General features: G+C 44.5%; 2 protein-coding genes and 1 pseudogene across 6 annotated transcripts in view; 1 reads left to right on the top strand and 2 right to left on the bottom strand.

Annotated features, from left to right (window-relative positions):
• Nucleotides 1-19,481: 19,481 nt before the first annotated feature.
• SEC22A (SEC22 homolog A, vesicle trafficking protein) lies at nucleotides 19,482-84,577 on the top strand. 5 transcript variants are annotated; one of them, XM_055316384.1, is made up of 8 exons: nucleotides 19,496-19,516; nucleotides 20,368-20,501; nucleotides 27,215-27,415; nucleotides 38,368-38,531; nucleotides 40,079-40,273; nucleotides 60,137-60,252; nucleotides 74,651-74,716; nucleotides 83,878-84,577. In XM_055316384.1, exons 2-8 carry the CDS (start codon nucleotides 20,488-20,490, stop codon nucleotides 84,076-84,078), a joined length of 957 nt encoding a protein of 318 aa, XP_055172359.1. In that variant the 5' UTR covers nucleotides 19,496-19,516; nucleotides 20,368-20,487; the 3' UTR covers nucleotides 84,079-84,577. The 5 variants fall into 5 exon arrangements, with proteins under 5 accessions (XP_055172360.1, XP_055172359.1, XP_055172358.1 ...); XM_055316383.1 differs by lacking the exon at nucleotides 19,496-19,516 and adding an exon at nucleotides 19,526-19,711; XM_055316385.1 differs by lacking the exon at nucleotides 20,368-20,501 and having other exon boundaries at nucleotides 19,482-19,516.
• LOC129503912 (developmentally-regulated GTP-binding protein 1-like) lies at nucleotides 76,574-80,253 on the bottom strand (annotated as a pseudogene).
• Nucleotides 84,578-96,965: 12,388 nt separating the features above from the next.
• The window catches only part of ADCY5 (adenylate cyclase 5), a 146,729-nt gene continuing 102,525 nt past the window's right edge, over nucleotides 96,966-141,169 (bottom strand). Inside the window, exons 4-21 of the mRNA XM_055316382.1 lie at nucleotides 140,160-140,271; nucleotides 138,442-138,569; nucleotides 136,448-136,606; nucleotides 135,464-135,605; nucleotides 133,424-133,564; nucleotides 128,920-128,942; nucleotides 128,007-128,151; nucleotides 126,814-126,911; nucleotides 123,591-123,678; nucleotides 110,822-110,938; nucleotides 110,459-110,623; nucleotides 107,744-107,919; nucleotides 105,937-105,969; nucleotides 104,614-104,746; nucleotides 101,203-101,466; nucleotides 100,227-100,431; nucleotides 99,156-99,280; nucleotides 96,966-97,738 (exon numbers count right to left, since the gene is read on the bottom strand). Of these exons, the coding sequence (XP_055172357.1) occupies nucleotides 97,610-97,738; nucleotides 99,156-99,280; nucleotides 100,227-100,431; nucleotides 101,203-101,466; nucleotides 104,614-104,746; nucleotides 105,937-105,969; nucleotides 107,744-107,919; nucleotides 110,459-110,623; nucleotides 110,822-110,938; nucleotides 123,591-123,678; nucleotides 126,814-126,911; nucleotides 128,007-128,151; nucleotides 128,920-128,942; nucleotides 133,424-133,564; nucleotides 135,464-135,605; nucleotides 136,448-136,606; nucleotides 138,442-138,569; nucleotides 140,160-140,271 (2,383 nt within the window). The 3' untranslated portion in view covers nucleotides 96,966-97,609. The remainder of the gene's footprint in view (nucleotides 97,739-99,155; nucleotides 99,281-100,226; nucleotides 100,432-101,202; nucleotides 101,467-104,613; nucleotides 104,747-105,936; nucleotides 105,970-107,743; nucleotides 107,920-110,458; nucleotides 110,624-110,821; nucleotides 110,939-123,590; nucleotides 123,679-126,813; nucleotides 126,912-128,006; nucleotides 128,152-128,919; nucleotides 128,943-133,423; nucleotides 133,565-135,463; nucleotides 135,606-136,447; nucleotides 136,607-138,441; nucleotides 138,570-140,159; nucleotides 140,272-141,169) is intronic.

Raw genomic sequence — 141,169 nt, 5'->3', positions numbered from 1 at the left:
ACATTAGTGTCAGGTGTGCGACATAGTGATTGGACAACTCTGTGTTAGGCTCTGCTCACTGCAGCGTAGCTCACCACCTGTCACCATATGATGCCATCCTAATACCACTGACTCTATTCTTCAGGCTGGGCTTTTTAATCCTGTGACTTGTTCGTTTCAGACCTGGAAGCCTTTATCTCCCTCTCCCCTGCACCCATTTCACCCGAATCCCCATCCCCCCTCCCCTCTGGCAACCATCATTCCATCTCTGTATTATGGATCTGTTTCTGCTTTTTTTTAAATAATAATAAATTTATTTTTTATTGGAGTTCAATTTGCCAGCATACAAAATAACACCCAGTGCTCATCCCGTCAAGTGCCCCCTCAGTGCCCGCCCCCACCCCCTGCCTGTTTCTGCTTTTTGTCTATTTATTCATTTGTTTTGTTTTTTAGACTCTGAACATAAGTGAAATGATATAGTATTTGTCTTTCTCTGCCATCTAGCTCCATCCATGTTGTCACAGGTAGCAAGATTTCATTCTTTTTTATAGCTGAGTAATATTCCTCTGTGTGTGTGTGTGTGTGTGTGTGTGTGTGTGGCAGCTTTATCCATTCATCTGGCGATGGACACAGGCTGCTTCCATGTCTTGGCTGTTGTAAATAATGCTACAATAAACATAGGGATGCATAGATCTTTTATTTTTTTTTGTTAAGATTTTATTTATTTATTCATGAGAAACACAGAGAGGCAGAGACATAGGCAGAGGGAGAAGCAGGCTCCATGCAGGGAGCCTGACATGGGACACAATCCCAGGACTCTAGGATCACACCCGGAGCCAAAGGCAGATGCTCAAACACTGAGTCACCCAGATGTTTCAAATTAATGTTTTCATTGTCTTTGGGAAAACACCCAATAGTCAAATTCCTGGATCATATGGATCCTATCTTTAATTTTTCAAGGAACCTTTATCCTATTTTCCACAGTGACTACACCAATTTACATTCCCACCAACAGAGCATGAGGGTTCCATTTCCTCTGCATCCTTGCCAATTCTTGTTATTTCTTGTCTTTTTGATACTGGCCATCCTGACCAGTGTGAAGTGATATCTCATTGTGGTTTTGATTTCTATTTCCCTGGTAATTAGTGATGTTGAACATCTTTTCATGTGTCTGTTGGCCATCTGTATTTTTTTTTTTTTTGGAAAAATACTTATTCAGATTCTCTGCCCATTTTTTTTTCAGTTTTTTTTTACAATAAAATATTTCAAATTTTATTATGATTATGACTATGATTGCTATTTTATTGTTGACAAATTTACAGGCACAGATTGGTGGGATGAGAAGAGGAGGCAAAGTTTAAAGAAATTTAATTAGACTATCATTTTCCTATATAGCCACTAGACCATCTTCTCAGTTATTCGTTCTTTTTTTTTTTGTATGTTTTTTTATTGGAGTTCGATTTGCCAACTTGCAGTATAGCACCCAGTGCTCATCCTGTCAAGTGCCCTCTGCCCAATTTTAAATAAATTTTTTTGTGTTTTGGGTGTTGAGTTGTAGAAGTTCTTTAAGTATTTTGGATTTTTTTTAATTTTTATTTATTTATGATAGGCACACAGTGAGAGAGAGAGAGAGAGGCAGAGACACAGGCAGAGGGAGAAGCAGATGCACCGGGAGCCCGACGTGGAATTCGATCCCGGGTCTCCAGGATCGCGCCCTGGGACAAAAGCAGGCGCTAAACCGCTGCGCCACCCAGGGATCCCCTGGATATTAACCCCTTATTGGATGTATCATTTGTGAATATCTTCTCCCATTCGATAGGTTGCCTTTTTATTTTATTGATGGTTCCCTTCACTGTTGAAGAACTTTTTACCATAGTGTAGTCCCAATAGTTTCTTTCTGCTTTTGTTTCCCTTGCCTGAGGACACATACCTAGAAAAAAAATTGGACTCACCACCCCTAACAGACAAACTTTCACCGCTGACATGTGGCTTTTCTTCTCTCTCCCTAGACCACACTCTGATCTGAAATCTTCACCAGCGAGACCTCACTTTCTGTCACTGGGCCCTTCCCTGGCATCTGACCCCCAATATACCTCACTTTAATCCAATCCTATAGAATTATTGTGCCACAGAGCTCATCTCCATGGATTCCTTGTTGGTTGGCTTCTTCTGTACCAACAATCTTAGACTTTGATCCCTTGCCCCTGTGTAAGAAGGTGGGCTGCTCCTCTATGCTGATTTCCATGTTAGGAAAGTGATGCGGGAGGTTGATTTAGGAATTCTTTCAAGGGTCAGAGAATCCCAGGAAAGAATCAAGGCTGAGCTTCTCTGCTGCAATCAAGAAATGCCCCTAGGTATAGTGACCTGGAAAACTCCCCAAAGTTAAAGGGGTATCTATGCAGTCTCAGGGCTGCAGGGATGCAGAAATGCCCTCCACCACAAGGAGTGTTGTTACCATGTCTTACAGAGTGATTGCTGGTGATTTGAAGCTCAGATTTGAAATGAAGCCACAGAACCAGTCCCAGGTCTGCCCTTTGGTGAGGTACTTTGGCTTCTCCAGTCTCTCTGGCCAGAGTGTGCCCAGGGGGGACGTGGCAGTTTTCCAGGGGCTGGGCTCCCTTATGGAGGCCAAAAGATGCTGCCTGGGACAATGGGAACACTGGTCTCTGAGCTGCTGGCCCCAGTGAAGAGCCCGGGTAAGTATTTCTCCCCAGTGGAAAAGAGAGGCCTCTAAGAGATCTAATACAGAAGAGCAAGGAGGACAGCAGGAAGAATTAGGGACTTCCAAAGCCGGAGGGAACAGCCAAGCTGTTTGGGTCAGAACAGAGACTCTTATAGACAAGACCCCCCAACTCCTGGCACAGAATGAATAGAAGATTGGGAGAAATGATGAGGCACTTTTTACAGAGGCTTTTCCAGGAAAAAAAGACAAGGGGCAAGAAGATGCCTTTCCAAAAGCCAAGTCAGTGTTGACTTCTACAGAGTCAGGCCCGTTAGAAACTAGGACTGTCTTCAAGGGCTGTGGGGGTGCTCTGGAGCTCAGGAGCACCTGACAGTCATGGGTCTGATCCTGGAGAAGAATCTGGAGCTTAGGCGTGGACTTCACACACGGGAGGAAGGTTAGGACAAGAAGGAAGTGTGTTCCTTGCAGAACCCGGAGACGGGCATGCCTGCGACACAAGGTTCCCTTTGTCCCAGAGCAAAAAGGAAAGTGATGAGCACCCCACCGTATGGCAACCAAGCAGGCTTTGAGGGGCAGAGCTGTCCCAGCAGTCGCAAGTCCTAAGTCACCAGTAATAAGACATGTTGCTATCATGTGCCCCTCAGCGTGTGGTGCACCGAGGAAGATACAACATGACTTCTGGGATATTCTTGCCAAAAGTGCATAAGCTCAATTGAATCAAGAAAATACCAGTAAAACCCAAATTGAGGGACATTTTATAAATTAGCAGTACTTTTCAAAAGTATTGGGTACGTGAAAAATAAGAAAAGACCAAGGAAGTGTCACAAATTGAAGGAGAATATGGAGCTATGATAACTAAATGCATTAGGAAGGGGAGGTTCTGGATCAAACCCCAAAGACTAGTAAAAGTCTGTAAGTCTGTAGTGTTTAGTTTTAACACCAATATTAATTTCTGGGTTTTGATTATCGTAATGATGTAAATTGCTAGTAGTAGAAGAATTATACAGGAACTCTGCAATATTTTTGCAACTTCTCTGTAAGTCTAACATTATTTCAAGCTTAGTAAAAAGAATTTTTTTTTTTTAAATCTGGGTCTCATTCATACCTTTTGGCAGGGGGCAATTTTTGGTCATAAGTCATTATCTTCATTAGCTATGGGTCTGTCTAGGTTTTCTATTCCTTCTCTAGACATCTTTAAATTTTCTCAAGAGTTTTCCATTTCAACTATGCTTTCAGAATCATTGGCATCATATTCATTTATATTATTCTCCAATACATTTTGAAATTTGTTGGGGTTATAGTTCTAGCCCCTTTTTCTTTTCTTTTTTTTTTTTTAAATTCAGAGGTTTTATTCTGTAAAGCACATATGCACATGTTTCAAACACAGAAAATTAATCTGGGAGTCAATGCCACAACAGATCAGCTACTGACCATCATGCAGCAAGGTAAGTGAGGTGGGTCCACTGGCCCTCGTAACCCCACCGTGCCTGCAGGAGGGTTGAAAACCAGGATGCTGAATCCCTACATACTGCCAAAGAAAATGCAACTGAAACGCAGGCGCCTAGTAATGAGAAAAACTTACAAATAGAATCAAAACTGATTCAAGTCATACAGTGAAAGGACAAAAGGAAAACGGAAAGAGATTGATATGATCTGAAACAACCATTTAATAGTAAGTTGCTAACCTTTAATTGGACCTCCAGTCCAAGTGGCCTGAGGACGCGCCAGGAGTCCTGTGCAGGGTCACTCGGAATGGCACATGGGCCCCGGATGGGACGCGTTTCTTATCCTGAGGTCCCCCAGCAGGATGTGGTGGAGGACTGGGCCTTGTCTGCAAGTGCCCGGATATGAACAGGACTCTGGACTTCCTGAGATTCCACGGAAGTCTCTTCAGTTCCTAGACCTCTTCACCCATGTCCATGGCCACCATCCTTTACACACCTGCCTGACTCTGAGTTTCCATAAAGATCTTTGAGAATTACCTGGATAGCCCCTTTTTCATTAACGCTATTATGTACTTATGCTTTCCTTACTGTTGTCCCCTTTAATTGGATTGGGACTGCAAGGGGCTTGTCTTTTTATTAGCCTTTCAAAGAATCTGTTTTAGTTTTGTTAGTCATTCTTTGTTTTCTATTTTCAGTAATTTCTAGTTTAATTTCACATTTTTTCCTTTTTTTGTGTGTTCACTCTATGATTTTTTTTTTAGATTTTATTTATTTATTCATGAGAGACACAGAGAGAGAGGCAGAGACATAGGCAGAGGGAGAAACAGGCTTGCCATGGGGAGCCGGATGCAGGAACTCAGATCCCAGGACCACACCCTGAGCCACCCAAGCATCCTCATTCTATGATTCTTTTTCTAACTTCTTGAACACTTTGCTCATGAGTTTCCCACCCTTCTTATTTATATTGTAAACAGTCATTAGGGCATAGTCATTGCTTCTAGTTCTATTTTTATCACTTATGTTGTCATCTGTAGTGTATTCATCATTGTACAATTTTAACAGTCATAATTTCTGTTCTAGTTTTTCCTTTAATCGATGGGTTATTCATAAATATGCCTTTTTTTCATAAATATGCCTTTTATTTCAAAATACACGGGATATATTTTTATATAATTTCAAAATGCAATTTATTTTTTGTATATAGTTCAACAGGATTTGTATAATTTTTCACCATAACTTTTTATTATTAAGAATTTTATTTTACTAAAACATGGACATTCTTACAGTCTAAATAATATCGTTGCCATTTGGCATAAGGTTCACAATACAATCTTAATAGAAACTGTCCATCTGCTCTTCACTCTTCCCACCAAAACAGTTATTGGTTGCCTGAAATGAGGAAAATGTTTCAAAATAGAATGTGTCACTGACTGAATGATCTAAGGCTTCAGGTTTGACTCACCACCCCTGTACCTTTCCAATGATTTTGTATACTAATGAAGAGTATTGAAGCACACCTTGAGCTTGATTTGTGATTCAGTTCACCATCTTCAAACAAATTACAGCCAATAAAAGTTTTTAAATTAACATCTCTCTGGCAGTTGCAGGTATCAATGACATTTGTGTGTGAATAGAGGTTACGGAGATTTGTGATTGTGCTGAAGAATATAGGTCCAGAATCACTACTTATTATTGCTAGTGTTAAAGTATGACAAGTAATATTCTGGTGAATTTATATATTCCCACAATTTGAAACACTGAGGGAAGCTGGAATCTGGAGACAAGGTCAGGAAAGTCACTCTCTAAAATGGAATCTAATGGGATTTAATATACAAGGGAGGGGAGTTTTTATACCATATTCTGTTTTGTGGTTTTGTGTGCTTTCCTATGAACCCAAAATGCCCTAAGAATAATGGTCCTGGGATCCCTGGGTGGCGCAGCGGTTTGGCGCCTGCCTTTGGCCCAGGGCACGATCCTGGAGACCCGGGATCGAATCCCACATCGGGCTCCCAGTGCATGGAGCCTGCTTCTCCCTCTGCCTATGTCTCTGCCTCTCTCTCTTTCTCTCTCTGTGACTATCATAAATAAATAAAAATTAAAAAAAAAGAATAATGGCCCTAACTTATCCACAGTAAAAAGAGAATCTAATATTAATTATCTATCATTGCCTGTATTAGGGGTGTCCATAGATGCAGAACCAATAGGATGTGTGTGTGCCCGCACACAGTGTGAGAGAGGGGTGGGGGGACAGAGGGAGAGAGAGAGAGAGAGAGAGAGAGAGAGAGAGAGATTTTAAGGACTTGGCTTACATGATTATAGAGACTGGCAAGTCCCAAACCTGCAGGGTGGGCCAGCAGACTGGAGACCAGGGGAAGAGCCAATGCTACAGTTCAGATCTGAAGGCCGTCTGCTGCTAGGACTCCTTTTTGCTTTGGAGAGGTCGGTCTTTTTCTATTTAAGCCTTGTACTATGTGGATGAGTCTCACTCACATTATGCAGGACAAGCTGCTTTTTCTCAAAGTCCACAGAATTAAATGAAATCTCGTCTAAAAAAAACCACCATCTCAAAAACATTCAGAATAATGTTTGACCAACCACCAAAAACTGGCCCAGCCAAGTGGACAAATAATATTAACCATTGCAGTGCCCACGGAGGATGGGATTGTAATGGATAGCTGTTACTATTTTAGTCTTTAGAAGACAGGCTGCCCACAAGGAAAAGCGGCCTTTGATTAGCAACTGTATTTTTTCTTAGTTTTGTGACCTTGACCGGTTTAGTTAACCTCTTGCAGCTTCAGATTCTTTCTATAACTAAATAATAAGGTTGTGAGAATTAAATGATATTATTCTGTGTAACATCCAAGGGTCCCTTTGTAGGTGCTCAAAGATTGCTCATATCCCTCTGCGTCTCCAGGAAGGAACATTCTCCAGCTGCTGCCTCGTCTAAGCCAAACTTCTTATGAGATGAGTCAACACTCTGGGCTCTGGCATCCTGATCACAAAACCACATCTGATTATTAATTCTATTTTCCATGTATGCAGACATAAAATTCTTGTTAGAAAGGATTGTCCCATTGTTCATGAAGACAATGGCATTCTTTTCTTCAAAAAAATAGAATTATGTCGGGGCGTCTAGGTGGCTCAGTCAGTTAAGTGGCTGACCTTGATTTCAGCTCAGGTCATGATCTCAGGGTCCTGGGATTGAGCTCCGTCTTGGGAGGGGGTGTTCCATGCTCCGTAGGGAGTCTGCTTGAGGATTCTCTCTCTCCCTCTGCCCCTCCCCCTGCTTGCACCCCCCCTCTCTGAAATAAGTCTCTCATAAAAAAAAATAGAATTATGTCCTCCATGCATGCAGTGTGTGTGCATGTGTGTGTAGTTATTTTCTTCATTAAAAAACTTGATACAAAAAAAAAAACAAAAAACAAAAAACAAAAAACAAAAAAACAAAAAAAAAACTTGATACACAGTGTTACATTAGTTTCAGGTGTACAACGTAACTATTCGACAAGCTTCTCTTATGCTATGCTCACCACAAGTGTAGCCACCATCTGTCACCGTACAACACTATTACACCATTGACTGTATTCCCTATGCTGGACCACAATGTTATTCTTATTCATAAATCAACAACATCTCAGTCAGAAATTATTGGTAAGAAACTCATAAAAAAATTGGTTGTTGTTGTTTTTTTACTCAGGACTGAGGGGAATCTCACAGAGATTTAATTACAGGAAATCACCTATCCTCATTGGAAACCTGAAAATGACTTACCTGCCTCCATTTCTAGCCTGGGAACACATAGGCTTGTTCATTTCTCTTGGTCTTCCTTACTATGTTCTAAATATTTGCTCCCCTGTAATTTAGGCTCTGTGTGGCACTTCATAGTTTTGCTGGCCTACCCTCTACATGGCCTTCAGTTCCATGCACATGGCATTTGACCAACTGACTATGTTTCTTAGATCAACTTTGGAGTCTGGCTGGTTGCTAACTAGCTCCTATGGTCAGATGGTTCCACTGGCTGTGGCTAAGAAGGAATGGAGTGTGTAACTGATAGACTGATCCTTTCAGGACTATAAGTCAGAAACTTAGGCTGGAAAGGTAAGTTGGATACGCCGGGCAAAGTAACCTACAACTTAATTCTATATGGCTACCTTGATCGGTCAGTTGATGCACCTCAAAAAGCTGTGCCTGCCCTCTGCTCCTGCAGCCTCAGCCTATAGTTTGCCTTTCACTCAAAGCTAGCTTCCAGATTTGCACTGTCTGATTTCTCCCCAAGTGAGAGAAGCCAAAGCTCCTACAGGCCTTTCTGACCCCTGGCTGCTGTTTGTCCCACCAGGGGAGAACTTGGACCACATCATAATGTGGCTCTCAATAGACTACTATGATCCCTGGCATGGACTGGACATCTCTGCTTGTCTTGCTTTTGTATCTCTGTCTGCAATCTCGGTGGCCTTCCTGGTTTTTGTCTCTTCCCTTCACAGACCTGTGGATTTTGCCTGTATTCACATTCTCCTAGTGTCCAGCTGGATCTTCTCACTCCTGATGCTCGTGGCCCAGTACTTTAACTCCACTCCAGTATGAACCAGCTTAGAATGCTGGCTTTCTGAACTTGCACAGCTGATGGGAAAACCCAGATGTGGCTGGATCCCTGTGACATGTGAAATGTCCTGAGAGGACAAGCCTATAATAGCCAGCCTGCCAGCACCCCTATAGACCCACCAACTGCAAGTGGCAGCAAAGCTTCACAGTGAGAAGAACCAGCGTGTGAGTCAGCAGGCCTGGATTTGAATCCTAGACCTTCTATTCACCAACTGTGGGAACATGGCCAAGTTTTCTGAGGCTTAGTCCTATAAAATAATAATAATTGTAATAGTTAAGGCACACAGTTGCTAGAAAAACTAAATGAGATGAGTGCAAAGTAATTAGCACATAATAAACAAATGGTAATAGTTCTTTTAAATCATTTTTATCAGTATTAATAGCAACATTTCCTAGTCCCCAGGAAATGGTTAAAGAGGAGGTATTGTTAATACCACACAGTCAACTCCTCATTTCTGAAATAGGCTTTTCTCTTTACTCCATCTATCCTACAAGGTCATTGCTGTATGCGGGTGGAGAAGAAATGATGAGTGTATTTATAGCATTTAGGGAAACTGTATTTTGGATGTGGAGAACTCCCCCACCTAAAACCCTCTTCTATAATAAAAGTTTAAAATCCTTTCCTTGCAGCTTACCTTATTTTTTCCCCCTTAAACCACAGCAGCAATGTCACATTGAGGTTTCTCTGTGCAAGCACCACCATACTAACACATATATCTTAACTGAATTTTGGTTAGAGGGAAAGCTATTTCTAAGTCATTTTTTCCTATAGCCAAGAAGTAGACGGTAATTAACACATTATTTGTAAACAGGAACAAGAAATAATTTATAGCTAATGTGTGGTCGTTCCATTCTTTCATGAACTCACAAATTTATGTGTTGAATAAAACCTATGAATACTAACTGGCTCTTTATTCCAGTAAATGAGACTGGTGGGGAGTGAATTGGAAAAGGAAAGTGTGGGACAGATAATTGAAAAATAAGATGGAATGATGGATTTGAGATGCATGTCTGCTTCTGAATCATTTTGTGGCTCTAAATAAAGACAACGTTTTCAGGCTCTGGTTCTCCACCTGGAAGATTATGATAATATAACTATCTGGAAAGTATGGCATGAGAGTCAATTTTTTAAAGAGGGAGAACGTCAAAAAGATTTTTGGACTTTTGGATCCCAACAGACAAACATTAAAACCAAGAATCTGGGAAACATTTTATCCTTGGGTAACAGATTTTGTAATATTTGAAGAAGCTATTTTACATCTATGGTTTCATTAAATTAATAGTTATACATTGTTTTGTCAAAGAGACAAATGAATGGGCAGTTTACAAAAGATGAAACACATTTGCCCAAGGAACATATAAAACAATTGCCATCCTCACTAATAATATCAACATCGCAAGCTTAGCTATGAAGTAACTTTTTTTCCCCACTATTCAAATTGGGAAAAAAATCAGTTTGATGGTACAACTACAGCTTTGGTTGAGGGTATGGGGAAATGTGCACATTGGTGATGGTATAAGATACTAAAGGATTTTTGAGAGCAATCTGGTAATAGCTCTAAAAATTTTAAACCAGCATGCCTTTGGACCAGGAAATTCTACTTTGAAGGATCTATCCCTACCTAAAGACAGAGATATACATATGACGGTGTTTGTGACAGCGATGTTTGTAATGACATGAAATGAGAACCTGATCATCCATTAATAGAAAGTGATTCAATAATTTACCATACATCCATATTACCATCTGCCACTGTGAAAAGGAATGAAGCAAATCCACAGATACTGACAGATGGCGTATGAAGAGGGATTGTCCATGAAATGTTGTCATAAAGACAAGTTGCAGAACAATATATAGAATATGATATCATAAAAAAGAATATGATATCATTAAAAAAAGTTCATGTGGAAGATACCCACTAAAATAGTAAGAGGAAGATTATTTTAAAAGATTAAATGTGACTTTCTCATTTTTTATTTATATTATGTCTCAGAAATGAAAATTTTAGTTGTTTTTTTGTAAATGGGTAGCTAGCTCTAAACATATGATAGATTCAAGCTAAACTTTTTTTTTTTAAGATTTTATTTATTTATTCATGAGAGGCACAGAGACATAGGCAGAGGGAGAAGCAGAGAGAGACGCAGGCTCCACTGCAGGACCTTGGGATCATGACCTGAGCCAACACTGATCAGGTGTTCAACCGCTGAGCCACCCAGGTGCTCCCAATCTAAACATTTTTTTTGGAAAGAATCCATCACAGGTGATGTGTACTTCTTACTGCATCACATCAGGGGACTGAGACACAGCATCTTACAGCCAGTGAGGGATGTTCAGATTGACCTGTGGAGTAGAGTGGCAGCAACCTTTTGCCTTCATTGTACTGGTGGGTATACCTGTGTGGTGTGTTTTGGTGTCAAAAGAATATCTTTGGGGATCCTTGGGTGGCTTAGTGGTTTAATGCCTGCCTTCAGGCCAGGGTGTGATCCTGGAAACCTGGGATCGAGTCCCACATCGGGCTCCCTGCATGGGGTCTGCTTCTCCTTCTGTCTATGTCTCTGCCTCTCTCTCTGTGTCTCTCATGAATAAATAAATAAAATCTTTTTTAAAAAAAAGATATCCTCTGTCCATCGACCATTTACCTACTGACTTTACCACCAAGTTAATTTCTACCTAAATTAGTGTTTTCGTTTGAGTTGAAAATAATGAGTTTATAACTCCACCATCCCTTCTATCTATTTTCATTATATTATTAAGCAAAGTTTTCTCTCATTAACTGGGACTACTTATTTCCTCTGAAATACAGCTCCTACTAGAAAAGTAGGAATTTTTTCACTTTATTTATTTATTTATTATTTATTTATTTATTTATTTATTATTTTTTCACTTTAATTAGCATTTAAATATTTGTTGGCCACTGATAGTTCTTTTGTGAATTATCTTTTTTGTGCCTGTTTGCCATGGGTATGTTCCTAATTCTCTTATTGATATGCTGACTTTTTTTTTTGTCATATGTGGTATATATGTCACTTGGTTTGTTGTCTGGTTTTTCATTTATTTATTTTCATGTGTAGACACTTTAATGTGGTCTAGTAAACTTTCTCTTTGTGGTTTCTTCATTGCTTTTGTACATAGAAATGCTTCTTTATCCCAAGTCAAATCCATTTTTATTTTCTTACAGCTATTTTATAGTTGAACTTTCTTTTTATGATTATAGAATGTTTACTTTAAAAATATTGTATCTTTCTCTTTGTTCTTTTCATTTAAAAATATATGTATTTATTATTCCTCTGTCTAAAATCTTTCTCTGCCTTCCTATTGCCTGTCTTATTAAAGTCAAACTTGGTAGTTTGGCATATCATCTCTTTGGAGTCTAATCTTTTTTTTCTGCTTCATTTCCATCCATATCCTAGCACTAAGAGACCACTTGCAGTTCCCTGAATTGTTAATGCTTTTCCACAGATCTATGTCTTTACATATATATATATATATTCCTTCTCTATGTCCCACCACAGTTTGCCTGGGAAACTTTTCTTCTTCCTGTAAGTTTCCTCAAACACCACCTCCTTTTTTTCTCTCCAGCTCAGTTTGTCACCCCTTTGTGATCTTCCCAGAGCCTTTGGTTAGATTTTTTTTTTCATTAACTTTTAGCTTATTTCATTAGCATTGTCATTACCATTTTCTGTCAGCCTTCTTCACTGTAAAGTTCCTGGTGTTTTCTTTATTTAAGAGGCAATTTGGGAAGATATTTTGAGAATATATAAATATCTTCATTAAACTTTGGACTACTAGTGTTGGCATTGGCGTCTATTAATGGTTTTCTAACTCCACCATTCCTTTTGTATTTACTACTTGGCATCCTACCATAAGGAAAAGCTTTCTTTTCTTACTTTTTAATTAATTTATTTATTATTTAAATTATTGTGCATGGACTATGAATCCATAGTTTGTTTAACTGATTACTTTTATTCCAGTCGATGGGCTATAAAACATTACAATCACTGTTTGATTTGATGTTCCTATTGTCCCAGATTGAATCTGTGGGAATTCCCTCAAGCTGACTCCAATGTCCTGTCACTCTTTGGTACTTCTTCACTTTCTGATACAGGTTGGTCCAGATTCATATTCTTCTTTCTGTGTCCAGGCCTGAGATTAACTTTTCCCCCAAGATCTCTGGTTCCTTTTAGTGGAAGTGGCATTATGTTCCCTTATTTTTAGGTAACTCCTTTATTTTCAAGTTACTCCCTTTTTTAAAGTAAGTCCCTTATTTTTAGATAACTCCCTTATTTTTAACTACCTTCCCTGTTATGAGAAACTGGTTTCCATGATCCTCAATGTATTTAGTCATTTGCTTAAGCCTAGAAAATACAGAAAATCATTTCAGAATTGCTAATTAGACTTCAATATATATATGCTATTTGTTACTTTTGAGGTAAAATTTACATACAATGAAATGCAAAAATCTCAATTGTACCATTTAATGAGTTCTGAAATATGCACACACCTGTGCAACCCAAACCTCTATCAAGATATAGAACATTATCACTGACCCCAGAAAATTCCCTCATGCCCTTTTCTAGTCAACCCAACCACTAGAGGCAACCATTTTATGCTTTTCTTTTTCATTACAGGTTAGTTGTATTTGTGTAGAACTTCATTTAAATGGAAAAATACAGAATGTACTTTTAGTGTCTGGGGTTTTTTTTTTTTTTTTTTGCTTTACATAATGGTTTTTTAAAAATTATTTTTATGGCCCAACATATGGTCTGTCTTGGTGAAGATTGCATGTGCACTAGGAAAGAATGTGTATTCTGCTGTTGTTTGGTGGAATATTCTATAATTGTCAGTTGTGTCAAGTTGGTTGCCAGTTCGTGTCTTCTATTACCTTATTGACTTTTTGTCTACTCTTCCTATAACTTTTTAAAAAATATTTTATTTATTTTATGTATTTATTCATGAGAGACACACAGAGAGAGAGAGTTAGAGACATAAGCAGAGGGAGAAGCAGGCTCCCTGGGAGGAGCCCAATGTGGGACTCGATCCTGGATTCCAGGATCATGCCCTGAGCCAAAGGCAGATGTTCAACCGCTGAGCCACCCAGGTGTCCCTTCCTATCACTTTCTAAGAGAAAGTGTTGAAATCTTCAACTATAATTGTGGATTTGTGTATTTCTCCTTTCAGTTCTATCCATTTTTGCTTTGTGGACTTTGAAACTGTTATTAGATACATTTCTATTAGAATGTATGCCTGTTTTGATGAAATGATCCTTTTGTCATTATGAAATATCCCTCTTTAGCCTTGATAATATTCCTTGTTCTGAAGTTTGCTTTGTCTGATATTAATACAACTACTTCACCTTTTTTGGATTAGTGATTGGGCTTTTCTTTGTTCATCTTTTCACTTTTAACTTATCTATGTCATTATATTTAAAGTGAGTTTCTTGTAGATAGCATATAGTTGGGTCTTGACTAAGTTTTCAAATCCAGTATGACAATTTGCCTTTTATTTTATTTTATTTTATTTTATTTTATTTATTTATTTATTTATTTATTTTTATTTATTTTTTTATTTATTTTTTATTTTTATTTATGATAGTCACACAGAATGAGAGAGAGAGGCAGAGACATAGGCAGAGGGAGAAGAAGTCTCCATGCACCGGGAGCCAGACGTGGGATTCGATCCCAGGTCTCCAGGATCGCGCCCTGGGCCAAAGGCAGGCACTAAACCGCTGCGCCACCCAGGGATCCCTTTTTTTTATTTTTAAAAATATTTTATTTATTTATTCATGAGAATACACAGAGAGGAGAGAGAGAAGCAGAGACACAGGCAGAGGGAGAAGCAGGCTCCATGCAGGGAGCCCGAAGCGGGACTCGATCCCAGGTCTCCAGGATCACACCCTGGGCTGCAGGCAGCGCTAAACCGCTGAGCCACCAGGGCTGCCCGACAATTTGCCTTTTAAAGCAGAGTTTAGACTCTTTGCATTTATTTTTTAAAAGATTTTATTTATTTATTCATGAGAGACAGAGAGAGAGAGAGAGAAAGGCAGAGACACAGGTAGAGGGAGAAGCAGGCTCCCCTGCAGGGAGCCCAATGTGGGACTCCATCCCATGACCCTGGGATCACGACCTGAGCCGAAGGCAGACGCTCAACCACTGAGCCACCCAGGCATCCCATAGACCATTTCCTTTTTTTTTTTTTTTTTTTTATGATAGGCACACAGTGAGAGAGAGAGGCAGAGACACAGGCAGAGGGAGAAGCAGGCTCCATACACCGGGAGCCCGACGTGGGACTCGATCCCGGGTCTCCAAGATTGCGCCCTGGGCCAAAGGCAGGCGCCAAACCGCTGCGCCACCCAGGGATCCCCCCATAGACCATTTCCATTTAATGTGACTATCAATATGTGTTTTATGTGAATTAGTCATACTGGATTTCTTGGTGTTTATCCTTTTTTGGGCTGGCTTTCTTTCTTGGACCTATGGGTTTATATTTTTTATTAATCTTAGAAAACTTTTGGTTATTATTTCTTTGTATTTTTAAAAATCTCCTTTCCTGTCTTTCTGGATTTGTGTTGCACATGTGTTAGATAACTATTGTCCTACAGGTTACAAGACTCTGCTCATTTTATTTTTAACTTTATTTCTCCCTGCACTTTGGTGTAGTTCATTCTTTTTTTTTTTAAGGTTTCATTTATTTATTTGAGAGAGAAAGAGCACAAGGGGGGGGGGCAAAGGGAGAGGGTCAAACAAGACTTCCTGTTGAGTGAGGAGCCCTAAGGAGGACTTGATCTCAGCACCCTGAGATTATGACCTAAGCCAGAATCAGACACTTAACCAACTGAGCTGCCCAGACTCCCATAGTTCATTTTTTGTATTGTTTCCTCATTACAGATCTTTTCTTCTGCAGTGCCTAAGTTGCATTCAAACCCATCCAGTGAAATTTTCATTTGGGATATTATATTTTACTATTCCACAAGTTTTATCTAATTCTTTCTATAGTTTCTTTTTATAATACTTTAATTACATTTGTGTTTTTCTTTAAATTCTTGACCACATTTATAGTAGCTGCTTTAAAGTTCCTACCTCTGGGGCACCTGGGAGGCTCAGTCAATTGAATGTCCAACTCTTGATTTCTACTCAGGTTGTGATCTTGGGGTCATGGTTTGAGGCCCATGTTGAGGCCTGTGTGGAGCTCTACAGGGGTTCTGCCCTGGGTGGAGAGTCTACTTGGGGTTCTCTCTCTTCCTTTCTCTCTGTCCCTCCCTGCCATAAGCTCTCTCTTTGTAAAACAAATAAATAAATCTTAAAAAAATAAAGTTCTGGAGATGCCTGGGTGGCTCAGCAGTTAAGCATCTACCTTCAGCTCAGGGCATGATCCTGGAGTCCTGGGATCGGGTCCCACGTCGGGCTCCCTGCATGAGGCCTGCTTCTCCCTCTGCCTATGTCTCTGCCTCTCTCTCTGTGTCTCTCATGAATAAATAAATAAAATCTTTTTTTTTATAAATTAATTTTTATTGGTGTTCAATTTACCAACATACAGAATAACACCCAGTGCTCATCCCGTCAAGTGTCCCCCTCCGTGCCCGTCACCCATTCACCCCCACCCCCCACCCTCCTCCCCTTCCACCACCCCTAGTTCATTTCCCAGAGTTAGAAGTCTTTTTAAAAAAATATAGTTCCCATCTATTAATTTTATCATCTTCACCATTTCTGGGCCTACTTCTATTGACTGATTTTTCTCCTGTTCATGGTTCACATTTTCCTACTTCTTTGCATATACAGTAATATTTTCATTGGATAATGGACATTGTGGGTAATTACTGGTTTGGTGCCAGGATTTCGTCTTTATTTACAGATTGTTAAGCTTCATTCAAGCAAGAAGTTAATTATTTGCAGATAAGCTTTCTCAGCTTTAAGTGGATAGAATAGGCGTTATTTACTCTTGGGTTAGTTTAGCCTTATTTCTAAAATGTGGCCTTTCTGAGCTCTCCCTGTTGAATCCTCCAGGTGTTTAGTAAGGTGTCTGCCTTCCAATTGGCCAGAATTTGAATGTTTCTAAACTTTATTCAAGCTCTAGTAGTTGTTCAGCTTATAGTTCCCCCAGTAGTTGTTATTTGACTAGCCTCATGAAATCTATCCTTAAGCCTACACCAGAGATTCATGGAGACCCTCATGCATGTTTCTGGAGTTCCTTTTCTGGTATCCTGCCCTGCAAATTTTACTTGCCTCAATGTCTCCTAATTCCAATTTCTCTCTCCTCATTTAGTAAGAGTAATATCTCTTTGGCCTTCTTCTATCCTGTGCTTAGGTACATACCTCCAGAAAGAAACCTGGGGAAACCTTTGGGCTCATCTTATTTGTTTTCCTTTTTTCCAGTATGTCTACTGTCCAATGTCTGAAAACACTTCTTTCATAGATTTGGTCCAGTTTTCTAATGTTTGTGATAGGAAGATTAGTCCGGTGTCAGTAATTTATGGCAGGATCACTCCTAATATTTTTAAAATGTAAACTTTCTGTTGAAAATTTACTGGAAAATTGCATAAATCGTAAGTGTACAGCTTGATGAATTTTCATTAATTGAACACACTGGTGTAATCAACACTCAGGTCAAGAACAACAGTATTAGAATTGCAGGAGGGATCCCTGGGTGGCGCGGCGGTTTGGCGCCTGCCTTTGGCCCAGGGCGCGATCCTGGAGACCCGGGATCGAGTCCCACGTCGGGCTCCCGGTGCATGGAGCCTGCTTCTCCCTCTGCCTGTGTCTCTGCCTCTCTCTCTCTCTGTGTGACTATCATAAATAAATAAAAATAAAAATAAAATAGAATTGCAGGAGCCCCCTGGTGGCCCTTTTTAAACATTAATACCACCTAAACATAACTGATATCCCAACTTCTACTATTATTTTTGTCTATTTTTGAATATTATGTAAGTAGAATCATATAATATATAATTTTTGTGTCTGACTTCTTTCATTCAATTTTAAGACTGTGAAATTTGTGTGTTACTGGTAAGTTGTTTGTTCTCTTTCCACTATGTGAATATTCTAAAATTTACTCATCCTCTTAACATTCTTAAACATGTCTTTTGGTGAAATATGAATATATTTCTGTTACATATATACTTACAAGTGGAATTGCTGGGTTATCCCACTTCAATAACTATCAAATTTATATAATTAGTCTAGACATCTCTTCTTAAGTCCGGCCTTACATCTTCAAATCTGTTTGACACCTTTGTTTACAAGCATCTCAAACTCATATCCAAAACCATTTGCTCCTCTTTTAATGTTCCCCGAATCAGTAAATGGCTTCTTAATCCATCTAGTTACTTAAGGAGTCATTCATTCTTTTTTTTAAAAAATATTTTATTTATTCATTCATGAAAGACATAGAGAGGCAGAGACATAGGCAGAGGGAGAAGCAGGCTCCCTGCAGGGAGCCCAATGTGGGACTGGATCCCGGGACTCCAGGATCACACCCTGAGCCAAAGGCAGATGCTCAACTGCTGAGCCATGCAGGCGTCCCTTAAGGAGTCATTCTTAATGCTCCTCTTTTCTTTACTCTTCCCAGAAAACCAATCCATTATTAAGTCCCTTGGATTCCACCTCTCATTTATACACGTCTTGAAATTATCCAACTCTCACTGTCTCTACTGCCATTATCCTAGTTCAAGCCACCGTCATCTCTGGCCTTGACTAATGTAACCACCTCCCACCTGGCCTTTCAGCAACCCCACTTGCCCTCTTCCATACTATTTCCCACAAATAGCCTGAGTGAGCTTTTAAATATGTAAATCAGATCCCGTTTAACATTCCCTATTAGCTGCCCATTAACCTTAGGATACATTCCAAAATACAGTCTAAAAGCCATTATGTGGCCAGTAAGAGCCTGCTCGGTCTGGCCTCGGTCTCATCTCAGCTGAAGCTTGCTCCCTACATCTCAACCACACTGACTTCCTTTCAGTTCCTAGAACACCCCAAGTTCTTTCATGCCCCAAAAACCTACAATTCTAATGTTTTCTTGGCTTGAACCATTCTTTAAGGCTCTTTCATATGCCTGATACTTAAAAGGCACTTCTTCAAACACTCTTCCCTGATAGTCCAGAATTAATCCATCATCACACCTACTAATTTTCCTTCATAGTACTGATTGCAATTTATAATTATGTAATGCTTTATGCTTTAACGTCTCTCGCTCCTGTTGCACTTTAGATTCCATCCAGTGTTACGTTCATTCCTGTAACCCGATGCCTGACACCGTGCTTGGCACGTGGTCCACAGTCATTAAGTGCTTATTTAATAATGTATGGCCCATGCAAAAGTTGGAAGGGGCTGCAGGGTCTGCATCTGGCATTTCTCTGCCGAGGTTAGGTGCTTCCTCTTGCGAGGTGATAGATGGGACAAGTCCTTTTTTTTTTCTTAGTTTCCCCCCTGCTCCTTGGATAAGTGTTTGCTGTAGGGCCGCGTGAGAGACAAACTGCCTCTAGATAAGAGGCAGCAGCAGGACCGATGAGCTTTATTCGTGAGAGACAGCATCAGCCGTCAGCTGAGCGCTTTGCAACCTCTCGGCGCAGGTGCGTGAAGAGCTGTCAGTCTTTTTGGGAAGGGGGCGGGGCGACTTCGGGCCCCCAGGAGGGGGCGGGTCAGCGTCGCCTCCCCGCAGAAGCTGATTGGCCTAGGCGAGGGGCCGGGGGCGGGGCCTGGTCCCGTCGGGCGCCAGCCACGTCGGACGCGGGGCCGCCCCGCAGGAAGGCCCCTCCCCGGCCCCACAATGCACTGCGGGCCGCGTCACTCGGAGCGGCGGGTCCCGGCTCGGCAGGTACGACCCGGGCGGTCCCGGCGCTCGGTCCTCCGCTCCGAGGGTCGCTGGGACCCCGGCAGGCGGCCCCTGGCTCTGCCTGCTGCCGCCGCGGCCTTCGCGACCACAGACCTTCCCCCCAGGCGGGGACCCAGCGCGTGCCGTGGGGGCGGGAGCCGGGTGGTTGGAGCCGCGGCGCTCGGGAGAGGTGGAGAGGTGCGATGCCGGGGGCTTCGTCCCCTGCGACGAGAGGGGGGCTGTGGGTCCGCGCGAACGGCGGCTGCCCCTGGGCTGACCTGCTTGGGTACATGGGGCACCCAGGCAGGGCGCTCCGGGAAGGAGAGTCGCTGTGGGCGCCCGGCGGCGGCGGCGGCGGGGGGCGGGGCGGGGACCGAGGGGGCGGGGCGGTGGGCGGGGCAACTGGTGTGGCGTAGTCCAGGGGGCGTGGCGGCGGGCGGGGGAATGTGTGTTGTGGCCGAGAGGGGGCGTGGTGGTGGGCGGGGCGGGGCCGGTGGGCGGGGCACTCCCTGGCCCCCAGTTGTTAGAAACACGGTAATCCCCTGAGGCTACTTAGGTGGCCCAGAGAGCTCGACCTGGCGTTTACTATTTTTTAAAGGCTAGGGTGGGATTTGAACCAGCGGCTTGCTTCGCGTTCTGTGGGGATTTAATTTGCATTGAGCCAGAGATCGGCCCTCGTTGGCCCAAGAGAAACGCCTGCCCTGCCTGCCCCTGGCAACTTTGGGAGAGATGTGGCCTTACAAGGAGACCTGAGCGCTTGGCTGGGCACGTGGAAGAGGGGCTCGGAAATAGGAGCCCCAGGGACTTGAATCTCTCTGCCCGCAAAAACAGCTTTGGACTTTTCTCTGCCTTAGTTTCCTGGATCGTCCGCTTGGGGGCAAGTTGGAGAGCTTGAGAAGCAGCCCCTCCTATGCCTAGACAGCCAAGGCAAAGCCCAGGGCTAGAGCGTCAGCCACCAGACGCGAGATGTTGTGATGCCAGCTAACAGGTGGAGCATCCACTTTTCTAAACTCTGAATTTGCTCACGTGCTGAGAGATTATAAGGAGTTGGGCAGTACTGGAAACAGTACCTATGCTTTCCGGTGTTGAAGGTTGTAGTTGAGCACTTGAATCCGACGTATGTGGCCATGCCCTAAATTAATGGGAAGCCTGGGCATTTCCTGTGTTGAAAACCGTGATAACAGTTTAGTGATTTGTGTGTGTGTGTGTGTGTGTGTGTGTGTGTGTGAATGAACTGATTTTTAAAAATCTACGTATATTTTATGTTGATGTTTATTTTTTAAAGATTTTATTTTATTTATTCACGAGAGATACAGAGAGAAGGGCAGAGACACAAGCAGAGGGAGAAGCAGGCTTCATGCAGGAAGCCCGACGTGGGATTTGATCCCGAGACTCCAGGATCAGGCCCCGGGCTGAAGGCAGGCGCTAAACCACTGAGCCACCCGGGCTGCCCTATATTGATGTTTAAAAGAAGCACAGGTCTTATCAAAGACTTGGCTCTGACTTTCCATATACTTGAGCAGGAAGCTTGGCTGTGTCGTGAGGCAGTGTTTGGTTGGGTTCACTGTTTGGTTAGAGTTCAGCCTGTCTGGAAGTCTGTCACTTACAAACGTTGGACTTGCCTAAATTCTTTTCTGAGCTTGAATTTCCTCAAAGGTAAAACAGAACTGATAATACCCATCTCACAGGTTATCAGAAGGCCTAAATGAGATAGTGTATAAAGTGCCTGGTAAATAGAGGGCAGTTAATGAATAATAATAATAATAATATTCTACTTTTAGTCCTACAGGGTGATGTTTCAGGTTCTTTATGTATCCCTATCAGATAGATACTATTAGTATCTTTCAAACAATCCTATGAGATACACACTAGTAGTGACCACAATTTACAGGTGAGGCAACTTGAGTGTAGAAAGTCAAAACTTGCTCACGTTTACAGTTAACACATGGTGGAGCCAGTTTTTGAACCCAGACACCTGTTCCATAGTCCATCATGTTAACTATTATGGAAAATATAAGGTGGTCTTAAGGAAAATATAAGGTGGTCTTTTATTATTTCAAAATTTGTGGCTAGATAGCTTCAATCACTGGGTTCTTGCCCCTTGTGGGTTTTAGGAGACTGATATAGCACAACGATTTGGAGACACAGAAAACTTAGGTATAAGCACCAGTTTGGGTATATATTTGCAGTGTGACATTGAGAAAGGGACCTTCAATTTCCTCATCTGTCAAATAGAGGTTATATTTCACTCACTGTTTGTAAACTGTAAGGTGCTGCACAACTGTTAGGGATTGACACATTTGTGCCTGTGTTGGGGGCCCTGTTCCTAGTTGTGGTTATAATCTACTCTGGAGCCTGAGGCTAGATGTACTGTGTAGTACAGGCACCTGTATTAGGAGTACTGAAGGCTGCTGGTAAGGTGCGGGGGTGGGTAGGCAAAACTGTAAAATAAATTCTGATTGTCTTTGGTACGCTTTCCCCTTTTCCTCTTCAAGCTCTGTTTTTCAAGTGTCTTTCTGTTAACCTGCGGCTGTACAGAGACCTTCCCTTTTCTCTCAGTCTTGCTCCCTCCCTGTGTATTACAATTAATATAGCTTTACCCCCAGTAACCCCCACTCCCAAGTCCCACAGATCTCAGCTGGCATTTTCTTTCTTTCTTCCTTTCTTCCTTCCTTCCTTTCTTTCCTTTCTTTTTTTTTTTTAAGGGTCAGCTGGCACTTTCAATAAAATAGGTACCAAGGTAGTGTTTCCCATGCAGAATACTTTGAGTGATAAGTAGATGAATATTTTCAACAATAATTTTCCAAAAAATTTAACACACATTTGGATGAAACAACAACAGGGACTCCTGGGTGGCTCAGTGGTTGAGTGTCTGCCTTGGGCTCAGGGCTGGTCCTGGGGTCCTGGGATGGAGTCCCACACTGGGCGCCCTGCAGGGAGCCTGCTTCTCCCTTTACCTGTGTCTCTGCCTTTCTCTCTCTGTCTCTCATGAATAAATGAATAACATCTTTAAAAATAAAAAAAGAAACAACAACAAAAATCTCTAATTAGGAGACAAACCTCAAAATTGATTTCACAGCTATTGCTAAGGATAGTCAATATCAATTGAATGGTCAATAAGTCAATTGAAAGACCTACATTAGGTAAATAATAATACAAGTGAGGTGTAGATATGGTAAGAATTCTGCAAATGGGGGCACCTGGGTTGCTCAGTCAGTTTATTTATTTATTTATTTTTAAAATATTTTTTAATTTATTTATTTATGATAGGCACACAGTGAGAGAGAGAGAGGCAGAGACACAGGCAGAGGGAGAAGCAGGCTCCATGCACCGGGAGCCCGACGTGGGATTCGATCCCGGGTCTCCAGGATCGCGTCCTGGGCCAAAGGCAGGCGCCAAACCGCTGCGCCACCCAGGGATCCCGCTCAGTCAGCTTAAACAGCTGACTCTTGTTTTGGCTCAGGTCATGATCTCAGGGTTGTGAGATTGAGCCTTGTGTCGGGCTCTATGCTGAGTATGGAGTCAGCGTGAGATTCTCTTTCTCCCTCTCCCCTCTGCTCATGTGTGCATGCTGTCTCTCTCTCTCTCTCTCTCAAATAAATAAAATCTTAAAAAAAAAAAATTCTGAAAATAGTACTTGGATAATTAAAGTTTGGGAAATAGCCAAAATAAGATATGAATGGTTAACCTGATATTAAATGTTTTTATCTCTTATGAAAGCATCTTGCTGGAAAGTAGATATAAAACATACCTTGTATGTTGGGTTTTGTTGATTTTTGAGAAAGTGCCTTCTTGGTGACTCATAGTCATTACCCCATGAGGTTCTGAAGAAGAGGTCAGCATCCTGTTATCCTAGGACTAAACAGTTGCTAACCACTGGCACAGTGGGAGTTTATTTTTCTCAGTTTCTACATAAATGTTTTCCCAGACCTATCTAGATTCTAATTTGGGCTTTTTCCTTTAGCAGTTGCTGTTGAAGAATGGGTATACAGGTCAGTACTCAGATTCCCTTTGAGTTTTCTGCTGTCTAAAGACATACTTTTTTTTTCGTGTTAATGGTGAGAGAAAATGGATCATGGCCTAAAAATGTATCGGTGGCCCTGATAAAACTATTGCTCCTGAATCTTCCCATGCAAATGTTAACCTCTTGATTTCCTCAGTTCCCATCAATTCTTCATTGGTTTTCCCAACCGCCACTGTGCCTTAGACCCTAAGGGTATTCTAACCTAGCTTGGCCCCTATGTGGAGGGATCCCTTTTTCTACTAGCATAGTCCAGATAAGATGGAGTGTTTTCTTTAAGGAACTGCATTAAGAATCCAAGGTAGAAAGAGAAAAGAGGGGAGGTAGTAGTTGATAGAGGAGAGATTGCTTATCCTAAAGTGGTTGAAATCCTCTACAAACCAGGCAAGCCTGACATTGTTCACGGGCAGTCATGACAGTTTCTTTTGCTAGTTTACTGGTTAGCATGTAAGGTCAAATGACTCTGGGAGGAAGAAGTTTAACTTTTTTTCCTCAGAGGAATCGTATCTACTGATAGAAGCAATTTTCTGACAACCTTTTAAGAATTTTGACAGGGAGTCTCAGTGCTGTGTTGTGCTTTTGGTTTCAAGCCTACGTGTATTGGGAATATCTGAAATGCAAGTTTGTCTAACAGTAGTTTTCCAGTTAAGTGGTGGGTGGCACAACTTGTGTTTGCTCTTTTCATCTGAATTTCCTTAATTCTGGATTGATGGTTCCTGATGGTAGGAACTAATGTCTGCCATAGTCCTAGACTATAGAACCTATTCAATAAATGTTTGTTAAATGAATGGAACTTACAGGTTGGCATTTGTTTCTTAGTATATGTTTTACAAAGTATGAATCATATCTTTCTGTTTTGAATTCATTAAAAAGAAAAGAGTAATTGAAGACTCCATAAAAATTGGCACTCTATAATAAATATTATTCCTAATATTTCTGTTGGGATCCTAGAAAGATCAGGCATAAAGGAATGCAGTCTACTTCTAAATACTAAGAATATGGGTGTTTGGAAACTATAGGTCACAACCTTGCCCTCATGTTAATTCCCAGAGTAATTGTGTTGCAGTAAACTTTAGGAAGAAAAAATTTTATATTTTAAATTTTATATTTTAAATTTATATTTAAATAATAAATGCCTAAGGATATGAAGTAAGACATTTTACTACTTCTTATCCTTAGGCTAAATCTCATAATTATGGTTTATTTTATTTATTTATTTATTCATGATAAACACAGAGAGTGCATGCGCAAGAGGCAGAGACACAGGCAGAGGGAGAAGCAGGCTCCATGCAGGGAGCCCAATGTGGGACTCAATCCCGGGACCCCAGGATCACGCCCTGGGCCGAAGGCAGGCGCCAAACTGCTGAGCCACCCAGGGATCCCCATAATTATGGTTTAATAATGAAATAAAACATAGAACAATTTTTAAGAGGAGTTTGTAGTTTATACATTATCTCTTGAAGGATCTCATCTTTTTCTTTACTGCTTTTAGAAGAGAAAAGAAACTTATTTAATAGGGGAAAAATGATTTGAATATGTCATATTGGAATGTTAGTTAGAAGATCCCATTATGGTTAAGGCTAATTTGATTGATGTGGGGTTTTTTCTGTTTAAGTGAATGGAGAAGAAAAATATTAAAGGGTAATGACATGTTAATACTTAGCTATTCCTCTCATTTCCTCATGAAAAGAGGAAAAGGGGGAGTAAATTTAACGCATTAACTTTGTTATATGGGTTAATTTTTTGTGTTAAGTCAGTTGCCATTGTAAATGGACAGTGAGGTTTCAACTTCACACGGCAACAAAAATGAGAAATTTTTTATGGTACTAATTTCCAGAGTCAGTACCAGTTGGTTTTCTGTGCCATATTTTGATATACATAACTAAGTTTTTCATTTTTGGAATGAAGTAATATTGAGCTATCTGAGAAGGACAAGTGAGGATTAATTTAGCTCTGAGATACAGTATCTTGAAAAAAGTCTATGAAATTGTTACCAAGTTTTTCAATTTTCACCATTTTCCCTACTTCTAGTGAAGCAGTATTTAGTGCGCTGTGCTCTGAAGGCCTCACAAGAAAGAGTTATCACTTAATTTCAGACTGAACATGTTTTAATTTAGTGTTTTTTAAAGTATGATCTGATCTGTAGGCACTAAGCATAGTAATTACCTGGGAATTTGTTAAAAATGGAAGATTCTCAAGCCCTACCTCAATGTCAGTGGATCAGAATTTGGGGATAGGGGGAGGTTCAGAAACCTGCATTTCTAACCAAGCTTCCAGTGCTTTTATTCAAGCTAAAATTTGAGCAACATTGAATAGTTTTTAGCAAAGTTTCTGTTTACCTAATTTCTTTCAGACCCAGCCTATGAAGTCCTTTTTATCTATCTCCATGAAGCTTGATCATAATATAATATAAGAGGCCATTATGTTTTATTTTCTGGTAAAGAAATTGAGAATGATATTAAAACCAGTATTCCTTTAGCTTTAAGGTTTATTATGAATACAATTTTTTGTTATTTAAAGATTTATTTATTTATTTTAGGGAGAGAGAGTGTGCGTAAGTTGGGGAAGGAGCAGAGGGAGAGAATCCCAAGCAGACTCCCTGCTGAGTGGGGAGCCTAACATAGGTCTTGATCGCAAGATCCTGAGATTATGACCTGAACTGAAGAGTTGGATACTTAATCAACTGAGCCACCCAGGCACCTCAATAAAATTTTTTTCCTGATTATAAAAATAATATATACCCATTGTGGAATATTATGAAAATTTAGGAAATATAACAATCCTCCATAATACTATTTTCTGGGGATAAGCATTATTATAATTTTGGCATATTTTCTTCTGGTATCTATTTCTCCATTTATCCCTCCCTTCTTCTTTTTGTCTTTATAGAAAACATTTGCGATTTTTATCCTGCGTTTTTTCCTAATTAATGTGTAAGCATTTTACCATATTACTGAACTCTTTTTCACAGACATCTGCATTATATTCCATCATAGGAGTATACTATTTTCACAGACATCTGCATTATATTCCATCATAGGAGTATACTATAATTTATTTAATACTCTGTTATTGTTGGATGTTTAGATTGGTTTTGGTTATTTCTGTGAAAGAATGTCTTTCTGTTTAAAATTTTGTCTGAAACTATTTCCATTAATGTAGGGCTATATATTTACATTATTATTGTGGTCAAAGGGCATAAGTACTTTTAAACTCTATTGAATATTGCAAGATTATTTTGAGAAGATATTTATTCCAATATTTACTCCTGCAGATACCTTTAAGAATGCCAGAAAGAAGCAAGTATCATTTTTTTTAATTTTTAAAAAAGGTTTTTTTTTTCATTTGTTTTAGAGAGAGAGCCCATGTACTGGAGGAGGAGTGGTGGGGTAGAAGAGGGACAAGCACTCCAACTTGAGTGCAGAGCCTGACTTAGGACTGGATCTCATGACCCTGAGATCGTGAACTGAGCTGAAATCAAGAGTGGGTAGCTCAACTGACTGAGCCCCCAGGTGCCCCAACAAGTATTATTTTTTAAAAGCTAACTTGTTAAGGAAAATGTAGTATGTTAGTGCTTTAATTAGTGAACCTTTGATTATTAGTGAATTGAACATTTTTACACCATTTATCAGGTTTGACTTTAATTTTTTATCTAACTCAAATTGTTCATCTTGTTTTAGGTCTTCTCTGCTGGTTGAAATGTCTATGATTTTATCTGCATCAGTCATTCGCGTCAGAGATGGACTCCCCCTTTCTGCTTCTACTGACTATGAACAAGGCACAGGCGTGCAGGAGTGCAGAAAGTATTTTAAAATGCTCTCAAAGAAACTTGCTCAGCTTCCTGATAGATGTACACTGAAAACTGGACATTATAACATTAAGTAAGACTTGAGTTTGCACCATTAGAATAATTTACTCAGTGTTTGCCATTTGCATGAAATATAAAAGTGGTTGTAGTAAAAAGTAGTGATTGGTTAGTTTAGGAAAAGTGTTCAAATCAATAATCATGTGGTTCTCAATTTATACTAAACAGTAGTCATCATATTATTGCCCTTTTTGCAGCTTCTCTGTGTTTATATCTGGCTTTAGAAATTTTTATACTTTTGCAGATCACGGATATTCTATAAGTTGGTCATTAGGTATTTATTACTTAGTGTTCTTACATGTCCAGGCAAACTGTGTAGGAAAATATAAAAATTGTGCATGATACCTGCCCTCAAAGAACTTAAATTTGTATTCTAGTGAGAGAGGATACCACTCATTTCTATTTATTGCACATGAAAGTAACACTGGGCTATGGGATAGAGTGACTTTATAGTAGTACAAGGCCTCCCTGAAAGGGTGATATTTGAGCAGAGACCTAAGAGATGTGAAGGATGCTGTGGATGAAGAGTAAGGCAGAGTGACAGCCAGTGCATAAGGCCTGTGATACTGATCAAAGGATGGAAGGAAAACCAGAGATGCTGAAGCAATATGGACAATTAATAAAGTGGCAGAAGGTGAGATCAGAAAGTTAGGAATGGGACAGGTTATATAGAGCCTTCTGGGCTGGGATAGGAGTTTGGATTGAGTCTAATGTGATGGAAAGCCAGCGAAGAGTTTTAAGCTAGAGAGCTATATAATGTGATTTTTGGCTTTGAGTAAATCATCCTGGCTGCTGTATGAAGAATGTGCTCTAAGGGAGAAAGAGTAGAAGCAGAAAGATCATTTAGGAGACTCTTAAAGAAGTTCAGGTAGAGGTGATGTTTATAACTTGAATGAGAGTGATAATGATGAGAAGTGGTTCTATTTGGGCTGTATTTTGGGAGTAGCACCAACAAATCTTCCTAATGGATTCTAGTGGGTTGTGAGGGAAAGAGAATAATTGAGTCCCCCCTAGATTTTTGGCCTAGAGGATGCCCATAATTACTTGGCTAATGGGGCTGCAATGAGTAATATTGGAGGATGTGTGTTTCAAAAATCAAGAGTTTTGTTTGAACATATTAAGTCTAAGATGTCCATTAGACATTCAGGAAGATCTGTCAGGTAGGAAGCTGGGTGTGTAAGTCTGAAGTTCAGTGAAGAAGGACAAGTATGGAGATTTAGATTTGGGGGTCAACTTACAGTGTATAATTAAAACTGGGCATAGATAAGACCCCCTTGGAGAGCATCCACATGACACAGAGGACAATTAACTCTTGAGCAGTTTGATACAGAATTTGCATACAGAAGGATATCAGATAAGGACAAGGTCCATTATATCAAGGTCCTTGATATAATTAGCAGAGGGCTTAGGTATTGAGATGACACATGAGTCATGTCCTGAAGAATTAAGATTTGGCCAAGACAGAGAAGAGGGCGTTCTAGGTGTAGAGAGGAGAGGCGGAATAAGTAAAGAATGACTTAGCCTTAGGGGTGTATTCACCTGTTTGGCCTGGTGTAGTGGATGGTGATTTAGGGATAGTTATGGGAAATGTGAGATAATTAGTGTGGGGCCAGATCCAGGATTTCCTTGCAAGTTCAGACTGAGGGATAGGAAGCTGTTACTGCAGGTTTGAGGGAAGTGACTTGATTAAAACAAAACAAAACAAAAAACCCCCAAAAAACAAAAGCAATGCTGAGGCAGTGGAATGTAAGGTGAAATGGAAACTCTGAGAAGAGAGAGATTAACCTATAATTAGGGCCTGACCTAGTAAGATGTAAGTGCAAATGAAAAAGAGAATGCCAGTTACAAAGACACTTCAAAAAGAAATGATTAAGCCTGATAAGATGGAGAGCCAGAAAGGAAGAGCTGGAATACAAAGATGACTGAAGCCGTGGAGTTGGACAGAATGAGCTCTTTGGAAAGGGTTGCTTACTCTGAGGGTGAGGAAGAAGAGGAGGGTAACTAAACACTACTTTTGAGTATTTTACTTGAGGTTTTGACTAGGAAGTCCAGTTGAGATGGGATAGAGATCTTGAAATTGCTCACATGAAGTTGAAACTGTGAGGGTAGAAATGCCCACTGAGTTTCTGAGAGGCCCAGAATAGAACCTTAGAGAATGTCTATAATTACTTAGATCAATTAGGTAATGGTAAGATAATGAGCTTTTATCTTAAACTGGGTTTTCAAAGGATTTTACTGGAAAATGTAGTGGTGGTTGATGGTTAAAATACATCTAAAATGATGTCTAATCTATTTCTGTTTTATGGAGAAAAACTTGAAACCTTTTAATATTCTATTTAATAGGCTCTTTTAGTACCCTTGGTCATTATTCTGAGTTTCAATTGATATTGTATAGGACTATAGACCTATATCAGAGTGATGGAAGATTGTTTGAACATATGTTAATTCTGACAGATATCCTAGACTTGAAGAACAACTTTTTTTGCAAATGTTTTTCCTCCTTTATTTTATTCTCTTAAAAGCAGAGTATCATGTAGTAAAAATTTAATACCCCTTCCAATTCTGTTTGTTTTGAATTCTAGATTTTGTGTTATTTCTTTGTATTCCTTCTTATTCCACAAAAGATGTGAGGTAGTTTACAAAATAATTCAAGAGCACAGAAGAGAGTATCACATAAAGGGATAAAGATAGGAGAATCATAAACTGAAATAACATTTCCTTCTGGAGATGGAAACTACTTAATCTAGTCATTTGTTGGAAAAGGACTGCAAATATTTCTCTGAGCTTCCTCATGACCCAAAGGAGGATAATGAATCATTTACAGGATTCAGTGTCCATTGAATAAAAACATTGCTCTTCACGTTCCTGAGACCTGATGTACGTTAAGAGGGACAGCATTTGAATAGCATTTTTCCAGCAGCCATAACGATGAGCTATTTATGATCTTTCTTGTAAAATTCCTTAGTGTAAGCAAATGACACAATTCAAAAAGCAATTTTATGAGAGAGTTTAGGAGTGAGATGAATCAGCAGCGGTCTAATCTGGCCTGACCTAAGAATACAATTTAGAAATGTCTAAAGGAATAAATAGATTACATGGCCTTTAGAACCACACATAGAAAAGCCTCTATGCATGTTATTTTTGTAACCAAGTTTTTAAAAGGGATTGAATGGAGAAATTTTAGTTCTAGTTCCTGACAAGAACCTGGGTTTTATGTTTTCTATCATTGATTAGAGGACTTGATTATTTTCTAGTTTATAGAGGTTTCCATGCTGTATGACATTACATTTAGACTAATTATAAAGTCACTGTAAAATTGAGAGTTTATATGTTACCTGAGTTAAAGTTCCCTTGTGACACCTCTTTTTCTGTCCATGAGCTTGCCAGATAAAACTCACAGATCTGCAGTTATAACATGGCACAGCCCAGAACTGGCACAGGCTGCCCATCTGCCTTGTTGCCTGGCTTATAGCCTTCTTTTGAATCACCTTCTTCTTGCTACTACTATTTCATTTCTCTCATGATCTCACTCCTTACACAGATTGCCTGTAGAACTTGACTTTTTTTTTTAATCATTTATATTTTTCTTATTTTAAATTTATTTTTAAGTTTTTATAATTTTTCTATATAGTTAGATAACTTACAGAGATCATTATCTGTTCTAGCTTATAAATGATTCCTCGTCTTTTAACATTGTGGCTTTCAAATACGTATAAAAATTGAGGTTGTCTTTGCGGAATACCAGTGAGAACCAAAACAAAGTTAAGTATGTAATTATATGCTAAATCAAATGGTACCTCACGCTGGAGTCTAGGTGAATAGGTAGAGGAAGACCATAGAGTTTGAGGAGAAGAATTAGGGTAACATTTTAAAATTAAGAAAATTCCAGGGCGCCTGGGTGGCATCTGCCTCTTGATTTCAGCTCAGGCCATGATCTCATGGGTTGTGGGATCAAGCCCCACATTGTTTGAGTCTCTTCCTCTGCCCCCCACTCATGCTCTCTCCAATAAGTGAATCTTTAAAAAATATTTTTAAAGGTAGAAAAAAATTAAGAAAATTCCTTTAATCCCTCCTCCCCACAATGTGTTGGGAGAATAATGAACATCAGATTGTAGTGGCTGAGTAGTGAGTTCAGCTAATGGAGCCCATTCTGTGCAGCTCAGGCTGGCACAATGCCTTGCACATAGGTTACTAACTGCTAAATGAGGGATGATTGTTTTGGGGGTATGGCAATGTTCAGAGTTGCCATGGAGTTAAGTCTTCACTTTCTCCAAAATACTTCAGTTTGGCTTGTTGATTGGTGGCTGGTTGGAGGATGCATAATCTAGTTTTGTGATTTCTTCTCATTTTACAGTTGAATCCTTGAATGACATGGGTTTGAACTGCACGAGTCCATTTATAAGCCAATACTTTTCATAAATACAGTACTGTAAATGTTATTTTTAAATAGCATTTTCCTTTATCTTCATTGTATGAATACAGCATATAATATAACAAAATGTGTGTTAATTGTGTTTTGGTAAGGCTTTCAGTCATCAGTAGGGTATTAGTAGTCAAGTTTTTGGGGAGTCTAAAGGTATGCTGATTTTTGACTGTGCAGGATATTGACATCCCTAACCCTAGCATTGTTTAAGGGTCACCTGTACATAGTGATGCTATAGTTCTCTCTGTGTAAAAGTTTAAAGAATTTATCTGTTTCATAGTTGAAGGATACTTTCCTTAAATTGTCATAAATGTTTAATATATAAACCTATGTCAAAACTTAGGAAACACAATGGCTAAAGCAATAATTATGAATCATATGAAATTAAGTTGTGTCATATGAAATCTTAAAATTTTGAGATTGGTTTTGGAGATTTGGGAATCATAGTGGGACATTTTGAGATCTCTTTAAACATTGAGATACCGATCTTATGAAAATACAAACGTCTTTGGGAAGCCAGTCATACTCTGTTGTGAATTTTAATGCAAGAAATAAAATTTCTTAATTTTCCCACTGAATTCTTCTGAAGTCTGATAATGCCTGTGAGCCTTACAGGTTCTCTCTTTACCTTAGTCTCTACTTTTTCCATATTAGTCCACAAACTGCTACCTCTAGCTGGGAATGCTATTTTAGGCTTACCTACTTTTTGTTTTTAGTTTCTGGCAGTGCTTTTCTTTCAGTTTTTGGTGTTATTTTCTGATTACAGGAATAACAGCTTCAACAATGACCCCGGTCATTAAGTGCCTGCAGTTGCCAGGCACTTTTCCTATGTTATTCAGTTTTGTAACAGTTCTGTGATTGGTTAATAAATAGGGCTCTTTCCCATTGTCAGTGCAGAAACAACTCACACTAGCATAAGCAAAAAAAGGGTATTGTGAAGGAGAGGCGGGCTTCTAAAGTGGCTGGAGCCAAGGAACACAGATGTTATCAGGAATCTTGCATTTCTCTGCTCTCCTTTTGCAGATAGCTATTCTCCATATATTGGAAAACACTCTGTACAGGCAGCTGCAGGCTTACTTCATTTCGGCTGAGCAACCCCTCAGGTTAATTATTACTGTCTTAATTTATTAATAGTTTGCTATATACATTGTTATTTAGCATGCTACAAAATGCAGTTTTGTTTCCTAGTTTTGTATATTGGTGTTTTAAGTGCTTTCCCAGCACCATAAGTGCCTGGCAAGCAGAGATTTTGTCTTTGAAGTCAGAGCCTGTAGAGTAGAATGCTAGACATATGCTAGGTGCTTTGTTATTGCTTGGGGAAGGAAGATCATTGCTTTCACTAATTGTTTAGTTGGTGTAGCAGGCCACAATTGTCCTAATGTTGTTAGTGTTTAATTGGTGTGTAGAATTTGACACTTAATAAAATCAGATACCAGAAAATGCTTAATGTTTAAGCATTTTTATTGGATCTTAGAAATCACTTGAGGTATGGCTTGCTTGGATACCTGATAGAATTAGCTTTTTAGGGAAGTGATTTGAAATGGGTAAATACCCTCTATCTGGAGTTTGAATTTCTGTCAGTCTTACCTGTTCAAGACATACTTAGTCATGGAAGGCCCTGAAGAAGATGCTAGTGTGTATGCTGGGGGAGGAACCAAAGAAGTAATGAAGTTGGATAAATTCCTTGGCCTGAAGACAGTAGCTATAAAGACCAAATCCTATTGGTACCAAGGCCAAGAAGAAAAAGGGAAGTAAAAAAATTGGAGCAAAGTAGGAAGAAAACAATGGCAGTTTAAAAATTGTGCTCAAGGTGAGGAAAAGATGTGTGAGGTTAGTAATGTCTGTGATAAAAGGATAGTAGACATATCTAACATAGTAATTCTACATGGTATCTGAGAACATCTTTGTCTCTAAAGTAGGAGGATGTTGAAAACTCACTGACCTGAACCCTAAAGCCTTCTGGAAGAGGAGGTGAAGTTGTATTCCGGTCTGTAAAATTTAGTCAACTATTTATTGAACTTCTTTATGTAGATACTTTGAATAGATAACTGCTGGGCTGTACAATTATATGTGCACAATATACTCAACAAATTAGTGTATAAATGAGTAAATGAATGATGTCATCTTTGTACTCATTCACTAAATTTATTGAACACATTTTGTGTACTAGACCCCAAATATTCTAGTTGCTAAGAATATAGCTGTGAGCTCTATAGAAATGATCTCTGCTCTTATAGAGCATAGATATTAGTGAAAAACATTACAACAAATAAACATAAATATATAACTACAAACTGGATTAGTTACATGAAGAAAAATAACAGCTACTATGGTATGACCCAAGGGGTGGGATCAATTTATTTTTTTTAACGATTATTTATTTGAGAGAGAGAGAGAGCACGCGCGTGCAAGCCTGAGTGGGGGGAGGAGCAAAGAGAGAGGGTTAGAGGGAATCTCAAGCAGACGCCCCACTGAGCATGGAGCTTGATGTGGGGCTCAATTCCACAATCCATGAGATCATGACTTGACCCAAAATCATGAATCTGATGCTCAGAGAACTGAGCCACCCAGGTGCCCTGTGCCGGGGTCAATTTAGATTGTATGCTCTGGGAGGAACTTTTAAGTCCAAGAAGGATGAATAGGATTAACCAGGTCAGAATTGGAGCATGGTAGAGATAGGGTTGGGTTGGGAGCATTGCAGGTGAGGAAGACAATTTGTAAAGTTTCTCAGACGTTGGGAGGACTGGGAGTAGGTTGGTATCCTTTGGATCTGAAATAATACTTTATGTGGCTAGATCGCAGAGAAGGAGGGGTAGAGTGGCACAAGAAGTAGAGAAGTTGGCAGGGCTTCCTGAATATCCTGATACAAGTTCCTAAATCCTCAAGTTTCATTTACTCTTAATTAGAGGAAAAAAAATAGAGATTGATTTATGGCTTGAAAAAGTGGAAAAAAAAAAGTTGGTGAATTAAACACATAGTTGGTTTATGTATAACATAGGGAAGTTGGTGTTGTGTTGGAAAAGAAGGGATGCTTTGGAGTTAGAACTAAGTTTGACCCCGCTCTGCTTCTAAAATGTTGATGTGGCCCTGGTAAGCTACTAAAAATCCCTGAGCCTCTGTTCCATCATCTGTAAAATGGAGATAGTCGTGCCTCTTTACTGTGAGAGTAAAATTAAATAGAATACGTAGCTAAAGCCCTTATTAGCAGGGGGCCTGGTTCAAACTAAAGGGTCAGTAAACTGTACCTGCCGCTGTTACTGTTACTCCTCCTCCTCCTAATGGACAAGCGAATGCATGCACAAACTGGCATACCTGTAGTGACTTTAGGCAGTTTCATATGAGGAATTCTCAGTGAGAGGATGGGAATCTTTGAGTTTGTCCCCCATGATAATTGCAAAAGCCAGAAATCTTTTGATAAAGAAGGCTTGTATGTATTGTTGAAAAACTGCCTTTGCATTTCAAAGAAAGACAATAGCATATGACTAAGTTCACTATGAAAAACCATAATATTATAGAGCTCTTTTTGGCCTTTTCAGAGAGTATCACATAATTATAGTAAAGGCTTTGGAAAAAAGACTGAAAATGCTGACATTTAATCTTAAAAACACAAGCTTCCTTTTATTTCACAAATAATTCTCTAGTTAACTAAGTGCAAGCAAGAGAAACTGGGATAAATTGTCGTGTTTGTGTCTGTGGTTAACTCCCCCCCCCCCCCGTGGTTCACTTTATCATTAATATGGAAATACAGTAAAATTCTACTGTAACACAAAAAAATGAAGTCCAAAAGCTTCAGTCATATTTGTGGAGGATAATGAAACAACTCCTAGGGTAGCTCCTTGAGTGTTGGGAGTGTGTGGAAAGAATCACCAATTGTGTTTTATCCCAGCTCAAGTTCCTGGGGCGGGGGGGGGGGGGGTGCAGGGCAGAGGTAGGGTATATTTGGATGCTAATGACATGTCAAAGAATTTTTATAATGATGGTAAAGATTTTTTGGAAAGAGAAAATGGCTTAAGAAAACCATACTTTGCCCTTTGGTTTAGTTATTCATTTCATAGAAAAATGCAATATGCATGGCTAAACTTTTTTGACTATGACTCATAAGAAGATATTTCAGTTTGTGAACATTACCTATAAAATAAGAAACTAAAAAGTTTTATACATTCCAATATTTTCTGTTATGTTCTATTTCAATTTTTAGGAAAATGCTTTATGTGGTTTACTACACTAATTTTATGACCTTCTAATGGGTCACAAGTTGTAGTTTGAAAAACATTTCATCTAATGACTGTGTTAAGTGAACTTCAGAAAGGAATTCTAGGTTATTTCAGAAGCTCTAAGTTTCAGAACTTACGGTGTTTCCACACCATTAATAATAATGAATAATAGGTACCAATCCCACATCATTTGGTCTTTTGAGAGAGAGAGAAAGATAGATAAATGCATGAACTCTCACTGAAGGATACATAAGAATTTAATAATAACATGAGTTGGGGTGCCTGGCAGGCTTGATCAGTAGAGTATGTGCTCTTGATCTGGGGGTTGTAGGTTCAAGTTCCACATTGGGTGTGGAGATTGCTTAAAAAAATCCTAAAAAAAAAAATAACATGAGTTGCTTGAGGAACAGAGAACTGGGTATCTTTGGGTGGAGGTAGTGGTAAGACGCTCTTTAAGTACTGAATTTCTTTTTTCATTCTTTTAAAATTTTGAACCATGTGAATATATTCTATACATTAAATTTAAAATACAAATTCTGCTTCTATATTATTAGAGAAAAAAAGAGGGGAGGGGGTCTCCAGTATGGATCAGGGTTTGTTCAGTAAAGATTGCTGTTAGAGATTAGCAGTGTCTTTCAAAGGAGCGGGAGATAATAACCTATATGATATGTTTGCTGTGACTGATCTAGAGGAGCTACATGGACAGTTCTATAAAACAATGTTTAGATGATTTACTAGGGTTAATTTGTGTAACATTCTCTGCTTATTGAGGGGATTATTAGTAGAACATGACCAATTTGAACATTTCAGTGCTTGAAGTTTTAATAATTTTTAATTTCTTATTTAGAAATAATTTCAAACTTAGAGAAAAGTTGTATAAATAAGAATGACAAACATAATACCTATCCCCAATTTCACATTTTGTTAACATTTTACCCCATTTAGTTAAATATCATTATCTGCCTCTTATTTTTGTCTAAATCATTTGAGAGAAACTTAAAATACCACGCCCTTAATTCCTAATTACTTCGAAGTGTATTTTCTAAGATTAAGGATACTCTCTTAACTGGCATGGTTATCAGCTCTAGTAATATTGACATCATATTTTAATCTACTTCCTGTTTTCCATTTTTGTCAGTTGACCAGGGATGTCCTCTACGGCATTTTTCCCCCTTTGTGGCACAGGATCCAGACTACTGTTACGTATTGCATTTAGTAGTGTCTCTTTAGCTTCCTTTGATCAGAAACATTTACACAGCCTTTATTTCCTTTCTACAGCGTTGAGATTTTTAAAGACTATAGCTCCCCTGCCTTTTAAAATTCAATGTTGATCATTTCGATATTCTTTCATGATTAGATTCAGATTATGCATTCTTGGCTAGAATACTTTATAGCTGATATATATTTCTGAGGCTATCACAACTGAAGGCACAGAAAATCCATCTATCCCTTATTAGTAACGTTAAGAGTACTCAGTCAAGATGTTGTCTAGTTTCTGCTGTATAATAAATATTTTCTCCTTGCAACAAATAAGCAGTCCATGGGAAGATATTTTAAAACCACACAGAATTTCCTGCTCCTCACCAAAAGTTCCACCTAGACTCACCTTTCATTGATTGTCCTTGCTTGACCCAGTCTTTACTATACTGGTTGCAAAATGCTGATTTTTCCAGTTCTAGCGTTATGTATACATTTACCAATTTGTACTCAGCATTCTGCTGTAAGCAAGAGTTCTCCTTTCTATCCCATTTATTTTATTTGTTCTTGTTAAAAACTCCTAAATTACTCTTACTTCCCCAGTGGTTCATAATTCATTATTATATAAAGTAGGGGACTTGATTCTGGAGTCAGTGGATGACTTTAAGAGGTCAATGACCAACCTGAAATTGTGAGCCAGATTTTGTGTTGTTTGGACAGTTTTCTGAGGAGAGTGTCTGTAACTTTAATCAGAATCTCTAAAGAGTTCTGGATTCAAACAGGATTAAGTTCCACTAGGTTGAATAGTTAAATGTTAAGCTATCTGTAACCCTTACATATTTGTATATTTTCCCCTGCTTTCTACCCCAAGTGATAAATCACTTAAGTGTTAGAATTGTACTGTATGTCCATCTGTAGGTACTATTCCATTTTTTTGTCTACTGTTTTTAACTGCAACTGAAAGTAGTATACTTTGGTTTCTTTAATTTCTTTTTTGCTAGAATATATGATAAAATGTTAGTATCTTCATTGCCACTGTAGCAGCTGTTGATGGTATATAGAACCAGTCTTTGGAAGCAACGAATTACCTTGATTTAATTTGAAATTTTAAAACCAATGTTTTTTACACTGTAGTTTTATTAGCTCTCTGGGAGTGAGCTACATGATGTTGTGCACTGAAAATTACCCAAATGTTCTGGCCTTCTCTTTCCTGGATGAGCTTCAGAAGGAGTTCATTACTACTTATAACATGATGAAGACAAATACTGCTGTCAGACCATACTGTTTCATTGAATTTGGTAAGGGCCTGATTTTTTTTCCTTTTCATTATCCTGTCTCCATCCAGTCATAAGAGATTTTTTTGTATAATACTGGGGGCCAGGGGAAAAACTCAGAAGATTTTGCTACCTTGCATTTGATAGAACAATTTGACAAATGGTCTATAAATTATGGCAACTTCTTCATTTAGGTGCCTATTAGAAAAAATTGTGTTTGAGCTGTGGAGGGGATTGTGATTATTGGCACAAAGAATTAATCCCAGAGGACTGTTTCTCAATGAGAAATTTAAAAGAGATTCAGAGTTCTGTGTGTTTATGTGATAATCTTTTATAGTCTGCTTAATGTAGGATGGAGGTTGGCAAACATTTGCTGGAAAGTACCAGATAGTACATATTTTAAGCTTTAAGGACCATATGGTCTCTGTCACAACTACTCAGCCCTGCCATTGTGGCTTGAAAGCAGCCATAGGCAATACATAAATGAATGAGTATAGTTATATTCTAATAAAACCGTATTTACATAAACAATCAGCAGGCTCAATTTGGCCTTGGGCAGTAGTTTGCTTGACTCCTGCTGTAGGAGAAAAAAGTAAAACCAAGTTATAAATAATGAAAGTAAAATTGGAAGATATTTAGAAATGTCTTATTGATTTCATTAAATTTGTTCTTTAAAACATACATTCTAATGGTGTAAGCAGTAAATAAAACAGGTTTATAAGAACATGTAATTTAAAGTATATATTCTTATGTAATTGGTAAATACTGACAGACTTAATATTTTATGAGATATGGTTCCCTATAAAAATTAAGACTTTGGTTTAAAATTAAAGCTGTTGGGGATCCCTGGGTGGCGCAGCGGTTGGGCGCCTGTCTTTGGCCCAGGGCGCGATCCTGGAGACCCGGGATCGAATCCCACATCAGGCTCCCGATGCATGGAGCCTTCTTCTCCCTCTGCCTATGTCTCTGCCCCTCTCTCTCTCTGTATGACTATCATAAATAAAAAAAATAAAAATAAAATAAAATTAAAGCTGTTTTTCCCTTTTTTTTTTTTTTTGGTAAAAATGTAATTATTTGAAGTGAATAATAGAAATAAAAAAAAAGAATAATAGAAATAGTCCTACAGTTATGTAGTGTTAAATCTTTATTGTATTTGTAATTATTTCTAGAGTATAATTTCTAGAGTAAAACACTGATGACTCCATGTATATTAAACACAAATAATATTAGAATATTCTTTTTTTTTTTTTTTTTAATTTTTTTTTTTTATTTATTTATGATAGTCACAGAGAGAGAGAGAGAGGCAGAGACACAGGCAGAGGGAGAAGCAGGCTCCATGCACCGGAAGCCCGACGTGGGATTCGATCCCGGGTCTCCAGGATCGCGCCCTGGGCCAAAGGCAGGCGCCAAACCGCTGCGCCACCCAGAGATCCCAATATTAGAATATTCTATGGCAAATTAAATAGTTTGAATAACAAACTGTCAGTCTGCAGAACTTATTCCATAAATGTCACACTCTCAAATTAATTAACAAATGACTGCAAGGAAATTTATTTTTTTATTTTACATAGATAACTTCATTCAGAGGACAAAGCAGCGATATAATAATCCCAGATCTCTTTCAACAAAGATAAATCTGTCTGACATGCAGATGGAAATCAAGCTGAGGCCCCCTTATCAAATTTCCATGTGTGAACTGGGGTCCGCCAATGGAGTCACCTCTGCATTTTCTGTTGACTATAAAGGTGCTGGTAAGATTTCTTCTGGTGAGTTATGGATCTCAATTATTTCATTAAAAAAAAAAAAACTTTTGTAAGAACTGAGTAATTCTTGTAAATTAATTTCTTTATCCTAATATTTTAAAGCAAGTACATAAGATAATGTAGAAATTAAAGTAATTCTTTGTCCCAGTGTTTTATGTGGTAATCTACCAGATATGTGACTAATCAGAAAAATACTTTTAAATAGTAATCTTAGAGGAACTCTTTGCTAGGGAAACATTTAAGAATTTTTTGTGTTTCTTAAATATTTCTTTATAATTTTTTTCAAGAGATGAATAATAGTATTAGTAATATATGTTTATGTACATGTAAAGTGCTTTGCATTATGTCAAAATAGCTATAATCAAGGCCAGGTTTCTTGATTATCACAGAAAATGGGATCATCTACCCAACCCTTCCCTCCCAAACTAGAAACGCCACACTCAACAGCTGTGACAGATTGAAAACCACGGCTTAAAAATGGAAACCTTATTATTATAAAAAATAGCATATGCCATTTTTGAAGTCCTTGTTTAAAAAAATTCCCTGTAGTACAACTTTTTTGTCTAAGTTCTGTGACTTTTCCCTGCTCTTCAGCCAAACCAGGGTAGCACTTCAGAACTTTGAAATTAGCAACTCAGTGTCTTTTCTATCCTATTACTCTGATCGACTTCAGATATAATCAGTTTCCTTAGCTTTTTGTTCTATGATGTTTTGAAACCCTCCCCATTCTGGAAGCTGCTTCTGTATGTGCTTTAGTTTGTTAGTATTCTTTAAATGGGGCATTTAGGACTGAACACAACATTTCTTGGTTTGATTAATAGAAATTATGGAAGAAAGAAGGATACAAATTATAGTAAAATAATCCAGTCTGTTAGGAAACAAACACAAAAACAAGGTCAATACCAGTAACAAGCCCCAAGAGAGAGGAGGTACATCAGTACTCAGAGTTGTTATATGTTTTCTAAAATATCCAATTTCCAAGAAAAAATTACAAGACATGCAGAGGAAGAGTAAAGTATAATCTATATAGTAGGGGGAAACAAAGCAGGCAATAGAAACTGCCTTTGAGAATGATCAGATGTCAGATTTAACAAATAGTTTAAACCATTATAAGTGTTCAGAGAACTAAAGGAAACCATGATTAAGGTATGACCACGATATTGTATCAAATAGACTATATCAATAAAGACATAGAAATTATAAAGAAAAAGAACTAAATGGAACTTCAGGAAGTGAACAATACACCTGAAATAAAAAATTTACTAGTGGGGCTCAAACGTAGATTTGAACTGACAAAGATAGATCAATAGAGATTATGTAATCCAAAGAATAGAGTTAATAAGAATGAAGAAAAATGAACAGAACCTCAGGAAAATGTGGCGCGCCAACATATGCATGGTGGGAGAACCACAAGGAGAAAAGAGAAAGCAGAACAAGTATTTGAAGAAATAATGGCTGAAAAGTTTCCAAATTTACTCAAAAACATTACTCCTCCAGGAAGCTCAGTGAGTTTCAAATAACCATGTAAGCAATCCACAAATAGAAGAGTCATATTAAACATGCTGAAAGACCAGACAATGAGAAAATCTTAAAGCCAGCAAGAGAAAAAAAACTTGTTACTTACAAGATTAACAGCTGACTTATCAACAGAAACAGCAGAGATCAGAAGGCAGTGGGACAATATGTTCAAAATGATCAAAGGAAAAAAAACAAAACAAAACTGTTGGTCAACAGCAATTGACTATGTCCACCAAAGCTGTCTTTTAAAAATAAGGTGAAATAAGGACATTTGCAGATAAGCAGAAGCTGCGAGAATTGTTGCTGGTAGACTCACCTTACAAGAAATACTAGAGGAAGTTTTTCAGGCTGAAAAGTGATCCAAACAGTAATTTGAATCTACACCAAAAAAATCAAAGAGCAAGAGTAAAGATAATTGTACAACAGTCATTTTTCTTCTCTCTTTTGTTGACTGATGTAAAAAGCAATTGTATAAAACTGATGTATTATTGAACCTATACATGAATTGTAGTGTATATTTTCCATAACAGCACAGAGGAGGTGGGTGGAAGCAAAATTGCATTGTGCTAATGGAAATGATTCCAGGTGGTAATTTGAATCCACAGGAATGAATGAAGAAAGCCAGAGTGATAAGAATTCATATTAATAAAACTTAGAAAAATATAATTACTGTGCTTCTCTTAGCTTCTTTAAGAGATGTAAAATTAAGTAAAGTAATAATTATAACAGTGTATTTTGGGGTTTGTAATGTTTATAAATGTAATATGTATACAACAATACCACAAAAAGAGAAGAAAGGGAATAGAGCTACATAGGAATAATGTTTCTATAGCTCATTGGAATTAAGTTAGTATATATAAATATGAAGCTATTTCTGATTAGATGTTTATGGTAAGTCCTAGAGTAGACACTAAGCAAATCACTCAAAGTAGTGAATGAAGTTCATTAAAGAAATTAAAATGCTGCAGCATAAAACATTCACATAATGCAATGATAGCAGTAAAGAAGTAGAGCAAAAAAGGGCATGAGACATATAGAAATAAGTAAAATGGCATATGTAAATCTGCTATGTCAATTAATAAGATTGGATTTAAAAATGTGAATGAAACATTCTAGTCAAAAGTTGGAGATTATAAAAGTGGATTAAGAAACTAAAAAGGTAGAAGTCGATTGAAAGCAAAAGGAATTTAAAACCCATATAATGCAAATAGCAACCAAAAGAGAGGTGGAGTGGGTTTTTGATGTTGGACAAAATGGGTTTTAAGACAAAAATTGCTACTAGAGATAAGACATTTTATAATGATAAAAAGCCAATCCCTTAAAGTATAACAATTTTAAACATAGATGCATTTAACAAAGCTCCCAAATACATGAAGCAAAATCTGCCAGAAATGAAGGAGAAATAGACAATAATGGTTGAAGACTTAATACCCAACTTTCAATAATGGATAGAACTAGGCAGAAGATAAATAGGAAACAAGATTTGAACAATGCCATAAACCAACTAGATCTAACAACTACAGAACACTCTGTTCAACATCAGGAAATGTAGTCTTTTTACAAAAAAATTTATTTATTTATTTATTAGAGAGACAGAGTACAAGTGGGTCAGAGGGAGAAGGAGAAGCACTCTTTGCTGAGCAGGGAGTTTGACATGGGGCTTGATTCCAGGACCTCACGATCATGACTTGAGCTGAAGGCAGATGCTTAACCAGCTGAGCCACCCAGGCACCCCCTAGAAAATATATTCTTAAGTGCAGATGGAATATTCTCTTCCAGGATAGACGTTATGCTATGCTATTAAAAAAAAAAACAACATAAATTTAACAGGCTAAGAATAATACAAAGTAAGTTCTATGCACTGGAATGAAATTAGAAATTAATAACAAAAGAATTTGAGAAACTCATAAATACGTGGAAATTAAACAATACACTCCTAAATAATGAATGGGTCAAAGAAGAAATCAAAAGGGGGAATTTATACACGGAGATGAACAAAGATGAAGATACGATATAACAAAATGTGAGATGCCGCTAAAGTTGTATTTAGAGGAAATTTTATAGCTATAAATACCTATATTTTTTAAAAAGGAACATCTAAGGGACACCTGGGTGGCTCAGCAATTGGGCGTCTGCCTTTGGCCCAGGGCATGATCCCAAAATCTGGGATCGAGTCCTGCATTGGGGTCCTTGCATGGAGCCTGCTTCCCTTGGCCTGTGTCTCTGCCTCTCTGTGTGTTTCTCATGAATAAATAAAATCTTTAAAAAAAAAAAAAAAGAAACATCTCAGATGAATACTTTAACCATCTGTCTAAAGGTACTAGAAAAAGAAAAGCAAATTAAACCTAAAATAAAGAGGAGGAAGGAAATAACAAAGATTAGGGCAGAAATGAAAATGAAATAGAAAATAGAAGAATAGAGAAAAATCAATGAAGCCAAAAACTAGTTCTTTGAAAAGATTAACAAAATTAACAAACCTTTAGCTAGATTGACCAAGGGAAAAAGAATTTATTAGAATCAGAAATGAAAAGACATTTCTGCTGATCTTACAAAATAAAGGATTTTAAAAGAACACTGTGAACAGTTGTATGCCAATGAATTAGACAACTTTGATGAAATGGGCATATACTTAGAAATACACACTACTGAAACCGAGTCAAGAAGAAATAAATAATCTGAATAAACTGTATCCAAGAATAGGGATTAAATTACTAATAAACTGACAGGGATGCCTAGCTGGCTGAATGGGTGGAGTGTGTGACTCCTGATCTTTGGTTGTTGGGGTAGAGATTACTTTAAAATCTTAAGAAGGAGAAGGAAAAGAAAAAAACAAACTACTGACAAAGAAAATCCTAGATTGAAGTGGCCTCACTGGAGAATTTTACCAGTTTAAGAATTAACCAATTCTTTAGAAACTCTTCCAATAAATAGAAGAGGGGGAATGCTTTTCAACCCATTCTTTGAGGCCAGTATTCTCCCATTTCAAAACTAGATAACATCACAATAAATTTACAGATTAATAGTATCTCATGAGTATGGACAACGGTCCTCAACAAAATGCTAGCAAACCAAATCTTAGCCACATAAACATTACTATATACCATGATCAAGTGAGATTAATCCAGGAGTGCAAGGTTGGTTTAACATCTGAAAATCAGTGTTATATACAATATCAATAGAATAGAAACCAAAATCCCCTGATCATCTTGATAGGTGAAAAAAAAAGCATGTAACAAAGTCCAGCAGTCTTTCATTATAGTACTCAACAAACTAGGAATTGAAAGAAACTTCTTCATCCTGATAAAAGGTATCTACAAAAAACCCACAGCTAAATTCATATGTAATGGTGAAAGACTGATGCTTTCTTCTAAGATTAGAAACAAGTCAAGGATGTCTGCTCTCACTAGTTTTTTTTTTTTTTAAGATTTAATTTTTTTTTTAAAGATTTATTTGTTTATTTGAGAGAGAAAGAGCAAGAGCAAGTATCAGGGAGGGGCAGAAGAAGAGAGAAACTCAGACTCCATGCTGAGCGTGGAGCCTGAAACTGGGCTTGATCTACAACTCTGAGATCAGACCCAAGCTGAAACCAAGAGTCAGATGCTTAACTGACTGTGGTACCCAGGCCCCCTTCGCTAGTTTTTTTTTTTTTTTTTTTTTTTGCTAGTTCTATTCAGCATGATACTGGAGGTTCTAGACAGGGCAGTTAAGCAAGGAAGGGGCGGGGGAGCATCTGATTGGAAAGGGAGAAATAAAATAACTTCATATATAAGATGATTTTGAATATAGAAAATCCTAAAGAATCCATTAAAAAACTATTAAAACCAATGACTTTAGCAAGGTTGCAGGATACAAGATCAATATACAAAAATGAGTTCTATTCTGTATACCAGTATTCAACAATCTGAAAATGAAAATTAAGAAAATCCTAGCAACTATTGGCTGAAACAAGACAGATTGTACTTTGTATTGTTTGCAATTTAAAAGAAAGAAAATTCCTTATAATGAGAAGGTAAAGTGTAAAGTTAAGAAGAATATAAAGCCAAGGGCAGGACACTGAAGAATGCCACTATTTAAAGGACAGGTGAAGGAAGAAAGTTTACCAAATAAACTTAGGAATAGGAATACCAAAGAAAAAAATACAACAGGAGAAAACTGTTTCATGAAAATGAAGGGATAAGAAATTGTTGGGCAGTGTGGGTGGCTCAGTGGTTTAGCGCTGCCTTCAGCCCAGGGTGTGATCCTGGAGACCCGGGATCGAGTCCCACGTCGGGCTCCCTGCATGGAGCCTGCTTCTGTCTCTGCCTGTGTCTCTGCCTCTCCCTCTCTGTGTCTGTCATGAATAAATAAAATCTTAAAAAAAAAAAAGAGTCCAATACTTAACTGAATGAGCCACCCAGACACCCCAAGGTTAAAAATTTTGTTTTTCAAAGACACTGTCAATAAATTGAAAAGATAATCCACAGACAAATCATATATTTCCTAAAGGATTTATGTCCAGAAAAATAAGTAACACAACAGTAACAATAAAAAGAAAATCCAATTTTAAAATGAGAAAAGGATTTGAATAGATATTTCTACAAAGAAAATGTGCAACCGTCTAACACATGAAAAGATGTTCCACATTATTAGTCATAGTGAAATTCAAAATTCAAAAGCAAAATGATAAGCCACTAGGATGGCTGTAGTTTTAAAACATAGTACAAGTGTCAGCAAGGATATGGATAAATTGGAACTCTCCTATATTGCTAGTCGGAATGCAGAATGGAGAGCTGCTTTGGAAAATACTTTGGAAGTTCCTCAAAAAGGTAAATACAGGAAATGTGTACATGAATATTTATAGCACTATTATGCATAGTAGCCAAAAAGTTGAAATAACCCAAACATCTATCAAGTGATGAATGAATAAACAGATTATGGTGTATGCATGCAATAGAATATTAAGGAGTTAAGAATGAATGAAGTATTGATACCTAATAACAACATGGATGAACTTTAAAAAACATTATGCTAAGTAAAAGAAGCCAGATTCAAAAGGCTAGCTATTTTATTTATTTTTAAAGATTTTATTTATTTATTCATGAGAGACAGAGAGAGAGAGAGGGGCAGAGACACAGGCAGAGGAAGAAGCAGGCTCCATGCAGGGAGACCAATGTGGGACTCGATCTAAGGTCTCCAGGAACAGGCCCTGGGCTGAAGGCGGTGCTAAACTGCTGAGCCACCCGGGCTGCCCAAAAGGCCGTATATTTATAGTCTCATTTATACTAAATGTCCATAGAGACAAAAAGTAGCTTAATAATTTTTTTTTAGCTTAATGATTAACAGGAGTTGGAGAGGTACAGGGAAATAGGCAATGACTACTAATGGTTAGGAGAAATCTATTTGAGGTGATGGAGATTGTGGAACTAGATAATGATTACACAATTTGTTTTTTTGTTTTTTTTTAATTTATTTTTTATTGGTGTTCGATTTGCTATGATTATATAATTTGTAAATATGCTAAAACCTTCTGAATTATATACTTTTATTTCATTTTGAAAGAGCTTGTGCCCATGCGAGTGGGGGGAGCAGAAGAAGAAGGAGAGAGAGAATCTTAAGCAGGCCCCATGCTCAGCACAGAGCCATGTAGGGGTTGATCTCATGACTCTGATATCATGGCCTGAGTCAAATCTTTTTTTTTTTTTTTAAGATTTTATTTATTTATGAGAGACACACACAGAGGCAGGCTCCATGCAGGGAGCCCGATGTGGGACTCGATCCCGGGTCTCCAGGATCATGTCCTGGGCCAAAGGCGGCGCTAAACCGCTGAGCTACCAGGGCTACCCTCATGGCCTGAGTCAAAATCAAGAGTTGGACATTTAACTGATTCAGCTGCCCAGGCGCCCCTGAATTATGCACTTCTAAGGGTGAATTATTGTATTCTGATTATATTTCAATTTTTAAAGTCAATAGTAAATGATGAGTTACTACTTTGAAGACTTCTACTTCCAGTAGTGATGGAGTAGCAGTTCAGACCAATAGTCCCACAAAATACATGTAGGAAAGTTAAATGGAATGTATATATTATATAGAATAGGTCTTTAAAAAAAGAATATGTAGCTCTAATATGATACAGAATTTAAATTAAAATGTAATCTTCCTGAAGTCTTTGGATATCCAACAAGATTACTAAGAATTACTGGGAGACAGAAGAGAGTGGAGGCCTAGGGAGATGAGCTTAATGTTTGGAGCTACTTTTTCTTTTTTTTTTTTTCTTTTTTAAGATTTTTAAAATTTATTCATGGGAGACAGAGGCAGAGACATAGGCAGAGGGAAAAACAGGCTCCCTGTGGGGAGCCTGGTTCAGGACTTGATCCCAGGACCCCAGGATAATGACTTGAGCCAAAGGCAGATGCTCAACCACTGAGCCGCTCCGGTGCCCTGGAGCTACTTCTTTTGGGGCTTTTATGAATTCTGGAGGGAACAGCTGACAGCCACTCAAGATTAGGAGACAGAGATTAGAAAACAGGGTCCACTAAACTGATGGACCTCATGAACAGCCACCCAGCTTTGGGTTTGGACTTTGGATGTTGGCACTCTAGGAATATAGGTAAAAGGAATGTGAAGTAAAATCTTTTATGAGGACTGGAGCTTAGTTTTGAATAATATTGGTCTCTGAAATTGGATTGAGTGGATCCCAGTGCTATGCTTCAAAGACCCTGGTGGAAGCAAGCAGATATCTTTCGTAGAGCAAAAAGTCACCTAAGTTTCAAATTATATCTACAGCAATACTTTGAAAATAGAATATTTGGTAAACAATAAAGTAACCAGGCATATATCACCAGGCACTTGGATATACTAGACTACAAACCATTACACACACGCATACATGGCCTTAGAGGAGTCATGGAAGCCAGAAGACCACTTAATGATGTCTTCTAAAGGATAAAAGAAACTGTGGAATTCTGTGCGTAACAAAAATATACTGAAAGAATGAAATGGCAAGACTGGCTGTCCTTGCAATGTTCCTGATCTTAGCAGGGAAAGCATTCAGTCTTTCACAGTTAAAAATGATGCTAACTTAGGGTTTATGTAAATGCCTTTTTATCTAGTTGAGAAAATTCCCTTATGTTCCTGGTTTGATGAGTGGTTGTACCAGAAATTAATGACGTATTGTGTCAAATGCTTTGTCTACATTTATTTATTGAAATGATTATGATTTTCTTTTTGAAGTCTTTATGTGTAAATTATATTGATTGCTTTTTTTTTTTAAGTTTTTATTTATTTATTCAGTAGAGACACAGAGAGAGAGAGAGAAAGGCAGAGACACAGGCAGAGGGAAGCAGGCTCCATGCAGGGAGCCTGACGTGGGACTCTATTCCGGGTCTCCAGGATCACGCCCTGGGCTGAAGACTGCGCTAAACCCAGGGCTGAAGACTGCGCTAAACCGCTGAACCACCAGGGCTTTTCAAATGTTAAACCAACCTTGCGTTTCTGTGATAAACCCCACTTTGCTAAAATTTTATTTAGATATTTTATATATGTTTTCATGTAGGAATTGGCTTATAGTTTTCCCTTTTTTGTAATGTTTTTGTCTGGTTTTGTTATCAGGATAACATTGGCTTCAGAATAAATTGGGGGGATCCCTGGGTGGTGCAGCGGTTTAGCGTCTGCCTTTGGCCCAGGGCGCAATCCTGGAGACCCGGGATCGAATCCCACGTCGGGCTCCCGGTGCATGGAGCCTGCTTCTCCCTCTGCCTGTGTCTCTGCCTCTCTCTCTCTCTCTCTCTCTCTCTCTCTCTCTCTCTCTCTCTGTGACTATCATAAATAAATAAAATTTTTTTTAAAAAAGGAATAAATTGGGAGGTATTTCCTCTGGATCTTCAATTTTTTAAGAAATGTTTTTGTAGAATGTTTATTTCTTTTTTGGTCAGTTTGGTGAAGTCTTTTTTAGCCTCTGGTTTTCTTTGTGGAAATGTTTTTAACTACAATTTCTTTGGTGGATGTAGAGTTGTTCAAGTTACCTGTTTATTGAGTGAGTTTAAGTAGTTTGTGTCTTTGAAGGAATCTGTTCTTTTCACCTAAGTTAATGAATTTTGGGGAATAAGTTAATATTCTCTTAAACCTTTAATAATCTGTAGAATTGTAATGATACAACCATTCTCATTTCTGATATTGGAAATTTTTGTCTTTTGAATTTTTCTTCTGATCAATAAAAATGCTAAGCTCTAATAAAAATGATTTTCTTAAAGAACCAGCTTTTGGTTTCATTGACTTTTTATTGTTTTTTGTTTTCTTTCATTGATTTATGATCTGGTCTTTATTACTTAATCTTCTGCTTACGTGGAGTTTAATTTGCCCTTTTTCTAGGTTCTTACAGCAAAAGTTGAGGTTATTTTTTTAAAAAATTGGTTATATTTTATTTGAGATCTTCTTTTCTAATCGGCATTTAGTAGTATATATTTCCTTCTAAATATTGCTTTAGCTACATTCATAAATTTTGATACATTGTATTTTCACTTTCATATTGTTTAAATATGTTTTTTAAATTTCCCTTTTGATTTTTTTTTATCACCCGTTGGTTATTTAGAAATGTGGTACAGAGTTTTAAATAGTTAGAGATTTTTCCAGATAGCTTTCATTTCTTGATTTCTAACTTAACTCCATATGGTCAGATACCAAATTTTGTGTGATTCCAATCCTTTTAAATTTATTGAGACTTATTTTTCTCTCCCAGAATATATTCTGCTTTAGCCGTTTTTCTGGGTTCTGTGTTGAAAAGTATGTATTCTATTACTGTAGTGTGAAGTTCTCTACATGTCATTTAGATCGGGTTGGTTGATAATGTTCATATCTTTCATATCCTTCCTGATTTTCTGTCTACACTCAATTGTTGGTGTTGAAATCTCTGACTATATTTGTGAATATATATCTTTCTCCTCTTTGGTCTGTCAGTTTTTATTTTATATATTTTAAAGCTTGTTAAATATTTAGGATTGTTTTTTCTCTTGGTGCATGGATCTAGCAATATTCTTAGTTCAGCAGTTTATTAACATAGCCACTCTAACTTCTTCTTTAAGTAGTATTGCAACGGTTTATCTTTTTCTATCTTTTCTCTTTTAACTTCTCCGTGTCTTTCTATTTATAGTGGTTGCTTTTGGGTATTTAGTTGAGTCTGTTGAGAAACAAAATCCAATTTGACTGTATCTGTCTTTTTATTTAGGTGTTTAGACTGCTTATATTTAATGTGATTATTGATATGGTTGGGTTTTTTTTTTTAAAGATTTTATTTTTAAGCAATCTCTGTACTCATTATGGGGCTCAAACCCATAACCCCAAGATCAAGAGTCGCATGCTCTATTGACTGAGCCAGCAAGGCACCCCAATGTGGTTAGTTTAAACCTACTATCATGGCTGTTTGTTTTCTTTTTATCCTATTTTTAGTCACCTTTCTCTCTTTTTCTCCCTTCCTTTAAATTATTTTTTGATCCATTTTCTGTTCTTTGTTGACTTATTACACCTCTTCATTTCATTTATTTGTTTTTATAGTTGCTTTAGGGTTTATAGCATATACCTGATATTTCATGGAAGGGCCAGTAGTTTTTACCATGGCCAACAAGCAAGCCAGGTCTTGAAATGAAAACAGTTTTGTTTTGTTTTGCGTAAGGGCCATGTCATTGCTTCAAAGCCCAGGAGCCTCTTTTATGATTCTTCTTTCTAAATGTGCTTCAGACTCAAAAAATTATCTCTATCTTCCACAGGTATTTTGAACACCATTAGATTCATGAGGATGGCAAAGTGTTCATTATGTAATGTAGTCTCAGTCTTTTCTGTTGCTTTGGCCCTCCTTAGCTATTGTTACTCAGTAAACATGTTGCAGCTACATACCCACGTTTTGTAATGTTGCTTTTGGAATCTAAAGGCATACTCAGCAGATCTTTTCTTAGTGGTCTGGGTTGCAAGGTGCAACCTGATGTTTACATTCAACATACTCTAGACTTTTAACCACCAGAAACTTGACTGAGGTGGTAGGCTCCTATAGTTTTTTTTTTTTTTTAATTATTTTCCATACTCTGGCATACATGTATCACCCCAGGGTATCTAATCCAAGGCATATACTATCTGTTCTTCAGATCCTGTCAGCATGAGGATATCAACAAAGTGGATCAATATAATGTTCCATGAGGTGTTAAGATATTGGGTCCTTGTAGGCTAAGAGTCAGCAAACTTTTTCTCTGTATGGCCAGATAGCAAATATATTAGCTTTTATAGGCCAAATGGTCTCTGTTGCAACTACTACACTTTGCTGGTATGGTATAAAAATAACCATAGACAATGTGTAAAAGAATAGATAAGACTGTATTGTAATAAAGCTTTACTTACAAAAACAAGTGGTGGACTGGATATGACCTGTGGGGTCATAGTTTGCCCAACCCTGCTATAGACTAATCTCCAGTTTAGAGTTGGTATAACCTCGTGGAAATATACTAAATGGACTGCTCTCGTTCGCTCTCTCTTCTTCCTCTTTTTTTTTTTTTTTTGACAGCATGTGAGCGAGTGCTGGGGGGAGGGGCAGAGGGAGAGAGAAAACCAAGCTCAGTGGGGTTCAGTCTCACAACCCAGAGATCATGACCTGAGCCAAAATCAAGAGTCAGGTGCTTAACTGACTAAGCTACTCAGGTACCCCTATGTACTGCTCTCTTTATCAGGTAAAAGCAAAATTCTTCTGATTTTCTCTGTTTATTAGGGTAGAAAAGAAAATGTTAGCAAATTAGTATCTACATGTCGTGGAATTAATTGTTCCATATAGAGATTGTGTTTGGAAAAACACGTGAAATTGGAAGCCACAGTAATCTGTTATCCTCTATGATACTTTCATTTTGGAGCCTTAAACTGGAGAGTTAAATGGGTGTGTAGTAGGAATCAGTATCTGTGCATATTTTAATAAGCCTTGGATGGTGAAACTGATTTCTACATTTACCGTAATGATTAATATTTTGATCATGTTTCAGTAGGGGAAGCTCCATGGCTTCCATTGGCCTGTCTTTCTCTAATAGTTCTAGTTTGATAGGTCTGACAGTCAGTGTTGCTGCCAAAATATCTGTCCATTAATGTATACAGTCAAGATCTAGAAAATTAACCTTTAATTTGAGGCAGGGGTCTATCCAACTTGATGTATCAAGAGATGAATTCCGTTAGAAAGTACGTGTATGTTTGACTTCCATAAGTCCCCACTCTGACCTGTAGTCTGTAATGATATCCTGGATCACCAGACAGCAGACACTGGGAAAATGGGGGAAAATCTGGGATTGTTTTAAGAAAGATAGAGAAAGGGACACCTGGGTGGCTTAGCAGTTGAGCATCTGCCTTCAGCTCAGGGTGTGATCCTGGAGTCCCAGGATTGGGTGCCGCATGGGACTCCCTGCATGGAGCCTGCTTCTCTTCCCTCTTCCTATGTCTCTGCCTGTCTCTCTGTGTGTCTCTCATACAGAGAGATGCAGACATAAGCAGAGGGAGAAGCAGGCTCCTGTGGGGAGCCCGATGTGGGACTTGATCCGGCGATTCTGGAATCATGCCCTGAGCCGAAGGCAGATGCTCAACCACTGACCCACTCAGGAGTCCCTAAAATTTTCTTTAAATGCAGACCAAGCCTGCATAATATTTTCTGTAGTCCCTGTTGGTTTTCCTATTTTTTTTAATTCCTGAATAAAGTTACTTTATTTTGGAATCTGGCTAATAGTTATTTGATAGACATTACTTTTCAGGCCCTTTTCTCTGTTACTTTTGGTTTCTTTTCTCTTTCTGACCTTGTGACCTCTTTCCCCACAGTCTAGCATGAATTTTTTCTATAATTTTTGGAAGTCTGCAGATGTTCTGCTATCCATCATAGGGTGAATATGTTAAGCTAAAGACTGTGTCCTACTTTTACCCTTTTTGTTTTCTTTTTAAAACATTTTATCATGGGGAAATTTTAAATAGCTACAAAGTAAACAGAATAGTATAATGAACTCTTATGTACCTGTCACCCAACTATAGTAACTATGTCAACATTTTGCCATTCTTGTTTCATCTGTATCCCCACCCACTATCCACTCACCTACTTGATAATTACCTCTGTGGTTCTTTCTTTAAGGAAAAAAAATTATTTATTTGAAAGAGACAGATAGTGAGAGCATGAACAGGGAGGAGAGGGAGAAGAGGGAGAGGATTCCCAGGTCCTGCTCAATCCTAGGACCCTGGGATCATGACCTGAGCTGAAGGCAGATGTTTAACCCCCTGAACTACCCAGGCACCCTTGTGCTCTTTCTTTTTTAAGGGAAATTTGCACATGTTAAAATGCATGAATCTTTGCTGTGTGGTTTAGACACATGGATACATTTGTATAAACCATTCTGTTTTGAAGTGTAGATTTTATTCAGGTATGGCAAGGCCAACAGATCAGGAGACAGCTGCCACTGAAAAAGTAGTTATACTCAGATCCCAAGAGAAGGGTGCACACTACACCATCCAGGGCCATGTGGGGAAGTACTGGTATTGGTCAGGAGGTAAAGAAGTGAGAGCCAGATGTGAGCTAGAGCCTTTCTTGTGCTTTTGCCAGGAAGGAACTGGAGAGGCAGGGTAAGCACGTTTGGCTGGGTTGAGTACTTATAGCAGTCTCTGGATATAGGGCTGTTCTTAGTTGTGTGATACCTGACCCTGGGGTGATTCAGGCTGGGGGATAGTGGCCTGAGTTTGGGAGCCCCATAGAGAAGGTAAAGTATGGGATTTGGATTAGGGGATTTGCTTCTGAAAAACACTCTTGCAAGTAAGTGGTTTGGTATCTCTAGGAATTTGATAGCCCTGGGAAGGGCCACTCTCTAGGGTCAGAGCAAGGCCCCAAGATATCAAAGTATCAAAACACAGAATTATAAGAAAAAAACTAATACATACCGGTATCACAATATACAATATATCCATCTCCCCAGGAAGTTCTTTTGTATCTCTTCCCAATCTCTGTACCGCCTCTAGACAACCACTGGTTCTGAATTTTTGCTCTCTAGTTATTTTTAATTTGTTGTTCTAGAACTTTATATAAACAAGATTATATAGTGTGACTCTTGTGTTTGGCTTCTTTTAGTACAGTGTCATATCATAGGTCTCTGTAGTTTGATCCTTTTTATTGCTGAGTAGTAGTCATTGTATAAACATGCCACAGTCTGTCCATTCTCCTGCTGATGGATATTAGCTTGTTTCCAGTTTGGGGTTATAAGGTTACTACAAGCATTTGTCTTTTGTTGACATGTTTTCATTTCTCTTGAGTAAATATTAGCAGTTGAATTTGCCAAATCAAAAGTAAGGTACGTGTTTGAGTCTTTTAGAAACTACCAGTTTTCTAAAGTAGTTGTACCATTTTACATTTCCACAAGCAATGTGTGAGAGTTTCTTCTATGTTCTCATCAACATTTAGTGTTGTTGATCTTTTTAATTTTATATTCTGCTTTTATTTTTTTAAAAAAGTTTCACAAAACTCTAAATAAAATACATTTTTCTGTTTTCTTTGACACCTTTATTTTTAGGATAAACACTAGGTTATAGTCTTTTTTCCACCTGTGTAATTTTATAGACAGTTTCTCAGTTGACTGAGAATGGTACTCTATTTGGCAGTTGCCCCACAAGGCAAATAAATTTCCTAATCTCTGTCTCTCTCAAATACACACACACCTCAGTAAGTAAAATACAAGACAGAATGTGATACATGTTCCAAAAGAGATAAATAAAAAGTACCATTTTTAGGCCCCATGGCCTTAAAAGGACATACAAGCTTTTGACAGGTGATGATCTAAGAAAGGGCCTCAGTGTTTGAAAAAAAAAAAAAAGTAGGTTTTTAGTATCATACAATTAGTCTCATTCAGTCATAATTTAGTAACAAATTATGTTCATTTAGATGGAACTGACCAGAAATTTCTCTTATATGTTCCAAAATCTGTTTCTCCAGATATTTGGGGCATCATTGAATGTCTGTACCTCCAGAATTTTGTTTTTGCTCAAAGCATTGGTACTGTGTGGTATTATGATATGCTTTGAAGGTTAGAATGGTACCCTCATTTTGCATCTTCGCAATGACTGTTCTGGTATTCTCTTTCGCCATTTGCCTTTCTCTTGACTCTTCTATTTCCTCTTCATTGAATTTTTTCATTCCACCTATAAATGTATTCAAGTCTCCCCTCCTCCACCACATGACAGGGGAAAAATAATTATTTCTCTCGGTCCTAGTCTGTCAGGCTGTCATCCTGGTTTTCTTTAACTGTGGTAGTGTTATTGCACTGCTTCTCTCTCTTACCGTCAACAGTTTTTAGCCTCTTGCAGGTTGAATTTTGCCTTCAGGCACTCTTCTGAAACTGTTTTATAACAAGTCAGCAACCATCCCTTAGCAATATATCTAATAATCTTTTTTTTTTTTTCCGAGTTCAGACTGTCTTTGGCCTGTGCACAGGCATTGTTACCCATATCTTTTTTACGGATGGTCTCCCCTTCCTAGGCTTCTGAGGCTCTTTCCTCTTCTTATTCTCCTAAATCTGTCTTCCTGAATCCTTGTCCTCCCTTTAAAGGTAGTGTTTGCCAACGATTTGCAAAAGTTCTTTCCCTAGTTATCCCATCCCAACCCTTCCTTTCAGATGCAAACCTTTCTGTTTCTCCAGCTCTCACTCTACCATTCTTTCATTGCTTATTAAACATGCCTCATTATCACTGCAAGTTTGATATCTTTAAAATGTCTCCATTTTTTTTTTTAATCAAACCTGAGTTTCTTCCAATGGCTTTGCTGGCAGCACCCTTATCTTTCCAGTCATCCACACTTAAAACCTTGACATTTTCTTTAATTTTTTTTCATTTTTGTTTCCTAGTTAATTGCCAGGTCTGCTAGTTTTAACCCCTGTAATATCACTCACCTCTTCATTCCTGCTGTCACTATCCTAATTCAGGCCCTCATATCAGCCAGTCTTTTGCAATGACTCCCTAATGAATTCTCTAAGGTAGATTTGTAGAAAGAGCATGGGCTTCGCACTCTTGTTAGACCCAAGTGCTAATTGTGAAGATGGCACTTACTAGCTGTCTGATTTATAGCAGATTATTTAACCTCCATTTACAGATGAAAAAATTCAGACACTGAGAAGTTAGTCATTCCTGCCTTATGAAGTACCACATTTTGAGGGATAAATGGGACAAAGTGTACCTATGAAGAAAGCACTGAGAAAATATTGTCTTCCTGCTTTTAATCTCTTTAAAACCTTAATATTCCTTAAGCATAGCTTTAATCATATTGGTCTCTTGCTTTTCAGTGTTTCTCCACTAACTTGTTCATAATTTTTAGCCTAGTATTTCCAACTGTTTGTTAATTTGCTTCAACTCCCATTCCTGACCTTATTTCTTCCTACTCTTCATAAACATCCTTTTAAGCCAAACAAAACCAATATTAATGTCCAGTGGGAAAGTGGTTAAGAATATGAGTTCTAGTGTCAGGCTACCTGGGTTTAAATCCTAGTTCATTTACTTTGGACAAATTACTTAGTTTCTCTATGCCTTAGTTTCATTTGAAAAGATAGGGATAATTATAGTGCCTACTGCACTGGGTTCTTGGAAGGGTGAAACGAGATCATGTATATATAAGCCCTTGTGCCTGGTACATTGAGAACAGCCACTATTAGTAGGATTAGCGGAGGTAGTAGTAGTAGTTGTTGTTTATGCTCTTAATATTTGCATCTCATTTCTACCTCCAGGCTCACATTCTTTTCTCTACATGAAATGTATGAAATGTAGTTTTTCCAATTTTTACCTATCTAAATTTTAACCCATCTTTAAATATCTTCCCTGGTTTTCTTACCACTCCTGTATCACCACCTTCCCCCTAATTACCTTTCTTCTTTCTTCTTCAGAATTCCTTAACTATTTTAGTTTAGAATGCTTATCTGTCTGTTTCCCTTCAAAAGACTAGAAGTATCTTGAGAGCAGATTGTGCAAATAATTCTTTGTATTTTCTGAAGCACAATATTTTACACAGAATCATGCTAAAAAGTATTTGCTAAGTGAGTATATTAATTCCCTATAAGCAATAACACTTTGGTTCCAAGAGGTTTACTCTTCTTAGGAGCTTTTGTAAACTTCATTAATCATTGGCTCATAAAAAGCTTAATTTTGTCATGACCCATTATTGGGCTCAAGGAGAGTAATTAAGGAAAAGGCATTGTAGCAAAAGACAGTTATAGCAAAAACAAAACAACAACTGACCAGATGACACTACTTGGAATTCAGTAACTTTTTTTCTTCCTAAAAAAAAATTGCCTCTCATTTATTATTTTTCCAAATCCACTCTATACCTACTAGTACCTACCATGGTGCCAAATTGAAGTGTGAAGTGAGCATTTGTGGATAACAATGAATCTAAAATATGTTTTACTAAAATAGAAAAGAGATATCGCATAATACATTAAAATGTGATTTAAATATCTTGTTCAGTTGCTAACATGAGAAATTGTCCTTAGGGAGTGTCACCCTCATGTTGTATGCAGATGGAGTTTTCTCTTGGTAACCATTCCCACAGGTCCTAGGGAAGAAGATAGGGTGGGAGTGGGTGAATCTTTACTTGAGAATTTCTTTCCCACAGTGATTTGGCACAGCTCCATCCTGTTCTTCAGCATAATACATGCCTTGTCTTTGTTAAAAGAGGCTTGTCATTTGCTTTCATGCTTTTAAAAATATTTTGGGTCATTTTGAAATAATTTTAATAGTAAATAGTAAGTGGTATACTATAATTAATTATAAAGAGAGTGTTCCAAGGCCAAGAGATAAATATTAGAAACTTAATATTTAATATAGTCATTTATTTCTTAAATAGGCATTGGTCAACACCTTAAAATGGTAATATTTTTCCATTCAGAATGGCCATACTTGTCCATAAACAGCTAAGATTGTTTTCTTTAGTTATAATACAGAATGTTATTTGGGCTTTTTCATAAGATAAACTTGTATACTTTAGAAGTATGATTTATGTAATCTGTTCAGTTGTCAGGTAGTTTTATCCTTGAGGCCCGTATTAAGGATTCCTTTTTTATTAGAGGCCAGTTTTTCCCTACTACTGAGAGCGTGTGGGGAGGGATGGACAGGGGATACAAAACACAACTAATTACTAGACTAGTTGGATAGATTGTGAAGGTTTTTTTCTACTGATTAAAAATTTGGTATTAATACTTTACAAAGATATTTAAATTTTTGTTTTCATATTAAAACCTCAAGGAAATTGAGAGACCAAGTAATCAGCTTGGGCACAGAAGAAATTTAAGAAAATATTATCCCATCTTAGCATTTTCTTCTGAACTTGAAGAACAAATACTTTTTTATGATATGTAGGGTTTTGTGTTTCTGTAATTATTTAGGGAAGCTTTTCTGCTGTAATGGCTGAATATAAGTTGCAGAGATTTAAGCCTTTCCTTATATTAATGTTCTACCTCATTAACTTCATTGTTAGGGCTTTTACACTTCAGCGATTTAAATAAAATGATCTAACTGTGGTTCTGTTGCCCCCTCTTTCCCTCTGTCTCTTTTTGAGGTCTAGATGATTATTTCATTTTGTATTTTCATTTAGACTCAGTTGTTAATTCTGTTTAGCCCAAGATGATGATAAAGTGAAACTGTTGCATAACTAAATATCTTACCCCAGTGAAGCCCACAGATAACAGAATCCATTCGTGAAGATGAAGTGGTCACTTCTTCAGCTAGTGTTTTATCATTTGTAGTGTTCTTCAGGTGGTCTTCAGAGATCAGGAACTTCATAGCCATACGACTCTTCTATTGTAAAGTTCAGATTGGTGATTATATAGAAGCTTTCACATATATCCCATGGTATTTATAGCCCTGGAACCCAAATAAGGGAGTTTTGCTTAAAAAAAAAAAAAAAAAAGCAAGCTATGTTTGTCCTTAAAAGTGTTACCTAAGCATTTTTCAGAAAAAGTAGGAATTATGCAATGATTTTTCAGGCAAAGTCACCTTTGCTTATATTTGCAACTCCTTGCAAATGGTAGACCTATTTAAGCAGTAAGGTTTTTTTCTACATGACTTACTGCCAGATGTGAGCACTCTGTACCCCAAGTGCAAGTGAGATGTCTTTGTTAAAAATGTAGAGAAAAAGAAGTTAATTGAGCTTGAGTTCAGGGCAGTGAAGCTGACATGTCATCGTTTTGCATTTTAAAAAAATTGTTCTTAATATATTAATAAATAGCTTTATGAAGATTAATCCGTGTTTGACCCATTTAAATTAAGCAGTGAATTTCATTTTACATAATTTTAGGTATTGACGTAAGATAGTGATACTCATTTCTAACCATTTCTTTTATTTTCCAGCTCACCTGCGACTGGAACCAGCAACTCTGTCAGGGATTGTGGCTTTTATCCTCAGTCTTTTATGTGGAGCTCTGAATTTAATTCGAGGTTTTCATGCCATAGAAAGTGTTTTGCAGGTACTGTGCTGTTTTTGCAATTTCAAGTGACTATGCCTGTTGATTCTACTTGTTACTCAATTGATTTGAATTGATTTGGGTATAGTACAATTTACGGTGTGTGCTCAAACTACCCTAGTCTCCTCTTCCTCTAAGAACAGTGATTTCTAGTTGGCTTCTTTGACTCAATTAGCACTTATTTATTTACTGTTTGCTCTGCAGGAGGCTCTGTTTATAGGTACTCTGGGGACACCAAGATATTTCTGACATGAGCACAACACAGAGCCCAGATTGAATTGGGAGGGGGCAAAGCAGCACATGAATAATTGCCAAGTACGTAGAGTTTGAAAGAGGAATAGTCAGTGTAAGGATAGGAGAAAGAGGCTTTGTGGAGGAGGGGTGAGCTGGATCTAAAAGGATCCTAGTGGACAGAAAGGAATGGAAGAAAGAAGGCATTTAAAGGCAGGTTTTTGTCCCAGTTCTGTGTATTTCCACTTTGTTATCTGTTCTTTTTCCTTTTTGTTGGTGACTACCTGAAACCATTATTGTTTTCAGATATTGCCAACTACTTTGTTTTCCAGTAGAATTTTTTCCAGAGACCGTGGCTGTCAGAATATACTAACTTTTTCTCTTTCTTTCTTAAAGTTAAGCACGTTTCAGACTGGATAGTTTTCTTTACATTTGTTTGTACTCACTTTCTCTGAAGATTTTTTTTTTTTCCTGATACTTCCACATGTTCTCTATTTTTGGTCAGCATTAAGCTCAGAATACCATTCATAAAAACCCACTTAGCATACCTTGTATTCTTTATTTATTTATTTATTTATTTATTTATTTATTTATTTATTTATTTTTTGTATTCTTTTTTAAAATTGCTTGTTAGTGGGATCCCTGGGTGGTGCAGTGGTTTGGCGCCTGCCTTTGGCCCAGGGCGCGATCCTGGAGACCCGGGATCGAATCCCACGTCGGGCTCCCGGTGCGTGGAGCCTGCTTCTCCCTCTGCCTATGTCTCTGCCTCTCTCTCTTTCTCTCTCTGTGACTTTCATAAATAAATAAAAATTAAAAGAAAAAAAAATTGCTTGTTAGTTTGGGGAACACTTAGTACCATTCTGAGTAACCTCTGAATGTCCTCAGCTGTTTGAAGCCAATAACAGAGGAAATCACAGGTTCCAGGCAGTTAAGCTGTCCCTTTGAGTAGGTAGGCAGAGCTTCTCAGGATTTTTCAGTTTCGTTTTTCAAACCTCTTAAACCCCCAGTTAAAGCCCCTCTTCCCTTTGAGACCTAGGACAGCTGGCTACTGTCCTTTGGTGTTCCTGTCCCTATTCCCTAGCCAGGTCAGCTTTATTCCAGCAGGAGTTCAGTTTTGAGCCAGTTAGACAACCTGCCAAAAAGAAAAAGCAATTTGGAGAAAGCTGATTGGAAAAGTTAATAAATAGGATAGCCTCTTCCTTTTTTTTTTTTTTTTTTTTAACTTGATGTAGTGGAGAAATCAGTAGTATAGGTGTGTGAAGAGATGGTTTTTGTGGAGGAAAGAGAGAGGGTTGGCTCCATCTCAGCTCCTGATTAGCTCTGTGACCTTGAATAGCTCACTTTACTCTCTAGTCCTCAATATCATTACTTATAAAATGAAGAAGGCTGGATTTGATGAGTATTTTCCAAGTATGGGGCATATTTACCACTAGTTATACAATGGATGACTTTAAGTGGTAGAGGAAGAAACATTTTTAATTTAAGAGTTGTATATTTAGTGTATGTTAATGTGTAGTATCTGTATTTGGTAAGATTAATGATAGAGATATAAAATTTTCCTTTTAAAATTAATTTTGATAAAAAGTCAACTTTATGTAATTTATTAAGTAAGTAATGGTATAATTAGTATTTGGAGTTGGCAAAAATTGTGAAGATGGTTTTTTGTGGTTAAAAAAATTCTCAGGTTGTTTGAAATTACCAAATTAATAAATAAGGGGAGGGAGCATATCTGAGTAGAGAGAAGTTTTTGTGTTGCAGAGACTTACCATCCCTGACTCAGAAGACTGTCCACATGTGGAACTGGGAGCTTAGACCCCCATTACTTTTAAGTTAAAAGTCAGACTAGGCTGTTGTATCTCACAAAACCTATTAAAGAAAATGATTTCTTTCAGGCACTTAGATATCTTATCCCTCATCTTCCTGGATTGATCTTTGCTTCCCCCTCCTCTGATTCACAGCTTCAAAATAAGGAAAATAGGGATGCCTGGGTGGCTCAGCGGTTGAGCATTTGCCTTTGGCCTGGGGCCTGATCCTGGAGACCCAGGCTCGAGTCCCACGTCAGGCTCCCTGCATGGGAGCCTGCTTCTCCTTCTGCCTGTGTCTCTGCCTCTCTCTCATCTCTCATGAATAAATAAATAATCTTAAAAAAATAAGGAAAGTAGTATAAACTATATCTTTTCATGCTTTTGAGCTGCTACAACTGGCTGATGCCTGCCTCGATTCCTGAGTGTTTCATGTTTTCCCTCTGAGCAGTAATGTCTTTGCTTCTGCCTCATTGAAGTTGTTGTTTAGGTTTCAGAAGAATAATAATCGAATTAAACTGATTACTACTTACATGTAACTAACTGATGGCTCTGAGATTTCTCAGCCTATTGCTACTTTAAAAAGACATCACAGACCAATGGAACTCAGAACACAGATGGAAAACTCAATAAGATATTAGCAAATTGAATCCAATGATGTATAAAAAGAATTATATACCACAGACAAGGGGGATTTTATTCCACATATGCAAGGCTGGTGCAACACTGGACAAGTAGTTAATGTAATCCATTACATCAACAGGCTAAAGAAGAAAAATCATATGAACATATCTGTGGATGGAGAAAAAGCATTTGACAAAGTCCAATACCTATTCACGAACCCATCACAAACTAGGAATAAAGGGGAGCTCCCTCAGTTTGATAAAGAACATCGACAGAAACCCTATAGCTAATACCAAACTTGATGAGAAACTAGATGCTTTCTCCCTAAGAACAGGAACAAGACAAAGATTTCTCTCTAACCATTCCTAGTCAACATTGTACTGGGAAACCTAGTTAATGCAGTTAAGACAAGAAAACAGAAGGCAAAAAAAAAAAAAAAAAGAAAACAGAAGGCATACAGATTGGGGGGAAAAGGAACACTACTGTCTTTATTCATAAATACTCTGATTATGTATAAAATCCTCAAAATTGACAGATTCCTAGAACTCATAAATGATTATAGCATGGTCACAGGATCCAGAGTAAATATATAAAAGTTACTTAATATCAGCAAGGAACAATTGAAATTTGAAATTTAAAAAGCAATACTATTTATATTAGCATCTCCAAAAATGAGGCACTTAATAAATCTAACACAATACATAAAGGATCTGTATGAGAAAAACTATAAAACTCTGATAAGAGAAAGATTTAAATAAATGGATAGACATTCAGTATTGTTAAGATGTCACTTCTTCCCAGTTTGATCTGTAGATTCAACACAACCCCAGTCAAAATCCCAGAAAGTTATTTAGTAGATATAGACTAAGTGATCCTGTACGGAAAGGTAAAAGACTCAGAATAGCCAACACAATACTGAGGAGAAGGAAATCGAAGGACTGGTACTACCCAACTTCAAGACTTGTCAACCTATAATAATTAAGACAGTGTGACTGGCAAAACAATAAACAGATAGATCAATAGAACAGACTGGAGAGCCCAGAAATACACCCACAAGTATAGTCAATCTTTGACAAAGGAACAAAAGCAATTCAGTGGAGGAAGAATAATCTTTTCAACAAATGGTGCTAAAATAGCTAGACATCCACTTGCAAATAATAATAATAAATCTAGACACAGATTTTATACCTTTAATAAAAAAACAGCTCAAGGGGGATCCCTGGGTGGCTCAGTGGTTTGGCGCCTGCCTTTGGCCCAGGGCGCTATCCTGGAGTCCCGGGATCGAGTCCCACATCAGGCTCCCGGCATGGAGCCTGCTTCTCCCTCCTCCTGTGTCTCTGCTTCTCTCTTTTTCTCTGTGTGTGTCTATCATAAATAATAAATAAATAAATACATCTTTAAAAAAAAAAGCTCAAAATGGATCACAGACTTGAATGTAAGATATAAAACTTAAAAAACATAACAGGAGAAAACTAAGATGATCTTGGGTTTGGTGATGACTTTTTAGATACGTCAAAAATATCCGTGAAAGGTTTTTTTTTTTCTTTTCATTTTTTAAAAAGATTTTATTTATTCATGAGAGACACAGAGAGAGAGAGAGAGAGAGAGAGGCAGAGACACAGGCTGAGGGAGAAGCAGGTTCCATGCAGGGAGCCCGATGTGGGACTCGATTCTGGGACTCCAGGATCACACCCTGGGCTGAAGGCGACGCTGAACTGCTGAGCCACTAGGGCTTCCCTGATCCGTGAAAGTTTAAAAACTTTTGTTCTATGAAGGGCATTAAGAGAATGAAAAGCCACAGATTAAGAGAAAATATTTGCAGAACGGGTCTGACAAAGGGCTTATGTCCAAAGCATACAAAGAACTAAAACTCAGGAGCACAAATAATGCAATTAAAAATTAGGCGAAAGAATGGAACAGACACCGCACCACGGTAGATATACAGGTGGCAGATGAGCACATGAAAAGATATCCAGAGGATCCCTGGGTGGCTCAGCGGTTTAGCACCTGCCTTAGGCCCAGGGTGTGATCCTGGAGTCCCGGGATCGAGTCCCACATCAGGCTCTCTGCATGGAGCCTGCTTCTCCCTCTGCCTGTGTCTCTGCCTCTCTCTCTCTCTCTCTCTCTCTCTCTCTCTCTCTCTCTCTCTCTGTGTCTCATGAATAAATAAAATCTTAAAAAAAAAGATATCCAACATCATATGTCACTAAGGAATTGCAAATTAAAACAACAATAAGATACCACTAAACTCCTATTAGAATGGCAAAATCTAAAACACTGACAAAACCAAATGTTTAGTGAGGATATGTAAATACGAACTCTTCATTCAATGCTGGTGGGAGTGCAGAATGGCTCAGTTGCTTTAGAAGACAATTTGGCTGTCTGTATGATCCAGCAGTCAGGCTTCTAGGTATATTTGCTTAAACGAGTAGGAAACTTATGTCCACACAAAAACCTGCACATGAATGTTTATATCTGCTTTACTCGTAATTTCAAAAAACTAGAAGCAACTAGGATGTCCTTCAAAGGGTAAAAGAATAAACAAACTGGCAAGCTGTACAATGGAGTATTTTCAGTAATAAAAAGAAATCTCTCAAGCCACAAAAAGACATGGCAAAACCTTAAGTGCACATTATTTAATGAGAGAAGCCTGAGAAAACTGCATACTTACATGATTCTAATTATATGACATCCTGGGGAAGGCAAAACTATAGAGACAGTAAGTAAAAGGATGAGTAGTTGCCAGTACTATGGAGGGAGGTAGAAAGGGATGAACCCCATGCTCCATGGGATTTAGGGCAGTGAAACTATTCAGTATGTTACTGTAATGGTGGTTATGTTATTCTACGTTTGTCAAAACCCAGAGAATGTACAATACAAAGAGCGAACCCTAATGTAAACTGTGGGCTTCAGTTAATGATGTCGCTGTTGGCTCATCCGTTGTAACAAATGTACCACATTAATGTAAAATGTTAATGAGGAAACTGTGAACAGGGAAAGAGCCAGGTATGTAGGAATTCTGCAGTACACTGTCTGCTTAATTTTCCATAAACCTGTTCTAAGGATAAAAATCTATTAATTGAAACACACACATTCATACCACCCATCAACATTAAAACAAAGACCGGGAAAGGAGGAGCCTTCTCCAGCCTTTGGTTTTCATTAGGTGTGCCTCCACTTAGCAGTTAAAGTATAGCTCCTTGTACCCAGCCAGCTCCTAGGAAATGGTGGATTGGCTTTCTCTTCTCATGGAACAGCTGAGCTTTCCCCTTCACACAGGCCAGGAGGGGATGTCAGTGTCCCAGCCTGGGTGGAACCTGGGAATGTGATTCATGTTTTGATGTCAGGTGTATACTTTTGTGCCCTTTGAGAATAGTGGCCATTTTGAGAAAGCCAGTGGAGACCCTCTGACCCTGTACCCACTAGTCTCAGCTCATCCCCAAATACCCCCACCAAAGATGATTGGAGAAAATAATATCTTTTAATTTACATTTATTTGTATAAAGAAACTCTTGAACAATAAGAAACTAAAAAATGCAGTAGGAACTGGACAGATGGGCAGCAGGGTAGGAATGAGACTCTTCACAGTATATGCCTTATATGTTATTTTTACTCTTTGAACCATATGACTTACTATATTATTCAGATTTTAAGTAATAAAAATGAGTATTTAGTAACACCTTTTATTTAAGCATGAAAAAAAAAAAAGACAACTTCTGTTAACCCAACCTAGTAGGTAGATTTTCAATAACATTTTAGTTGAGTAAAGGTAAATATTTTTGTTGGGGTTAAAGGGAGCCTGAGCTCCCTGGTTTTTGTAGCTTCTTACTTACTGCCTCTGTCTTAGAGACCAGTTTCCCCTAGAAGCTTCAAGGATTTTTGATTGTTTTAAACAGTTCCTTAAAACTGTGGTGCTGGAGTATGATGGAAACATGGAGTACCTTACAAGTAGGGAAGAAATTAGAGGGCTTTTTTTTTTTAATTAGTAGATCATTATAATTTGGGGACTCAGTAGATGCTTGTATCTTTGAGATGTGTCTTTCTAATGGCTGACATGGAATTCTTTCTTTTTCACTGTTGTCCTAGATTTATTCCAACAGTGTTTCCTTATCACCTGATCCAAGGACCTGTAAACTGGTCAAAATGGGATTGTTAGCTGTCTGGAAGCTATGGACATTTAGTTACTTGGTTCCTTTAAGATTGTTTTAAATCTTTATTCTGTCATAGCCACCTGACCTATTCCACATACATTCATCAGTAATTGAGGTTTCTAAAATGGGGACACTTAAAGACAGGAACAAGGAATCAGTACAAAGTTGGGAGGAATATAGTCCACAGTTAGTTTGTCACTCGTAGATAGGTTGAAAAGATTTTCCAGCAAATTCTGATCTTCTAAATGAGAATCATCTAAATGAGAATCACTGCTTTTGGAAATTCATTGGACCAAAAGTAGAGGTTCCTATTCCAGTTATTGGGGATTTTTATATCAATATAGAGGAAAATGTTCTGATAAGTCATGCTTGGAAATATTTTTCCATGTCTTTTTCTTAGAATAATGAATTAGGAGCACTGTGTGGTGTTGGAAATATCTACCTTCTAAGGATTCTGTGTCTTCCTTTTTTTTTTTTTTTAACATTTTATTTATTCATGAGAGACATAGGGAGGGAGAGAGAGAGAGAGAGAGAGAGAGAGAGGCAGAGGCAGAGACACAGGCAGAGGGAGAAGCAGGCTCCATGCAGGGAGCCCAATGTGGGACTTGATCCCAGGACTCCAGGATCATGCCCTGGGCTGAAGGTGGCACTAAACCACTGAGCCACCCGGGCTGCCCAGGATTCTGTGTCTTAAAGGATGGAAAGGACAGTAGGTAAACAGAAGGAGAGAATGGAATGTCAAACTGCAGAGGACACTGTGATCAATTTAGAGTTTTAAGCAGGATAGGATTAGGGGTACAAACTAGATTAGTTTCAACAAGTACATCCTTTCAGCCCAGGTTAACCTAAAAATATATACAGAATTGGGGACCTGAGGTCTCTTGCTTTTACTTTTCCCTCATTGGCGTCTATTTCATTATTGTTGATGACTTGTACTGGAAAAAGATCCTTTTTATTCTCACTAAAGCCATTGAATTTAAGACATACTTTCAGCCTTCTCTGTGGTTCATTATTGTATTTTGTGTTAGAAATAACCTCTAGAGTCACTGTAGATAATTTTTGGTCAGGAAAAATAGATCTTTTTGAGATGGTGTGCTGTGTAAACTCTAGTGCAAATTCCAGGGCATGGGACTTAAACTTAACTGTGGTGGAGTTACTCGGATCATGGTGGTCATAGAGGAGGCAGAAAGGCAGTGTGCAGAGGAAGTGCCCTCAGCATTTCTTTAATACTTGATTGAAGAGCCAAGGATTTATTTGTTGATCATATTTTTAGATCTAGCTGAAAATACATATATTTCCTGAGTGTGAGCAGTGCATTGATATTAAAGTTTACCTTTTTAAGGCCATGAATTTTAACTCCTTTCTGAATGCTAAAAATGATTGCCACATTTATCTTCTAGTATGTAAGTTGGTGCCTGAGGCACATTTAAACTTGAGAACCCACATGAATCAACATTCCTGTATATTGTTAACACTGTTTGAAGATGCAGTACAAGTTTGTTTCTTCTAAATTAACAACTGCCTCTTAGAGTAATAACAAGGAATTCATTAAAAGATAGAGCACTGAAATGTTTTCTTTGGAATTTAAGTTCAAACTAGGGGAGCTGTAGGATGAGTGCAGTTTTATTTTAAGCTGGTAAATTTGATTTAGGGTTCACAGTAATATGTAAATTAGATTATTTTCACTCATTTCCTAATTTTGTTCTGAGTTTAGAGATGTTAATAAGTTTATTATGAACTGACACCTCATGAATATAGAAGCTTTTATCACATTAGGTTTATATTGCCTGTATTTCTTAAATGGTCAACCTTGAGATAATGATTATTAATTAAACTGGTGCCAATCTAGAAGTAATTTGCATGTGGTGCATTAGGAAAAAATTGAGGAATCTGATACAGCAGTAGAAATGCTAGTCTAGATTCAGGATACCTGGGTCCCATCTGCCAGTAACTGACTTAGTGACCTTGGATGCGTTGTTTTATGTTCTTGGATTTCATTTTCCTATTCTTCAAGAGACAGGTTTTAGACTACATAGGCTCAAGGACCACTTCAGTAGTAACAGTCTAAGACTCTGATTTTGAAATTGTAATGGCTACTACAAAGCAGAAGTAATCAACTTGCTTTTATTCCTTGAGTTCTTTATTTCCCATAGATTTATTTCTACCTATTAAAGCTCAACAGAAGTTTTTGATTTATTTAGTGGCATAATATCTATGCTAAGATGCAGTGCTTGCTTGCTTTCAAAAGAAATAAAAGTATTTTTCCTGATACTATGCTCATTGTTATAGAGTTGAGGGAAAAAGTATAAGGAAAATAAAAGTCATCTCCAAATTTTCTCTTTATTTGTGTGTGTGTGTATACACACACACACACACATATGCATACAAATACATACATATACTTTCATATCCATTATATAAGTTTATGCCCTTTCTTCCACTTAAGATTAAAAAGTAAATAGTTCCCAATGATTATAGTCATTTTTATGGTATCATCCAAAAACATTGTGTGGCTTTCATATAAAGCCTGTGCTTATCTCTTCATCTTCACCTTTAAGAAAATGTTCTTTCCCTCTGTTAGTTTTCAAAGCAATATATTGGTATCCTAGTATTACCCTAAGGGTAAAAGTAACATATTTAAAATTTTTATTTGAACTCCTTAGCCTACCCCCTCCTTCCCTGCTCTGCCCCCTGCCTTCATCCCTCTGTTCTTGCCCTCCCACTCTGAACCTCTGTCCCATCTTCCCTCAACCGCTAGCTGTTCCCTCACCTGCATTTCATCTCTTCCAATCTACTGGCTCTTTTCTCCAAGCTCATAAACATGCCATAGTGTGCCGATCTTTAAAAAAAAACCAAAAAACCTTCTTGATGTATGTTCCCTTCTCATTTTTTGAAAGAATATACTGTTTGTTGTTCCCACTCCTTCACCCCTCTTCTCTTCATCTCTTGTGATCTCTTTTCTGCCCTTCATTCTTCCAAATCCTGACCATTAAGCTCACTGGTATCCAATTGCCAAATGCTGCAGCCACTCTTGAGGTCTCATCTTATGTGACCTCTCTGCCTCATCTCACATACTATTCAGTTTTTCCTATTAAAAGTGTTTAATTTCAGAAATAAAATTTATTTGAGAGAACTTAGAAGCAAATCAATTACTATTAATAGTTTATGTTACATTATTCTTCTTGACAGTTTTTTTTTTTAAGATTTTTTTATTTATGAGAGAGAGAGAGAGCAGGGCAGAGACACAGGCAGAGGGAGAAGCAGGCTCCACGCAGGGAGCCCGATGTGGGACTCGATCTCGGGTCTCCAGGATCATACCCTGGGCTGAAGGCAGCGCTAAACCACTGAGCCACCCACACTGCCCAACAATTTCTTATCCCTTCATTTTCATGAAACAGTTTCCCATTTCTCTTCCCTAAAGTCAACCACTGGGTTATCCTGCTAGGGAGATAATGTGCATATGCTAGTACACATTTACTTATGCAGTTGTTCTTTTCAAAGTATTTCTATATAAATGGCAACATACTCTATACTTATTTGCATCTTTCCCACCTAACAATATGTAGATCATTTTATATAAGTATATGGAGATCTATTACATTTGTTTTAGTGGTTGCATAGCATTAAATTTTTGTATTCCCCTTTCCTTCCACTGCATTTTATTTTGGAAGAATTCAAACTTACAGAAAGATTTTATTTTTTAAATTTTTATTTATTTAAGATAGTCACACAGGGAGAGAGAGAGAGAGGCAGAGACACAGGCAGAGGGAGAAGCAGGCTCCATGCACCGGGAGCCCGATGTGGGATTTGATCCCAGATCTCCAGGATCGCGCCCTGGACCAAAGGCAGGCGCCAAACCGCTGCCCCACCCAGGGATCCCTTACAGAGAGATTTTAAAGACAATACAATTAGCACCCATCTGTATACCTACCTACCCTTCTTTCTTTTTTCTTTTTTTTCCCTGAATAATGTGGAAGTAAAATTGTAGGTATCATCACAGTTTATTTCAGAATTATTTAGTATGTATGCCTTAAAGGACCAGGAATTCTGCTATGTAATCATCATACCTTTATTACACCAAAGATTTTAAGAGCAATGCAGTATTATCTAATCTAAAAATTCATATTCAAATTTCTACAACTGACTAAATATCCTTTATAGTTTCTTTTCCTCTCTCCAATCTGGAGCCAATCAAGAATTAAGATTTACATTTGATTGTCCTAGGCATTTAACAACTCTTTAAATAGATGACTAAAATAAGATCTCTAGATTCAACTCTTTTCCTGAAGCTGATTTAAATATCTATGAAATATGATTATTTAGATGTCAAACTGGCCCCTCTAAAATAACGTGTCCAGAATGAACTCAGTTTTTCTGCTCTCAAACCTACTTTTCCTTCTGTATTCCCAATTTAGTGAATGGTATCTTTCAAATGTTGCCTTAACAAGAAGACTTGAAGTCATCCTAAGCTCTTACCTCTTTTTGATTGTATGTGCTATTCTCTTTGCCTGGAATTCTCTCCCCACCTTGTCTCCCTTTCTATTAGTTCATTCTTCAAGACCCAGATTAAGCTTTACTTCCTTGAACAAACCTTTTCTGACCTTTTCTTTTTACCCCAGGCAGAATTAGATGTATCTCTACTAGTCTCCTTTTGTACCCTGTATACACACCTATCCCATCAGTTAACACTTTGGGTGGGAATTGTTGGTTAATGTATCTGCCTCCTTAATTAGAAAGTAAGCTCCTTGAGTTCATATGGATTTACTTCTATCCTAAGTCTAGTAATAAAATACCTTGCCCATAAATGTTTAATGAATATTTATTGAATGAACGAATATATTTATAGGCAGTCTTTGGCAAGTACAAATATTTTTTTAAGCTCAACTCAACATGCATTTGTTGAATTCCTACTACGTTCAGTTTCATTCAGGTAGTAAGTTTGATTTTCTGCCTTGAATAAAGGTTAGAGTGGGATTGGGGGAGTGGGCAAAATGGGTGAAGGGAGCCAAGAGGTACAAACTTATAGTTATAAATATGGGAATGTAGCATCAACATGGTGACTGTAGTCAATAATATCGTGTTGTATATTGAAAGTAACTAAGGGGGAGCCCCATTGGCGCAGCGGTTTGGCACCGCCTGCAGCCTGGGGTGTGATCCTGGAGACCTGGGATCAAGTCCCACAATGGGCTCCCTGCATGGAGCCTGCTTCTCCCTCTGCCTGTGTCTCTGCCTCTCTCTCTCTCTGTGTCTATGAATAAATAAATAAAATCTTTAAAAAAAAAAAGTAAGAGTAAATTTTAAAGTTATCACAAGAAAAAAAATTGTAACTTTGTATGGTGACACATGACAACTAGATTTATTGTGGTGATCATTTTGCAATATATACAAATATAGAACTGTTATGGCATACACTTGAAACTAATATAATGTTTTATGTCAATTATACCTCAATTTAAAAAAATAAAGGTTAGGGTCTACTTGAGAAGGTAAGGGTTTAAACAATACTAGAAGATAATCTAATTATCTGATAAATGATGCAGACAGTGACCTCAGGGAAAGAGAGGTTGGTAAATGTTTTTGAGTACTTACTGTGTGCCGGTTACAGTTCTGTGTGTTTGCAAATGTTATTTAATCTCTACAACTTTTTTTTTTAAGTGGAAATTGAAGTTAAATAGTCCAAGACCATACAGATAGTAAGGAAAGATTTGAACCCAGGTCTGACTGACTCCAGGAACTTGCTCTTAAATGTTCCAAAGGCAATTAAGAGAGTTACAAAGTGATATTGTAAATTAAGGGAAAAAATAATATCCCAGTAGGGTAATTAATGGTATATCCCCACAATGGAACGTTAAATAATCGCTACAAATCATGCGTTTGAGGAATATTTGGTATCTTGAGAAAGAGTTTATGATATAATGTGTAGTATTAAAAACTAGTATATAAAAGTATAATTCCATTTTTTAATGTGCATATATTTTTATACAGAAAATATCAGAAGGAAATACATGAAATGGTTAGTGGGAATCCTCCCGGAGTTATGGTATTATAGACTATATGAATTTCTTCTTTGTAACAGTCTGTTTTCCAAATTCTGTATAATCAACATAAGCTTTTATAATCAGAAAAAAAGATCACTTAAAAAATGAAGGATTAAGAAAAAACAAGCAGGACTTAAAGTCTTAGAATTATTAAAGTTAGGAAGGTTTCATGTTGACCTTCTGTGCCTCTGAGGTAGAACAAGCCTACACATTCCAGACAGATTAATGGTTCCTATTTTAAGATTATCTTGCTAGGTTAAGCCATTCTCCCTCTGCTTTATGATCAGTTCTCTTGCCTAATAGCAAATGGAAAAGGAATTTTCTCTATATATTATCATGAGAGACACTCCCATGTCCTGTGAACATTTTCATTGTGTAAATATATTTTTTCTAAAATAAGGGCCAAATGTAATGCTCCTGCTTGGGCTATATGTTTTACTTCATGAAAACACTGAGAGAAATTAAATATAGATATGTAAGAGGAATCAAGAAAGAATAGAAAAACTTGGGTTTTCTATTAGTTTTCCATTAGTTTTCATTGAAAAAAAAAAACATTCTGTATATGATGTATCTGTTTTTCCTCTGGGTGGCTATTTTTCTCGCACAGTGTGTGACTGTTCTCATTAGGATTTAGCACACTCTAGTGGACAGTAACTTTTCAGTTTTTTTTTAAATCATGTCAAATTACTTTATTGGATGATTCAATGATATGCTTCCCTGATAGTAAGGTTTGTCAATGCTTATTTGAGTCAGGTAGTGATCCTAGTGAGCAGGACTGACTTTATAGGCCACTGGAGTGTTGTGCTTTTTTTTTTTTCAGTAGAGAAAGAGGTTTTTTTTTGTTTTTTTTTTTTTGTGTTTTTTTTTGTTTTGTTTTGTTTTTTACCTTATGTGGAAACTTTCCCATTGGCTTTCATCTTTTCTTGGGTTGACTAAGAGGCAGAGCTAAAATAAAACAAAAGCATTTATGGGTCTCTGAATTGCAACTGGGAGAGCACAGTTTGGGTAGCAACCCAAAAGGTGTCCCTTTAGGGCACAAAATTTAAGGTTTTAAAGAAGACAAAAAAAATGTTTGTATGTGTTGCTTACAAAGAATTTTGTTTGGTGTTGGCAGCAGAAAACTAGTCTTGCCTGAGTATAATTGGTTGCTGAGGCTGCCCCTTAGCAAAGACTCTTACCATAGCTAATTGCAGGTGTTTGGGCAGAGTCCTTGGAATATTTGTAGTTTGGCCCAGTTTAGAGTTCACGGTTTCATCAGTGAGGATGTGCATAAAGGCCCATCTCCTTCGTTGCCCCTGGCACCATTTTAAAACCCTTTGACATAGTGATTTCATTTCATTTCACCTTTCATACATGGGTAAAATGAAATTGATGGGCCAAAACATAGAGGAACACTCGTAGTCTTTCTGTACCTCACACTCCCTGGACTTTTAGGACTCTTGAGAATTCTTACATACCATTTGTGCATAAACATTATTGTATCCTATCCTGATGGATTCTTTTTGGAAATGAGCTTCCACCAGAAAAAAAGTAACTTTTAATTTTGTTTTTACAGAGTGATGGTGAAGATTTTAATTATGTTGTTGCATTTTTCCTTGGAACAGCAGCCTGCCTTTACCAGGTAGGTTCTCCCCATTTTTTTAAAAAACATTTTCCTGTTATTGTTTGTTTCAGGTATTAATTCTAATAATTGCTTGTGGAGTTTAAATAAATAAAAATAATGTCTGAGTTCTTTGCTTCTCTTTTGAGCCTCTGTTAGCTTTATGATCTACATCTCCATTTTTTAAAGCTTTTTTTTAAATTTTTATTTATTTATGATAGAGAGAGAGAGAGAGAGAGAGAGAGGCAGAGACACAGGCAGAGGGAGAAGCAGGCTCCATGCACCGGGAGCCCGATGTGGGATTCGATCCGGGGGTCTCCAGGATCGCGCCCTGGGCCAAAGGCAGGCGCCAAACCGCTGTGCCACCCAGGGATCCCAACATCTCCATTTTTTAAAAAGATTTTATTTGTTCATTTGAGACACAGAGAGCATGAGCAGGGGGAGAAGCAGAGAGGGAGGGAGAAGCAGACCTCCTGCTGAGCAGGGAGCCCGATGTGGGGCTTGATCCCAGGACCCTGGAATCATGACCTGAGCTGAAGGCAGATGCTTAACTGACTGAGCCTCCTAGGTGCCCCTACATCTCCATTTTGAATGGACTTAGAGCCCAGTGAACTTAATGTTTACACTCTCCTGTGCCAGGTTTCAGTGGTAGTATGTCAGCTGCCTGTGGCAGTAAAAGGCTACTTCTAGATTTTTTGGTGATTGATTATTGAGCCCAAGAGCTCTTCTTATACTTCAGCATGAGGATTTTATACTTTTGGGAAAGTATAAAAGAAGTGTAAAAGAAGAGCAGAAGCAGAATTTTTGGGTATTTATTAGTGAGGACTAGGATGGATTGCCAGAACAGAGAAATTGGAAGAAAGGAAATTAGTTGAAGGTGATTCCCTTACTTAAGGCAGAAGGCAATGAAAGAAGAAACTCTGGTAATGGCAGTAGGGATGGGGGGTGAGGGAAGGACACTTTGAAGGAAGCCTGCAAGGACTTGAAGACAGGATAGATATGAGACTTACAGAGCCAGGAGGTTTTGCACCTGGTGATAGGGAGCTAGGTCCTGGCATTCCTGAGAAGTAAGAGGAATGTCTTTGCTGAAATGTGGTAAAGCAAGCAGACCTTTTGATGTAACGTTTATAAGTGACACATTTCTCTGGCTTGCATAGAAAGAATGTTAGAAAGATTCAGGACTGCAAACATAAGGCTATCTAAAACTCAGTAGAAGTCTCTGGTGAAATACTTTGAATTATATGCATTTGACTTTATATAAAGATGGATGAGAAATTTTAGTTTCAAGTGGCCCTATTTTTTTAATCCTCTAATTTTTCTTAAGGATTTGTATTTAGAAATTTTCTATCCAGTTTGACAGATTTAATTATAATGAATGACATTTCATGCAGGAAATGTGAACACTTGTATTTGTTAATGTCACAAGTACTTTAATTTTATGAAGTGTTTTTGTGTAGATTTTATTTTAAACTATAATCTCTATAGCCCTATCACACAGAAGACATTATCTCATTTTTGAAAATGAGAAATCTGAGGCAGTTTGAGAAATCACATAGCTAGTAAGCAGTAGAGTCAGGATTTGACTTTGGTTTTTTTTATTTTAAATATCATATTCATCCCACTATATTATGCTGTTTGTAAGCAAAATTACTATATTTGTATAATGCTTTGAAAATTACTATATTTATAATGCTTTGAAATTACAGTTTTATAACTTAACATGCATTATTTCATATTCTAAAACAATGAGGTAAATGTTAACTTTAAAATAATTTCATGAGTAATTCTTGTAAAATGTACTTTTGGCTGTTTTGCTTTAATAAAATTATTTTAATGTATTTACATTTTTTAAAATGATTTTTTATCAAAGGCCTTAATGAAATAATTTTAAATACTACTAATAATAGCAAAATGAAATGAGCTCTTAATTGTGCTGATAAGCTCTTTATGTTCCTTGTGTCCATTAAACCCTCACAGAAAGTACCACGCTAATCTTGTTATTGTTGCCATTTTTCACTGAGGCCTAGCCAGTTCTTATAGTCAGTCAGTGACTCGGGCCCCATCTGCATGGGGCACACCTCTATTATATTTCCCAGGACAGCTAATAGTTTTGAGAGGAGCACTGTCACTCACGTGTTCTTTTACTTGAGAGAAGTTAATTGGATTCATGCTTTAAAAAAGAAAAGCAAAAAGCCAATTTTCTCACTGACCGGCATGAAACTGTTTGCTTTCCAAATATGCTTGAGCCAGAGTGATAATAATGCCAGTTTTTTCCACGGTAAAACATACCATGTTTTATCCTGTAACATGTTCCATCTTCAGGGTATTTTTTTCATTCCCTTTAGATCAGACCTCAAAGGCTACGACTCCATGGTGTTGTTGCCTTTTTCTCCAGGTTCTGGGTACTTATGAACACACACAGCTCAGTCAGATAGGAGTAATCTTGCTGTGGAACATTGGAAGAGGAAATCAAAGGATCTGGAAACTAGAGACTGTTCTTTTTTCCCCCTCAGTGCTTATTTTGAAAACTTTCCGACAAGTTGAAAGACTAGTATACTTAGAGACACCAATTATTAACATTTTGCAATTCTTTCTATATTACACTCTCGTTTTGTATGTGCATGCATATAGTGTGTCTATTAGTTTATAAAATAAGTTGCAGACAAATATGTGAGTGTGAAGTTGTTTTTCTTATTAAACTTTTTATTTTGAGATAATTGTAGTTGTTGTAAGAGAGATACATAACCTTTACCTGGGTTTCCCCCAGTAGTACCATCTTGCACAACTATAATACGTTATCTCAGCCATGATGTTGATGTCAATGCTGGCAAGACAGAGAAAAGTTTTATTACCACAAGCAGCCTTTGTTTGCCTCTTTATAGCCACATCCACTTCCCTTCTGCCCCTTAATCTCTGGCAGCCACTAATGTGTTCTCCATTTCTGTAATTTCCTAATTTTAGGTCATGTTATGTAAATGGAACCATATAGTATGAACCTTTTGTGATTGGCATTATTTTATTCAGTATATAATTCTCTGGAGATTTATCCAGGTTCTTGCATTTATCAACGATTTTTTCTTGCTTTTTCTTGGTGAATGGTATTCCAGGGTATGGATGTACCATATTTTGTTTAATCATTCACCCATTGAAGGACATCTGGGTTGTTTCCAGTTTGGGGCTATTATAAATGAAGCTGCTATAAACATTCATGTACAGGTATCTGTGTGAACATGTCTTCATTTCTCTGAGATAAATGCTCAGGAGGGTAATTGTTAGGTCTTGTAGTAGTTGTGTAATTAGTTTTATTGAGATAGACACAGTTCTCCAGAGTAGAATTCCATTTTACATTTATATTTTTACATTTTACATCGCTCATATCAGCATTGTAGGAGTGATCTAGTTTCTCTGACATCCTCTCCAGCATTTATTATCACTTTTTTATTTTAGCCATTCTGTTAGATGTGTAGTGATCCCTCACATTGGTTAATTTGCATTTCTCTAATGGCTAATGATGTTGAATATTGTTTCATGTTCTTATTTGTTATCTATGTGTCCTCTTGGATGAAATGTCTTTTCATGTTTTTTGCCTATTTTGTAATTGGATCATTTGTTTTTTGCTGTCAAGTTTGAGAGTTCTAGACATCAGTCCTATGACAGAAATATAATTTGCAAGTATCTTATCCCAGTCTGTAGCTTGTCTTTTCATCCTTTTAACCAGGTCTTTTGCAGAGCGAAAGTTTTTAATTTTGATAAAGTTCATTTTATCAGGTTTTTTCTTTTATGGAAAATTTGGTATCTAGTCTAAGAACTTTTTTTTTTAATTGAAGTATAGTTTCAGGTGTACAACATAGTGATTCCACAAGTTTATACCTTTTGCTATGCTCACCACAGTGTAGCAACCATCTGTCACCATATGTTATTATAATTCCATTGATTCAAGTCTAAGAACTCTTTCCCTACCCCCTGAAGATTTTGTTTTCTTCTAAAAGTTTTAGTTTTATGTTTTACATTTAAGTTCATGACCCATTTTTAATTAAATTTTGTATAAGATTACATGAAATTTGAGACTTAGATGATTAGATTAAGGGGTTTGTGGTTTTTGTTTTTGTTTTTTGGACTTTTGTTTTGCACATAGCTGGCTGGCCTACCAGGTCCTTTATGCAGTTGAATTTATAAGGTGACACCAAGGTAAGACAAAGTTCCAGTTTGAGGGCCTCCATCTCCCTCCCCTGATTCCTGATCCACTGGCTGCCAAAGCCAGAAGGGGTTTGGGATAGGGTGTGCTTGTTCATAGGATAAGCTGCTATGGTTGGACCAGTAGATGGGCAGAAGGGAAGGTTTCACTTCTTCACAATCTGAATGACATCCTTGTCCTCCAACTTTACCCACTTTTTGAGGATTATCTTTCACAGATAGACCCCAGACCAGAGCATATTTAAATTCTTTGATAAGATTTTTGTGAATCTTCATGCAGAAATCCTCTGCTGTAGTCCTGGAATAAGGCAGCACCACTGGAGATGTATAGTCTGGCAGTTGGCCTTTGGGTTTGGTGTAAATCCTTACTAGTTTCAGATAGTCCCAGATCTTTTTCAATAGGTCATCACAATTCTGGTGGTGATGGGCAGAAATGGGTACACAGTAGGGCCCCTTATAGTTGATGTACAGTTCCTCAATGGAGATCTGATCAATCTTATTCAGCACATAGATACAAGGGATATAAACTCTGTTTCCTTCCACCACCTTCCACCATGGATGAGGTCGTCTGCTGTGGCATCACTACGCAGTCACATCAGCATTGTGAATTTTGGATTCAGCCAGAATGCTCTTCACAGTCTCAGCATCCATCTTGCTCTGAGGGCAAGTGGCTGTGAGATTAATGCCTCCTTTGTCCTTCTTCTTAAAGCCATTGTTGGGGGGTTTTCTGTTCAAGCGAATGTCAAAGCCTACCAGCTCATTTTCAATTATCTTTTTATGTCCCAAGGGTTTCAAGACATCCAGAACAATCAGGATCCAAGTTACATGTTTGGGCCACTGCAGTGACTTGACGGCCTGGCCTCTACCTTTCCCATCCTTGGCACCCTCAATGATACCTGGAAGATCCAGGAGCTGGATCTTGGCACCTTTGTATCTGATAACACCAGGCACAGTAGTCAGAGTAGTGAACTCATAGGCTACCACCCCAGAATATACCCCTGCCAGGTTACTAAGCAGTGTTGACTTCCCCACTGATGGAAAACCCACAAACCCAATTCTAGCATCACCTGTCTTGGCCACATCAAAACCTTCTCCTGGCCCACCACCACCACCACCTTTTGGGGTAATGAGATCTCTACGAAGCTTAGCAGGGCTCTCTTACGAGCCTTCAGCAGCCCTAGGTGGTATGCGGTGGCCTTGTTCTTTTGAGTCCAAGCCATCTCGGCTTCGATCTCCACGATCTTCGCTAAGGTGCTGCTTAGGTGGCAAGTCACTGGGAGGTCGCTGGGGAGTGTAGTGGCCTCCGCACAAATTATCACCCCTCTGTTTTTTAAACTTTGTTGTTGTTTTGGCTTATGGATGAATGGTCAATTGCTCCATTTTTTTAAAAAAGGTTTTTTTTTCTCCACTGAATTACTTTTGCATTTTGTCAAACATCAGTTGGACATATTTGTGTGAGCCTATTTCTGAATTTTGTATTCTCTTTTATTAATGTATGTGTCATTCTCTCTGCCAGTACCACATGGTATTGATTACCATGACTATATAATCTATATGAAGTTCCATTTTCCTAATAGTTACATAGTTACTCGGATTATCTTTCTCATAATACATGACTTATGATAGTTTGTATTTTATGATGAAGTGGTCTATTTCATTACCAAGTTTATGTGTGTAGAGTTGGTTGAGTATCCCTTAACTATCCTTTTGATGTCTGTATGATCTGTAGTACTGTAGTAATATTCTGTTTCTTTAAAAAAAAAAAAGATTTTATTTATTCATGAGAGACATAGGCAGAGGGAGAAGCAGGCTCCCTGCAGGGAGCCCGATGTGGGACTTGATCCTAGGATCCCAGGGTCATGACCTGGGCCGAAGGCAGATGCTCAACCACTGAGCTACCCAGGTGTCCCTAATACTCTGTTTCATTCCTCATATTGTATCTTCTCTTTTTCTTTGTCAGACTTATTAATTTGAACTTTTCAAAGAACCTGCTCTTTGTTTTGTTGGTTTTTTTTTTTTGTATATTCAGTTCTATTGATTTCTACTCTTTATTATTTCCTTCTTCATGCTTGCTTTGATTTATTTGGCTCTTCTTTTCTAGGCTTTTGCGATGGGAGCTATGATAATTGAGAATCTTCTCTTTTGTAATATATATTTTTAGTGTTAAATATTTCTCTCTTTGAACACCATTATCTGTGTCCCATAAATTTTGATATGTTACGTTTTTTTTCATTAAAATTTTTATTTTTTTCTTTCTCAAGTTTTTATTAAATTTTATATAGTTAATATAGGTGTAATACTGGTTTCAGGTGTAGAATCTAGTGATTCTTACTGAAATACAACACCCAGTGTTCATCACAAGTGCCCTCCTTAGTCCCCATCACCTATTTCACCCATCCCTCTGCCCGCCTCCTTTCCAGCAACCCTGTTTGTTCTCTGTGGTTAAGAGTCTGTTTCCAGGTTTGCCTCATTCCCCCCTTCCCATTTCATCTGTTTTGTTTCTTAAATTCCATATATAAATGAGATCTATGAGATATTTGCCTTTCTTTGGCTTAGTTCACTTAGCATAATAATTTCTGGCTCTATTCATGTCATTGCAAATTGCAAATGGTAAGATTTCATTCTTTTTTTATGGCTGAGTAATATTCCATTATATAAATGGAGCGTTACATACACATATAATGGAATATGTGTGTGTGTGTGTGTGTGTATGTTTATATATATACAAAATAAAAAATATATAGAATATATATAATATATATATAATAGAATATATATATAAAACATATATATATTAAAATAGAATATCTACACACACGCACATACCCATACACTCCACATCTTCTTTATCTATTCATCAGTCAATGGGTATTTGAGCTTTTTACAAGAGGATTTTTATTTTCATTTAATTCAATGTATTTAAAAACCTTTTTTCCTTGTAGCTTCCTCTTTGACCTATGGATTGTGGATTATTTGGAATTAATGTTTTGCTTCCAAGAGTTTGGAGATTTTCCAGTTTTCTTTCCATTATTGATTTCTAGTTTGATTCTACTGTGGTTGAAAACACTCTGTGTGATTTCAGTTCTTTTAAATTTGTTGAGATTTATTCTTTGGCTCAGAATATGGTCTGTCTTGGTATATGTTCCATGAGCAGTTAAACAGAATGTGTATTCTACTGCAGCTGAGTAAGTGCTCTGTAAATGTCAACTAGATCCAATGGTTGATGGTGTTCAGTGTTTGTTTCTGTATGCTAGTTGATTTTCTGTTTAGTCTTATCAGTTGAGAGAGGAGTACTGGAATTTTCTTTTTATTCATTCATTCATTCATTCATTCATTCATTCATTCATTCATTCATTCATTCATTTATGAATGATAGAGAGAGAGAGGCAGAGACACAGGAGGAGGGAGAAGCAGGCTCCATACCGGGAGCCTGACGTGGGACTCGATCCCAGGACTCCAAGATCACTCCCTGGGCCAAAGGCAGGCGCTAAACCACTGAGCCACCCAGGGATCCCCCTGGAGTTTTCAAGTGTAATTGTGGATTGGTATATTTCTCATTTTAATATATCAGTTTTTGCTTTGCATATTTTGTAGCTCTGTTGTTTGGCTCATACACATTTGGCATTATTGCCTTCGTGGTGGGTTGATCTATGTATCACTATATAATATGCGATTTATAGTCTCTTTAGCCCTCTCTCTTTTTGGAAATATTTTTATATTTATCTGATACTAATATAGTAATTTCTGTTTTCTTCTGATTAATGTTTGCATAATATATCCTCTGTCTTTTTACTTCCACCTTGCCTATATCATTTGAAGTGAGTTTCTGGGGGATCCCTGGGTGGCTCAGTGGTTTAGTGCCTGCCTTGGGCCCGGGGTGTGGTCCTGAAGTCCTGGGATCGAGTCCCGCATCGGGCTCCCTGCATGGAGCCTGCTTCTCCCTCTGCCTGTGTCTCTGTCTGTCTCTCTCGTGAATAAATAAATAAATAAAATATTTTTAAAAATATATAAGAAGATCCTTTTGGAAGCATATTTTTAAAGTGTTTTTATAGTTATATTATGGAGAATAGTAAAGCAGGAAAAGGTGAATGCCATGATTTGGGGCTTGTGGAGGATATTTTCTTTACTATATTTTCTAAAATAGCACTTACTACATCATCCTCTGTCCTCTTGTTCCATCTTTTAAGATATAACTATTTGGCATTTTATATACTTACATACATATATATTATCTTTTATATATTATATACATATATAATCTTTTATATTTCTATATTGTAATTATTAATATATAACATTTTATATTTTATTATAATCTTTTATATATTATATGTATTATATACATATATATATGTATATATCTTTCTCTCTCCACTGGAATGTAAGCTCCATGTGAGCAAGGGCTTTATTTGGTTATTTGAAGTTAAAGAACAATGTCTAACTCTTAGCTGGCCCTCAATAAACATCTGTTGAATAAATTCTACCTCAAATGCTCACTCAAATATTCTATCTTGCTTAGTTCTTTGCACTTAGGGGGATTAGTAGATATTTGTGGATTTCATTAACATGCAGATTCAAGTTATATAAGAGTCCATTTTGCTGTGGTTTGTTTTTTGTACTTTTCTAGAGTAAGAATGGTAGATGGAATCCCCTCAGACCCTGAGAATGCTTCATAGTTGCCTGTCACCTTGAGGAATGTGTTCAGCCTGGTTGCAAGGGAGTCATCCAGTTGTAACTCCACTTTAAATATGATACAAAATGTTGTATCTTTTGACAAATGAAAAACATAAAAGGAAAAATCTGTTTTCCTTTCAAGCTGTAGAGCTTTCATAGCTGAATGTCTTAAAGAGGTTACATTATCTTATCTGTAGATGAAAAATCTTATTCCACACTTATATTCTAGTCTGTGGCCTGTTAAAATTTTATAGTAGAAGCATCTATTTCTTTTCTTGTAACCCTAATCATCTTTCATTTTATATTTTGAACAGTGTTATTTACTTGTCTACTACACCAGCTGGCGGAATGTCAAATCTTTTTTGACTTTTGGTTTAATCTGTCTATGCAACATGTATCTCTATGAACTGCGCAACCTGTGGCAGCTTTTCTTTCACGTGACTGTGGGAGCGTTTGTTACGCTACAGATATGGCTAAGGCAGGCCCAGGGCAAGGCTCCTGATTATGATGTCTGATACCATCCTTCAGACATACTGCCCTGGCTTCCAAGGAAAAAGGAGGGAGCCTATCTTAACTGCCACTGTGATGAAGAAACTGTTCACCACAATCCAGAAGCTCTGCTTTCTTTCTCTCCAACTATCCTTTTTGTTTTAAGTCAGCATGGCATGCCTGGGAGCATGCAGTACCTGCTAGGCAAAGTCCTCATGTTAGCCATGAGATTATTATTATTCAGAAGAGGAGGAGACTTCTCTCTACAGGGCCACAACAGTGGAAGAACAGTCAGAAGCTACTGGAAGACTTGGCCAGCAGTCCTGAATCCTTCTGAAGAGTTCAATAAAAAAATATGTGTGGTACATGCTCTGAGGACCAAGCAGGAACTCTACAACCTGGGTTTGCCTTTGTGAGGCATGAGTATAGCCCAAATAAAAAGATGCTGTGAAGTTTATGTTTAAAACAACTTGCTAAATATCAGATTATTTGCACATTTATGGTACAATAAGTTTATAAAGTCCAGGATGGTGTGGAATTGGTTCTTTTTCCTTTTATATGTTTGTTTGAATATTACTCTGGAGTCGCTTGATGTAGGAGAAGGCTTTTATGAGCTCATCTCTAGATCATCACAAGTATTGAAAACAAGTAACATGTTTTCTTTCTAGCCCCTGTTTGTAGTTTCTTTTGAAATCACTTTTTAAACATGATTTGTTACATTATAGCCATCGTTTCCCAAACTTCAATCACCAGAATATTACATTTACTATTGTTTCTTAGTATTTATCTTTTAAATCTTAAAATAGTTCAAAAACAAACGAATCTCTACTCCAAGAGGAAAACCAGCATCAATTTGCCGTGAATAACTACAAAATAAAACAAAAAATGTTATCCAGTTCTAACTAGATACTAATGCCTCCCAAGGCTCTGAACCCAAGAAGTCTGCTCTTTGTTCCAGTGAGAGAGATGTTACCCAGCACCAAAATGGGGCTCTCTCTGTGGAATTATCAGAAGAATAAAAGAAAATTGTAAAGGGAATGACATTCTCACTGTGATTCTCCATTATTTAGTTCTGTGTTGTATACCACCTAAAATCCTCTGGTGTGCCACCAATGGTATGGGTCCTGCTCCATGGAAATACTGAAATGTATTAGCTCCCAGCAATTCTTTTATTGTTTTATGGCTTTGAGGAGTTTAGCCCCTAGTATCTTAGAGAATTTGTTTGCTTTTTGATAATATTACAAAGGTTGTTCGAACAGTTATGAATTGATATAGGAAGCACAGTTTGATTCCATTAGCAAAATCGGCAACTCTCCTGGTTTTGGAAGGCACCTTCATTTATGATTTTCCTTTGTTTTCAAAGAAGAGATTCCAAGCAAAGAATACATAAGGCACTGAAATTTGATATTCAGAAAACAGTGGACCCGTTCCATATAATTCATATTACTGAGAGTATTAATTAAGCAGAATGGTCCAGAGGGGTAAAATCCTTGAACTACCATGTTTGCCTGAACCCCATATATGTAGGATGTCTGCAACTGTAAAATCTTGTCTAACTAGAACCTTTTTTGCTGCACTCCCCTTTTAGGAGAATGAGGCAAGGGGAAGACAATAAGTTTGTAATATCAGGGATTTATTTAAAACAGGAAACTCTAGTTCATTTCAGTTTTCTGCCTCTAACAAAACTGACAGAAATTATATATATTCTGAGAGCTACCTAAATGATCCTAAATCATCAAAATAAAATTGATTTGTGTTTGGCATTTTGTACTTACAGAGCCAGGAAAGTGAAGTGGTTCAGTTTAGAAAGATTTTTCTGAACTAATGGTTAAAACAAGAAGAGTTCTCTTGTGATTTTGCTATATGTTGATACTTTATAGCTCTCTCACCTGTTTGGTTCAGTTTGGTTCTCCCTATTGAGTTATTGTGTTTGGTATTTGGATCATTCAGCAAGGACACTTTATAACTCACCAACTGTCTTTAAAGGCTTAATTTATTTTCTGTTTTTGTTGTTTTTTCACCAGCTATTTTGGATAATGGGATGTTTACATCTTAATGTAAAAAATGAAAATAGGCATAAATCATGTTTTATGTATAGAAATGCTTTCTTTCATTATTTGGTGTATCACTGAGTGTTTATTATATTGACTTCTCTGCCTCTATCATGTTGTTGCCAAAGAAACTATGAATTTGGACTGAAAAGTTTTTGCCACGAGTATAAAGCTCTTAAGCTCATTAGGCTTCTAATGTGTATGATAGTATAATATCTTCCATATATACTGTACTTTAAGAACAAGACTGCATTTACCTAATCATAATGAGTTTTGCAGTGTTGGAAGAGAATTAGTTGCCCTCTTGTTATGAAGGAGGAAACTGAGCTAATCAGATGTTAATGACTTACCTAGGGTCACAGAGCTAAGCATAGACAATTTCTAATCCTTTAGCCTTAGGGCTAAAGCCAGAGTGGGGACTGATGAAGATAACTAAGGTTGTACTCAGGGAATAGGTCTGTTCTTGGTGTAAAATCGGAGAATTGGGGACTTAATGAGCTCTCCGGCCTGCTAGTGTCGAATTTAGGTATTTATTAAGGTAATTCTGAAATGCTGCTTTTTTATGAAGGCGTGCCATGAAGGCATAGATGCTTTCTTTTGTATCCTAAAAGTAATCACAATATATGATTGCTTTTTCGGTCTGTATTTGCAATGTATTTATACCTGACATCTTTCCCAAAAGAACTTGAAGCACCATACCCAAATAAGACCTGTACAATGGTAATAAAATATGATCCGAAAGGGAGAAAACAAAATCAGTGAAAATGAAAGGAAAAGTGAACATGTTGCTATTATCAAGTGTATAATTTGACTCTTGAACTTCCTGGAAGTCATGGCTAGAAGAAAGGGAAATAAGTTTCACGTCACTCTAGCTCTGTCTGGTAAGTCAGAGGACACCAGTGCCTCAGGGGAGACTTCTTCTGGAGGGATTTTGGTAAAAATGTTTGCACTTAAATCCTAAAATGAACAGATCCTCACCTCCTCTAGACATTTGCATATTAAGATTGTGCCTTGAATCCTCAACTTGTACCAGCTTTCAGAGTCTTTCATTTAAGGATTTTTAGTGTGGTTAATAGAGGATTTTGTTCCCATAAGGAAAAATTCTTATCCTAAGCCCTAATTAGGTATGTGTTAAAGCTTGAGAATCCACTTGAGACAAATGCCTGGAGACATGGAGAATCTTTGCCTAATTTTGTAATTTTATAATTTATATAAAGTGAATGTGCTGTCCCTGGATTACCACATTTATTTTGTATTAAGTGTGGTCTTTTTCACAGAGGAATCCAGTCTGGAGAAATGGCTGGCCCCTTTCCTGTTAGGCCATGTCTGGAATCCCATTAGACTTGATTTGTGAAGGCTCCACAGAGCAGATTTGTCATATATGAGCCTTAACCTCCATGTCACAGAAGTGCTTCCTGCTGAGATTAACTGCCCACCAAAAAGGGAGTTGCTTGGCCTTTATTCCAAAAGTTTTGATAAGTAACCTGGGGACCCCACCCTGAGCCATTGGATTTCCAAGAGACACAACAAAGTGTGCATATGTGTATGTGTGTGGTTTTCAGTTTCAGTTTCTTAAAACTTTTTGTTCATTTTAAAAGAGCTATCATGGAGTATGTAGTAAAATAATGAATAAATTGCAGTTTGACCTTGAACAGCACAGGGCTTACGGGCACCAACCCCTCCCTCCCTGTGTAGTCAAAAATCCATTCATAACTACTTAACTACTAATAGCCTACAATTTACTGGAAGCTTTACTGATAACATAAGCAGTCAACACATTTTATATGTTATATGTATTATATACTTTATTCTTTTATAATAAGAGAAAATTTTAAGAAAATCTTAAGGAAAATACATTTTATAGTACTGTAATTATTAAAAAAATCCATATGTAAGTGACCCTGCACAGCCCAAACCCGTGTTCAAGGATCACCTGTGTCAAAAGCAACCCAACTGATCAAATTGAACACTTAGCCTTACCACAGATTATAGGTAACTCCTCAGGGCTGCCAGCTTTGTCTCTGGGCAAGCCTTCTTTGTGTTTTCCTGATTTATCATCTCTAAGGAAATGCTGTAGTAAAATCAGACCCGATTTTTGGTTTTAATTGGCTTTAGTAATATGCTACCTTAAAGTTAATAAAAGAAACCTCTCCAACTCCAGGGGTTGTGAATGGGTTTGTGTGTAAAGGCTGAACGGGCTGAGAGCTAACTCTAATAGTCCTATTGATGAGGGCTAGCGGTGTCCGATCATCAGTGTTCTAGGACTGCTGTTCAGTGCTGGCGTATTGCAGCCTCCTGTTTGAGCAATGAACTTTTCAAAGAGAAACGGTGTCTGGCTGCCGCTGTTGAAACGTCCTCCTTGAGTGGCCAGGCTTTCTAGATTACTTTATTTCACAGATGAAGTCACAGCGTGAAGCGCCGTGTGGTTGCAAGCCCTGTGGCTGGTACCCTCCTTGCTTGTGAACAGTGAGTTCTCTTGATGCCGTGTACGTGTTTTTCTCCTGCGTCGGCAGTGCCGGTATATAACAAATAGCCTTACTTAGCACAATTGGACACTGTAGGAAACTCAAGGAGAGAAAGAATAGGCTTAGCTCTCAGTTCCTGTACTTAATACCCTAGCCTTATGAATTGCTCCCGCTATTTCCTTGGTAACAAACAGTATTTTCAGCCCCACCTCACCCACGGGTGCTATTTGCCCTTTTCTCCTGCGCAGCACAGCACAGCCATGCAGGTGTCCCTGAACAGGAGCACGTTTAGTGTCCCTCTGAGGGGAGGGAACAGGACTCAGAAGCTCTGTTTCCCATTTGGTCCTGGCAGGCCCTCCCCAGCTCTGCCCTGATGGCTTGCCTATTTGTGCCAGAGGCTGGGCTGTCGAGGACCTTGCCAAAAGGTGAGCAAACAATATTTGGCCTTCTACTTTGAATTCCTCCGGTGCCTGGGACTAATGGTGGCACTTGGAGCGCCGTTGGAGGGCCAGGGCTCGGTCCTCCTACATGGTTCATCCTTAGGGCAGCCTGGGGGATGGGATGGAGCCGTCTCACCTTCACCCGAGGAAACAGACGTTCACACCTGACGTTCAGGCTTAAATGATTCAAAAGTTGGTGTTCGTATTTCTGTGCTGCGGAACCTCAGGAAGAATATTCTCTTTGTATGGGTGTGAGTGATGGCCCCTGGGCTGCTCTTGTTCTAGCAGCAGTGCGGACAGAGCCGACACGGACGCCTGTCACGGCGAGTGGCACCGTGTACGAGGAGCACGTCAGCCTCCCAGAAGGCCTTTCTGTAGGCTTTCTTCTATAGACGAAGCACCTGAGGCCTGAAGGGGTAAGGGACTTGACCTCAGTCACAGTCTAGCTCATGTGGTGGTGCCAAGACTTCAGTCCGGATCAGTCTTACTCAGAACTGGTGCTCATAACCACCATGTACCGTGAAGCTAGACAACATGGAAATACGTCAAAGTATATACGGAATATGTATTGGAACGTATATATATGAGTAATCTATGTTACTTTTTAAATTAGAGATTGGTCAGTGCCAACTGCTGCAGTGTGGATATTCTAGACTGAGTAAAACGGCTTCCTAAAATTCCTGCATCTGTAATGCCACATGGGGGGACATACGGCCTCAGGGGGTATGGTGAGACTTCAATGAGCCTTCAATTTTAGGGCAAGGACCTATACAGTCTGGTCTTTGTGGTAAGACTACTCCATGAATTCATGACTCTCGATGTGGAATGTTAAAGCTTCACTGGTGATTCATTTGTTACAAACATTTTTTCTTTTTTAATTTTTTAAAAAGATTGTATTTATTGAGAGAGAGACAGATAGCAAGAGAGAGCAGAGCAGGGAGGAGAGGGAGAAGCAGGCTCCCGGCTGAGCCTAGGACTCTGGGATCATTGACCTGAGCCAAAGGTAGTCGCTTAACCAACTGAGTCACCCAGGTGCCCCTCTTTTTTATTTTTATTTTTTTCCTTAAGATTTATTTATTCTAGAGCACAAGCAGGGAAGGGGAGAGGGGGAGAGAGAACCCAAGGAGACTCCCCACTGAGCGCAGAGCCCAACCTGGGGCACAACCCCATGACCCCAAGACCATGACCTGAGCTGAAACCAAGAGTCAGATGCTTAACTGAGCCACGCCAGTGCCCCTCAAGCATTTACTTTTTCTAACTGAAGGACAGAATTGATTGGTTCTTTGATATAAAGTAATTTTATGGAAATTTCTTCATTAAGTGGTCTCTATATCTGAAAACATTAAACAAAAAATAGAACATAACTTTGCAATTTTGAATAGTGATTATGAATTTGGAGTCAGACTCCCTAGCTCTCCCTTGTACTGGTATCATGACCTCAGCAAGCCACATAGTCTCTCTACCTCCATTTCCTCATCTGTAAAGTAGGGATAATAATAGTACCTTGGGCAAGGTGTTACTGCATTTGAGTCAATAAATCTAGAGTACTTAGAGCTTGGCACAGTGAGTGCTAGGACAGCGTGGTCATAGCATTATGGTCTGTCTTGGTGTTACTATTATTTTCAAGGTAATGAGTCTTTTACATTGCATATGGCCCTAAATAGACATTGTACAACGTTTTTCAGAGATCACCAGCAAAGTGAGCATCCTGTTGGAATGTCTAGCAGACGTGTTGCCTGCCTTGGTAAGCTTTTGGTTACAGACTTCTGGACAGGGCGGTGGGGATGCATTCAATGAGAAGAGAAGGGAACAGAGCGACTCATGCTTGCCAAGCACCTGGTGTACATCAGGTGCTTTCTTTACAGGTTATGTGAGCTTAACAAAATCCATCTGAGGTAAGTGAGCAGGATTAAGTTGTCCAGTGCCATGCAGCCTGGAAGTGGTAGACTGTGCTCTCCAGGACCTCACAGTCTCCCAGGCGCTGGAGCACCATCAAGAGGGGAAGGTGCCTCTGGGAATCTCATCTTGTCCAATGTGGTCTTTGCACTGTGGCCCCAACATCGTTTGCTTTGAACCCTCTGATCTGACCTAACAGGTGCCCTTGAATGGTGGCTGCCCCAATGCCCACCACTCCGTAAGGGCCTTCATGAGTGTGCATGTGTGTGGTCTGTGCTTTGATGGGAAGCAAGGGAAGGCAGAATGAAACCAGCGACCTCCAACCCACGATATAGATACTTCTATAGTATCTATAGCATATATAGATGCTGGGCATGTGAATCCCAAGGCACTCTTAAAAAGTGCAAATGCAACATAGCTTTTAAAAGATTAGTCTGGGGCAGCCCCGGTGGCGCAGCGGTTTGGCGCTGCCTGCAGCCTGGGGTGTGATCCTGGAGACCCGGGATCGAGTCCCACATCGGGCTCCCTGCATGGAGCCTGCTTCTCCCTCTGCCTGTGTCTCTGCCTCTCTCTGTGTCTAAGAATAAATAAATAAAATATTAAAAAAAAATAAAAGATTAGTCTGATGCAAAATGCAGCCCTCAAAAAAAAAAAAAAAAAACCTGCATGAGCCAGGAGGTGCCACTCTAGCTAACTGACAAAGTCAATGCACAGAAGCAAATTTTGCAAAATTGGAAAATAGAGATGCTGACAAACCAGAGATTCTAGGCAGGTCTAAATTAGAACTTATGCTGAGGGGGAGAAAAAGTGAAGAGGCCCCTCATGGACTCCAGTGAGAACTCTTCAGTTCACAGGCCTCATAGACCAGCGATATGAAAGGGGCCCTGAGGATGAAGATGCATTCAGCAAGTAAGGGAATGGCTCTGTGGGTGAGGTTTAGGGCTGGCCAGCCAGTTGGGACAGGGGCCTGCTTTACCCTCAGCCCTAGACAATCCCCTCCCTCCCCTTATTGTCTTTCACCTTCATCCCATCCTCCGGACCTTCTGCTGGGTCTGTGAACCTAGACTGATCACCTGGTGCTCTGCACTGCATGCATCCAGGCCCTTGGTAGGAAAGGACTGGCCACACTGCTTGCTGCGCACTGCTGCTGCTGCTACGGCTGGCATGGTGTCTGGAGGAGGTCAGAGCACAGGGTTTTGCAACTTTGGTTTCAAGGTGATCTTCCCACGGATCCCCCTTAGTGTGATGCTTTTCATTTCATTTGTCTGCCTTTGGCTTTAAGATCTTCGAATCCTAATTCCGTCATGTTTATGTTTGTGCCGTACTGTGGTCTAGCACTTGGATATGGGACAGGCTCACACAAATATGTAGAATCTGAGAATGCCAGAGGAGAGAGGAAGCTTAGACATCAGCCATTCCAATGGCCTGACTGGGCTTTGTCCTTGAAAAGCAGTGATCCTGCAGGTGGGAAGGAAAGAGAGGCAAGAGGAGGACAGCAAATACCATATTTTTCATTCCAAGACAGAGACGGGGGGGGGGGGGGACCTCAAAAGGGCTTTTTTTGAGAATCCGAAAGGCTAAGAGAAGCTATAGTACTATAGTCAATGGACTTCATCTGTTGTCAACCTTGAGAAGTGGCAGGTCCTCTGTCCCTGCAGGATCATCAGTGCCCAGCCAGGTAGGCACAATGGACAGAAGAGCCAGCCTGTGGGCCAGAGCCATACCTTTTGCCCTAGAGGATCAGAGCTGCCTAGGAGATGTCACCAGTCCTCTTTCCCCCTGCCTCCTGGGCCTGGGGACAAGCACAGGTGAGAAAATGTATGGGCGAGCTCTTTGTACACCTTGGATTAAGTTCATCTGAAGGCAGGGGGTGGGGGCATGGTCTTGTCTGGGCTGCTGTGCCCTCTTCCCCCACCTCCGCAGATAAACCAGCCCTTCCAACTCACCCCCCTGATCCCTGTGCTAAGTCACTGTGCTTGTCGCAGTCAGCATGGCCCAGACTTGATAGCCCCTTCCTTCCGGATACAACCTGGATAGCATTTGTTGTCTTCACAGTGAGGAATTATTTTGATTTGGACATTCAAAAGCTGTGTGTTTTCAGCGTGTATCCCTGCCTCTGCCCTTCTCTCGTGCAGGTGGCTGCGTGCTTCTGAGCATTGTACTCCCTGGTGCCCAAGAGTGCTACCCCACCCTGCAGTGATAGGGGCTCAGCATCTTTTCCAAGCCCAGAGGCTCACTCTCTGCTAATTAGCAACTCCTGGCCAGGTTACAACATTATGGAAAACACCCACATCTTACCACGCAAAAGCCACAGCCTCCGGGCATCATTTGACTGTATGGCATTTAGGTGATACTCGCTTTTGGAAAAGTTCTGTAAATGTATTTGTATTTTTTTAAAGTCTTAAAGTAACATGACTACTTGGTAACTATGTAGCTTCAGCTTCCTCAGTGCACCGGGCTTCACTGTGCCTTCCCGAACATTGCTAACCCCCCTCTGCAGTCAGATCATCATGATGTTGGCTGAAGTCTGATCTTGTTTGTTTTTTAAAATTATTTATTCATGAGAGACATAGAGAGAGAGAGGCAGAGACACAGGCAGAGGGAGAAGCAGGCTCCATGCAGGGAGACCGATGTGGGACTCGATTCCAGGACTCCAGGATCAGGCCGTGGGCTGAAGGCAGGCACTAAACCACTGAGCCACCCAGGCTGCCCTGATGTTGGTTTTATTATTATTATTATTATTATTATTATTATTTTATTATTTATTTATTTATTTTTCTGATCTTGGTTTTAATTGTCTTTGCTGTCAGTGGGTGTTAAAGCAGTGTTTGGAACTCACTACAACCTACCAGTGGGGTCTTTGCTAATAAGTTTTGCTAATTAACATTCCAGGTACGGATATGCTTTTGTCAAGGAAAAAAAAGGTACAAATCTCTAAGGGAGACATAAATGTGTTCTCTGCAATTAGCTCAATAGAGATGGGGATGGGAGGGCAGCCCTGGTGGTGCAGCGGTTTAGCGCCGCCTGCAGCCCAGGGTGTGATCCTGGAGACCCGGCATCAAGTCCCCCGTCAGGCTCCCTGCATGGAGCCTGCTTCTCCCTCTGCCTGTGTCTCTGCCTCTCTCCCTCTCTCTCTCTGTCTCTCACGAGTAAATAAGTAAAATCTTAAAAAAAAAAAAAAAAAAAAAAAAAAAGAGATGGGGATGGGAAGGGCTCATGGAAGTTCTGGGCTGCATTCCCTCACTGCCCTGGTATGCGCCGGGTGTGCATACACAGGCACATGGTTTCATGGGCCCGCCTGAGGGCTTGCCCTCCACTAGTCGCCGCGGGGTTGGGATTCTTCGGGAGCTGATGTGCTGTCAACTTGGTCCGATCAGCCTCTGAGGTTGGCGTTTTCATTTGGTTTCCTTTCCTGATTGATTACTGTATCCTAACCTGAAAAGTTCTCAGAGTCAGACATGAGCTTTATACAGTCGCACCCTTCGCCGTGCACACTGGGAGCATTGCTGATGCTGTCCCGCTTCCTTGGAGCAGGGGGCCTGCCTAGGACCAGGGCTGCCACACCTGTGCCCCCATGTGGCACATTGTTGCAATGAACCCAGTGAAGTCGTGGTGGTGGTGGTGGTGGTGGTGGTGGTGGTGGTGGTGAACTTAACAGAGAGCGAGCACAAGCAGGGGGAGCAGCAGGCAGAGGGAGGGAGAAGCAGGCTCCTTCCTGAGCAGGGCTGGATCCCAGAACCCAACCCAGCATCAGCAGATGCTGAACCAGCTGAGCCCCCCAGGCGCCCCACCGCGGGAGGGAGGTCTTTCACTGGCTCCTTCATGTTCACTTGACCAAGCCCCCTGGGTTTATTTCCTGATCCCAACCATAGCCCTGCATTTGATGGCTCTGGCAGGTGGAAACTGCCTTCCTACCACCTGGAGGTAAGAGTCCTCCTGGGGCACACAGGTAGTTACCTGCATGTGCCGAGCCGACGGGCCTGCTTTGAATCTCCTCTTAGTTACCAGTTGTGTGAGGTTTGGCAGGTAACTCTACCTCTGTCCGTTCGTCAGTGACGTGTGGTGGCCAGGAGGATCAAGTGGTGCTTATCCCCGTGTCTGGCACACAGTGTCCAGCAAACGGCGGGCGTGGGTATTAGCTCTCCAGGTCAAACCAGCATCCCTCCCGCCTGCATCTCCTCCCCTCCCTGCCACTTGGGTCCTTTCCATGATCTGTGTTCTTGTTATTTTCAACTTTCTTTCCCTCATCACGGTTCACCTGTTTTAAAACATCCTCTTCTCAACCTTGGATCTTTTCTGGTACCATCCTCAGTCCCTTGTCCCCTTGACTCCTCAGTCCAGGGAACTACCCTCTCGCCAAGGCCACCAGTGTCCTCTCGCCTGCCTGCCTCAATGACTGGTCCTTAGCGGACGTTCTTTCCATAGCACTATGCCATTCCCCACTCGGGGTCGGTCTCTGCCCTCTGGGGCTCCCTCCCCGGTGCCCCACCAAGGGCTGAGTGCACCGTTCTTCGGGCTGAAACCAGGCCCGTTGTTGGCCCAAGCTGCAAATCAGACCAGGACACATTACCAGTCAAAGTGTTTAATAGTTAAATTATTTAAATAGACGTTTTAATTTCCATGGGAAATCATAATCGTATCTGTTTTTGCAAGAGCAGGAATAAAAAGAGTGCACACCCTTGGAGGGAATGAAGAGCTAGTACTGCACGGTGTCACCAGTCACTGCTGGGATGGGGGGGTGGGCCCCCAAGAGGCCGAGGAGACCATCACTGACGGAGGGACCAGCAGAGGAACTCAGCACACACGTTACTCAGGTTAGAAGCAAAATCAAAACCCGGCACCACCGGCGGGTACCATGGGGGGGTGGGACTTGAGAACACCACCATGGAGAGAGCCAGCCCCCCTACCCACCCACACACCCGCAAAGAGATGCAAGGGGGGGGGGGCGATGCAGAACTCGAAGGATGGAGCAGCAAAAGCATGGACAGACTTGGGCTGGCAGTTTAGGTCTGCAAGCTTTGCTTCTCAGAGCCGTGCTCACACTGGGGCGAGAGATGGTATGTGGAAGGGGCAGGCCGGTGCTCGTGTCCGGTGAGGGGTGGTGCGGGTGGGCATCAAGGGAACGTCTCGCAGCTGCCGCCCCACCCCCTTCAAGCTCGGGTGGGAGGTGACATTTCTGCCCTGAGAAGCAACAAAAAGATCTGGGCACAGGACCCAAGGACTCTGACTAGATCTCTAGGATAATAGTTCATTCTCCACTTTCATGCCCATTTTCATTTTATACCCTTGTAGGGTATAAAAGTGATTTATATATATATAAATTTAACTGCCCCCTCCCTCCAAAAAACAAGAACCAGACAAAGCAAAATCTCTGCTAGCTTTGTCCTTTGGACGTTGAAGCTGGGCTCTACCCTTTCCTCTGGTCTGCAGAGGGAGAGCCAGCTGAGAGAGGCAGCAGGCGAGGCTCCCCGCCGCCCCAGCTGAGCGCCTGTGGCCATCCTGAGCTCTCAGCTGCCTCTGCAGGCAGCAAGTGGCTGACATCCCAGGGAGAAGAGACCGTGGTTTGCTGCAGGTTGGGGCCATTTCCCTTAGTTCCAGCCGTGCCCGAGAGGGGAATGTACCCATTTGCATTTAACTTTAGGGAAGTGACGTGTTAGGGAGGGGGGGGTCATGTGTATGTGCATCTTCCCACTTACTCTGAACACAGGGCACCCCAAAAGGACATACGCTCACTGCTCTGGTTGGACCTGGGAAAACCCAAAACTGCCGAATCCGAGGTGAGGGAACGGGCATCCTGCATGTGACCAGTTCCACAGCATAAACACACACATACACACACACACCAGTACATACGTTGACATACGTACAGTACAAATGCTGTGCACAGCTGTTTTCTAGTATAATTTACAAAATATAGAATTTGGTATATTTGTTAGATCTCCAAGGATTTCAATGATACAAAATAAAAAATACAAAAAGACAAATCGGGTCCCTGCCCTCCCACCCCAGCGGCATCTTCGTTTGCTTGCGGGTCTCTTACACGCATACAACTAGCATAGTCTAAAGAAGGGCACAGAAAGTTGTTTTATTTAATAAATATTCTTTTTCTCAGAACCACCCCTCCGTGCCTCAAGTCCTCTCACCTCCCCCTCGCACTTCGTTCCGTTCCCCTCAACGAGGCATCGTCTACGTGTGCGGGTGCAGGAGGGGGACTGCGGAGAAGGCCGCAGCCCCTCCACAGCCAGCACTCCCGCCAGAAGCCCCTCCGTGGGGTAGGGGCCGTGGCCTCTGGCGGAAGCTGAAATGCTCACACAGGAAAGCGGGGCCCTGGGTCCCCCAGGCTGAGGCCTCCCCGTCAGCCCTGTCGCCGCACGCCTGGCTACCACACGCTGCCAGAGCTCCAGCAGCTCCTTTCTACCCGTGCAGTAGCAGCACCCGTTAGAAAACTCGAGACTCAGATCACGCCTGGCGGAGTCTTCTACGGAGGAAACATCTTTGGTCAGCTTGGTGCTCGCAGGACGCTGGCACCCCAGGGCCTGGGGCCTGCCCACAAAGGCAGAAGCTGCTTCTGGAGTCAAAGTGGAAAATCTCACCGGCGCGGCCACACGGGCTAGAGCGCAGGCTTCCACCTGCCCACCGGCACACAAAGAAGCCATTTCCGTTTCTCAGGAGGCCAGGCGGCCTGGCATCACCAGTTGGCAGCTGCTAACTGAGCGGGGGCCCACCGTTGAGGAAGTAGGTCATCATCTCGCCTTTGCCCTTGACCTTGACCACACCCCTGCACTCCAGCTGGTACGTGTTGGCAGCCAACACCTGGTACATGTCCGTGGTGACCTGAGGAGGCAATGGAGAGGTTCAGACCCCTGAACTGCCTGTCGTCGTCCACAATGACAGGTGCACCCGTAGCAATCTCACGCTGCTGCCATCGATCCTGAGCATGTGACCAGCGTGCTCACCCAAGTCTCACTCCACAGCAGCTAGATTAAATGGGATAAGCAGCAGCCCTAAAACTCGGAGGGAAGTCCTATTATCTCAGGTTCACAAAACCTGAGTCCCTTCCCTAGGGTTTCACAGCTAACCAATGGCAGAGCCTGCATCCAGGCCTGTGTCCTACTGCCCATCTGCTTCAGCTTTTGGAACAAAGAGGGGGACTGAGCAGTGGCCTCAGTAATCACCGCACTACTGCTGGGGGAAGGAGAAAACAGCTATACAAGCGCGAATCTCACGAGAGGAGCTCCCTGAGCACATCCCACAGTACCGCTGAGGCTCCTGGCCCTTCCTGGCTTGTCAGGCCAGGAGAGAAGGGCCCGGGAATCTCTGGGTGGGCTACTGGAAGGTGACCCTGCTGCGGTACCATGCGTATTCCAAGAATGGGAAAGCCCTCTGCAAAGCTGAGGTGCCAGGCCACTGTGTGGTTGCACAGAGTCCTTCACTTGGCTGTGGGTGGGGTCAGAAGCTCTGCAAACGCACGTGCCTCTCTCCCCATCTCCCGTCGTATCCCTTCTCCCCTTGGCACAGGGATGCAGGTGGGAGAAAGCAGTTTGCTCAGGTCACTCCGACAGCACCTACATGCCAGCCAGGTGGGGCTGATCTGGCCAGAGCTATGCTTGGGCCGACTCTGTTCAGAGGTCCCATGGGAGAGGGAATCTAAGGGACATTTGAGCAGCATCAGTGTGAGCAAAGAAAGGGCCATGCAAGAGAGCACAGTTCAAATGTGGGGACACTGAGGCCAGGGAAGCTAAGTGACCTGCCCACAGTCTTGTGGGGCACGGGGGGGCTGGAGGGTACAGGAAGGGAGCCCAGTCCAGGGCCTCACTCTTGTCAGACTGGAGCAGAGGGAATCAAGGAAGGCCTGGGACTCACAAATGCCAGCTTGCAAAGGATAGAGAAGAGAAAAAAATCTCTGGGCCTCTGGCCAGGCCCCTTGGCTGTTGGGGGCACCATCCCAGGGACCAGTGGCCTTGCCTGGTTCCCCTGAAATAGGCCCTGAGTGCTGTGGGCAGGACCTTGCCCCCCCCTCCCCCGTATAATCTGTGTCCCGCTGGGTATGCGGGTTGTGTCCTTAGCACTCCGGCTTAGCCGGGACCCCTCAATTCCTTCTGCGGCCAGTAGAGGGCTCTGCGCAGGCTGGAGCTCTGTCCAAGGTGCTGAGGGCTGGAAACACACTTGGGGTTCCAGGGACCTGCGGGCGGCCTGCCCCCAAGACCATGCGGCACAGCCTGAGGCCTGCCAGGTGGGCCCCAGCCCTCACCTGGATGCGGTCCGGCACGCCGGTGCTGTCCATGCGGCTGGCCACGTTCACCGTATTGCCCCAGATGTCGTACTGAGGCTTGCGAGCCCCGATCACCCCGGCCACCACGGGGCCGATGTTGAGCCCTGCAGGGGACAGAAGTCGGCATGTTCTCTTCGGGGTCAGACCAGCGCTCGCCCTCACTCTCATCCCTCCCTCGATGCCCAGCGGGTTCCTCTTGGCCTGAAGACAGCCAGGGGCCTCTAAGGGCCTGACGTCAGGCTTGGCCCCGCAGCTCCCGCCCTGCCAGGCCAGACCACAGAGGCCTGTTCACGCAGCACCGCTCCTGTACGCGTGCGACCCACGTGGCTGCCCCTGGCAGTCCATCAGCAGGACCAGCCTCTTCGAGCACCCAGGGACTTGCCACATCATCCGGTTGCCTTTCCATAATCCTCCTTCTCAGGGGCATTTCAGTTTTCACTGCCACTTCAGGCTCCGCGTACCAGAGCCTCCCCTTCTCTTCCTCCTCACCTCTGCTGCTTCTTTCGGGGGCACTACCATGGTGGCTCCTCCTAACCCACGGTCTCTTCCGTGTCCAGGTGGGCCTCCCCCAGGTGTCTGAGCTAGGGCGGGCCGGGATGTCGCCAGGGTCCAGCTCCAGAAGCAAGGCTGCTGCCCTCCACGTGGGCTCCCTGTCTCACTCCTGGCACTTTTGCTCTAATCTCCCCGACGTCCTCCCAGTCTTGCCCACACCAACCCCGATCACCCTGCCACTCAGCATCCGCTGTGCTGGTTCCCCTACCTCAAGCGTCCTCCCTCCTCCCCAGGCAAGAACCTTCCCCAGCACACCTGGCTTTGCTGATATGGTCTAGACAGTTCCTGCCACATCTCCAAGCCCCTGGGCACTCCTCCCTCTTGCCCCAGAAACTCTCACCCGGGGCTGCATCAAGCCTCACCATTGCATGAGAGGGAGGACTACAAACATAGACCCTTCCCTCCACAGCCCCCCTCCTCCTCGGTCCTGCCAGGCCACATGCGGCTTTTTACTCCACCTACTGACCCCAGGCTGGACTGGCCGGAAGCCAAGCTCACCGATCTTCATCTGAAAGTTGTTGAAGGAGTGCTCATTGATGTACTTCATTTGGTCCATGAGCTTCATGGCAAAGTCAGCCAGGGCTTTGATGTGGGTCTTGCCCACCTTGTCGTATGTAGAGTCATTGAGGCCTGAGGCGGCCATGTAGGTGCTGCCAATGGTCTTGATCTTCTCCAGCTGCCTGAACCGATCCTCACTGATGATCTGGATGGAAGGAGGCCAAACCTGGGTCACCGCCAAGGCTGGGGCACTGAGGTCTGCGGGGAAGGGCAGCAGCATGGCCCCTCATACCCCCTCGGTTCGCACAGGGGGCCCGTCTCCACGCCAATGTGTGAGCCTGACAAAGCAGACCTCCCAGGGACACGTCCTCATCTTTGTCCAGAGAGACACCCTTCTCCTACCTCCAGGCCCAGCCAGAAGCCTGCCCAGACGCACTTCAGCCAACGTGAGTTACCTGCGCCCCAGGAGCCGCAGGGGCTGTTTCCACACAGCCAGGCCCCAGCCCCATCCTCCTCCCCAGGACCTGCAATCCCGCTGGGGTTGATCCCCTCACGCTCATCACTCGGTGAGCTCCCAGGGTCGAAATGCCCTCCTGGGCACAGCAGACCCGGTGCTGGACACACACCGGGTACTTGCTGAGGGTGCTTGATTGTGTTTCTGTCCTTGCCATCGAGGACTTTGCATCGTCGTCCTTCTTCCTCCCTTGGCCTTGGAGGTCCTCCTTCCTTGGACTCTCTCGAAAGCCAGGCCCCGACCCGGCGCATGCCCAGCCCCAGGTGGCATGAGAGAAACAGCAGCGAATGGGGAGGACTGGCAGGATAGCCGGCCAGGGTCTCAGAAGCCCCCTGTCACCTACCGGCCACGACTTGGGCCGAACCGCATCTGTGGACCTACTTCGTCCTTTGTAGGAGGCCAGGGTGTCCTGGCATCCCTCCCGCTCCAGGGACCCACGCGCCCCCCACTCCCCAGCCGCACCTCATCAAAGTCAGCGATGATCTCATTGAGCAGCCGCAGGCACTCGACACCCTCATTGTTGGCCTCAAGCTCCACGTAGAACTCGGAGAAGTTGGCGATGGAGGCGAACATGACAGCCACGCACTCGCACGACTGGTAGTAGAGCTCGTCGTTGCGTCGCTCGCGGGCCAGGAAGTGGGCAGCCACGTCCTTGGGCAGGATGTTGTGCAGCAGCCGCCGGTTGTAGGCCTGCAGCTCCTCCATCTCCTCCTTCTCCTCCGTGGCCTAGGACACGGCACCGGTCGGAGGGAGGGGTGCGCAGGCCGCCGCCCCGGGCCCCCCCACTCCTCCCCGGCTCCTCCCCGCCGTCTCCACCTCCCGCTCTCCGCGAGGAGCAGCGACAGCAGGAAAGCGACACGCGTGTTCGCACCCACTGGGCCTGCCCGCCCCTCAGAACACGACACGTGGGAGGGTGCTGGACCCAGGGCCTGGAGGAGAGGCAGAGCGCAGCCTGTCTGCGCAGAGCTAGGCCGACACGGCGGCTACGGGGCTGGTCGCAGACCGCACCTCCAGTGGCCCTCCGGCGACCAAGTGCTCCCTCGCTGTCCCTTTCCCTCTTCCTATCAGGGAGCACCGTTTGAGGAGGGTCCCTCCTGCAGACTGACCGACGGGAAGATGACCCAAAGCCCTGCCACTCCCCTGGTTCCCCTGAGGGCAGGCGTGCCCCAGGGCCAGGAGGTGCAGATGCCCCAAAGGGCCACCTGGGGCGGGATGGGGACGTCACCACTGATTTTGGTTCTCCCCCACTTTCTTGGGTCTGGGAAATCAGGGTTTGTGGTCACTCACCCTCCAGGCTAAAGGGACAGTGCAGAGCTCTGGAATCAAGTGGCCAAGGGTGGCTCAGGCTGAAGCGCGGAGGTGCAGGAGCCACCTGACCAGAGTTCATGGGACACAGGAGGTACAGAGGGCAGTCTGCTGGCTTCCTCCCCCTTGAGGGCAAGCCAAGTGGCCCCTTTAATGGAGAGTGACCATGTTGGCAAACAGGCGGGTAAGGACCACTGCGGGGCCGCTGCAAAGGTCTCGCCAGCCCTCTTGGACCCACCCTAACTCAACGTGGAGGCCTGTCTGTCCGGCTGCAACAAGGACCTCCACCAGGGCTGGGGCTACTTCCCAGCTCTCCCAGTGGGTGGCAGCTGCTTTAGGGAAACTGCCAGCACCCTCGCCCGAGGCCACGGGACTTGGGTCTAGCAGGAACAAAGGTCAGGGACCCCAAGGCTCAGAGGCCCAGCCTAGCCTTGCACCCGAGCTGACGGCACCACAGTCCATCGCTCCTACAGTCACTGGAAACATGGCTTCGAGAATGGGGGTCACACCTATGGAAGTTCCTGGGCCCTGGGACACCAGGTGGGCCCAGCAGGCATGAGCTATCTTCCAACCCACGTGACTTCTGCTCCCGTGAGGCTCCCTCGGGCCACCCCCTCTTCATTACCTGGGGCCACTGCCCCTAGCTCTGAGATGGTCCACGGCCTGGGACCCAGGAGCCCGCCAGCTCCTCTGATCAGCCCAGCAGGTGGCCATGGAGGCTGGGGCTGGGACAGTGGGAGCAGGGCTACTGCTGGGAACACAGGCGAAGACCTGCCCAGAACTCTGAGCACGCTGCCCTGAGACATGATGCTGGGCCGCTCCCCACACAGCCAGCTACTTCTAGGACTGGGCTCGGGCAGGGCAGGAGGGCCCAGGGGTCCAAAGCCCCCTGCTGATCCTAATGAGGTCACTGCCCTGGGGGACGGACAAGAGTCGGCTCTCGCGACAGTGGAGACCCAGCGGTCTGGCCAGGAGCAGGCCCGATCCTGCCTCAGGCCTCCCCCACTCCCTGGTGGTAAGTCATGCACCCACTACGGCCAGTGACCCATACTGGCTGCTGGGTTGACTGGGGTGGCGTGGGGGGCAACGGATTATCACTCACCCATCCCAAGGGCCTGTGTTCAGGGTTTTGCTTACTGATACATATTTGATGTTGTTCCCCCTCCCAAAAGCCCTGGAGGACGGGACAGGGAGGGACAGGTAAGCATCACGAGCCCACGGCTGGGGCTCAGGGGAGAGAGGCCGACGCACCTGGCAGGTAGGGACGTGCTCACCGTCCCACCCTCCCACCTGTGTGCAGGGGCCTCTGTTGCCTGGGCACTGGGTGGGGGTGGTGAGGGAGCCCCCGGCTGTTCTGCTCAGCCCTGGCCGGCAGCCTCTCATTGACCCTATGCATTCAGGGGCTGGACAGAGACCTGGCATGGGGGGGACAGATTCCCAAGACAGGCTGAGTGGCAGCCTCACCCTTCCCTTGCTTCTGCCCGTTTCTCGAGGTCTCTGCAACACAACTTAGTTGCCCATCAGCAACCGTCTTGGGGGCCGGGGACTCCCTGGGGCTCCCATGGGAGGTGCGGGGTGTGCGGGGGGTGTGCGCATGCGCACGTGGAGAGAAGTGGAGGGACATCAGCCCCAGGTCCCGCGGAGCCTGGTCAGCCCTTAGGAGAGAGCTGGAGCTGCGGGGGGAGCCTCCCCAAAGGACAGGGCTTGAGAGAGCCAAGAGGAGGCAGGGAGGCAGCAATGGGAGCTCAGGAGGTGGGCCTCTCGCACGCCCCCCCACCCGGCATTCCGGCGCACAGAGCTTCCTCGAGCCCCCGTGGGGGACTGCAGTGGGCAGCGGGGCGGCTGGATGCCGCCACCCGTAACCGAACTCGGGGCCTCCCGCGCCAGCCTGAAGACTTGAATCTCAGCGTTAACAGGCAGCTGAGGATGGAGGCGGCCCACGTGGGTTGCAGGTGAGCTGGAGGCCGAGGCCCAGCCGGGGGAGGCCAAGGCTGCCCCCAGGGGAGACGGCCTGCTCACCCTACACGCCCTTGGGCACCCTCTGGACCTTCTGAGCCCCCGGTAGGTAACAAGTACCCCACTGCCCCTGCCCCGGCCACCTCTCCCCAGGGCCAGGGCAAGCCACCGTCTGGGTTTCCATCCTCCCCTGGAAGATTCATGCCAGTTGTGGCCCCATAAGCCCCGCTCAGAGGCCTGCTGGGCCAGCTCCTACACTGCAGCCTCAGGACACGGTGACATGGGCAGTGCGCACCCCACCCTCCTCCCTTCCTGCCCCTCCCCCCCGGCTCTGGATGTGCCCACTAGCGCCTGGCCAGTGTCTGTGACTTCACAGCGTGTCCCTGGGGCCCATCAAAGTCCCAGCACTGTCAGGGGGGGTTGGACTGGAATAAGCTCTGGGGTTTTGCCTCTTGGCTCCAGGGAGCAGACCTGCTGGGACACGGGGTGCCGGCTGGTGGGGATGAGGCCTGAGCGGGACACCCCAGCCGTGCATTAGTAAGGCCCAGCCAGCCCAGGGGATGAACGTGCTCACGTGCTCACGCCTCCCCAGCCCCGCCCCGGGCCGCCCACCTGCAGTTTCCAGAGGAAGTCCAGGCGGGCGGTGGACTCCACTTGCTGGGCATGCAGGTACAGGGCCAGCACGAAGACGGAGATGATGATGGGCGTCACCACCTTCAGCGCCACCTTGGTCGCGTGCTCAGGGCTGCAGGGGGGCGGCAGATGCCCTGGCACTGCAGGCAGGTCCCAGCGCCCTCGGGCCTTTCTCTTCCTCCCGCTACGCCCCCTCTCCTCAGCCTCCTGCTCATTCTGCCCGAGGCAGTGCCTCTCCCGGGAAGCCTTCCCGGCCCGCAGCCCCACCGCAGCGCCCACTCGCAGCCAGTGCCCGATGCCCTCCTCTCCCTGCGTCACTGGGAACCTTCCCTCTGGTCTCATTGGGGGATCGGTGAGGCCCTTGTAAAAGGTCGTGTCCATCCCAGGTCTCTCCCAGTAGACACGACAGGGCCATGGGCACAGTAACAAGGGAGCTGGGCAGTGACCCCTCTGGGCTTTGGGCAAGCCTCGTAACCTCTCTGAACCTCAGTTTCCTAATCTGCAAAAGGGGATCACAACGGCCATACTTTAAGAATTAAAGCTACTGTATACGAAACTCCTTGTATACACCTACAGCAGGAACCCCAAGACTGGCAGCTAATAATGGCTAATTCCATTGCTGTGAACGTTATTAATAACCGCTCTTCATGGGAGCTGCTGCCCCGGGACACCCGGGGGCTCGGCCGGGTAAGCAACTGACTCTTGATTTGGGCTCAGGTCATGGTCTCAGGGTCCTGAGATGGGGCCCCGCACCCAGCAGGGAGCTTACTCCAGGTGCTCTCTCCCCCTCCCTCTGTTCCTCCCCTCACCCCCCTACCAGTTCTCTCTAAGCAGCAATAAAAGGCCACTGTCCCAAACCCTGCTCCCGGTCCCCAGGAAAGAGCCTGGACCTTGAGGGCTGCACAGCCTCACTTCCCAGCAGCAGCTCAGCGCCGGGCTTACCCTGCGAAGCCCCCAGGCCTCGCCCGGCTCCTTCTCCCGGAGGGAGGGCGACTGGGTGAGGGGGGCCCCACCTCCCGTTCTCCTGTGCCCCAGCATCCACCTGCTCCCGGGGAGAGCCTGAGGCCAGATGCTTTCCAATGACGCCCGTGCAATGGCCCGCGGGCCCTGCAGGCCCAGCTGCTGAGCCTGCAGGGCATTGTGCAGCAGTGGGGACCACCCAGGGGGAGAAGGGCCTCCACCAGTTAGACCCCTTGGGACCCGCTGAGGAAGCGGCTGCTTGCCACCCCCCCCGCCCCCGCCAGGCTGCTGGCCACCAAGGCCCGGAGCGCTGATTCGGACAACTCGGGGGCACACACTCACCACTGCGAGGTCCCGTTGTTGTTGTTGAAGTCTCTGTGGACAGGAATGGGGAGGGCTGTTTGGGGCTGCCCTCTGCGTGCACCCCCACCTGCCCAGCTCTGCTGCCCCCACTCCTGGAACCCCTGCAGCCCCCCCAGCACCCCTTGGGATCCACCAATACCTTCAGGACGGGAGGCTTGCAGAAAGACCAGCCCCCCGGCCACCAAGACCGCAAATCAGGGCAAGGGGGTCCTCCCTTCCCTGAGACCCGGGGGCCCCCCAGCACCCCTGCCCTGGGGCAGAAGCCAGCCCGCCTCCCACCCCAGCACCGTGCTGCCTCCGGAGGCAGCGAGACACGACCCCTGTGCTGCCCAGTGCGGTGGCCGCAGCCACGTGTGGCTCCTGAGCCTTTGTACGTGGCTGGTGCAAGTTAAAACGTCCCGTGGTGTCTAACAGATACCAGGTTTTGAAGAATCAGTGTGGGGAAAAATGTAATGTGTTTCATTAATGATTTTATATTGACTGCAAATTAATATTGTGAATGTGTTGGTTAAATAAAAATATTAAAAATGCATGTTTTGCCTTTCTAATATAGCTACTAGAAAATTTTTGAATTACACGCATGCCTCGCATTATCTATCTCCTGAGCAGCGCCCCAGAGCCAGCCAGGGCCTCCCAAATGAGAAATGACCTGGGTGGGGGGCGGAGAGGCTGGCAGTGCGGGGGGGAAGGAGCCCATCAGAGGGAGGAGGGCCTGGACCGCCTCCCCTCCTGGCCCTCCCGGTCCTCCCGGCACAGCAGCCTGCACGGCCCCTGGGGCCACGGCCTCCCCGCTGTCTGCCCACAGCCCCACTCGGCCACCAGGAAGGGCGCCCTTGAATCCTAGATCCTTCCCTACGCCTTCCTTTGCTCAGGTGACACTGTCTTCACCAGAAAGTGGCGTTTCTGACCCTGGAGTTATCGCCTGTCTCATCCATGACTGTACCACGCTCCCTGGCTCGGCGCTTGGAACACGCAGGCCCTCAGTGAATGCTTTTGGATGAATGGATACAAGGATGAATGGATATCTTCCTATAACTTGGAGAAAGCACAGTTTGCTGCATTTTTCTCAAGGGACACAGACCTGTCACTCGCATTTTTTGCACTTCCTGGTGTGTGTGTGTGTGCGCGCGCGCGCGTGTAGCGGGGTGATGGGAAGAGAAGGGTACTGACAGTCGGCACCTTACAGACGTTTTACTACTATGGACATTATTCCTGTTTTACTGGGAGTTAGATAGCCTGGCCTGCTGCCTGGAAGTGGGACCCAGTGGCTCACCCTCATAACCAGGAGCCTCTGAGCAGTGCACAGATTACCCAACCGTCCGTGGCAGCCCTGCCTACTTTGCTGGGCTGCTAAGAGGATGAAAAGGGACAATGTATGTCCCAGAAACCACAAAGGTTTTTTTTTTTTCCTACTCCACAGACCTTGCTATCCAGCTCTGTTGAATCTTGACTCCTCTCTGGGCCTAAGGTGCCACAGACAGATGGAGCTAAATGAAAACAGTTCATCAGAGGCTGCCCTGAACAAATGAGGAACAATTCACTGAGGCCTGAGGGCAGGAAGGACAGCAGGACCTAGTCACCCTGAGGCCAGCCCCCCGACCCCGTACTGGAGAAGGGATGGCGGAGAAGGCCACACTGCGGTGCTTTTCCCAGGCAGTCAGCTGGGGAGCCACAGAGCAGCCCCCTCGCAAGCCCCCTGCGTCCCAGGCTCCCAGCCACCCACTGCCCTGGCCTCCCTGCAGGGCCCCAGACCCGGTGGGGAAACCGAGGCGGGGGGGGCACCTACATGGCATTGGCGGTGACCAGCAGGTCAGCGTTGTCAAACAGTGTGACCCGGGGCACCTCGACGATGAGCACGTATATGAGCTCAATGGCCAGCATGAGCACCAGCTTCCCAATGCAGCTGATCTGCAGGAACACGGAGCAGGCCAGCAGGCTGAGCAGCACGCTGTAGGTGAAGTACTGCGGACAGAGGGCAGCGGCCTTCAGCGCCCCGGCCTGGCCTCCCCAAACCCCGGCCTCCCCGAGCCCTGGCCCTGGCCCCGGCCTCAGCCCCAGTCTCCCCCGGCCCTGGCCAGCCCCAGCTCCAGCCTCCCTGGCCTCCCCGAGCCCCAGTCTCCCCGAGTCCCGGCCTCCCTCAGCCGCAGCCCCAGCCTCCCCCAGCCCCAACCTCAGCCTCCCCGAGCCCTAGCTCCAGGCTCCCCCAGCTCCAGCTTCCCCAAATCCTGGCCTCCCCCAGCTCTAGCCTCCCCAGCTCCAGCCTCCCCGAGCCCCAGCCGAGCCACAGGTGAGGCCTGGTCTGAGGATACTCCTGCTCACACAGACTTGGGATGTGACGTGAAGACGCCTGGGCAGCTACGGGGGGGGGGGGGGCGGGAGTGATGCAGCTCTGGGCAGAGCTCGCGGGCGCGGGCAGGAGAGCCCGATGGTTAGAGCAGGGCTCCAGGCCAGGCAGGCTTGAGGTTTACCCTGATTTATTACAGACCATCTGTGCGACTTGGGCCGTTGGGCCAACCTAAGCCTCCGCGTCCCCATCTGCAGACCCCCGTGCCCCGGGCTCTGCTACGGTGGGGTGCAGCCACGGCACGGCTGGCGCCCTGAGAGCTCTGGGGACAGAGGTGCCCCAGCCCCTGACCTGCAACCTTAAATCCAAAACTCTGAAACCTGACGGTGTTTCACGGCTGATGCGGTGGCAAACCTGCCCCAACTGCCATGCTGCTGCTTATCGTCTTTAACCTGCTTCTTGAGACTCTGCGTGCACTTTGCTGCCCAAACGTTACCGTCCATCATTGCCAGGTGCGGCCCGGCCTACGCCGCGGGTGTGAAATACCCTCTGAACGCTGAGAAGCTCCGCAATTCACAACATACCCGGCCTGGAAGGCTCGGACGGGGCATTGGGGCCCTACACGACTTGCCCCGGGGGAGTCCCTGCTGGTCGCCAAGCCTCAATCTCGGCCTCAGACAACAGGGGGGCCGCACCTCAGGCGCCAGGGGTGCCTTTCGGCTCCGTCCCGACGCCAAGCCCGGGCGTGTCAGCAGCAGTTTTGCTCCTCCTTTCACATTTAGCAGCCTTACTCCGGAGTCGGCACCGGGCCTCCCCGTTGGCTTCCCCTGCCTCGGGCTGGAGGCCAAACGGCGCCGGAGGATGCTCCCAGGTTGGACCCTCGGGCGCCCTAGATGTGCAGGAGCCCAACGAGGGACCGCACAGGGCCCCGGGAAGGGGGGGCAGCCTCCCACCGCCGGGCGGACAGGGGCAGAGGACGTGGGCAGTGCCACGTAGCTCCTGCAGCCCCCAGGGTCCCAGCCCGCCCGGGGGCAGGCCAGGCTTACAGCTGCTGTCCCCAAGGGCCCTGGTATCTGGGCACGCCGAGGGCTCTGCAGCGGCACCCAAGCTGGTGGGACCACGGCGGGGGGACGCCCCTCCCGAGCCAGACTCAGCGGCCACCGCCAGCGCCCCCATCCCCCGGCTTCTTCCTGAAGCCGCCCCCAAGGGGCGAGTCCAGGAGCAAACAGCTTCGGGCCGTGGCTCCTGCGGGCTCTGGCTCTGCGTGAGGGACAGAGGTGCGAGCGGCCGGGAAGGCTCGTCCCCGACATGGGCAGAGGCCCCCGCGCCACGTCTCCCTTGCCCCTCCTATGGGGCCAAAGATCGGGCTCCCTCCCAGGGGTTGGGGGGGCCAGACCGGCACCATGATGCCCCGGGGGCCTCACTGTGGTTCTGGACCTTTCCAGGAGTCCTGGTAGCTGGGTGAAGGTTGGGGCCACCTCCCCGGGAAAGAGCAACAGCAGCCATCATCTCGCAGGTTCTGTGTGAGCCCCGTGGGCAGCTGGGGCGGGGGTGGGGAGCATACAGGGCATGGGGGTGTGGGGGCAGCTGGGACATGGGGGGTGGGGCAGCTGGAGCGGGGGGGTGGGGGCCAGCTGGGGGGTGGGAGACAGCTGAGGGGTGGGGGGCAGCTGCACACGGAGCGGACACCTAGGCTGGAGGCCCAGCCCGGATGCTCTGCTCACTGGAAAAGCGCTCCCCGAGGAGGAGGAGGTGGATGAAACACCCCACAAACCATAGGCACTCAATGCATGCCGCTCCCTGAGGGTTCTCAGCCCCAGTTTTTAACCCCAATAACCCGTGGGTCCGACGAAAACGTTTCAGCCAACAATGAGGGTGACAGCAGGCCTGGGCCCCAACCTCTGCCTCGGAGGCAGACCTGTGCCCCCGTTAAGACCAGATCCCGGCCCCAGACGGCCCAGGGGAAAGCCCTGCTGTGTGCCTCTTACTCACTGAAGGACCTTGGGGGAGTCCCCACCCCGTGCCTCACTTTCCCCATATGGAAAGGCCTCCACCCGCTGGTGCTGCAGGGCCGCTGTGCCATTGGGCGCCGGCACCCGGCCTGGGGACCGTCCACGCGGCCGGCAGGGTGGCTCCTCTGTGGAGAAGGCGCCCGGCCCGCGGAGCAAGAGTCCAGGGGCGGGTGGGGGGTCCCCACGTGCCCCCCGCGCCCAGTACCTCAGGGAAGTTGCAGCTGGGCCAGGGGCTGCCGCAGAAGCCCTGCTCGTCGCCCAGGCTGAGGTTGGCCGCCGACGCCGCCACGTGGCACGCATTGACCCGGCTGGTGCTGATGTTGTGCTCGTCCGCCAGGCAGCCCAACAGGTCCTCGGAGTTACACATGAACTGGGGGCGGGAGGGGGGCTCAGCGTGGGGCCCGGCCTGGGCCGGGGGGTGTGCAGCCTGACACTGCGGGGGGGGGGGGCCGAGCGGCTGGCCCTGCCCTGGGGGCTTCTCGAGTGTTCCAGGGCCCCCCAGCCCTCAGAGCCAGGAACTAGAACCTGCGTGAGGGGCCTCAGCAGCCCGGTGCGACCGCAGACCTACCATGTTGACGAAAGCCGACAGGAACACCAGGGTGATGGTGAACACCCCGACCAGGGTGCTGTTGGTCTTGGAGCGCACGATCTTCCTCGAGAGGCTCTGGAGCGGGGCCGGGAAGAGCTGCCCCAGGGCAACCGGGAGGGAGGGAGACAACAGAAGGCGGTGGCGCCTCTGCAAACTGCCCCGGAGGAGCGGCCGGCAGCTGCCCTCCCCTCCACCTCGGTCCCTGGGCCGCAACCCCCTGAGCTCCCTGAACAGCCCCCACCTGGTGTGCCGCGCACCTGCCCCCAGGACGACGGCCGGGCGTGGGCCTGCTGCGGAGCTCACGGCTGGGAGAGGCAGGAGGGGAGCAGAGATGCTCTCTTGAGCCCCCAGAGCAGAGGGGAAAGCTGGGGGACGCGCCACCTGACTGCTGAGCCGGTCAGGACTACGGTCTGGGGGGGGGGGACAGGAGGCAGCAGCTGGGGAGGCCTGCAGGGCCCCGAACTCGCCCAGGGAGGCTCAGAAGGCTTCTGCACGGGAGAGAGCTGTGAGTCTGGGGACTGGGAGGACCTGGGGCCTGGAGGGAGGGGACAGGCTCGAGAGAAGGGGGCAGAGGAGCTGTGAGCAGCAGGGTGGGGCCCTGCACACACGAGCTCAGTGACCCTTTCTTCAGGACTCTCGTGGATCCGTTCCTCACCTACACCTTCCTACACTTGCTTCCACTAGACAAACTGCACGTCCACTCAAAGACCCACTGCAGTCCTGGCAATGAAATGACCCCATCACCACAGCTGCCACAGTTGGCTTTGTCCACCATGTCCTCCGCACCTCCAAAGCAGCCTAGATTTAAAATGATGTTGGCAGACACAGAGAAACTAAGGGGTGCATTTGGGCTTCCTCTGCCCTCGATGCCTCCCGGTGAGGCTGGTCGGCTGCCAAAATGCCAGGTGTTGGATGAAAACCCTTAAGGGCAGAGGATGGTGGTGGAAAAAGCACTGGGTCGGGAGCCTGGAAGGTTCTAGACAGGGCTTTTCCTGCACGATCCTCAGCAAGTCACTTCCTTCTCTGAAGGCTTCCCATCTGTAGGCCTCTCAGGGCCCTGAGCATCTGTGTACATTTTGGCCGAGTATGTCAGACTACAGGCTTATCCATCCTCCCGTGCTGACAGGATGGTCACACAAACAACAAAACAGGCAAGGGGACACAGTGTGACCACTATGCGACTGCTCACTCCCACTGCAGGAGGCTTGTGTGCTCCAGGGTTTCCTGCTAGCAAGTACCGGGACCTTGGTCTACTGTTCCCCTGCTGTGACCCACACTCACTCTGTGCAGAGCATCCACGTGGGGCTGTCACATCTGCCCCATGGGCTCTGTGAAGCCGACACTAACATGTTAATGTCACTGCTGCTTGCTGTGCTAGGAGTAATAGAATCCTTTGTCTCTGACCCAGAGTCTCATGTCTCCTGCCAGCATCCATGACAGAGTAAGGCTCGCCTACCAGCTTGGAAGTAGGGTGAAACCAAATCTCAGACCCTTTATAGTTCTTGCCACCAAGGAAGTGCACTGCTGACCCCTCGGTGCTGGGCTTTGAGCTGGGTGGGCCTGTTGGGAAGCAGTATATTTTTTCCACCCAAATCCCCTTCCGCCCTTCCAACAAGGCCACCTCCTATTCAGTAGAGGAAAGAGGGGACCATAGGAAAGGACAAACTACAGTTGATAGAGGCCTGACAGCCTTCACGCCATATGCTGGCCAGTGAAGACCTCAGATTCCAGTGGGGTGCCCCCCCCCCAGCACGGGTATGTTCGTGTATCATCAAGTCTGTGGCATTATTCCAGAAAATCGCTTCCTTTTAGAGTCACAAAGACAACAATCTGATTAAACCACTTACATAGTAGAAGGAAACCTATGTGCGATTTGGAGAGCACAAGCTTCAGTGAAAATCCTGCTTAGCAGACATGGAAAATAGAATATTCCACTCAATGGAACAGAGTGAGAGTCTAGAATTAATCCCTTACATTTATGATCAATTGATTTTGACAAAGTTGCCAAGGTAATTCAATGGGGGAAAGAACAGCCTTTCAACAAATGTTGCTGAGGCACCTGGATATTCACATGCAAAAGAATGATACCGGGCCTCCACTTCACACCACGCACAAAAATTAACTTGAAATGGATCAGAGACATAAATGTAAGAGCTGAAACTATAAAACTTGTAGAAGAAAATATGGAAGCCAATCTTTGTGACTTTGGGTTGAGCAATAGTTTTTTAGATATAACGCCAAAAGCACAAGCAAAAAAAAATTAGTTGGAGGTCGTAAAAATCAAAAAATTTTTGTGTTTCAAATAACACCATCAAGAAAGTAAAAAAGGTGAGGATATAGAAAAATTGGGACCTCTATGCATTGCTGGTGGGCACGAAAAATGATGCAGCTGGTCTGGAAAACAATGTGACAGTTGCTCAAAAAAATAAACATTGAATTATCATATGATCCAGCAATTCCCCTTTTGAATATACACCCAAAAGAATAGAAAGCAGAGGCTTGTACAGATATTACAGGCTCATGTCCACAGTAGAATTATTCACAATAGTCAAAAGGTGGGAGACCCAAATGTCTATCTACGGATAAACAAAGTGGGGTGTAGCCATCCAGTGGAGTTCAGCCTCAATGAATGAAATTCTGACCCGATCTACAACACGGATGACACCTTAAAGGCAGTGTGCTGAGCGAAAGACAGTCACAAAGGGATAAGTGCCATATGATCCCACTTTTTTTAAAAAGATTTATTTGAGAGTGCAAGAGAGCAAGCACGAGTGGGAGGGGCGGAGGGAGAGGGAGAGAGAATCTCAAGCCGACTCTGCACTGAGCACAGAGCCCCACGGACCCCTGGGATCACGACTCGAGTGGAAACCAAGACTCGGGTGCTCAAACAACTGTGCTGTGCGGACACACTCCCATATAGGATTCCCCTTTTACAAGATACCTTGCATAGCCAGACTCAGAGAGATGGAAAAGGTAATGGTGGTCGCCAGGGCTGAGGACAGAATGGGAAGTTACTGTTTAATGGGTATAAAGTTTCTGTTTGGAACAGTGAAATTCTGGAGATGGATGGTGGTGACGGCCGCACAACAGTGTGAATGCATTTAATGCTGCTGAACTGTACGTTTAAAAAAGGTTACAATGGAAAAATTTGCATTATGTACATTTTTTTTAAATTTTTTAAGATTTATTTATTCATGATAGACACACAGAGAGGGGCAGAGACACAGGCAGAGGGAGAAGCAGGCTCCATGCACCGGGAGCCCGACGTGGGATTCGATCCCGGGTCTCCAGGATCGCGCCCCGGGCCAAAGGCAGGCGCCAAACCGCTGCGCCACCCAGGGATCCCTGTATTATGTACATTTAAAAAAAGATAGTGAAGCCCAGAGAATGGGAGAAGATTGTTGCAAACTGTATATCTAATATGGGTTTTGTAACCAGAATGCAGTAATCTCGTCTTTTCCATCTTACTTCAAGGCGCCACCGCCCACCCCCGCTCCAAGTGGATGCTGGAAATTGCAGGCAGTCCTGAAATGTGTGTGTGTGTGTGTGTGTGTATATATGCACACACTATGCTTTTTCCTATACATACACACTTATGATGAAGTTGAATTTATAAATTAGGCACAGTAAGAGATTAATAGCAATAATAATAAAATTGGGCAATTATAGTGTGATAAAAGTTACGTGAATGTGGTTTCGCTCTCAAAATATCTTATTGGATTCACCTTTCTGCTGGTGATGCGAGATGATAAAATGCCTACGTGATGGGGCAAGGCGACGGGATGACGTTGGCACTGTGACACAGGGTGAGGCTACCACTGACCTTCTGACAGCCCATCAGAAGGAGGGCCACCTGCTTCCAGGCTAGAGCTGACCACAGGCACGAAACCACAGAAAGTGGAACTACAGATAAGGTTTTACTTTACACGAAGAGCTCTCACAACTCAACAATAAGACAAATAACCCAATCTAAAGATGGGACAATGGGGGCAGCCCAGATGGCTCAGCGGATTAGCGCTGCCTACAGTCCAGGGTGTGATCCTGGAGACCCGGGATCGAGTCCCACGTCGGGCTTCCCACAGGGAGCCTGCTTCTCCCTCTGCCTGGGTCTCTGCCTCTCTCTCTCTCAATGTGTCTCATGAAAAAATAAATAATATCTTTATTAAAAAAAAAGATGGGACAATGATTTGAATAGACATTTCTCCAAAGAATCCATAGAAATGGCCAATAAGCCCATGGAAAGATGTTTGTCATTAGTCATCAGGGAAATGCAATTCCAAAACATGAGATACCACTTCACACTCGCTAGGATGGCTGTAATCAAGGAGTCAGATAATAACGAGTGTGGGTGTGGATGGAGAGAAATCAGAACCCTCGTAACACTGCTGGTGGGAATGCAAAATAGCGCAGCTGCTTTGGAAAACAGGTTGGCAGTTCCTTAAAACGGTACACACAGTTATCATCTGACCCAAGACAGTACTCACAGGTATTTACCCAAGAGAACTGAAAACGTAAGTGCATGTAACAGCTTGTTACAAACCATCCCAGCAGCACTATTCCTAACAGCCTGAAAGTGGAAACTTCCTCTGATGACTGGATAAACAAAATGGGATGCATCCACACGATGGAACATGTGGCCAAAAAAAAGGAATGAAATGTTGTCACTCAGTACCACGTGGACGAACCCTGAAGGTATGATGCTAAGTGACAGAAACCAGTCTCAAAAGGCCATGTATTGTAGGATTTCTGGCAAATTCAGGCAGACAGGAAGTAGAGTTTGAGGCTGCCAGGGGCTGTGGGGAGCAGGGAAGTTACCGTGACAGCTAAGAGGTCAGCAGGTCCTCGGGATGACGACAGTGTGCAGGAATTAGTGGTAATGGTTACATAACTTCACGAAGGTACTAAAAACCCTTACAATTTCGTCCACCTTTACAAAGGTGAATGTTCTATACGTGAATTGCATCTCAATAAAGCACATATCAAAAAACCCTGCTCAAGCTCTTACTCGCTGTCTGACCCTGGGGAAGGCATCCAGGGCTCCGATACCTTGGGAGATACCAAGGTGGCTATGAAGACTCGATGAAGGGAAGCATTTTAAAGTGCTTTGTAAGCTGTGAAATTCAACAGAAATTTTAGTTAATATTTGCATTTTTAAAGAGCTACGTTGCCAACAGGAATGAAAATCCTTACTTCCTACAAAAGGAATCTATTTGCTTCACAGCTGGGGAAAGTGTTCTGGCTCTGGCCCGAGGAGCTTCATCTGAAAAGGTACAGCAGATGGTTCCTAATTTTTGCTTGAAATTTTTCCATTCCATCCTATCTCCCTGACCCATGCTACTCAAATCGTTTCGATCCTGATCACCCTATCCATCAACTGAAGGGTTTATCATTTTGCACCCACCAGTAAAATTTAGGCAAAGATTAGTAAATACTAATAGAAGGTGGCTGGGGACCAGGATACGCGCATGGGCCTCCTGGTGACGTGAGACCTGGAGCCCCACAGGGGCCGCCTAAAGTTCAGGAGAACAACTGCAGGCTATTTTTAAAATTCAATCCAGGGGCGCCTGAGTGAGTGGCTCAGTTGGTTAGGAATCTGCCTTCAGCTCAGGTCATGATTCCAGGGTCTTGGGATGAAGCCCCACATCTGGCTCCCTGCTCAGAGGAGCCTGCTTCTCCCTCTCCCTGTGCTCTCTCACTCACTCTCTCAAATAAATAAATAAATCTTAAAAATAAAATACAACTCAATCCAGAATATAGTTTTAACATCTAATGGATGACTCTTTCTTTTTTTTGGGGGGGGGCGAGTGTTTATATATGTATATATTTTTTAAATTTATTCTTTATTAGTTTCAGAGGTAAAATTTAGTGATTCATCAGTTGCATATAACATCGTGTCATTCCATCAAGTGCCCTCCTTACTGCCCATCAACCAGTTACGCCATCCACCCACCCCTTTCCCCTCCAGCAACCCTCAATTTGTTTCCTAGAGTTGCGCCTCTCTTATGTTATGCCTCCCTCTCAATTTTCATTTTATTTTTCCTTCCCTTCCCCTATATTCATCTGTTTTGTTTCTTAAATTCCACACATGAATGAAACCGTATGGTATTTGTCTTTTCTCTGACCTGTTTCGCTTAGCATAATACCCTTTAGTTCCATCCACATCATTGCAAATGGCGAGATTTCATTCTTTCTGATGGCTAATATCCCCATATATATATATAATATATATAAAAAATATATAAACCACATCTTCTTTATCCATTCATCAGTCGATGGACATCTGAGCTCTTTCCATATCTTGGCTATTGTGGACATTGCTGCTATAAACATTGGGGTGCATGTGCCCTTCTGAATCCCTATACTTGGATAAACCCCCGATAACCCCCTTTGGATAAACCCCCTAGCAGTGCAATTGCTGGGCCATAGGGTAGCTCTATTTTTAACCTAATGCACTAGCTTGCTACAAGACGATTTCTCTTGTCATCCTTTAAAAAGACCTGCTCTTGACTTTAAAACCTCAGGCAGGAACCCAGGAATTGCTGTTTTGAAATCTCCAGAAACTCTGACATCCTGCTCTGGAATCAGTTTATAAAGTATCTCATCTCCTTAATCAAAAAGTTCATCTGCATGTTTTCCCTAAATCCCATCTTTACCAATCCCAGCGTGGATGGTAAAACCCTTCACCTAGGATGGATCTTCTCACTGGGATGCTCCACAGCTGCAAGCAGATCCTGGAGACCATTTTTTACAGCAGGATAATTGTGCCCGTGCAAACCAATTATTCCAGGGCTGCTCACTCACAATTACAGCTCAGAAAAAGAATTGATTTTTAAAAAATAAATTCCAAACCAGTACATTCCCAGTCTCATTAATTCAAATCAATGCAACATGAAAAACAGGAGTGGGGACATAATTAATAAATCACGACTGAGGTGAAGGACAGTTCTGACCCTGGCCTGAGAGCCTCCAGGCAAATCAATGATCAGCCTGGGGGCCTGGTTCCCTGTCTGTGATGTGGGGTCAGGGTGTTGCAGAGATGAGAAAAAAAAATAAAGTGTTGAAATCTGATGAGAGAGGGAGCGCTGGGGTGGCTCAGTCGGTTAAGTGTCTGCCTTCGGCTCAGGTCATGACCCCCGGGTCCTGGGATCAAGCCCTGCATCGGGCTCCCCACTCAATGGGGAGTCTGCTTCTCCCGCTCCCTCTGTCCCCCGCCCCGCTTGTGCCCTCTCTCATGCTCTTTCTCTATAATAAGTAAAATCTTTAAAAAAAAATCTGATGAGAAAAAAATCTAAAGAAAAGAGTCTTTTTGACAAGAAACTAATTTTAAAAGGCTACTGCTTTTCAAAATTTTTTTAAAGATAGGAAAACCTGAGAGGCCAACCAAGGTGGCAGAACTGACCAAGCTCCACACCACTGCCCTCCCTGGGGTCAAATGGACATATTAACAAAGGCAATGTCTTTGAGAAGGAGGATCATGGGCTCTGGAGTCAAGAACCACTGGAGTTTCTTTCTTTCTTTTTTTTTTTTCTTCTAAAGATTCTATTTATTTACTCATGAGAGACCGATAGAGAGAGGCAGAGACACAGGCAGAGGGAGAAGCAGGCTCCCTGCAGGGAGTCCGACACGGGACTCAATCCTGGGTCTCCAGGATCAGGCCCTGGGCCAAAGGCAGGTGCCAAACCGCTGAGCCACCCACTGGGGTTTCAACCCCAACTATAGCACTTCCCAGCTCCAAGGCTTCGGGAAAGCTGCCTAACCTCCCCTGCAAGACGATGGGATAACCTGTAATAACCTCACCTTAGAGGCGGAGGAAGCACAGCTCAGTGGCACAGCCGGGCCGACCCTCGACTGCTGGACTCGAGACCCCGCAGGGACCTGAGCTATGTCCCCCAAACGGAGAGTCCTCTGTCCCCAAAGGAACACGAGTCGGGCCCCAACACACAGTCTCCCTGACAGCGTGAACCCCACATGCAGGTGGAAGGTGAGTGTGGGGGCTCTGGGCTCATCACAGGAGAGAAGACACTACGGCGGACTACTGTGTAGTAAGAACCCGCTTCAGAGCCTGGGGGAGCAGTGAGGCCGGGGTGGTGGAAAGGAGAGTTGGCAAAGTGGGGGGGACTTGGCGAAGCCGTGGAGACTGCAGGAAGGGACAGGAGGTTTCTGGGGACGTCTCAGAGCTCGCAGAGCCTAGAAGCGGCTCTGGTGGCAGCTCCCAGGAGCCCAGGCAGCCGGCTGCCCGTGGGAGGCGAGCTGAGAGGGAGCCAGCCGCCGGGAGGATGGAGGTTTAGACACACGCATGTATGTACCTGTGCGCACACGCTCCCGCACACGCGCGCACACGCCAAGAACTGCGCCAGGTACGTCCTCCGGGCCTGTCTGCTCCCAGCCCCCGAGATGCAGTAAAGGGTCCAGGCCAGGATGTGGGGAAAGGAGGGAGCCAACCTCCTCTTCCCGTTTGGGTGGTGGGAGCGAAAACGCTGGCACTGTCAGAAGTAGGCCTGGCTGCCTCACCGGCCGGAGGGCAGGGGCCACAGGGAGGCTGACGGGCCGTCAGGGGCGCCTACAGTGGGGAGGCACTGTACTCCGGGGACGCGAGCGAGCTCACCATCCCCGGGGGTAATCAACGGAGGCTGGCCCAGCCTCGCTCGGTTATCATAAGGGATTCCAACTTCACCGCTTTGGCCATTTCCAATGTGAGACTCTGAGTCTGCGGACCCTACGTGATGGCCAGGAGGGTTTCAGCATGGGTTTTCTTTCCTTTCTTTCTTTTCTTCTTTCTTTCCTTCTTTCCTTCTTTTTCTTTCTTCTTTTTCTTTTCCTTTCCTTCTTTCTTTTCCTTCTTTCCTTCTTTCTTTCCTTTTTTCTTTTTTTTTTTTTTTAAAGATTTTATGTATTTATTCATGAGAGACACAGAGAGAGAGGCAGAGACACAGGCAGAGGGAGAAGCAGGCTCCATGCAGGGAGCCCGAGGCGGGACTCGATCCCAGGACCCTGGGGTCATGACATGAGCTGAAGGCAGTTGCTCAACCCCTGAGCCCCCCAGGGGTCCCTCAGCATGGGTTTCCCTAAGACAAGCAGCTCTGGGGCCCCGGGCAGCATGGGTGCTGAGGGAAGGGAGGAGGGACGTGCAACTGCACGTCACTTGGACTGGCCCCGGAAGAAAAGAAGCACTCGAGGGATGATCCTGAGGGCCAAGCATCCCAGAGACAGCGAGGCCCTGAAGCAGTGAGGCCCGGAGACCGGGGCGCCATCTCGGGGTGTGTGTGTGACCTGGGCCTCACTGTGTCACGAGAAGCTCAAACAGGCCGCGACGCCACGGCCATCGGAGCGCTCAGTAGCAAGCTTTCGAGAACCTTCCCAAGGCGGGGACCCAGGCCGCTGTTCCCTGACACTCAGCTAGGACGACTAAGCTGATTCTGACAAATTCAGGCGACACTGTCTTCACATTTGTCTCTTCAAACAGGGTAAAATATGGACACTTGAGCAGGTCGATCCAGTTGTCTGGGGCACATGGGGAAGCAAACGGAGTGTGAGGAAGACCCGAGTCTCAGAGCCGCCGGGCCCGGGCCGCGGGTCACTCAGGAGCTGCCGTAGCTCCTCAGAGAGCCACCGGCCGTGGCTGCTGGAAAACCGTGGAAGGAAGAGAGGTCTGGGCGCCGGTGAAGGGCAAATGTCTTCAAAGGGAAAGCAGGACGACAAGGGAAATTTCAGTGGCGTCAGCTCCGTGGCAATACCTTTGAAAAGGTGATAAAATCAATTTTCAGGGCCGGGACAGGCCGCTGCGGGGACGGGGAGGCCAGCCCGCCCTTGGAGAACCGGCCCTTCCGCGTCTCAGCGTGCAGGCGGCTCACCCGCAACACGAGGGGGAGGGAGGAATTCATACTACGAACAGCTCCTGGGGGGGTCCACTCCCCAGAAAGTGGGGAGCTGCAGAGAAGACGGCGCACCAGAGGGGGAGGCCGCCGCCAGGAGCTCAGGGCGGGCGTCCGAGGCTCCTGGGCTCCCGGCCCCGACGGCAGCTGCCACACCTGCCACACGTGTGAAGCCGCCCAGGACGTTTTCCCTAGTGCAACTGTTTATGGAAGCTCCACCCTGCAGGGCAGAAGCAGCCTCGCAAAATCGCTGGGCTGGATAAAGGAATTGAGAATAAGCTGCGTGTGACACTGATGACAAAATAGAGTCAATGAAGCACGAGCAGGATGATTTCCATAAATAATCTTCAACGGCAGCAAAGAAGAATTCACTGGATCAAAGTATGAACTCAAGGGCAGCCCCGGTGGCCCAGGGCGTGATCCTGGAGACCCGGGATCGAGTCCCGCGTCGGGTTCCCTCCATGGAGCCTGCTTCTCCCTCTGCCTGGGCCTCTGCCTCTCTCTCTCTCTGTCTCTCATGAATAAATAAATAAAATCTTTTTTTTAAAAGTATGAACTCGGGGATCCCTGGGTGGCGCAGCGGTTTGGCGCCTGCCTTTGGCCCAGGGCGTGATCCTGGAGACCCGGGATCGAGTCCCACGTCGGGCTCCCGGTGCATGGAGCCTGCTTCTCCCTCTGCCTGTGTCTCTGCCTCTCTCTCTCTCTCTCTCTCTCTCACTGTATGACTATCATAAATAAATAAAAAAAAAATTTAAAAAAAAAAAATAAAAAAAAAAAAATAAAAGTATGAACTCAAAATGGCCAGTTCAGGTGGGGAAATGAAGCTTCCTCCCTCTCCTCCTCCTCCCCTCCCCTCCCACCAGATACGTGTGCCAAACGGGGAACGCAAACCAGAGGAAGTCGGGGTCGCTCAGGTTTGCTGAAGCAGCTCACAGGAAAGAGAGAAATCCAGGTTCTCGTGTTAGACTTGTAGACTCCGTATGGCTTTGATCCTAACTTGAATAAGCTAGTCAAGTACCTCAAACAATGACTTTGCCTCAATTTAGGACTTAAAGAGAGAAAAGATTCTTCTGGACGTTCACGAAAGAATGTTTACTTTTAGCTATGGTGTATCTTTTTTTTTTTTTTTCCTGGTTGTCGTGACCTCTTTTATTGCGGTAAAACACATGTACCGTAAAGTTACCATTTTTTACCATTTGTAAGTGTCCAACTTAGGGGCATGAATTATATGCATAATGTTAAGCAACCGTCACCACTCCATTCCCAAAATGCTCTAGTTCCAAAACTTTCTACCACTCCGTACGCTCCGTGCCCACGAAGCCAGAACTCTCCACTCCTTCCCCTGCCAACTCCAGAACCACTTAGTCTATTTTTTGTCTCTATACATTTGCTTATTCCAGATACTCTGTAAGTGGAATCATACAATCTATGTCCTTCTGGGTCTGGCCCCTTTCACTAAGCATGCTCCCAAGGCTCATCCGTGTTGTAGGCATGTATCAGAACATCATTGCCTTCCGTGGGTAGGTAATATTCCAGCATTATCTATACCATATACTATTCTTGTTTCTTTATCTGTTGACAGATATTTGGGCTGTTTGCACCTGTTGTGAGTGTACCATGTGCTTTTATAGCCATAAGATGAAGAAAGTAGAACTGCCCCCTGTGGGGGAAGAAAGCAGGCTGGGGGTGTGGCATGACAAGGGCAAGACCAGAAGGCAGGCTGCGACTGAACACAGAGCCTTGAGGACGGAGCTGGTGGAGAGGCCGGGAACCAGGGTTAAATCCCATGGTGCAGCAAAGTAACAGGCCACACACGTAGCTCAACTTGCCAAATGCCCCTGGTCCCCCCGTGGATGTCCCCTTCTGCACCGGCCCTCCAGAGGATTCCCAGGAGGGCCTCCCCATTCTGACAGTTTGTCCACCAAGACCTCGGCCATTAGGTAATTAAACAAATAACAGTCTCATGAAATACCTTGCTTGGAGGCTGGAAAGAGAAAGGGGACTCTGGAGGTGACAAAGGTCCAGTCCCTTTGGAAGGAGAACATGGTGCCCACTGCAGTATATGTAGGGAATGATGGTGGAGCCTGTCCCCCACCCTTGCTGGGACTTGGCTCCAAGTGAGCATCAGGGACGAACAGAGAAATGGTTACAGCAGAAGCTGGAGGGGCTTGTACCTGCCTGGGGACAGAGTGCTCTCTGGGACCAGGGCTGGTCTGTCAGGGAAGCCTTAAACCACCACGGAAGGAAATGAGGGAAAGGCTTGGTGGACAAGGCAAAGGGGAACTGAGTGACTTCCGTCACAGACCAGAATGGCTTGTGGCCTGGTCCCCACAGCACACCTAAGAGGAGGTATGGGAGAAAAACACAGAACAGGGTTCTCATGCCCCGTGTGGCCCTGTCTGAAGCTCTGAACCACTCTGGGCCACTCTCCTCATCTATATGACGGGTGCTCAAAAGCCATCATCCCTATGGTCCCCACCTGAGCCCATTCCAGGTGCATGGGGACACTGAAGGGGTTGCTGAGCGAGGTCTCTTCCATTCTCATGCTTTCAGCACATGTTTCCTGACCACTGCTCCCCGTTCGGCTTTATGCTAGGTGCCCTTCCTTCATCCCAACTGACACCAAGGGGGCAGAGACAGGAGGCAGAGACACTACCTTCACGTCGCCAAGATTCGCAAAGGCAGACTACAATAGCCCATACCAGCAAGCCTCCGCTGGCAAAGCCCATCCTGCAGTCTCACTTGCTGCTCACGCCAATCAAGGCTGGTGCCCCAGCTTCACGGCCCCCCGATCCCACGTGGGATTCCTGGGCTCCCGTTGGGCTGGGAGGGGAGAGAAGAAGGTGACCGCGGGCTCAGGCGCGAGCAAGACTCACCTTCACGCAGGAATAGATCACGGACACAAATACCACCAACGTCAGCAGCAGGAAACAGGTCAAGTAGAAACTCAACATGAACACGGAGCTGGAAAAAGAGAGGAGCTGGGGGATTCTGGGGCTCTGAAAGCCTCTGGAAGGAAAGAGAAGTTGCTCCATTTCCCCTGAGCCCACTGCCCAGTCTGTTCCAGCCCCTGACGCACTGACAAGGGCTTACACAGCCTTATGGACAGATTCAGGGACCCCCCCCCCCAGCCCGCCCACATGATGGTCTGGATCCCGTCCTTGCCTCCTCCCTGCACCTCCCTGTGGGGAGTGGAGCCCGCAGAGCCCCGAATGGAGAAGCAAGGGTCACCGGCTTGACTTTTTGCCTCGTTCCCAGCTACCCAGAGACGCACTCCTTTAGCTGGGAGGAGCTACTGTAAAAGCCACCTGGTTATTCCCTCCCCGGAGTTACTCGCGGCTAGGTAAGTGACTGTGAGGGCTGAAAATGGGACAGAAGGCCATCATTTTTAAAATGCATTTGTCAGGCAGCCTGGGCGGCTCAGCGGTTTAGCGCCGCCTTCAGCCCAGGGCCTGATCCTAGAGACCCGGGATCGAGTCCTGCGTCGGGCTCCCTGCATGGAGCCTGCTTCTCCCTCTGCCTGCGTCTCTCATGAATAAATAAAATTTAAAAATCTTTAAAAAATAAAAATAAAATAAAAAGCATTTGTCAGCAGCCCAACCAGACACTGAGGAACAGCAGTGATGTATCCCTTTGGAGGGCACAGTCCCTAAACCCTGTCCCCTGCCAAGCCTCACGACAAGTCCTCCTCAGCCTGCCGGTCCAACAAGAAAATGCAAGGCGCTCCCCTGTCCCTGCTTCGGGAGGAGATCACAGGTGATCTTCACGTTCAGCTCGGGCCAGAACCCTCAGACATCAGAGCGGCTGGTGGCTTTCCACCCAAACGGCCCGCTGGCTCTCCTGGGGCGGGGCTGGCTAAGGCACGCCCCATCCTACGGGAGGCCTTCCCCTTTCAGGGAGCCAGAGTAACCTGGGGGTGCCAGGGTCATTAGCAGGTTAAAGGCAAGCAGAGGACTTGAGGAGGCAGGTGAATACCTCTAGAGAGGCTTCAGAGGGCGGCTTTATTCCAGGCTCCCCGCAAGCCAGCACTTTGGGGCCTTAAACCAATAGAACAAGGGTAGAGAACTCTCTTCAGAGGGAAAGAGACCTTTAAAGCAGCCTTTAATGCTTCTGCAGAGAGAGGACTGCTGGAGGCGGCCTCCCGCCAATGCCTTTAGCAGCTCAGGGCTGTGGCCAGGGGGAAGGGAGCCGCCGCACGCACACAGAGCAGGGACGGAGGAAAAGCCGGCCCAGGAGCCACGAGCCACGCTGCAGGAACGGAGAGCGGCGCACCGGTGGGGTTATCTGCACCCAAGCTACTGGACTGCCAAGAGCAGCGATGGGACAGAAAAACATGCGTCGCTCATCTAGACCTGGAGCCCCACTTAAATTTAAAAAAACAGGGTCCTGTGTCACCCACAGCCCCACCAGCTCTGCGCCCCCTCGGTGTGGGAGGCAACGGGCGTTAGCTGCACAGAGTGGAGCTGGGCGCCGGGCCCTGCGGTGTCCTGCTGGAGTCACAGCGGGCACCACGTGGATGGCCATCGCCACAACGGTGCGTTGTTAAAAAATCAAAGGCTCTGAGTGATACGATGTACAGGCATCACATACCTCCTGACAACAGGCACTAAGAAGGACACATCCCTTCTGCGGGATTCCTGGCAAAACTGTGCAACCTCAGTCTCATTAAGAGGAAAACATCAGATAAACGCAATGGAGACATTCTCCAAATTGACTGGCCAGTACTCATCCGAAGTGCCAAGGCCACAAGAGACAAGGAAAGGCTGAGGGAATGTCACAGACGAGACGGGACCACGGAGAAAGAACAGCTAAATGCAATGTGGGATCCTAGACTGGCTCCTGGGACACAGGAAGGCCACTGGGGGCAACACTGATGGAACGAGATGGTGGTCAGTTGGTTCACGGCACCACTGCTGTGTTGATCTCCTGGTTTCCACCCCGTGTGCCACAGTTACATAAATGGCCAACGCTACGGAGAACTGGGGGGAAGATGCACAAAAACTCTCTGTAGTACTTCTGCCCCTTTTCTGTAAGTCTACAATTATCTCAGGATGAAAAGTAGAAGGTGTTGGGGTCAGGGTGCTCTTCTAGATTCAGCGGGACTTAGGAGACATAACCAAATGCAGCCAATGGATCTTGAGTAGATCCTGGCTACGAAGTGACATCTGGAGACAATTTTAGAAACGTGACCACGGACTTGGCGTTACAGGATTGCAGAGGCCGGGTATTGATTTTGTTTGGGGTATAAGGCATTGTGGTTTAGAAGGAAAATGCCCCCCACGTGGGTATATCGATATTGAGAGTTTTTAGGGGGAAAAACGTCCTTTTGTCTAAGATTTAAGTAGTCAGAAAAATAAAGATGAAACCACTGTAAAACATCAGCGATAGTTACATCTAGGAGATGGTGCTGATTGTATTAATTGCTTTCTGTATGTTTGAAATACTGCACGATAAAAAGTAATAAATGCAAAAAAAGTAGCAAATGCATATAGACGTGCACATGCACACATACAAATGAATACACACACACACACAAACATAACAGAAGTAACACAATCATCTTTCTTGTCTAGGTGTGACTCATTTCTGAAAGCCCATTACCCACTTCAGACTGGTCCCCTCGGAAGCTACAGGCCTCTCCCAGGGACACGGCCGGTCCCTGGAAGCGTTGAGAAAAGCCTTCAGAACCAGAAATCTATTCTTTGAAATACCCAGAGTTGGGGAAAACCTTTATCTTTTGAAGATGTGCTGATGATTTTGCAAGAGCCAAAGGTCACACGGAAGCAAACGTGGTGAACCCTGGGGGTGATCTAAGGGACACAGCGGTGTGGGTTGCAATGGGGAGAGACAGTCAAAAGCTGAGGAGTCGCTCGGGCAGCAAGGCAGTGGCCGCAGAGGTTTCCCATCCTGGAGGGAGCACATCACCTCCCGGGCACCGCGGAGTCAACCACAGTGAGTCACACTTGCGGCTTCCCGGTCCCACCAAGGACACGTGGGGACACCTCTCCTTGATTGAGCAAGTCGGACTCCCGCCTCTGCTCTCCTACACGACCTCCGCTCCCACCCCTAGAGCCCCGCAGCCAGAGGGATGGTACTCACTGGGGTACGATGGTGATCTGGACAAAGCAGATGAAGAGGAAGACAAGCGAGGCACATGCCACGTAGGCACCGAATCGGTCATCCACCTGCTTGGAGTACTGAGAGGAGGGCGCAGGGTGAGATGGCCGGAGGCGCCCGGCTCCGTCTGCTCCAGCCCTGCTCTACCCCAGACACACGGGGCCAGCCCACTCCCAAGACCTGTGACACCCAGTGGAACCAGCGCTAGCCTCGGTGCTCAGGAAACCAGCCCAAAGCACCACAACGTGGTACCTGCGGGGAGGGCAGCTGAATTGTGTCAAACCAGAAACTTTCTGCAGGTCGGGTCACCAGGAGAGTCGTTCATAACGATCCTGGCTCAATCACCCAGCACCACCTACACGCTAGGACCCGGGCATGGTCTACGCCGTCCTTGCAAGGGCCGCGGGAACAGGGCCTACGTAGCCGCTGCTTCGAGGCCGACAGGAGACTCACCCAAATCATAGAGCTCATCTCCGAGGGCCAGACACCCAACAGGCTGTGTCCCCAGAGGTCTCGCTGGCACCGAGTCACCAGCGGGGTGCTCCGCAGCTCAGTGCCATTTACCGCTGGAATGGTGCTGGCCTGGCTGGTCCGTCTCTCACACAGGGCGCCAGTTCACGTGAGCCCACGTTAACCCAACCCCAGGGAACTGCGATGGGGGGTGGGGGCCACACACCCTGCACTGTGGTCTGGCCCCGGCTCTGTCACTACTTCCCTGGTGGTCTACAGCAAGTCGCCCAACCTCTCAGTCACAACTTGAGATGGGAAAGAGAGGCCCGACTGCCCCTGCCGAGACAGTGTGTGTCCACCGGTGAGGATGTTGACAAGAGTAACAAAAATAATACAACTAGCAACTGCCATTCACGGATACTGTGTTCGGTGTTTTATATCTGTGGATGGTTTAACCCTATGACCCTGTGGACACGGTAGGTTAAACAGCCCCGTTATCCGGATAAGGACACAGAGGCACGGGGGACATTAGGACTCCTCCCTTCCGACCATGGACGTCTCCCTAAAATCTCCATCTCCTGGGCAGTGCGGCATCGAGCAGGCGACCCTGACCAGGAAGGGCCCTTTCTGGGGTGACGGGGACAGGCAGGGAGCCGACCGGTGCCCTGCCCTCCTCCCGGGGCCTGGCTGTGCCCAGGGCCTCCTTCCCGCCCAGGGTGCTGTACCTTCTTTTCTAAGTCAGGCTCCCTGAAGGTCAGGAGGAACTTGCGGACGTGCTCCGACCGCAGCCTATCGATGCTCCTGGCGTCAATGGCGCGGCCCAGAAATTCATCCACTTCATCCTCAGGGTTCGCACTTTCCTGGGCGTTCCTGGGGAGCAAGAGAGGCTGCCACCAGGGGGACCCTGCTAGAGCGCCCACCTGGCCCCGTGCACCGGGCTGGGCAGAAAGGGCCTAATAAGAGGGGTAAGGGGTGGCCCTGGGACTGGGACCCGGACGGCCAGGAGCCCACGTCCCCCGCTCTTAGCTGCGCACGTGCACGGAAAACCGGCCCTGTCTGACCCGCTGGCTGAAGGGCCTCCTGACAATAGCTCTTCTGACTCTACCGATGGATCATTACAGTAGAACAGCGATGCCTTAAGGTCGAAGGCTTAATTGCTTTCCCCACAGGTAACAGCCTCTGCTCCTCGCTCTCCAGCTGTACCACTGTCCCGAAAGGAAGGCCAGGACCACTGTCACAGAGGCCGTGGGCCACCCCAGTGCTTTCACCCAGCTCGGGGCACCCTCCGGGAAGCAGGTTTCACCATCAGGGTGCTGGTCTTAAAGCCCCATTCCTCAAGGCAACGCCCAGTGCTCAGTGGGGTCAGCCCCCAAGAACCGGGAAGTAGAGGAGAAAGAGGAGGACAGTCCCTTGGGACCCTGGGATGCAGCCAGGGGCCGGTGACCAACGACGTGCAAGGTCTGCACTTTCCTGAGAGCTGCAGGCACGTGGGCGCGATGTGTTTGTGGGGGAGGACAGATGGGTGGCGCCGAGACCCAGCCTCTCCGCCCGGGGCCCACGCAGCGCGGAGCTCTGGGGCAGATGTGGGGCTCCCCCTCAGGCCGAGGCAGCAGGGATAAAGAAGTGCACATTACTCACTTGTCCTTGGGGTCTTCGAAGCCCTGAAAGAGAGGGATGGAGAGAAGGGCAGAAGTATGAGAACGGAGGGGACAGAGAAGCGACGCTTCCAGGAAGGCAGGCCCCAAGGAGCGGGCACTGCGGGAGGCCTGTCGCTCAGGACTTCTCCCCTCCTTCCTTCTGCGTCGCGGCCGGGCTCTTCCTACGGGACACGCTCTGTGCTAGACGCTCTGTGCTAGACGCTCTGTGCTAGACGCGGGGCCACACTGCCTTTTCCTGTCGCCACTGGCAAAACCCATGTGTCTAAGCTCCTCCTGTCCCCACACCCAATTCCCCAATCCCCCCCTTTCCTCCTGGACCCTGGGCTTGGTAGGTCCCTCTCGGTCCTGCCTTGAAATACGCTTGAAATGAGAAACCGTGAGGAGCTCAATCCTCACATGTGTGCACACCCCCCCCACACACACACACCCTGAGCACATGAAATCTCCCAGCAGTCCACGAGTTTTGAGCCTGAGAGAAGTTAAGCTCCAGTGACCTGCCACAGGTCTCCTGGCACCTGAGAACCAGGGTGTTCCCACAAGGCCAGAGTTGGGTGGGGACCCAGGAGGTGAGAAAGCTGCTTGCCAGGGTTTGACGACTGCTCGCACACCCAGGGCTGAGCGTGAAGGTCCCGTGTTGGCCGGCAAACCCAAAGCCTATTTACATCTAATCTATGAAGCCTACAAAAGGGGTCTCAGGGTGGGTCCCCTGGAAGGGGAAGCGGGTGGAATCCGGGAGGCATTGAAGGAGGTAGCGACAGCCCCGGGACGGTTCCCGGTAAGGCTCAGGTTGCCAGGGCAAGGACAGAAGGTGACCTGGGATCGCCTGTGGCCCCGTGCAGAGCATGCTGCTGCTGGGCAATCGTGGAGGTCAGCAAATGCCAGGCGAACCTGAATCCCCAGCGAACACACCCCTCTCGATGCTCCCTGCAGACGTGGCGTGAAAATGCAACGAAGCAGGATTTACGTTGGTCTTTATGAGCCAGAGCTGCCAGGTGCTGAGATAGCAGTGTCCACGCCGCACCGGGTGTGGGCTTCCAGGGGCCTCGGCAGCCTCCAGGGGCACATCCAAGTGGATATGGACTCTGAGCTACTCCCAGGCTGCCTGGCGGTTGTCTCCCTGGACAAGCGGACCCTTCTTCCTGTCCCTTGAGAATCATCAGGCCCTCTGTCCAGGCTGCGAGACCTGGCCCACAATACCTTCCCAGCCCCAGGCTGCAGAGGTTGGTGTTACTCAGGTGAGTGCTCCGCGTGGGGGTAGGCCCATGCTGGGTGCTCCCCGGATCCCTGGGGGCACGAGCTTAAGGGGAGCCCAGCCGGGCCAGCCCTCCGCAGACCACGGTGCGTCGCCGACGCTGGATTCTGTCACAGGGGCAGCGATGATCTTACTCTGGGACTGAGGACAACCGAGCCGTATTATGCTTATGCTGGTCTCTGCAGCTCGGAATTAGACCTGACACATTTGCGACAAACCTGTTTCTGACTTTCTCCTGTGCCCCTTTGGTCACCTGCTGGGGCTGGTTGTGGAAAGGTTCTGCTCTAGGTGCCGTGTTAGTGTGTGGAGCTCAGCATTCGTTTGGGGTGTTGGCAGATAAATGATGGCAAATGGTCATTAGGAACATGGGCCAGGGCCACTAGGGGGGGCTCAGTCGGTTAAGCATCTGCCTTCAGCTGAGGTCGCGATCCCAGGGGCCTGGAATTGAGCCCCGGGTTGGGCTCCCTGCTCAGCGGGCACTCTGTTTCTCCTTCTCCCTCTGCCCCTCCCCCTGTTCATGATCTTAAATAAATAAATAAATAAATAAATAAATAAATAAATAAATAAATAAAATCTTTAAAAAAAAAAAAAAAAGAACAGTCCAGCAAACCAGGTTCAAGTTCCCCAACACGCTTACTAGTTCTAGGACAAATGTCCTCAGCCCAGCAAGGAGGATCCTCAGACAGGCTCCTGCTATCTGTACCACGGCACTTCTGGGAAACAGCTCAGCTGAGCGGGTTCTGTTTGGTTCCCAACTCCTGTCCCTTGGACCTAAAAGCAGGAGCAGAGCCCATGGCCGCTCCGTGCATCCACGTGAGGTGCTGGCTCCGCTTTGCACGCCCGCCCTGGCCAGCTTCCTGTCCTCCCTGAGCACCGGCTCAGCCTGCTGCTGCTGCAGGGAACGCAGAGCCCCCCTGGTTAGATGAGCAGAGGCCCCTGTCTGCCCTTCCTGTCAGCCTTCTTAGTAATCAGTACCCTTAGGGACCTTATGACAGACGTGCCTAAGCACAAAACCAGAGCAGCTCGTCGCTACATTTTAAAAACAGAGTCAAAGTTGGAACAAGATGTAAAGAAGTAAAACCGCTGCCTCCAAGTAAGGAACTTTCTTGGTGCTCCCAGCCACCACCTAATCTCCTCTCCCACCCCCATCGTCAGTGGAAGTCAGGGTAGAAGCTCTTCTTTTGTGCATCTTTCTCAAAGATTTCAGGCAGGTTTAGCCCCAGATGCCAAAGCTGCGCCTGGCAGCTGCAGAACCACCCTGTCCGCAGCCTAGGCACTCTGGGGGCGCTGGGGGCCGGGCGCCGTCCTTGACGCTGGCTCCTGGTGAATCTGCTCAGCCAGGATGAGGGACGGGGACCCTCTTCTCCCAAAGGCTGCTGCAGAAGTGTCCCCAACCCTGCTTTTCCACATGCCTTTCCGGCCCTTCCTGCTGGCGAGGCAGCCAACACCATGGAGAAGCCCTGTAGCCAGTCTCCCCCCGAGACAGCCCTTCTGCTAATTCTTCCAAGGTTCCTGGTCCTAACAATGATTAATGCATCTGCTAAGACCAGTGCTTACACTCCAAACTGTCTCCTTTGAGACTCTGAAATAACTAAAGACTCCACTTAAACCAAGTATCACCAAAGAAAAAAAGCTTTTCAGCAATTTTAAATAAGGAGAGCCGATCAGGAAGGTACCTCCCCTGCCTGCTTATGGCTCTTCTTCCTCTCCTCACTCCCATAGTCTCCTGCTCTCCTCCGTAGTCTCCCTCCTGTCTTCTTCCCTCTTCCCTCCCACTTGGGTGAGTGCCTTCCTCTTTGCACCCTGGTCCCCCTCTCTCTGCATGCACCCCCACTCCAGTCCTGGTCACATGCATACAGAGTCCACGGGAGATTATGAAAGCACTGGGGTGAGAACAGAAAGGGTCCCCCCCGCGTTTTGCTTTGGGGAGGGCACCCAAAGGAGGGGGAGTGGTGGCCGGAGACCTGTGGAAGTCCAAGTTCAAAGCCCCGAAGGAAGACTCCCCCCACCTGCTCCCTCATAAGCTCGGTGTCCTAGGAGTTGCTTCTTTACTGTCAAAAATTAAAATGGAGGTCTTGACTCCATTCCTTGTTGGATCCTATATGGTTTCCTTAGACCTTTGTCATCTGTTATCTGCCAGCTAGCAAGGAGCAGAGTGGCCGGGTCCCCAGCCTGTCCCTGGCTCAGTCTGCTGACTCAGCTGGATTTTCAAGAATTTATCTGTAGTCCCTGCTGCTGTAGCTAAAGCCTGGTCCAACCCACAGACCCCAAATTGGGGATCCTAGTGCCAGCATCTTATTCCTGTACTCTGGGTCTGAGGGACAAAGTGGCCTCAAACACACACACACACACACACACACACACACACACACACACAGCTTCCCATACCCTCCGGCCTCACCCATTCCCCTCTCAGGGTGGGCAACTCCTGCCTGGGAACCAGGCTGCCCTGGAGTTGAGGAGTGTGCTTGGATTTAACAAACCAAGCTCCAAGATTAAAAAAAGAAAGAAAGAAAAAAGAAAAGAAAAGAGAAGAAAAGAAAAGAAAAGAAAAGAAAAGAAAAGAAAAGAAAAGAAAAGAAAAGAAAAGAAAAAGGAAACACTGCTGCTGCTCTACCCTGTCCTCCATCACCCCTCTTCCTCTTCCTCCCACCCTATGAATTCATTCTATCATTGACAGAACCCGGGCAGTGCACCCTGGATTAGGCCGCCCCTGGTGCATGCAGGGATGGCTGGGGATGTCCGTCCCCTGAGGCAGACAGGTCCCTTGAGATGGAGGCAGCCCCCCTACCACGGCCACTATTCCTCCAGCCTGCACGCTCCACTGGAAACCCGCACTCAGCAGGGGCGCTTCTCAGCAGAGGGCAAAGGGGACCATCAGCTGGAGCTTGCCAAAAAGTACTGACATGGTTTCTGAGCCAAATGATGTGTTTCAGCTGCCTGGGAGAGGCAGAAGGTGCCGGAAGGGCGTCCAATGAGCTGGTGCCCGACCCGACAGTGCTGAGGGATTACTGGAGGTTTGGGCTGGACTTGGGGTCTGCTTGCAGCCTCAAGGACTCGTGGAGAGGGTGCAGGGTCAGAAGTCAGGCTCTCCGGCTCCTTGTCCTAAGTTGCTTCGGTGGCTCTCCAGAGTCTGTCGGGCAACCCAAGGGGCCTGGCCCGGCCCTCACAGCCACGGAAGACCCTAGCCCTGGACAGTACTGTCTGCAACGCTGCCCCACCTGCTACTTACCATGCGCTTCATCTCCTTGGACACCTGGTTGCCCCCTAGGTGGTTGTAGAAGGGACGTTCGGCCCCCCAGTGGGGCGGGTTGTGCCCAATGGAGTTGGTTCTCTGGCGATTCATCTTGGCGATCATGGCCTTTTCTTCTTTCTGGGAGAAAAACCAGATGCATCAGCCTGTGGGCAGAGCCTACCAGAGGAGCCCAGGTCAGGGGGCTTCTCATTCCTCCCAGGGGCCTGGCCGTGCAGGGGTCGGTTGGGGCAGGTACCCTTCTCTTCTGTGCACAGCCTGGAGCCTAGAGCTCACTGCAGAGAGCATCCTAAATCCCTTCACACTCCCCAACGCTAGTCCTGGCTGGCCTAGGCGGGAGGCTGGTCTTTGGCAACTGTCATCGGCACAGAATCCTCGGGGGTGGGCAGGGATGTCCAAGGTGCCTCGGGGTAAAGGCGGGAAAGGAAACCAGGGATTGCAATCTCCACTCAACTTATCCCAGACAGATATGTTCTTCCAGAGAGAGCCATAGGGCAGGCCCTGCTGCCCTGAAGGTTCTAGAAACTTGGGTCCCTTGAGATGCAAAGAACAACAACATACATTATACAAATACACAAAGCAGGGCCTCCCTCAGCTGGCTTCCTGCGTGCCAACCATGATATCTGTCTGTCCATCCATCTAACGGGCTCCAGGCGGAAGGTTGGAGAGGCCCTGGGGAGACCTGAGCTGGCCTTCCCCTCAGCTCCCTCTCTGAGCCTGGGATGGAGCCTGTTGGATCAGGGCCGCAGCGGGGAGGGGACGCAGCTTGCTTCAGCTGACACTGCTCTAGGTGGGGGGAGAGGGTATGAGGTGTCACTCTCTGTCTCTGTTTCGTCCTTGCTGGACCCACCTTTCAAGTTGGAAGAACATGACCCAGAGAACCCAGGGTAAAAGGTGAGCACTTGGCCTGGGTGGGGCAGGAAGGGGGTGCTGAAGACCTTGCTACCTTGGCAGAGGAGAGAGCGTGGGAGGGGGGCCTGGAGGGAGGTCAGGTCACCCATACTCTTGTAAAAGAGCAAGCAAGTGTTCAAAAATGTGTCAAATAAGCCACTAGGTGCTCTTGCCGGAGCGCCTAAATCCTCCACCATCCCTGTTTGTGGTCCGTGGGGGCCCGACACAGCTCGTGTGCTGCTGTGTCACATGGGGTGCCCCGTTGACATCCTTGCCAGGGTGGACACCCGCCTCCAAGGAGCCCCCAAATCTACCTTTGCTGTCACCCAAGACTTTCTCCGGACTTTTCTCTCTCTGCTTAATTTTATCTTTGGTCTAACTTCTCAGGAAAGAAAGAGGGAAGCTTTTCTCTAGCAAAGGTCGCTGACCAACAGGTCAACGCAACGGAAAGCTTCGTCAGTAAAAGGCATTTTAATCTAGGGAGAAATAGAAAATGTTCTCTTCATTCGCTTTAAAAATTAAGAACATGGAACATGACACTATTAAAAATAGAACGCCAAAGCCTGCTAATAATTCAGTTTTATATTTGGGCGAGTGTGGGCTGGGACAAAGGGAGGCAGGAGAAAGGGAAAGGACGGAGGTCCTCCGGAAACCCGAACGTCTGTAGGGACTGGCAGAGACAGGTGAGAGATGGAGAGACAGAGACAGGCCCGATGTCCGCCTGGTTCAGGCAACAGACCAGGAGCGGGGCGGGCGTGAAACAAATGCACAGACAGTGGCCGGGGGACAGATCTCCTGGCTGTTCCATTTCCACGCCCTGGCCTGCTGCTGTGCCCCTGCTAACTGATTTCAGGCCTGTTGCATTTCTGCAACGGTGGGAAAATGAAAGGATCCCCGTCTGCCATCAGCCTTTGCAAGCGCTCCGGGGTGCAAGCACTCGATGTGCTTCCCGGGCTGCAGGAGCTGCAGTGGCATGAGGGATCCACCACTTAACTCAAGGAGACACGAAGACTCAGAAGCGGATGCCAAGAAACATTCCTTCCCAGGAAAACTAAGGCCCTGCCGGGGCCCCCCACCACTCCCGGCTCTCCGGCCCCCTGGCCCTTGGGCCCCCCCACCCCGCCGGACCCGCTTCTGGGTGCAGCGCAGGATGAGGAAGGTCTCGATACTGTGCTCCTTGAGGTAGGCGTTGCGCTCGCCCCCGCAGCCTGGCTCCACCTCGTAGTCACCGTTCAAGTAGCTGAGTGTGGCCTTGGTGATGTGGATGCGCCTGCATGGGGAGGGACGCAGGGAGACGAGAGCAGAGGACAAGACTTGACAACCCCAGCCCCCTGCAGAGCCACACCTCGAGCCCCGAACTCTGGCTCAACTGCCAACCCCAACCGAGGCCCCGACCTAGGTCTCGAAGGGCCATATCCCCCCACTGCCACCAGGGCGGCTCGGGTGGGCCCCTCCCGAGCTCACCGCCACCCTGGCTGCACCGCAGCACATCAGGCTGTCTCATCATCACGGGCCCGTCAGGAGGACACAGCCTCAGTCTTCCCAACTTTGCGAACCCACTCAGCCCAGCAGTGGCTCGGCTCCGGCTGATGCAGGACTGAGTTCAGATCCCCTAGCCTGGCACGGTGCCCCTTTACTACAGGCACTGCTTCCCCACCGGTCCCTACGAGGTCAAGTGCTCTACTTCCATTCCTTGGAAATACTGTGCTTCCCACGCCTGAGCCTGTCCTCGCCCTGGTCCCTCGGCCGGGCCCTCTCCCCACCTCCACCACCTCCCTCACCTGTGCGAATCCTGCCCCGTCATCCAGGCCAGCTCAGGTCCCACCTTCCTTTCGGTCCTGGACGCCCAGGAAATACCCATGGCTCCTCCCTCCCCCAGAACTTGACCCCACCTTATCGCACCACAAGCCGCCCTGTTTTGTGCAAGAACCTTCTAGGTGAAGCCTGGGGAAAAGGTTGAGAGGATGCTCCCTACAGCTTGCCACAGTGTGGGGCAAGTGGTTGGCCAAGGAGAGGACTTTCTACTTAAATTCGGCCGCCCCGGAGCTGCGAGTCTGCCCGTCGTGCCCACCCCAGCCCCACGCCCCGCAGCAGAGTGGGGCCCTCACTCACCCAGCCTTGCCTCCAGCTTCCATATGGTTGGCCAGCGTGACGTCATTAGACCAGACGTCGAACTGCCACTTCCTGAGACCAAGGACACCGCAGTGTACTCGCCCACTGTGAATTCCCACGCGCATGTTCACGTTCACCCCTGTCACCTCCCGGACCAACCTGGGGATGGAGCAGGGGTAAGGCTGGGAGAGGGTCGGGGCCAGGCGCACAGAGTAGGGGAGGTGTGGGGTCGGGGTGTGACACAGGTGCAGGCGTCAAAGCGGCATTTCTCTCTAGTCTAGCCCCCAGGGCAGGGTCTGCGACTGTTCACCCAAGGGGTGCCCGGGGCTGAGCCATGGGGCGCTGCTTCCTGGCGTGGCCACAAGAGGGCACAGCGCCTCACCCTACAAGCCCGGCCCTACAAGCCCGGCCCCACGGTGCCTGCCAAGGCACCCAGGGCGCTGTGTTCTCAAGGTGCAAACGCGAACCATGCCCACTCGAGCCAAACGGGGGAAGTCCCAGCCACTCCAAACCCCACTCATCTAACGTTCAGATTTGTCCACGCTGCTGCTTCTCGGACACAATTTGCAGCATAATAGCAAAAGGTGGTTAACGGAGTTTCAAGGGCGGACATCTGTGCTGCTCAGGAGAGGAGGGGAGCCTGAACAGGTGCAGCCTGAACAGGTGCAGGGGAGGTTCCATGTGCTAGAAGGTGGCACCAGGACCCCGGCCCGCCCCGGCCACGAACCACACCCAGGGGTGAGGGGCTCTCCAGGAGATGGGCGGGCCCTCTGGGTTGGAGAGTGTGATGGGCGCTATATCCTGCGTGTGTCTGAGGTGCGGGGTCTGCAGGAGAGGGTGCAGGTGCTCCAGGGGGAGGCATCAGGGACCTGGGTGCTCCGATACCCCGGGGTAGGCCCGCTCAGCCAGCGGCAGGAGCAGCCGAGGACGCTGGCCCTCCTCCCACCCCCGACGCAGGGCAGAGGCACGTCATTCCTGGCTTCTCTCGTCCTGGCTATCTCTGCTGGAGCTGTGCCTTCGTGCACGGTGCCTCGGGGCCCTTGCTTCGGGCGATAACAACCCGATCTACCTTTCTGGCTTAACCCCCGGGGCCACCTGCTGCAGGAAGCCTCTGCTGGTCCTCCCGATGGAAACGAATGCCCCCTCCGGGGCCCTCCCATGCAGCCTGCCTCTCTCACCTGCTGGGGTCTGCTCCGCTGGTACCACAGCAGCGGGAGTCCCGGCCTCTCCCTCAACAGACTCGGTGCTCCCGGGCGAGGGAAGGAAGCACTAGCTCGCCCAGGCATGCAGGGCCATCAGCGACAACCGCCGGGGGGAGCTCCGCCAAACCGAAGGGACCCGGCCTCCGTCCTGGACGGCTACTCTGACCTCTGACCTTGTCCACCGAGGCTTTTCCTGTGCCCCTGCCCAGGATACTTCTGAAGCTCCAAAGCCACCAAGCCTAAGCTTGGATTTTCCATATATTTTTTTTTGATTTTCCATATCTTTTAATGGAAGATGGGGCCCCCTCTCTGGACAGCAGTGACCAAGAATTGGCCAAAGCTCTTTTTTACTATTGTTTCTGGCAAAGATGGATTTTCTTAAATGGGGACACCCGTGTTTTCCATCCACCCACCGTGTTATATCACCCTGGGGGAGGGGCGGATGTTTAACCTCTGTGAGTCCAACCTTTCTCATCTGGGAAGAAATGGGGCCAAAAGGGCCCTACACCTGCCTGGGTGGTTGTGGGACTAAGAGACTAGGGAGCAATGCATAGGGCGCAGCTCGCAGGCCAGCTGGTCCTCCTCTCCTGCAGAGGTGGGGCCACGCCTCCTGCTGCCCTGGAGTCTGCAAAGTTTTCCCTTCCTACAGGACATGTTCCTCGGGGATAAACTTCCCAGGCTGCTGTGGGCAGAAGTTGCCCAGGATAAGGCTCAAAGCCAAGAGATGCGAAGCAACCCTCCAACGTCCGTTACCCAGGCTGTGGGACGGTCCCCTCACAGACGGGCACTTACGAGATGGCCTCAATCATGTCCATGCCCATCTCCACGCAGCAGTGGGCGTGGTCGGCCCTCGCTTCGGGCAGCCCAGAGACACAGTAATAACAATCCCCCAGGATCTTAATACGTAAACAGTGATTCTCCTGGAAAGCAAATTAATTTTAAAAATTAAAAATAGTAGGAAAGAGAAGTGGGAGGGAAAGAAACGGGAAGCAAACAGATTCACCCCATGCCTGGAATAACTTGCCTTTTAGGGCAGTGAGCACAGACCCAGTGCCGGCAGATGCATGGCCCCAGCCCCAGGACAGGCTTATCAAGAGCTGGGGGGGATGGAGGACAGGCTGAGCAGCCCTCAGGCATTCCAGCCTCCCCAGGCTCAGGAACTCACTTTTACGGTCACTGCTGAGACCCAAGAAGAATGCAGCTGGTCCGATGCGGGAGCAAATAGGGCAGACTCGTCAGTTTGAGGAAGGCCCCCAAGTTGAGAGTCAGTGTCCCTGGTTCCACTCCCAGGCCCTAGAGAAGGCTCGGACTCTTGGCCTAAGGTTCTACCAACAGTTTTCTGATTCTCCTTCTTTTACAGAAGACTGAAGCAGGAATGAGACTTAGCCAAAGCTTGTCTGACCCTCAGACTGTCTGAGACTTTGACCAGAGTGATGCTAACCAGCAAGCCTGTGAGCGATAAGACCCCCACAGAGCTGAGGCACTCTGCTGCTCCTGAGTACAATAAGGTCAAGACTGATCCAGGACTAGGACTGGGATGGGGTGTCATTAGTCACCAGTCCTCAGCTCTCCAAGGCTGGCCCCCAGAAGTTACTTCAGGAAGTGGGACACTGGGATGCATGTGTCCGTGTGGCCTTGGATCCTCATTTAAGGCCCATCCTATGTCTGAGGTCCCAGCACATATCCAACTCCCCTCATTCCTGTTCAGTGATAAAAAAAAAAAGCATCAGGCTGGCGTGAGACCCACCATCTCCTGCTCTTAGAGGCCCTGGCACCACCTCCGACCAGCGCCAGCCTCTCCTCAATGATCTGATGTCCTGTAGGGCGAAAGGGAATGTGGCCGCAGGTCGTTGGACATTGCCAGTAAGTGGCCCCTGACACATAATGATTCTACAAAGGCCCAGAGCATCACTCAAAGACACAAAAGCTGGGAAAGGATAACAGTGTAAACAGGGACCTAACGAGTAAACACGTCATTTACTACTCCAGGCCCTGGGCTGCTACTTCCAATTTGTCCAAACGGTGCAGAGTCCTCTTTCTGGAAGCCTCTGGGGGCTGACACACAGCTGTCCGCAGGCCAGTTGGGTTTCAGACTCATTCTCTCACCACTCTGGCCGACCTCATCAAGAAAATGGCTCTATGGGCACATAATTTGCCCCACCGAGCAGAAATTCCTCAGGGGCCTGGGCAGTGTCACCTGCAAGCCTTACCAACCCCTTCCTGAGACGGAGAGCTGGCTCCCTTGCTCCCTGTGACCAATGACAGTATAAAAACACATCCGACTGCGTGCGGTGTGAGGACACGTAGCCACAGCCCGTGCAGCCCCTCTGCCCCTCCCCAGTTCTCAGCAGTGGGCTCCGCACAACAGGGCACATGAAGGCACAGTGCCTGTCGCTGGGGCCCGGTGGGTCCTTGGCCACGGCACTCTCCCTCGGGCAGCGCAGATGGGCCTACCCTTCTGGCTCTGGCGCGGGCCCTGGGTGCTGAGGACAGTAGGGAGGGTGACTCACCGCAGCCAGCTTGTCGAAGCGGGCGAAGAGCTCATTGAGCGTCATGACCAGCTCCTGGGCAGTGCACTGGGATGCCAGGCTGGTGAAGCCCTCGATGTCAGCAAACAGGATGCTGGGGAGACAGGTGGAGGAAGACCCCCATGAGGGAGGAAGGTCAGGGGGACAGCCGGGGCCACCCTGGGCCTTAGGAGGGCTGCTGGCCAGCAAGAGTCCTGGGGAGGCCGGGGGCGGGGGGTTCCAAATGGCTGCTGGGGAGGCATAAAGAGGCCTGGCAGTGGAGAACCGAGGAGGCTGGCCTCTCCGGGCTGGCTGGGAGACGAGATACAGTCCTGCCTTCTGTGCTCTAATTATGCCTTCATTCCTGCCCGGGTCAGGGGGTGGGGGTGTGTGTGCAGAGGCATATGAGGCCTGGGAGTGAGTCTGCCTCAGGTACCAGAGGCAGGGGCCTGCCTCCCCGTACCCTCCCAGTTGTCACCTCTTGAGCCTGCCCTGTTTGACTCCTGAGCAGCCCCTCAAGGTAGCTGGGACCCTTGATTCATGTGCTTTGAAAATGCTTCGGGCCTCGATGGCAACCATACTAAGGTCTCACTTCCCAGTCCCACAGATAAGATTTCGGACCGAAGCCCTCCGTCCCTAGGGAGTCCTCTAGAAGGGACAGACTAAAGAGGCTCAGGGAGGAAAGAGAGGGGAAGACATAGCCAGCAAGCACATCTGGAAGCCTCCAGCTCGTCCCTGCCAGCAGCTCCAGCCTCATCCCCAGGCGCGTCGTCAAATGTAGCAGCCAGTCCCTGCACTGCGCACTGTGGATCTCCTATCCATCTCCACGGCTTGTGTTCCCGAGGTTAAAACTGTCTTCCTTTTCTTTCACCACACGCTGCTACAGGTGAGGCCCCGGGGCTGGAGAGTTGGAAGGGCCCCTGGAGTTTTGTTTTGTTTTTTTTTTTCTTTAAATGAACACAAAAATGTAATAACTCTCATGTACTGAGATGCTCCCAGTGGCCTGGCTCAGA

Source organism: Nyctereutes procyonoides, unplaced genomic scaffold (assembly GCF_905146905.1).
Source record: "Nyctereutes procyonoides isolate TBG_1078 unplaced genomic scaffold, NYPRO_anot_genome, whole genome shotgun sequence".
NCBI classification, from domain to species: Eukaryota; Metazoa; Chordata; class Mammalia; order Carnivora; family Canidae; genus Nyctereutes; species Nyctereutes procyonoides.
This window is presented reverse-complemented; position numbering and strand designations above follow the sequence as displayed.

Excerpts from the sequence above, each read along its gene's own strand:
- SEC22A (XM_055316384.1), top strand. Across the intron at positions 40,274-60,136 it reads TGCTGGTAAGATTTCTTCTG|CTCACCTGCGACTGGAACCA; the intron begins GTGAGTTATGGA and ends TTTATTTTCCAG. Across the intron at positions 60,253-74,650 it reads CCATAGAAAGTGTTTTGCAG|AGTGATGGTGAAGATTTTAA; the intron begins GTACTGTGCTGT and ends TTGTTTTTACAG.